General features: G+C 29.6%; 17 protein-coding genes, 1 long non-coding RNA gene and 1 other non-coding gene across 25 annotated transcripts in view; 11 read left to right on the top strand and 8 right to left on the bottom strand.

Annotated features, from left to right (window-relative positions):
* Nucleotides 1-108, top strand: part of LOC115711175 (probable leucine-rich repeat receptor-like protein kinase At1g68400) — a 3593-nt gene extending 3485 nt beyond the window's left edge. The window contains exon 3 of the mRNA XM_061111384.1: nucleotides 1-108. This exon is cut by the window's left edge and continues 786 nt beyond it. The gene's annotated coding sequence lies outside the window, so the exon portion shown is untranslated.
* A 2755-nt stretch (nucleotides 109-2863) lies between these two features.
* LOC115709954 (large ribosomal subunit protein eL13z) lies at nucleotides 2864-5134 on the top strand. Its single transcript, XM_030638229.2, has 5 exons — nucleotides 2864-3018; nucleotides 3723-3843; nucleotides 3945-4078; nucleotides 4468-4626; nucleotides 4719-5134. Exons 2-5 carry the CDS (start codon nucleotides 3735-3737, stop codon nucleotides 4938-4940), a joined length of 624 nt encoding a protein of 207 aa, XP_030494089.1. The 5' UTR covers nucleotides 2864-3018; nucleotides 3723-3734; the 3' UTR covers nucleotides 4941-5134.
* Nucleotides 5135-10080: 4946 nt separating this feature from the next.
* On the top strand, nucleotides 10081-11720 carry LOC115711221 (probable aquaporin TIP3-2). Of its 2 annotated transcripts, XM_061111473.1 has the most exons (4): nucleotides 10081-10197; nucleotides 10284-10417; nucleotides 10507-10763; nucleotides 11115-11720. In XM_061111473.1, exons 2-4 carry the CDS (start codon nucleotides 10285-10287, stop codon nucleotides 11505-11507), a joined length of 783 nt encoding a protein of 260 aa, XP_060967456.1. In that variant the 5' UTR covers nucleotides 10081-10197; nucleotide 10284; the 3' UTR covers nucleotides 11508-11720. The 2 variants fall into 2 exon arrangements, with proteins under 2 accessions (XP_060967456.1, XP_030495410.2); XM_030639550.2 differs by lacking the exon at nucleotides 10081-10197 and having other exon boundaries at nucleotides 10206-10417.
* Nucleotides 11721-17136: 5416 nt separating this feature from the next.
* On the top strand, nucleotides 17137-24424 carry LOC115708827 (alpha-galactosidase). Of its 2 annotated transcripts, XM_030636843.2 has the most exons (15): nucleotides 17137-17360; nucleotides 18924-18982; nucleotides 19264-19320; nucleotides 19566-19600; nucleotides 20194-20297; nucleotides 20498-20573; nucleotides 20673-20731; nucleotides 21532-21597; nucleotides 21746-21829; nucleotides 22072-22136; nucleotides 22601-22683; nucleotides 22827-22917; nucleotides 23193-23242; nucleotides 23605-23745; nucleotides 24168-24424. In XM_030636843.2, the coding sequence occupies exons 1-15, from the start codon at nucleotides 17233-17235 to the stop codon at nucleotides 24252-24254; spliced, it is 1185 nt and encodes a 394-aa protein (XP_030492703.2). In that variant the 5' UTR covers nucleotides 17137-17232; the 3' UTR covers nucleotides 24255-24424. The 2 variants fall into 2 exon arrangements, with proteins under 2 accessions (XP_030492703.2, XP_060967455.1); XM_061111472.1 differs by lacking the exon at nucleotides 19264-19320 and having other exon boundaries at nucleotides 17181-17360; nucleotides 24168-24374.
* A 773-nt stretch (nucleotides 24425-25197) lies between these two features.
* LOC115709417 (uncharacterized) lies at nucleotides 25198-32023 on the bottom strand. Its single transcript, XM_030637517.2, has 7 exons — nucleotides 29437-32023; nucleotides 29040-29263; nucleotides 27780-28434; nucleotides 27240-27594; nucleotides 26482-26576; nucleotides 26191-26385; nucleotides 25198-26096 (listed from the first exon to the last, which is right to left on the bottom strand). The coding sequence occupies exons 1-7, from the start codon at nucleotides 29602-29604 to the stop codon at nucleotides 25494-25496; spliced, it is 2295 nt and encodes a 764-aa protein (XP_030493377.2). The 5' UTR covers nucleotides 29605-32023; the 3' UTR covers nucleotides 25198-25493.
* A 202-nt stretch (nucleotides 32024-32225) lies between these two features.
* On the bottom strand, nucleotides 32226-35834 carry LOC115708706 (uncharacterized). The gene is made up of 6 exons (XM_030636699.2): nucleotides 35385-35834; nucleotides 33457-33698; nucleotides 33145-33367; nucleotides 32972-33057; nucleotides 32698-32789; nucleotides 32226-32600 (listed from the first exon to the last, which is right to left on the bottom strand). The coding sequence occupies exons 1-6, from the start codon at nucleotides 35496-35498 to the stop codon at nucleotides 32344-32346; spliced, it is 1014 nt and encodes a 337-aa protein (XP_030492559.1). The 5' UTR covers nucleotides 35499-35834; the 3' UTR covers nucleotides 32226-32343.
* Nucleotides 35835-44936: 9102 nt separating this feature from the next.
* On the top strand, nucleotides 44937-48470 carry LOC115711227 (pentatricopeptide repeat-containing protein At2g20540). 2 transcript variants are annotated; one of them, XM_030639555.2, is made up of 2 exons: nucleotides 44951-45469; nucleotides 45644-48470. In XM_030639555.2, the coding sequence occupies exons 1-2, from the start codon at nucleotides 45175-45177 to the stop codon at nucleotides 46969-46971; spliced, it is 1623 nt and encodes a 540-aa protein (XP_030495415.2). In that variant the 5' UTR covers nucleotides 44951-45174; the 3' UTR covers nucleotides 46972-48470. The 2 variants fall into 2 exon arrangements, with proteins under 2 accessions (XP_030495414.2, XP_030495415.2); XM_030639554.2 differs by having other exon boundaries at nucleotides 44937-48470.
* LOC115711228 (pentatricopeptide repeat-containing protein At5g18475) lies at nucleotides 47154-49598 on the bottom strand. Of its 2 annotated transcripts, none has more exons than XM_030639557.2 (2): nucleotides 49466-49598; nucleotides 47154-48838 (listed from the first exon to the last, which is right to left on the bottom strand). In XM_030639557.2, the coding sequence occupies exon 2, from the start codon at nucleotides 48801-48803 to the stop codon at nucleotides 47259-47261; it is 1545 nt and encodes a 514-aa protein (XP_030495417.2). In that variant the 5' UTR covers nucleotides 48804-48838; nucleotides 49466-49598; the 3' UTR covers nucleotides 47154-47258. The 2 variants fall into 2 exon arrangements, with proteins under 2 accessions (XP_030495417.2, XP_030495416.2); XM_030639556.2 differs by having other exon boundaries at nucleotides 47154-48892; nucleotides 49466-49551.
* Nucleotides 49599-50914: 1316 nt separating this feature from the next.
* LOC115711215 (deoxypodophyllotoxin synthase-like) lies at nucleotides 50915-56616 on the bottom strand. The gene is made up of 3 exons (XM_030639543.2): nucleotides 56122-56616; nucleotides 51974-52298; nucleotides 50915-51234 (listed from the first exon to the last, which is right to left on the bottom strand). The coding sequence occupies exons 1-3, from the start codon at nucleotides 56493-56495 to the stop codon at nucleotides 50986-50988; spliced, it is 948 nt and encodes a 315-aa protein (XP_030495403.2). The 5' UTR covers nucleotides 56496-56616; the 3' UTR covers nucleotides 50915-50985.
* Nucleotides 56617-61565: 4949 nt separating this feature from the next.
* On the top strand, nucleotides 61566-62745 carry LOC133035539 (uncharacterized). Its single transcript, XM_061111383.1, has 3 exons — nucleotides 61566-61986; nucleotides 62154-62478; nucleotides 62556-62745. The coding sequence occupies exons 1-3, from the start codon at nucleotides 61566-61568 to the stop codon at nucleotides 62743-62745; spliced, it is 936 nt and encodes a 311-aa protein (XP_060967366.1).
* Nucleotides 62746-65743: 2998 nt separating this feature from the next.
* Nucleotides 65744-77728, bottom strand: LOC115711176 (type IV inositol polyphosphate 5-phosphatase 9). The gene is made up of 7 exons (XM_061111470.1): nucleotides 77342-77728; nucleotides 77132-77254; nucleotides 68758-69106; nucleotides 68192-68379; nucleotides 67583-67691; nucleotides 66911-67089; nucleotides 65744-65888 (listed from the first exon to the last, which is right to left on the bottom strand). The coding sequence occupies exons 1-7, from the start codon at nucleotides 77428-77430 to the stop codon at nucleotides 65768-65770; spliced, it is 1158 nt and encodes a 385-aa protein (XP_060967453.1). The 5' UTR covers nucleotides 77431-77728; the 3' UTR covers nucleotides 65744-65767.
* Nucleotides 69217-75564, bottom strand: LOC133035571 (uncharacterized). The gene is made up of 3 exons (XR_009686712.1): nucleotides 75112-75564; nucleotides 69673-70464; nucleotides 69217-69584 (listed from the first exon to the last, which is right to left on the bottom strand). It is a non-coding gene; the product is annotated as an uncharacterized LOC133035571 (long non-coding RNA).
* Nucleotides 77729-89792: 12064 nt separating the features above from the next.
* TRNAL-AAG (transfer RNA leucine (anticodon AAG)) lies at nucleotides 89793-89873 on the top strand. Its single transcript has one exon. It is a non-coding gene; the product is annotated as a tRNA-Leu (tRNA).
* An 824-nt stretch (nucleotides 89874-90697) lies between these two features.
* On the bottom strand, nucleotides 90698-92390 carry LOC115710812 (U-box domain-containing protein 21). Its single transcript, XM_030639163.2, has one exon. It carries the CDS (start codon nucleotides 92247-92249, stop codon nucleotides 90870-90872), a length of 1380 nt encoding a protein of 459 aa, XP_030495023.2. The 5' UTR covers nucleotides 92250-92390; the 3' UTR covers nucleotides 90698-90869.
* Nucleotides 92391-105166: 12776 nt separating this feature from the next.
* Nucleotides 105167-108169, top strand: LOC115709299 (UV-B-induced protein At3g17800, chloroplastic). Of its 2 annotated transcripts, none has more exons than XM_030637373.2 (4): nucleotides 105167-105361; nucleotides 105463-105615; nucleotides 106644-106951; nucleotides 107144-108169. In XM_030637373.2, the coding sequence occupies exons 2-4, from the start codon at nucleotides 105475-105477 to the stop codon at nucleotides 107961-107963; spliced, it is 1269 nt and encodes a 422-aa protein (XP_030493233.2). In that variant the 5' UTR covers nucleotides 105167-105361; nucleotides 105463-105474; the 3' UTR covers nucleotides 107964-108169. The 2 variants fall into 2 exon arrangements, with proteins under 2 accessions (XP_030493233.2, XP_030493232.2); XM_030637372.2 differs by having other exon boundaries at nucleotides 105460-105615.
* A 1314-nt stretch (nucleotides 108170-109483) lies between these two features.
* On the bottom strand, nucleotides 109484-113729 carry LOC115711534 (purple acid phosphatase 3). Its single transcript, XM_030639886.2, has 7 exons — nucleotides 113391-113729; nucleotides 113129-113285; nucleotides 112086-112193; nucleotides 111847-111974; nucleotides 110194-110322; nucleotides 109939-110006; nucleotides 109484-109796 (listed from the first exon to the last, which is right to left on the bottom strand). Exons 1-7 carry the CDS (start codon nucleotides 113580-113582, stop codon nucleotides 109583-109585), a joined length of 996 nt encoding a protein of 331 aa, XP_030495746.2. The 5' UTR covers nucleotides 113583-113729; the 3' UTR covers nucleotides 109484-109582.
* A 2780-nt stretch (nucleotides 113730-116509) lies between these two features.
* On the top strand, nucleotides 116510-120654 carry LOC115709102 (purple acid phosphatase 17). Its single transcript, XM_030637137.2, has 7 exons — nucleotides 116510-116938; nucleotides 117033-117189; nucleotides 118005-118112; nucleotides 119075-119202; nucleotides 119579-119707; nucleotides 120056-120123; nucleotides 120226-120654. Exons 1-7 carry the CDS (start codon nucleotides 116756-116758, stop codon nucleotides 120437-120439), a joined length of 987 nt encoding a protein of 328 aa, XP_030492997.2. The 5' UTR covers nucleotides 116510-116755; the 3' UTR covers nucleotides 120440-120654.
* Nucleotides 120655-126084: 5430 nt separating this feature from the next.
* On the top strand, nucleotides 126085-127293 carry LOC133035538 (uncharacterized). Its single transcript, XM_061111382.1, has 4 exons — nucleotides 126085-126175; nucleotides 126227-126487; nucleotides 126645-126788; nucleotides 127073-127293. The coding sequence occupies exons 1-4, from the start codon at nucleotides 126085-126087 to the stop codon at nucleotides 127291-127293; spliced, it is 717 nt and encodes a 238-aa protein (XP_060967365.1).
* A 9317-nt stretch (nucleotides 127294-136610) lies between these two features.
* LOC133036330 (probable transcription factor KAN2) overlaps nucleotides 136611-142846 on the top strand; it is a 10810-nt gene continuing 4574 nt past the window's right edge. Inside the window, exons 1-4 of one of the 2 annotated variants that reach the window (XM_061112950.1) lie at nucleotides 136611-137505; nucleotides 137605-137681; nucleotides 139740-139785; nucleotides 140954-141223. In XM_061112950.1, the coding sequence (XP_060968933.1) occupies nucleotides 136767-137505; nucleotides 137605-137681; nucleotides 139740-139785; nucleotides 140954-140958 (867 nt within the window). In that variant the 5' untranslated portion in view covers nucleotides 136611-136766 and the 3' untranslated portion in view covers nucleotides 140959-141223. Of the gene's footprint in view, nucleotides 137506-137604; nucleotides 137682-139739; nucleotides 139786-140953; nucleotides 141224-142846 lie in introns of those variants that run through there. The other variant, XR_009686990.1, reaches the window with a different exon arrangement.

The raw sequence follows: 142846 nt of genomic DNA, 5'->3' as shown, positions 1-142846 counted from the left end.
TAAATTTGTTCATAATTATTAATTTCTTTGATCAATCTTTAATTATGTATTAGTCATTGTAATCAAATTTAATGATTGTAAATTAATATTAAATATCATATATTTAGATTTAAATTAGAATATATAAAATTTAAAATTATGATACAAATAATACTCCATAAAGTTTGCAATAATAATATTTATAAAAAATTTGTTATAAAAATGGTTATAATTTTTTGAAAAATAATGTTAAGAAATAGAGAATCTGATTTGTTATTAACAAAGAAGAATCTCTGATTAGTAATTTTTATAAAATTTAAAGTTCAAAATAGTATTTATTTCTAAAAACTAATTTTCTCATTAAAATGTTAAATGATTTTATCCATAAATACGTGACCTAATTTATTATTTAGTTGCTTTCACATAAAAAAATTAATCAACTATTATTAAAATCTGAAACTTACACAAAATATCTAAAATTACACTTTATATATGTATATAGGGACATGATTTTGTCCCGTGATTGTACTTTCACGGAATATATTCCGTGATGTACGACAACCGTTAGATGAGTAAGTTATTTGATCTGAGGGCTTAGATTGATCTAGGGGTAATTAGAGTTAAAAAATAATAACGTACCCTGACACTCATCTAATGTACCCTGACACTCATCTAATGTATCACAGAAAACATTCCGTAAAAGTATATCACGGGACAAAATCGTGTCCCTATGTATATATCTATTCTATATATATAAAGTGTGCCTATATAACTAAATTCTTGGTTTATGAGAAATTCATGGGTGTGACTTTTTATTTATATTTAATAAAATAATAAAATATTATTTATATATAATAAAATAATAAAATAGAAATTTAAACTGATATTTGATATTTGAAATGATATTATTTATATATATACAATATTATATATTGTTCTCATGTGATATTATTTAAACCATAAATTTACTATCCTATTTTGAATTTAATTAAAAATCTAATTTCTAAATTTTCTCTATTACTATACTATTTTGAATTTAATTAACAACAATAAAATATATGTACGTATATTTTTCATTTTTTTAATATAAATTTTCTATATACATATATATTTATACAAAAAAAAAATAGAGATAAAAAATAGTAGTGAAGAGATCCAAAAAATTTCACATAAGCTTCAAACACACTCTAAAAAAAGTATCATTTATAATTCTATGTGTAACTAATTTATTTGTTTATTTGGATGATTTTAGTCTATATATCTCAAATTATACTTTTTAATTTTTATAATTCGGTTATAGCAAGTAAGAATATTTGGGTTGATGTAATCATAACAGTATATATATAGCTTTATTAGTTGAGCATGAATTGTCCATTTGATTTTGTTTTAAGTTTAGATTTTACAATTGTATTTGAATACTTAGCTATATATATGTGGATCTTGAATTTATGGGGTTAATTTGTTGAAAATATATGTTTACTGATTTGCTCAAAATAAATATACATAAACACATATATTTTGTTGAATCCAAATATACATAAACACATATATTTTGTTGAATCTATCATGGAGTGCTATGAGATTGATGAGAGGCTTCAAGAGAAGAATGATATTAAGATAAATTTGGAGAGCATTGCTTTGTTATAATATTATTTGGAAGCTATCATATTTCTTGTTTTTTATATTCTTTCTTTCATATGTCCAGTTATATGCCTGCTACCCTTATTCTTTATAATTTTATTATTACCGGCTCGAGTTAAGTGTCCATAGTAAGTGTGTAGCATTATTATTTTTTAAATATATTTCAAGCTAATCTCCATTCTCCTCTTCAATTTCTGTAAATTTTAAATTTGACTTTTCACTATTGATTTTCAAATAACCCCACACATTAAAATTAGTTTTTAAATCATTTTAAAGTATATGATTATTTATTGAATCTTTCTTAATTAAATTATGGAACACATAACATAAAACTAAATATACGTGTCTTGCACGTAACTTTCTTCTAGTATATATATATATATTTATAGAATCTTTTTTAATTTTTTTTTATAGGTTTTTAACTTGTATTTTTTTTCAAATAAAAAAAAATCACGTTAATTTCTTGTATCGGCAACAGAAAAATAACCCACGATAAACTTGTAAAAAGAAAAGGGTGTTTACACATTTGGTACATTGTATTTTATCTAAATACAAATTAGGTACCCTTGTTTTCAATAATTTTTATTTGATATCCTGTATTTTAAAATCATACATATTTGGTACCTTAAATTCAATTTTTTTTTTTGAATAAATTAATCAATACAATCAAATTATCTAAAATTTTATAAATTTTGAATTCAAATTTAATTATATGATTACATATAATTGAGATTTTTTAGTTAATTCGAAAAAATTATATTAATTAAATTTTACTTTAGGGTACTAAATATGTACAATTTGAAAATATGAGTTACCAATTAAGTATTATTGAAAACATAGGATACCAAATATATATTTTTTTTAATGAAATCATAAGGTTTAAATGTATTATTGAGGTTAGCTCAAGTAGCCATAGGTGAGTGTGTGTCTTGGAGATCCTGGGTTCAAGTCCCATTAAAAAAATTTAAATTCGTAAAATTGTAAGTCAATATTTTTGTAAAATATTTCTCATTTTTTGGTATTTACGAAAATATCCCTATAAAAAATCATTCTAAGTTTTTCATGAAAAAAAAAACAGAATAACAACTCTCCATATTTTAAAAAAAAAAAATTAAATAAAATCCATAAAAAGGTAAAAATAGACAATAAGTCCGTATTTTTATAAATTTTTTATCATTTTGGGTATTTTTATGAAAATATCCCTCAGAATGAACTTTTTTATTTTATTTCTATTTTGGGCCTATATGGGCCTCTATAGCCCATTAGGCCCACAAACATTAGAAACCCTAAAAGTAAAAGCTTGGTTTTGTTTTAAACCCTAAATACAGACTAAGCTCAGAGACAGAGCTCTGTGCCGCCTCATTCTCACTCTCAATCCATTCTCTTCTCCGGACAAAGGTAACTAATTCTTGTTTATAATTATATATCTATATATGTATGTGCATTTTTATATATTTGAGTATATATATTTATGTATATATGTTTATATTGATCTACGGCATAGAATAGTACAAGCTTAAGGTTCGAACTTATCTAATTACTGAATTTAGAGAAAATTTGAAATGAAAAATTATGATTTCAAGGGGAAAATGGATTATTAGTTTATTTTTAGTCTATTGTATTTATATTTCAGTGATTTGATGATATATTTATGTGTTAATATTACTTAATATATCTAATTTCTTTTTATTTATTGAACATGATTCAATCAAAAAAATCTGAAATTAGAGAAAATTTGAAATGAAAAATTATGATTTTCAAGGGGAAAATGGATTATTAGTTTATTTTTAGTCTATTGTATTTATATTTTAGTGATTTGATGATATAATTATGTGTTGATATTACTTAATATACCAAATTATGTTTTTGTTTATTGGATTCAGAAGCAACTTTTCTGGTTTGTTTGGTTTTAGTTAATCAAATTCTTTTGAATATGGACTTTTGTGAATTTCATTTATTGATTATTAGATATGAGAAGTGTTTTAGGATTCATTGGTGGGTTTTTATGAACATGGGCTATTGTGAACTTTATTTATTGGTTATTAGAAATGAGAAGTTTTATAGGATCTAGTTCTGATTCATTGGTGGGTTTTTTTTTGTAGGTAAGGTAAGCCATGGTGAAGCACAACAATGTTATTCCTAATGGACATTTCAAGAAGCATTGGCAGAACTATGTCAAGACATGGTTTAACCAACCTGCTAGGAAGACCCGAAGAAGGATTGGTGAGTTACTCTTTTTCTACTTGGTTTGGTTTAGTGAAGTTCGATTTGAGTTGTCTTATTGATACATTTATTTGTGTTTATTATAAAATTATTATGATCAGCTCGTCAGAAGAAGGCTGTGAAGATTTTCCCTAGGCCTACTGCTGGACCCCTTCGCCCAGTTGTCCATGGACAAACTTTGAAGTACAACATGAAGGTTCGGGCTGGCAGGGGCTTCTCACTGGAAGAACTCAAGGTAGGTTGTTTTGGGATTATGATAATTTCATACCAACAATTACTAAATTTTTTTTATTTTGTTTTATGGCTTTCATTGTTCTGTTAAGTTTAAATTGTGCAAATATGGAAAAAGTGGTGTCTGTGTGTGTTCTTATGTTTCTGATCATATTTTCTATATGCAAAATATTTTGAGGATGAAGAAGATGATAATTGTTTTGGTTTTTACTTAATGATTTGAATGTATTTTCCATGGTTTGGTCTGGATTCAATGCTGTGTTCCTTTGCGAAATTATGAATCTTTTTACAATACGGGTTCATAGTTTCTCAGCATATTTTAAGCGGGACACTGAGATGGATTGCTAAGGCTACAAGTTTTTGATGTATAGGGTTTGTTGTTTTGCTTTCCAGGCTGCTGGAATTCCAAAGAAGCTTGCTCCCACCATTGGAATCTCAGTGGATCACCGCCGTAGGAACAGATCCTTGGAGGGTCTACAATCTAATGTTCAAAGGCTTAAGACATACAAAGCCAAACTTGTTGTCTTCCCAAGACGTGCCCGCAAGTTCAAGGTAAAGATAGTCTTTTTTTCGTATTCATTAGGTTGTAGCAGTAACCATGTTTATGATTATGTTATCTCATCTTTTACTCGTTTGCTTTTTAGGCTGGAGACTCAGCTCCAGAGGAGTTAGCCAATGCTACCCAAGTCCAAGGCGAGTTCTTGCCTATTGCTCGGGAGAAGCCAGCATTTGAACTTGTTAAGATTACCGATGACATGAAGTCATTCAAGGCTTACAACAAGCTCAGGTTGGAGCGTACAAACGCACGCCATCTTGGTGCTCGGTTGAAGAGGGCTGCAGAGGCCGAAAAGGAAGAGAAGAAGTAGAGAGTTTCGGGTTTATTCCGAAGAATTTTGTGTTTTTGGGTTGGACCCTATTTTCTGAACTATATAGATTTTGTTGTTCTGTGATCTTAAGCTAAGATTGAAGATTTTTCTATTAATTTTATGGTTGCATTACTGATTGGACTTTTGGTAAATTCATTTTATTATCAAACCACTGCTGAATCAGTTTTTTATTATTACTTGCTCTTTAGTTTAAATTTTTATCACAAAGAATGATAAATGAGAAAACATCAAATTATAAAATCAAGTAGTTTTCTATTTTTAAGATCTTGTGTAAAGGTAGAGATAAGTGATCAATTTGTCAAATTGAGGCTAAAATCAAAGAGTTAGTACATATTTTTGTGTGAATTGCAATGAATACTTTCATTAAACAATAACTTGATTTAACTACTATATAGTATATAGGTAACAATTCATAGTATGGCTTCAAATCAAGTTCTCTAGCTAAGTAATTGGCAACCTTATTTTTGGTTGAGTAATATTATTACTGTAACGTCCCCGCTTCAAGCCTCCATTGGGCCCTTACACCCACGGACTAATGGCTCTTATACACGAGTACGCCACTCTGGCTGCTTCCTGGATTGATGACTGACCCTACAGACCAACACGAGTGTTTTCAGCATGCTTTGTCCTCACTCGCACGCATCCTGAGAAAACTTCCCAGGAGGTCACCCATCCTTGAAATTGCTCCAGGCCAAGCACGCTTAACTGTGGAGTTCTTTCGAGATGGGCTACCGAAAAACAAGATGCACCTTGTTGATATAGGTAGTACCAATCAATCCATTTAAGCTCTCTTCAACTGTGTAGTCCCATACCTACACAGTCTCAGAATCATCCCACTAGACCTTCCCCAGGCGATGTGGGATTGCACAGCTTACCCGGTATTCACGGGACTACTGACTGTCACAATCACCCCCCCTTACGGGGTCCGACGTCCTCGTCGACCACACTTCCTACGGCCGGCTCTGATACCATTTGTAACGTCCCCGCTTCAAGCCTCCATTGGGTCCTTACACCCACAGACTAATGGCTCTTATACACGAGTTCGTCACTCTGGCTGCTTTCTGGATTAATGACTGACCCTACAGATCAACACGAGTGTTTTCAGTGTGCTTTGTCCTCACTCACACACATCTTGGGAAAACTTCCCAGGAGGTCACCCATCCTTGAAATTACTCCAGGCCAAGCACGCTTAACTATGGAGTTCTTTCGAGATGGGCTACCGAAAAACAAGATGCACCTTGTTGACATAGGTAGTACCAATCAATCCATTTAAGCTCTCTTCAACTGTGTAGTCCCATACCTACACAGTCTCAGAATCATCCCACTTGACCTTCCCCAGGCGGTGTGGGATTGCACAGCTTACCCGGTATTTCCCCAGGCGGTGTGCCATTAGTCCGTGGGTGTATGGGCCCAATGGAGGCTTGAAGCGGGGACGTTACAATTACTTAGCTAGATCATTAGTTTAAGAATGAGGTTTTGCTCTCAATTTGAATAGGGTCGTTCTTTTAAGAATGGTTGCCTGTTCACCTTGATTGCATGTAGAACTGATAATTTTTCTGATTTCATTGGTTACCATTTCACAAGAACTTGATTAGTTATATTAACTGTAACGTCCCCGCTTCAAGCCTCCATTGGGTCCTTACACCCACGGAATAATGGCTCTTATACACGAGTACGTCACTCTGGCTGCTTCAAGGACTGATGACTGGCCCTACAGACCAACACGAGTGTTTCCAGCATGCTTTGTCCTCACTCACACGCTTCCTGGGAAAACTTCCCAGGAGGTCACCCATCCTAAAATTGCTCCAGGTCAAGCACGATTAACTGTAGAGTTCTTTCGTGATGGGCTACCGAAAAACAAGATGCACCTTGTTGATATAGGTAGTACCAATCAATCCATTTAAGCTCTCTTCAACTATGTAGTCCCATACCTACACAGTCTCAGAATCATCCCACTTGACCTTCCCCAGGCGATGTGGGATTGCACAGCTTACCTGGTATTTCCCCTTACGGATCACGGGACTACTGGCTGTCACAATCACCCCCCCTTACGGGGTCCGACGTCCTCGTCGACCACACTTCCAGCTGGGTCAAGGCTCTGATACCATTTTGTAACGCCCTTACTTACGTAAAATAAGATGCCATAAATAAACTGGCGTTAAGATACTAATGTTGCCTTTATTTTAAAAAAAAAACAATTTTCAAAACATGGGTACCCAGTTGAAAATAAAGTATTACCACTTAGGGAAAAGTAATAGAAAATTTAAACGACAACATCCTCGATAAGTTTAATAAATTAAAAAAAAAACTTTCAGCGGAAGATGGCCAAGACCACACGCAGTTACATGATCACACGAGATACACCCCATGCTGCCCAGACTCAACTTGTCACCGAAAGCTTACAGGCTTACTTATCTGCACATAGGGGGTAAATAAGGGGTGAGCTGCAAAGCCCAGTAAGGAAAAACACAATACTATGTACCAGCATTCACACATCATAGCACAAACATATACATCAAATATACAACAACCTAATCATAAGTATAAATAGAGGCAGCCACACAAATACTGAAATACCACACACTCACACTCACAATCACACTCCAGCTTCCATACAAATCTGGAGTGTCTTACGTTCTTAACCAGAACGCAGTACCAATAACCAGTGCACCCTTACGTACACTGCCTCACTTACCACATCACCATACATGTGTGGTTTCCAACCACTTCCAAGTACCTGGAACATGATTAAACATCCATATACAATTCATCGATAAAACACTATTTCACCGAAACTATCACATTCCACAGTTTCAATACAATTTATTCAAGCAGTCATACTAGATACTCAAACCATATAAAAAGCAAGTATAAAGTATAATTATTTTTCCTTACCTCAACTCCGCTGTAATTAACTCTTACGATACCTTCTAGGCCCTATAACAATTAGTGAAACCCTTAGTCCACCGATAAACTCAATATATTTATTACTCTTACTGTACAGCAAGTTTAACCTAGAATTTGACATATAAAACGTTTGAATTAGAAGTCCTACTGTTCACAAAGTTTTTAGTTAATTGAAAGACCTTTCTAACGGTATAAAGATCATCAAAATCGGAGCTATAATCTAGGAGTTATGCATGTTTTCTCAAAACAGTTTCTTTAAAATTCTGGATCACGCTGATTTCTGAATACAGCCTAAAAATAAATGTTTTAAAAATAGTTACACCCTGATCTAGACAATACTTTCTTCATAAAAAATGTAGCTATTTTCCTAAGCTTTAAAAAGAGATAAAGATCTTTTAAAATGGATCAAAATTGAGAGAGATATTGAATTTTTACTGAAGACACTTTTTCTGAAACAAAACTTAAAACGAAATACCATAACCGAGTAAAGATCCTAACTTTTGACTGGTAAGAACTCCGAACTAGGGAAAGGTTTCTTCAAAGAAAATATAAATTATTGAATTATCTTTCTAACAGTACAAGAATCGCTGTAAAATAATAGATATCGAGAGAGATATCACACTTTTACTAAGGTAATATCGGAAAGAAATTTTTAAAAAAAACTGTAAATCGACAGTCTGTAAAACATGAATTTTTGACATCGAAATACTCAGAATTAGGAAAGAGTTTCTTCATAAAAAATATAGATCATTAAATTATCTTTAAAACGGTACCTAGATCACTGAAAACGGACCTATGGAAAGAGAGATATGATAGTTTTATGAAAGCCTATTTCTCTGAAAACGAAAATAAAAACAAGTACGAATTTTACTTGAAGATTTCGAAGACACGGAACGATGATCGGTTGATTGCTAACCCCGAAGCTCTTAAGATTAAAACAATTGATTTGGTTCAATAGAGAAAATAAAAAAAAAAGAAATTGAGAGATGGTGAGAATAAAGGAATACGATACTATCTGACTGCTAGGGTTCTAGAGTATATACGTATATAACATATCGTATAATAGGTTTAAATTTAAAAATAAATATCTAACTAATCAGATAAAATTATGCTGATTTAAATTTAAATTTTAAATTTTAAACTAACTAACTAATCTAATGCTTCACTATTTATTTATCTCACTATTTAATATATATCATTTTTTTCTAGTCACACACGCACAACAACAACAACAACAACAACAATAATAATAATAATAATAATAATAATAATAATAATAATAATAATAATAATAATAACAATATAATTGTATCACACTTAATATACCAAATACCAATATATGTAGATAAACTGGATATTACAATTATAATCCCATATCACATTAAATTAATAATTTTTTGGGTGAAAAATAATTTTTTTTCTAATAAAAAAATTTAAAAAAGAAAAAAAAGAACATGTAATTATTATTTATATTGAGCAACACTTCATATATATAATTATTCTTAAAAATTAGACAACTCTAATAAACAATCCCTAGTGAAAATGCTTTTAATTTTTATCTAAAAAATATAAATAATCACTAACCACTTAAACCACTCATACAGGACCGATCCTAAGAATATATGAGCTTAAGATAATTAAATTTTAGGGTTCTCAAAAATATATATAAAAAAAATTTAAAAAAAGTGTTATGGGATTCAAACCCATGACACATTGTATAATATATCATGCACCTCAATCAACTAAACTATGACTATTTGTTGTTTACAATATATTTAATTTTACTTTAATAAATAACTAATAATTTTTTTTTTTTATTTTGAGTTTCCAAAATAAATAGACTCTAAATACGGACTTAATTCGCTTATACCTAGAGCCGATCCTGCACTCATAACATGTTACGTCACTATAATATTAGACACTAAAATGCCAAATAACATTAGTCTAATCTAAAAGGGCACAAAAAGACACGAGACTCAAAATTAAATCGAATGAAAGATGAGATAAACTCAAGAAGACAATAATGATACACATGAGGCAAAAATTTAATTGATATGAAAAGCTTACACATATCATAACAATGTACGTGCCAACATTCCTTAACATGCATGCAAACTCATCTGCCACGTGTCCCACACCCACATCCCTCCAAAAACTCTCTTCCTCCATTTTAAGCTTCCCCTCTTCCACATTTCATCCATGCAAATCAAACCAAACCTAATTTCCTCTCATATCAAATTTCCAAAAAAAATAAAAAAATTATACATTAAATAAATAAAAAAAAAAAACAGACCTTATATCTTTATATATAGCTACCTAGCTCAAAAGGGTATATTTTATTTTCCCTTCTTCTTTACCCAAAAAAAAAAAAAATAGAAGAAAAAACATCACAGGGGTATTTTGGTAATTTGACAGGATGCCGGTTCGTAGATATGCATTTGGGAGAGCAGACGAGGCAACTCACCCTGACTCGATGAGAGCTGCCTTAGCTGAATTTGTAGCCACTTTCATATTCGTTTTCGCCGGCGAAGGCTCTATCCTTTCCATGGGTATTTTCGTAATTTCACATTTAATTATTTTATTTATTTAATTATTAATTAATTAACTAATTAATTAATTTTTAATTTTGTTTAATTAGACAAACTTTACAGAGAAAGAGGTGGAATAACATCAGCTTCAGAGCTAGCAATAGTGGCTTTAGCCCATGCTTTTGCTCTGACAGCCGCCGTGGCCGCCAGTATAAACATCTCTGGCGGCCACGTTAACCCCGCGGTTACGTTCGGCGCGCTTGTCGGTGGAAGGATTTCGGTTGTTAGAGCCTTTTTTTACTGGGTGGCTCAGTTACTTGGTGCTATTTTGGCTTCTCTTTTGTTGAGACTTGTTACTGTTGGCATGGTATGAAAAATATTACTATGTATGTTTTAGGGTTAGGGTTTCGGATGTAATCCCGCTCTAAATTCGGTCTTTTTACCAGTTTCGAGCGGGATCGTTACTGAATTTTAGTGGGTCTTAAGAAAAATATTTTTTTTTTTTTTTTTAAGTCTGTTTCAATTTAAGGTCGGTCCTGATTCAATAATTATAATCTGAACTGGGAGTCAGATTTATATTATTGCATTATTATAATCAGGATCAGATCTAGGTTAAGACGGGCTAGACTTACGCCAAGTTAGGTTTAAAATTTTTATTTTTTTTAAAAAATACATATTTTTTTAATAATTTTTAAAATTTTGTGTCTTAATCATGCAGAGACCGGTAGGGTTCCACTTGGGATCCGGTGTGAGCGACGCGCACGGGCTAGTACTCGAAATCATCATGACATTCGGGTTGGTTTACACGGTCTACGCGACGGTGATCGACCCTAAGCGGGGAAGTGTAGGGACATTAGGGCCGTTGGCGATAGGGCTCATAGTGGGGGCGAACATCTTGGTGGGTGGACCGTTCGATGGGGCGGCAATGAACCCCGCTCGGGCGTTCGGGCCAGCCCTAGTGGGGTGGCGATGGAAGAGCCATTGGATCTTTTGGATTGGTCCTTTAATTGGAGGTGCTTTAGCTGGACTCATATATGAATATATGGTCATACCATCCGAACCACCACATCTCCACACTACTCATCAGCCTTTGGCTCCTGAAGATTACTAGTAGTTTTTTTTTTTTTTTTTAATTTTCTTTATAATTTTCTTTAATTTAGTGCTTGATCTATTTTATGGCTTAAGGGTTTTTTTTTGTGTTTTTTTTTCTTAAATCTTTTTGTGTTTGTAAACTTTTGAGTTTGTTCATTGCATGTTGGTAGTGTAAAAGTTAATAATATGTTTGTAAAAGTAATTAATAAAATGCCAACACACTTGATAATTTTATATATTTTTTTTGTCTTTTTTAAGTATAATATTTTTTGTAATGTGTCATCTCATTGTTAAGACATATCACACATTTAGATTAGGATTTAGGGGAATTTTATTTTTATTTTTTCTTTAATTTTTATAAAAAATAATTTTTATTTTGAGGTTCTACTGTTTTTTATCTCAATCTTTTGTTAAGTGAGACAATATCATTTTCTTTTTAGAAAATTATTCATAATTTATTTTCAATTAATAAGTTGTTTTAGTGATTCCTTTTATTATAAAAATTAAACAAATTATATATAATTATTTCTGTTTGCTTCAAGTTATTTATTTTTATTCAAATTTAGGGAAAAGAGATCAATAAATTTACAGAAAACGTGATTTGAAAGTTGAAAGATTATCACTAATTTTTTAAGTTCAAGACTAATTTGTATCAATTTTAAGTTTTTAAGGATATTTAAATTTAGGGTAAATTGCAGCATAAATACTTAATGTTTCTGATTTTATACACTTAAATATCTAATGTTTATTTTTAGTGGCAAAAATACTTAATGTTACAATTTTCTTACCAGTACCTCGTAAATATAGATACGTGAAGGGTTCAGATGCGTTACATTTATTTTTATTTTATTTTAAAACTTAATATTTTTAACATCAAAAACTAAATGCTACTTGTTTAAAAAAAAAACATTTTCTCATTAATAATTTTCACATGATATTGACACTTCAATTCGATAATCATGTTCCATGTACTATACCAATTCACTTAGCTATGGTAATTTGATATTGCTTCTCTCTTATTTTTTTTTAAAAAACAAGTAATATTTAATTTTTTATAATAAGAATATTAAATTTTAAAATAAAATAAATAAATGTAATGCATTTGGGCTCTCTACGTGTCTATATTTATGAGTTAATAACGGAAGTGGTAGTAACAGTGTAAGAGATCAATTGTAACATTAGGTATTTTTGCCACCAAAAATAAACATTAGGTATTTAAGTGTATAAAATCGGAAACATTAAGTATTTATGCCGCAATTTACCCTTAAATTTATTTCTACAACACAACATAAATTTACAACTATAAATAGTAATATGTGTGAATGGTTAGATGCATGCAAAAATTGCAACTTGGTAGCCTCTTGCAAGCTTCCGACCACTTATACTTATGTAGTGCCATAACTCAAATTACTCAATTCTATGATAACATAATGTATTTATTTATTTTAATGAATAATTGAAGGTTAAGTTGTTATAATCCAAGTACAATACTGTGTTTTAATTATAATCATGTATTAATTCAAGTGTCCAACTTATATCAATTAGATCATGATTGATTATGTTGTAGTCCAAATAACAAAAGGGTATGTTTATAAATATGATGGGTGTGAAATTATTGTAATAATAGCCATACTCTCCCAAAATGCAAAAACATGCCAATAAAGTTATAATATAAATGATTTCAATAACAAATTATTATTGGATTAGAGTAGAAGACACACTAACTTTTCCTTTTGCTAGCACTACATAAAGATAATGAATAGTGCCCATCATTATTCACTTACATTATTTACGGCAAAACTTTTTTATATTTTAATTTTTACACTTAATTTTTTATTTTTTTTTTGTAAATTTGAAGTGTGGATATCGCTGTTAAATATAACTAGATTATTATTGTATTGAATTTGAAATTTTACTTTCTCGTTACATAGGTATATACAGTAGTTATCCAATTAGTATATTTTAGCGATAATAATTAACATACGCTTCAAATTCGCAAAGAAAAATAAACTTAAGGGAATTTTATTAAAAAAAAAAAAGAAATTAAGTGCATAAAAATTAAAATATAAAAAAAATTCACTACCGATTACTCTTCTCCATTCTACTAAAAATTGTTTTTGAGGGCATCTATTCCATGTTTTACACATGTTGCGAACCGAGCCAAAGACATGACCTACCAATTTATAGGATAAGTTCAATATTAGGCCGATCCTGAGATTATGTGAATGTTAATTAAAGAAGAAACATTATTGTATTTTTAATTAAAAAAATATATAGTATTTTAAAAAATTACAGGAAAATATTTTTTTTTGGTCCGACCCTAAAATGGCATTTTTAAGGTGAGAAATTAGTGGTGTGGGGGTTCAAACATCTGAAATTCTAAAAAAGACATCACATCCATTACAACACAAACTCAGTCTCAAGCAGGAATGTATATTTTCTCCATAGGGATAGGGCTCTGTGTTTTTGTGGACACCCACTCCTAATGGGGCAAGAATACCCTGTCTAAATAGGTAACAGGGTAGAGATGTATATCATTTTTCGTTCCCGAATGTTAAACGGAGCAAGGACGGGGATGACACTCCTCGCCCCGACAGAGACCCGTTTAATTTTTTAATTATCTTTTTTATTAATATTTTATACTTTATAATATATGTTTATATTTTTTTAGTATATTAGTGTTATTTTTATAATTTTTTAAGTTATATTTTTATATAATAATTAGTATATTGAATAATAAATAATATGTAATATTTTAATTTTTAAATAATTTAATAATTTTACACATTAAATTTTTTAAAATAAACTTAATTTTTACTTTATCAAATTTCTCGCTCTGTCCCCGCTCCATTAAGATATTTCTTGCCCCGTCCTTGATAGAAAATAAGCGAGGATGAGACAGAATTAGGAATTAAAATCTTTAACGAGAATATAAAAGAGAGAGTATTTCTTACAAATTTTCCACCCTATGTGCATCCCTAGTCTCGAGATTGGTCTCATTCTATATAGAATACATACATACATCATTATTAATATATAAAAAAATATATATAAAAAATTATTAAGAAGAATAAAAAAACAAATGTGATTATGAATTGGCAGCTTGAGTAGAGCATAATAAGACAAGAAGGACCTCTCCCATCCCATACCATATATAGTGTAGACAAAAGAGTGAATCCAATGAGATTTTGAGTCACAATCACACACACAAAGCCAATACCAAATACAAATTTCCTTTCTTAATACAAACTCATCACCTTAACAAAACACCAATTTATTGTTAATTAATTAGTAGCAACGCCCGTTTTAAACTTTGAGAGGTCCTATAAAAATATTATATACATAAAATGGTATATTTGAAAGATTTAGAATAAAAAAAAAAGGATAATTTCACAAATGCACAAAAATAACAAGAAAACAACAAAAATACGGTGTCACGTAATTTTAAATATTTTTACGATTTTTTTGATTTTATTTACAGAAAATACAGTTTTTTTATGCTGTAATCTTGTTAATTTGTTGTTATTTGTATGTTATTTTTTGTTGTTATTTTGATGTTACTTTTATGTTGTTTTCTTGTTGATTTTATGTTGTTTTCGTATTATTTTTTGGAAAACCGTAAAAATGTAAAAAAATATTCTTCGAACGTAAAAATATAATTATTTTACAAAAAATGGTACTTTTATGTAATTATTCCTAAAAAATAGTACTTTCATAAAATTTAAAACTCTTTTTAGTAGTTTTACGATCTTAGATATTGATTTGATTTGTCTGTATTTAGGAGTGTGTACAAAATTGATCAAATCCAATGAAAATCGATCGATCCAATTACAATGGACCGACAAACATTAGATATTCAATTATAATCGAATCGGATTGGATTATTTTTAAATATTCGATTGAATCGAATCGGATATTGGATGTGGTGTATAAAAAATTAAATATATCCAACATCCAGTCAAAGTAATTAATATTTTCATATAGTTTGGATAAGTAATTAAATTTTATATTGTTATACGTAAAATATATATGTATATTTAAAAATTAACATTAAAATTTTACTCTTTTTTTTAGATTAGATAAATCCAGTCCAATCTAATACATACTAGACCTAAAATACTAGACGGATCCGATCCGATCCAAAATGTCTAAAATATTAGATAAATTTAAATTAAACCAATAAATATATATAAAATACATCTAATAGATAGAATCGATCTAATCTAACATTCATTATCGATTATATGACTGAAACTAATTGGATTGAATTAGATGATAAAATTTAATATCTAATATATAATTGAATCGAATTTAAATAAACTTAAAAAAATTAGATGTAATCCAATAAACACACTTAACTTAACTATTTGGGGATTCCCTTATCGAATTGCACTATCTTAATCTATCATTCTTTTCTATTTCTTTTGATATTAGTGTATTGGTTAAGTAAATATTTTGGAGTAATACACCCAATTTTTTGTTGTCATTTTCTACTTCACTCATTTTTATTTTCAACCAAACAAATATTTTTCTTTTGACTTTCTTTCCATTTTCTTTCTTCTCACTTTTGTCCTTATATCCAACATTAGACATATTATTATTGCTATATTTTAATATCAGATCTGATGGTATGGTACAAACAATAGTAGTTTTATTTGAGTTTTTTACGGTTAAACTTTCTTAATAACTATTATTTTACTTATATTTAATCCTATCTAAGCTCAAATTTTGATAATAAATTTAAAGTGTTATTTATTTTTCACAGTTAACTGTCAACTGTCAACATATACTATTTATATGTACACTCTTATATACGTGACACGGTTATATTAAATGACCAATACACTAATTCTTATATATCAAAGAATTAATAAGGTAATTTTTCTTAATTAATTAATCAGCTCTAATAATATTAAGTGATTATATTTGAAACTTGCAAGTCATGCATTTGATTTGACTGATCACGTGTTGGTTTTGGTTCTTACATTATTCTTTGTTTGTAGCTACTATTATTTACTAAATTAATAAATTAATTAATTTAACCTTTTCTGTAATATAGATTCGTGTAATTATTATATTAAATATATTATAAGGGATATGATTTTGTTTTGTTATTGTACTTTCACGGATTGTAATCCGTGATGTACGGCAGCCGTCAGATGAGTGAGTTATTTGATTTGATGGCTGAGATTGATCTAGGGATAATTAGGGTTAAAAAGTAAAAACGTACCTTGACACTCATTTAATGTAGCCTGAGACCCATCTAATGTACCACGGAATACATTCCGTGAAAGTACATCACGGGACAAAATCAGATACCTATATTATAATATGTAAATATTTTGTAGTTTTTATGTGTGTGAGAATTATTATTGACGGTGCATTGCACACACAAACAAACAAAATTAATGCCTCTTCATCATTACAATAATAATATACTACAAATAGTGAAACAAATAATCAATAAATAAACAAGTGGATGAACAAAAATATGTATATATATATAAAAAAAATATAGTCACAATCACAAATAGTGGTAATAATAATAATTATAATAATTATAATAATAATAATGGTATTGTTGAGCTTGCTACTTATATTATGCTATATATGTATATAGATCAAAACTCAAAATATTCTCTCTCTCTATATATATAAACATCACTAAAGAAGTGAAGAAGTATATTATATATATATATATATATTTATATAGTTTTTGGTTATTAGAGGAAGGAGATTAAATAATGAGGGTGGTAATAAGAATTATAATTGTGTGTATGTTATTAGTGTCAAATAATTATGCAGAAGAAAATGAAGAAGGGATCCAAAGAAATCTTCTGGCAAATGGATTAGCTTTAACACCTCCAATGGGGTAATAATATTAATAATAATCCTTTTCTTTTATTTATTTTTATTAATTACATTTTTCATCACTTATTACTATATTCCTCATCATCTATTTTCATTATATATATTTATATAAATATTAATGAGATCTTTATTCATATATATGTTGAAGAGATCAAGTTTAATAAGATGGAATATAATTAATTAGTTTGAAAATTCAATGCTTTGAGTCTCCATACAGGGAAAATTAAGTTTTATTTAGAGACTTTTTTTATTTTTATATGTTTTTTTTATATCTATATATTTTTACGAAATTTTATATAGGAATCTCTATAGTAATTAATGGAGCAATCTAAATCACAACTAATCTACACTGAAATCATTAGAGAAACCACGGAACAACTCACATTTTAATTTTTTTTTTTTAAAAAATTAAAAAAATAGTATATAAGATAATTTTCCTTTTATTTATTATTTTTTAATAAAAATAATTAAATTTATAACATTTTTTTTTTAAGAAAATGATATTAGAGTTTGAAAAAGAGTGATGTATTAGGTGGGATCCTAAAGATCTCACCTAACATGATTCATGAATGTCTTAATTTATTATTTTTTTTTTCAAATTTTGTAATTGGTATGAGTAGAAATTGTAGAATGTAAGAATAATTACAATTATTATCATATAGTGGAAAATTCTCTCTTAAAAAATAATCAACTCATAGAATTTTTTTTTTTTTAAAAAAATAAAGATTAATTTGGAATTCATCATCCACTAATTAATTAATTAAAAAAAACATTTTTTTACTTGAAATCCACCCGTTAATAATTTTTTATATATAGTTTATTGGATTATATTTACTTGAATTCTTAATGCATAAAAGTTGAAAATAATTAAACTAAAAAAATACAATTGTAAATAGTAGCTAGTTTTGGGTGTAAGAGAACTTTTACAATAAAATTAAATCATATATAGAGATTAGATATTCTTCTTTGTGAGAATATAGATGGAAAAAAATTATTTTTCCTATAATTTGACAAAATGGAATATTTATTCTATTTATTAGTGATGAACTATTTCAAATACACTTATCTTGAGTGAAGTTTAGAGAAGATGAGCTAAGGCGGGTTAGGTCCGTGCTTAGAGTCCACTCAAATCTATAGTCTAAAATTTTTATATAGTATACAATTTTTTGCATTGAAAAATAGTATTTTTTGAAAAATTTTATAAAAAGAAGTTCAATAATACTCACATTTTACTTTAGATAAAATACACACTCAAATTTTTTTGGATCCATTAATTGTATGATACAATATCAACTGTATCGGTATTTACTTTTTGAGTCAATGCCAAACTCTAAATACACTTTTCGAGATAGTGACAATCTCTCAATTAAATCAAAGTTCTATTTTCGTATTCTATATCCATTAATAACTATTCAATTACATATTTATAAGTTTTACATACTAATTGCAAATTACTAAAAAGCCCTTACACTAATTCTTAGTGTAGCTGAACACCACATTGATTTTTTTTTCTTAATTTCTTTATAATTTTGTTTATTTAATATTACTAATTAATAATGTTCAGATGGAATAGTTGGAATCACTTCCAATGCAGTATTGACGAAAAATTAATTAAAGAAACAGGTAATATTTTCAATAAATTAACTCATTGTTTTTTTTTTTTTTGAAGAAAAATTAACTCATTGTTAATTTTCTCTAATTGTAGAAAAATTAATTACTATTTTTACATCTATTTTATTTTGATGTTGAGAAAATAAATTCATTTTAAAAATTGAAGATATATATTTAGATAGAAAAATAATGTTGTATTTATTATTATCTAATTTAAAATTAATTATGGTAATGATCTAAGATTTTTCTAATATAATTTTGATGAGATTATTTTTTATTTATTTATTTTACAGCTGATGCAATGGTTTCAAGTGGACTTGCTGCATTAGGATATCGATATATAAATATAGGTATAACAATATATGTTAGGGGCAATTTGTAGTAAATATACCGATTAATCGATCGGGTATGATCGTACCTACAATGTAGGGTATACCCTACATGTTAGTGGCAACTTGTCATCCCTAATACATTTTAGGGGCGATTATAAAGGTTTTTAGGGGTAACTTTTATCGCCCTTACTATACTATCTTTTCTTGTAGTGACTCAATCAATTTACATAATTTATTCTCGTAAATAATATTTTCTTGCACAGATGATTGTTGGGCGGAACTTAATCGAGACTCTAAGGTAATTTTTTTTTACTAATTTTTGAAAAATTAATAGATTAATTTTCTTTCACTCAATTTATGAATTTGGTGAAAAATAATAAACAAGTTACATTAAAAAAAAAAAGCAAACATTGGATGATAAATTGATAACATCAAAACCTGTTTTTAATAATTTGTAAAAGATTGGTGCAATAAATTTTGTGCTAAAAAAATAATTGATTTAAATTAAAAGAATTAGTCACAAAAATTATATTTTATCGTAATTAAATAGTATTTTTAGTCACAACACTAATTAGTATCTAAATATTACATTTTAGTCCTAAGTTATTATTTGTTGTGACATTTATAATTCTGAAATGGTAATGGTATAAGTTGACTTTGTCATTCGGTGATCGAAAAAATTAGTTACAAAAATTATAATTAATCGTAACTAAATGTAGTGTTTGTAGTACGTCATAACACTAACAAAATTAATAACATTAGTATCTATATATATGACGTTTTAGTCACAAATTACTTTTTATTATAACACTTTAACAACGATTTATGTTATATAATTTGGAATTGGTAATGATTAATTAGACTTGTTAAAAATAATTATTTTTATGGCAGGGAAATTTGGTGCCGAAATCTTCAACATTCCCATCAGGAATTAAAGATTTAGCAAATTATGTTCATGCCAAAGGATTAAAACTAGGGATTTATTCAGATGCTGGGTAATGTATTTTTTACTTAATTGTACAATATTTTATATATTATAATATCAAAAAACTCATTTTGAATGGTTCGAAACGATAAAATATACCTTTCGATTATTTGGTAAATTATACAACAATTTTTATAGTTACATAACTCATATTGTTGCTCGTATCTTTTATTAATTATTCACATAATATTTTTTTTTTCGTGTTTGTAGAACTCGAACATGTAGCAATACAATGCCCGGTTCACTAGGTCACGAAGAACAGGATGCAAAAACTTTTGCTTCTTGGGTATGAATAATTTTTTTTTTTTTTGTTTTTGGTATTTAATTTACATTTCTTTTTTCAATATATATTTAGGTTAATAATGATTTGTTTTAATCAATTTAGGGAGTTGATTACTTAAAGTATGATAATTGTTTCAATACTAATACCAGTCCAAAAGAAAGGTATGTATTTCATATCAATTAATTAACACAATATATTTGTTAATAAAAATAGTTTGCTGATTTCTTTTAAGGAAAAAAAAAATGTTAATATGTAAATTTTTATTTGTTGTAATATGATATATTTTTGTTACTATTTTCGTTTGGAATGCCGTATTAGGTCGTATTGTATTGTATTGTATTATATTGAATTGTATTTTATGCAATATTTTTATGTAAAACTATATGTGGTATTAACTTTTATGGACACCTAAATATATAATATTTTAGTATAAATTAAAATTTAACATAGTATTATATAAAAATATGATATATAATCCAATTCAATATAATACAATACAATACAATACGACCTAATACGACGTTCTAAACGAGCCCTTAAGATTTGTTAGTATGTCGTATTAAATATTATATTATATTATATAATATAATATATTTTATTAAATTATGTTTTATGTCATATTTTTTTTTAACAGGTTTTATATCATAATTATGTTAAAATATATATGCATAAATTTAATACTTCTAAATTATATTAAAATATTATATATTTATATATGAATACAAGTCATTACAAAATATATTATTATACAATATATAAAACATATAATAGTATGCATTTAATATAAAAGTGCTATTCTTTATAAAGCTAAATTGTAAGTTTAATTTATGGGTTCAATACATAATTTTTTGAAGAAATAAAATAGAGATTGATTATTTTGAAAGATTATTATTATTATTATTATTATTATTATTATTATTATTATTATTATTATTATTATTAATCATATATTTCATCATAGGTACCCAATTATGAGTCAAGCTTTATTGAATTCAGGAAGACCAATCTATTTTTCCTTGTGTGAATGGTAAGTATAACTAAATTAATTAATTTATATGAAAAATATAAATCTTTCCCACAATTATTTATTTATTTATTTATTTAGGCAATATTTTTTTATAAATATATATATTTTTTTTCTTAAAAAAAATCTCACTTATTAAAATTGTTTGAAGGGGACAAGAGGACCCAGCAACTTGGGCTCCAAAAATTGGAAATAGTTGGAGAACAACTGGTGATATTTCTGATAAATGGGAAAGGTAAATATTTTACAAAATATATATACTTTCATTTTATACTATAAGGTAATTTGAATAATAATACTATACATTATTACAATATGTATCGAAACTAGTTCGAACATAAAACTACATCTTCTTTATTGCTCGTATTGTATATTATTTTCAACAATTTTTGAAGATACAAGATAATATACAATACGAATAATAAAATAGATATAAATTATTGATGTGATTATTTTTTTTATTTTTGCATAATATAGTATGACATCTTGTGCCGATCAAAATGACAAATGGGCATCCTATGCTAAACCCGGAGGATGGAATGGTAATTCGATATTAACTCTCTCAATATTTTTGTAAGGATCGACCTGCATTATAGACGGGTTAGCGCTCACATTTACAGTCTTCGTCTTAGGAAAGCTCCAAAATTTAGAAAAACATAAATTTTTCGCATACAAAGAAGATCTTGAATTTTTTAAAGGGATTAGATTGAAAAAACGCAAAAACAACAAAAGAATTACAAAAATAAAGTTGTACGAAATTTTAAATAATTTTACGGTTTTTTAAAATTTTATTTACATAAAATATAATATTTCGATATATTTTTATGTTATACTCTTATTATATTATTGTTAGTTTTTTGTTATTTGTATATTATTTTTTTATGTTGTTTTGATGTTTTTTTGTTATTTTTATAAAGAAAAAAAGTAAACATAAAAGTATAAAAATTTTGTCAAAAATAGTAATTTATGTAATTAAGTTTAATGAATAAGTAATTAATTTAAGCAGATCCCGATATGCTTGAAGTGGGAAACGGTGGAATGACAACAGAAGAGTATCGTGCGCATTTTAGCATTTGGGCGCTCGTTAAGGTATTATTATTTATCTAATATTTAAGGGCATGATTTATTTTACCATAAAAAATATCCATCATATAATAAACTACAAATAATATATATAATTAAATATCTAATATTTTTTATTTTTAATAAGAGAGAATTGTACTTGTTTGTAGGCTCCTTTACTAGTTGGGTGTGATATTAGGGCAATGGACAATGTTACCTTAAGTTTGCTTAGCAACAAACATGTTATTGCTGTTAATCAAGGTACGAGTTTTCTCTTAATTCTCCGAGCATTGTTATTAAGTATTAGTGATATGTAATATTAGTGTGAGGTGATATCTTACGAGTGGTTTGTACTTTTTTAAATTGTACCAATAATGATATAACATCTTTAATATTATTAGAGAGATTGGTGCGGTTTAATAGTTTTATTCTTCCGAACTATATGCAAAATTAATATTAAAAAATTGTTTTTTTTTATTATTTTTTTATTTTTTAAGAAAGAAAATTTAAAGTCATATAAATTGTGTTTTGAACAGACAAATTAGGAATTCAAGGGAAAAAGGTGAAAAAAGATGGTGATTTAGAGGTTGGTATTTAATATATTATATTTTTATCTATTTTTTTTTATTTCACTAATACTTTTGTACATGTTTTCATCTAATAATTAATGAAATATATTTATATTTTGAAAATATTATTAAAAGTAGTATTCATAAAATAATGAGTATATTTCATTAAGTAATAATAATTTTATTATAGAAAAGAGAAAAAACGGTGTACGAAGCAATATTCTTTATATGTGGATTAAAACTAATGAAATTTAATTTTAAAACTAACTGATAATGAATAGAATTATTTATATTCGTATAAATAGTTGAATAATTTCACATATTTTCAATGCGGGACACTATTTTAATAGCGAAAAATAATTAACATAACAATTTATAGGTTTGGAGTGGTCCACTTAGCAAAAACAGGATAACAATTGTGTTATGGAACAGAGGCTCTTCAAGTGCAACAGTTACAGCTTCTTGGTCAGATTTGGGTCTCAATCCAACAACGGTTGTTATGACACATGATCTTTGGACGGTATAAATACTACATACGGTGATACAGTTCTTATCTGTTTTGGCATACAAAATAATTTTTTAATTTTTTTTTTCATAATCATGTGCGTTACAATTATTTAAGACACCCTGCAAAATTGTGAGAAATTTGAATTAATATACAATATATAAAAAGTAATGTTCAAACAACTTATATTTTACATGCGTGCAATAGTCTATTTGAATTCTTTTTTTGATGTGTTAAATTTTTCTAAATTTCTCAAAATTTTAAAAGATATTTTAAATAATTATAATATACATGACCATAAAAAAAAGTTACACTGAAATTTTTTCTCAAATACCGAAACAAATAAGGATTTATCAATGTATCTTTTTTAAGAGGTCTATTGTAGAATTTTGACTTTTTTTTTTTATTAAACTAAGTTTTTTTTTCTTATGTTGCAGCATTCGATTCAAGATGGTGTAAAGGGAAATATTTCTGCATATATAGAATCACATGCATGTAAAATGTTTGTATTAACTCCACACTAATTAATTACAATGTGGAGTTATATAATATTTATATTATATATATAAATATTTATATAACATAAGAAAGAAGAGTTCTATATATGGAGTGATGACTCCTTGTGTACTCAACTATGAAGTATGAACTATTATTGGATTTTGTTTTCAATATATAAACATAAATTATTGATTAATTTTGCTTTTTAAGTTTGATAATCTTCATCTCTTTGATCTATGTGTCATTAATACATAATCAATATAATAATAATTCAATGAACTTTATGTACAATTATTTTTTTGAGAATTTACTTGTTTTTTTCAGGTAATTTACCTGAATTTTATTTGGTAGTTTTAATAGATAATTAAGTCTAGCTAATCCATATAATTTATGTTTGTTTATTTATTTATGTATATGAAAATTATTAAGAAAGACATATACTTCTAAATTTTTTTTAATTAATATCGTAACAATTTATGTTAAACATCATATTAAGTTTGAATCAAGTTATTGTGTCTAACTCAAATTTTCAGTGCTTTGACATATAATTTATTTACAAAATTATCAAAGTTAAGAAAGCAATCTAAACCATTAATGGCGTGTTTACTTATGAGATTAGAGAATGATTCTTATTAACTTGTTCACTTTTCTAATTTATTTTAAGGAACGAGAATGAAATATGTGAATCTCACACCAATTTGTGATTGAAGAATGAAAGTGACAATCCCCTAAACTCACGTAGCCGTCACCTTTATTCCTTCTTAAATTATGAATTGTCATTTTTACCCTCGTGTAATTCTACATACCCGTAAAACTTTAATCAAAGGTATTTTTGTAACTCAAAATAATATGTTTTAATTCCGAAATAATGTAAGCACATCAATGAAAATATTACTTATTCACATTCCAATTAAAAGTATAAACAAAACACAAAATTATCATTGAAGAACCATAAAGTTATAATTGATATGATCAAATAGAAATTTATACTACATTTTTCTTTCACTTACTTTGTAATGCAAAAGTGAAGTTTCTAATAAAATCCTTACATTTTTTTATTGTGCACTAAAGAAAAGATTAAAAACTTGCACAAGCATATATCATCAACATTGTGCAAAAATAGCTAATGTACAAGCAATGAATAGAACATATTTCTGTACTCACATGGGGACTATACTCAAATGAAAATGTACACACATACCATTCAAACTAATCCAATTTTGTTAAAAAAAACAACAATATTTCTGCTATCCCTTTTCGGGTTTTCAAGTTCCTCTCATTTTCTCAACAATTTGCTTACTCTTTTCTTCTATGTGTCGCCTTTTTTCTTCCAATTTCTCGCCCATCTTCTTACCGAGATCAAGCATCCTTGTCCTTCTTCCCAACCTCTTAGGCCTCGAGTCATCCTCTTCGACGGATGATGACATACTCACAGACCTAGAAGAGAATTGAGAATCGGGGATCTTATCGTCCTTGCCTTTCTCTGTTCCATTTGTTTCGTCAATCCTCAACAACGGGGTTGTCAACTCGTTCATAGTCCTATTTGATGGATTAGTGGGAGTCGATGGATGTGATACAATATCTAATGATTCATTGGTACATGGAACGCTTTCAACAGTCTTTAGAGTTTGATTATTGCCCGGAGAATGCCCCTTGAAGGATCCCCGATTAGCTTCTGTCTTGAGTTTTTCTTCGGGAGATTGATCGTTAAGTACATCATTAGCATTAGCAGAATCATTTCCAGATTCTTGATTAAGCCATACGAAAGGAGATACCTTTCTCGGCACCCAATCATCCTTTTCTGCCAACATCCAAGGAATACATACACTTTCACAGTTTGGAAGCACTAGAGTATCATGGATTGATCCCTGTAATCAAATTCCATAAGAAGAGTTCATATCATTTGAAATTAATAATCGAAATGGATGATATTATGATAGAAATGGCTTTTGAGTTTCTCACCTTAAGCCGGCTGATTAAGAACAAAGCAATATGCCCATTTGAAATTTTATGTTCCCCGACAGATGAATCCAACTTAAAATCAATTTCAGGCATGGATGTAAACCCGAACCATAATTGATCCGAAGGTGGTGGCTTTATATGTACCCGCAGTGTTCCTCGAAGGGATGCTACCCTTATCGCCAAAGATATGGGCACCTTAGTAAATTTAAACAGTTAGCAAACGAAAGAGCACACATGCGAGTGTGTGTTTGTGTAAGAAAAGAGCGATCGAAAGAGAGATTTATTACAAACCTCGGAAACCTGTTTAGCAATAGAATTTACAATAGATTTCCACCTGGAACCATAAGTTGTAGCTGACAGAGAACTTTTAGAGCTTTTCAATTTATCTGCATTGCATTCAATCAATTGAAAACTGTGATAACTTATCATTACTGAAACAGATTTCAAATCACTTAATATGACACAAGACATGTTTACTTTTGTAGCAAGAAACAGATAAGCCAGATGCAAATATTGAACAGAATCATATACAGATGGTTTATGCATGTGTTTGCATGCATATCATAACATGAAGGGTAAAAGCAAAAAATGAACATGCTAAGAGTGCATTCGGTTACATTGGCCTTTGTAATTTGTGATACATCACGATGTTGCATCTATAACAGTTGTGGAGCAAACTAGAACAATACGAAATATTCAAATGAATCGATCCTAGGACAATCACAAAGTTTCTATGACAACCAAATCTTCCTTTAATTATCCTATTACTCAATCGTTCAGTCAATTACTCGCTTCTTACGTTTAACATAAGTGTAACAAATTTGTACAGTGAATGACTTTTGTCCAATTCTGTTCAGTTTTACTAACGTAGTGATTGTTCATGTACCAAATCGTGTCCCTGAACTTTGACATGTAGAATTTTAAATCCAACAATCTCAATAGTTCGGGAAAATTTTTTAAACAGACTGAAAAAGTTCGAGGAGCATGATTTAGTATATGTCAAAATTAGCCAAAAATTATTCATATGTTTACAAGGAGTTAATACAAACCTGGTTTAGGATCACTATCCTCTTTATTCTCTGCAGCATCAACAGTCCCTTCAGCAAGATTTAACTGCTTTCCATAATACTCGAAACCTTCAAGAAGATCTGGCGATACATCACCAACAGAGTTTGAATCCACCGTGCTCTTTTCAGGATCTAGTTCACGAACTTCGAGTCTTGTTTCAATGCCTAATATCGCACCACCAGAATATTCAATGTCGACTTCAAAGGCCCACACCTCGCTCATCTCCGTGGGAAGAACCCTCATACCGTGAATATAAGGTGGGATATTCCCAGGATTAACATTGGTACAGATGACTTCACCAATGTAAGCGGGTGTTCGCATATTAGACAGTGTCCTCTGTTATACCAAAACAACATTATATCAATGATGCATCTTTAAAACCAGACAAGACATTGTATACAATGCAAAAATATATCTACACAATAATGGTAACCAGCAAACAATCCATGAGATTTGCTAGGTTGATCATACCCCCCGAAATATGATGCATAGGCGATAATTAATCTAATGAGCGTTCATACCTGAATACGTGCTTGCAGGGATTTAATCATTGCTTCATTTTTTCTAGCATCAAAAAAGAGCCGCGAGATTAACAAATTCCAACACAGAGTTCCCTCATCGATACAAAGTCTTTCATCAATGTCCGCCTCAGATACAGCAGAATTTTGATTTTGGCTACTGGAATGAGATAATGTTGATGATGTACTATTAGTATCTTCTGTCGAATGCTTAACTGTATCAACCGGAGGAGCGTTCTTTACGAAGCTAGTGCCAAGAACTGAATCCTGATACGAATGAAATTTCTCCCAAGCTGACTTATTTTCTAGACCACTGCCCTTAGACGCCTTTTTCGCAATCTTCTTCCACAATGTGCGAACCTTCGAGGATGCACCTTCAGTTTTAGGCGTCCTATCCACTAAATCAGCAGCATAAAACCCCGCTGATGGTTTCATGAACGAAGGGTACCCCACATTTAAGGAAGTCAGATAATTGCGAAACTCTTTCTGCAACATCACGAGTCTATCGATTTTACTTTTATCATCACATGATGCCAGGCGAAGAGCTCTACACCATGATTCTTTTTCCCAGGAAGTGTCGAGGTAAATGTAGACGATTTTAGAATCCTTGTAAATAGCAGACTCCTTGTTTTCCAATTTGATCGGAAATCGTTTGGCCCTGAAAAACACAATGTAAAATAACTATGTACATTAACAATTACATATTTAAGAACATAAAATAAATCCTACAAAAATATGTGAACCAAAAGTGATTCTTTTCCCAAACAAACTATATATAAACACAGTTAAGCTGCATTGTATGTAAAGAGCAAAGAATCAAAATGCCCAAAAAACAAACTGCTTAACCAAACATGTTGCAGAAAAATACAAATATAAAAATGATTAGCAGTCAAAATTTCTGTATATATATATATACTATTAAAATTCAGAAACTGGTCTTAACTATTGAAAAGTACATATATGATGAAAACATAAAGTAAAATCCTAGGAGTATGAACACATTACCAAAGGTGTTCCTTTTCCCAAACAATATATATATATATATATATATATATATATAAACAGTTAAGCTGCATTGTATGTACAGAACAAAGAACCAAAATGCCCAAAAAAATCTATTATACCAAACATGTTAGCATAAAAATATAAACTACAAAAAATGATCAGCTCAGCTGTGTCAGAATTTCTGTATATACATATTGAAATTCAAAAACTGAGAGTTAGCTATTGAAAATGGATATGAGAGTTGAATTAGTACATTACCATTTTCTTGAAGAAAGATTTGAAGCAGAAACAGCTTCAATACTGCAACCTTTCAAATTAACAATTCTAGTCTTGGAAGAACCATCTGAATCAGTCAGTACAAGAGAATTATCCTTGATTTTGGCTTGTTTTTTAACTGGATAAACCTCAATGAATTCTTTCTTCCTCTTTTGCTCAATCAAATCTTTTGCAACCTTATTTGATTCTAACACCCAAACCACTCCCTAAGACAACAAAAAAACAAAGCTTTCACTATCAATGTAATATCAAATTGATAAAGAATTGAGCTTTAACCCCAAAAATTTCACATTATTAAAATTAAAACAAAATTTTGACTATTAATGTAAGAATCAAACTGATAAGAATTGAGCTTTAACCCCCAAAAATTTTCACATACCTGTTTGTTGTTGGAGAAATCAAGGGATTGATTAGGGTCAAGCTGTACAGGTTGATCTTTAGGCTTAATTTTGCGGCTTAATCGATTAAGAACGAGAAGAACAATATAAGCTTCAACAGCTAAAATCACCAAAGCCCCAACTACAATCCCTAAACAAAACCAAATCATCTTGACTCTGAAGAAGAAGATGATTCTCCCTAGTACCCAACTACTTGGTCAGAGCAATTTCATAATCCAAAATTGGAATAAAAAAAAAAAAAAAATCCAATCTTTTTCCTTATTTTGAATTGGGAACAAACAGTGATGTTTCTTTGGTTTAAACTGAGTCAAAAATCTTTTTTTGTAGATATGATAAGAAAGGAAATGAATGAATTTTCCATAAGATTCGATTAAACTTGGAAAGGGAAAGGAATCGGATTCCGTAGAGGAAAGATTGGAAATGGGAATGGAATTGATTGGAATGATTCCGCTTTCGTTTCAAAAAGCTTTTCTTTTTCAATTTATTTTTGGTTTTATTTTCAAATGGACCGACGCAAGTAACCGTAGCAAATGAATTTTTGGTTATTTATTTATTTATTTTTTTTTTTTGAGGTGGTGAATAGAGTTACACTAATTAACAATACAACAAATTATAATCGGTAGTAAAATTTTTTCGAATCAAAATAGTTCGTTGTCTAAGTATATTTTGCCAAACCATAAACTGTAGAAATCTAATCGCGAGCCAAAGTGCCAAACCATATTTTGTTTATTTGTTGAAAGATACAATATAAATAGAGAAATTATTATTTTTTTGAAAAAAATTTACGATTTTGGTTGATTTGGTAGTTTCTATGTAAATTACTATGTGGATTTTGATTGCGATTTAAGTTGTTTCGTTAGTTGCTATGTGAGTTTTTATGTGTATTTCTATAAAAATACAAAAAAAAAAAATTATTGAAGTGTAAAAATAATAATAAAAAAAATCCTATATAAACATTTAAGTTTAACTCTCACTTACAATTAAATGTTTAAATTTAGTTTTTGATGGTAATAATATTTAAATTATATTTCTGGAACTTTCGTAAGTAAATTGTTGTTATAAATGTTAAGTTCATATAACAGTGTTCAAATCATTAAATTTTTATTTTTATTTAAAAATTAATTTATATGTACCAATAAAAAATGACATGTGAATAATAAAACTTAACCGTAAGTAATATTACCATCAAAAAGTTAAACTTAAGGTGACGTTTAGCTAGTTGGAGGTAATAAAATAGAATACTATAAAAATGAAACAATTTTTATTCTATTACATTATTTAATTTCATTTAAAGTATTAGAATGTCATTTATATTCTAACTATGTTTTCATTCCTTACAACTAAATACCGTCTAATAGAATGTTTGTTATGTGAGTTTGAGTTTGAGATGGTAGAATTAGAAGAAGTAAACTTTGAGAGAATATAAAATCCAAGTATAGAAGAAGATTAACATTACAACCATGAAAACATAAACTAGTTGGTCATTAAAATTTAATTTAGTTTGATATGTTTATTCTCATGAAATCTAAACCTTAGTATTTACACTTCAAATTATTCTATACTAAATTATTTTTGAAGATTTTTTTAAAAAAGAAATTCCAAAGAGAAAAGGAACGCGTTTAGGATTATGGAGGCTATCCACGTGAGTGACACGTGTGTGGTTTAGGAAGGAATTGGATTCCAATCTGAAATGGATGGTTGTGAATATAAATATTTAGGTAACTTATATGCTAAGAAAGATTATAGTTTATAGATAATATAATAATGAATGAATTAATATTAATTGAGTAGAGAGTAGAGAGTACTTCTACCAAACTTTATACTTGGTAACTTAATTAGTTGAGCTACTTTAATACTTTCATCCATTGCTTTGTATTTAATTGAGTAATTTACATAGAATACCTTCAAATTATTGTTTCCTTTTGTTTTTGTCTTTTTTTAAGGTACATTTATTTTGTGTTTGGAAGTTAAGAGTGAAATATTTGATTTGATATAATGTGAAATTGTATGTTATTATTATTTATTTTATGATTTATTTCTGCCTAAATTAATACCCTCAAAATTAGAAGATAAATTCTATAATTTAAAATAAATATTTCAAAAAAATTAATTTAGAGCTTTGTTAACCATCGAGTCAATGGTTGGGATAGAGATAAAAGTAGGAGTCGGGTTGGGGTTCTGGTTCGTGGTTGTTGATTATGTATTCAGAGTGTGTGTGTGGCTCTATTATAGGGCATTGACTAGGAGTGAAAAAATCGAGCTACAAATTAATATTTTTTAATGTTATTTTGATGATTTCTTTTTATGTTACACTAGTTTTACTTTCGAAATAAAGATGAATATTTTGTTCTTAATTAAATCGACTTTAATTCTTAAGTAATTTACATAATTTATTTGTGTGTGTCTCGATATATTGGTCATTTAGCTTATTACAAAATAATTTGTCAATTTAATTTATCATGACACAATCAACTTATTCTTGTTTTCCTCATTGCGATCTTACACTAAAAAAACAAAATCATAACTTTAACATAAAAGAAATAAACTTTTTTTAAGAAGATCAATGAACATTAATAATTACTACTAAAAGAAGAAAAAACTACACATTCTTAAGCAAAAAAAGAAACAAAAAAAGATTGTAAGTTTGGTACAATTTTACACACTTTTTCTAATGATTAACAACTCATTCCACAAAATTCCCTCCTACAACATTGGAAAAAAGACACTAATGATTCATGTCTACAATCCTTAAGTTCTCAGAACAAAAGTGTTTTTAGAGAGAGACATTTCGAGGCGGTTGGGTAAAGTAAAAGTACATACACCCCGAAAAACAAAAAAACAAAACAAAACAAAACTATAATTTTCGAAGAAAAAAAAAAACCGAAGATTTACAACATGAAAGAGTGGCAAGTGAAGAAGTTGAAATCATGGTGTTTAACATTAAGTTGTTTCAACCATGAATCTGCAGCACTATAGAGATTGACTACCCTTTCGTAGTCCGATGTCTCCGGTTTCAACCATACATCTCCTTCCATCTTGTATGTTGCTAACCCGAAAGGAGGAAGAGATATTCTACCTTTCTCAGCTTTCTCCATTGCCATTACTTCTTCCGAGTTACTCACCCCATCATTTTCGGTTGCCAAATCTGCGTAGGTAACCATCAATCGAGCATAAGAATCATAAGAAGAAAGAATTTACAAACAAGAGCGGGGCATTACCGACATAAGTGAGCGATTTTTTACCTTCAAAAGATGAGGACAATGTGTGATAAGTGAGGAAGCTTGCGGATAAGTCCTTCACGTTTTTCCTACTCGGAATTTGATATATTGGGTACCTGTAAGATTGGATTGGATTGAATTAGTTAACTACTAATTCATCAGTTAATATATTTTCAAAAAATCGAAACGAAAATTAAGGCCCACATGAAAATATGCTACTAACGTAAGTAAAGCTAAATTTTCGGTAAAATATATAAGCTAATAATCGAAAATATCCAATCCAATCCAATCTGCTTACCAAGCAACGGCCATCCAACTCGCGGGGGAAAGATCGACACTTTTGAGAGTCATCAATGCAGGATGATGCTGAGCTAATTCCATCATCTGTCAAAAATAAACAGCTGTAAAATTCAGAATTTCACCCGAAAAAGATCAAACTTGTCTCTATACTAAAATGAAAAAATAAGTTACCTTGTTCATTAATGGAGGCCTCCAATAAGGAGAACAAGTCTCAATATATTGCAAGTAAACATGTCCAAGTTTATCCTTAATAGGCCATGGATTTTCCAACTCAAAGCTAAAATCTTCCGAAACAAAATCCCAAGCCTTACTCGAATTGTTACTAAGTGACCGAGAAAGATTATCGCTACCACTGTCATCGCTCCACGAGTCACTTTCAAACTCGGCCGAGTCACTATTACACAACAAATTTGACTAAAATTTTTGGCATAATAATTGTAAGAGTATAGTATGATCAAATCAAATCGAGTCGAAAATCGATACCTGTTACTGTTGTTGGAAGTAGCAACAACAGATTTATTGCAGTAGATTTGGATAGCAGAAAGGTAAGGAACATAGAATTGTAAGACAGTTTCATCACCATTGTGATCTAATTGAACTGGTGTACCAACACCAAAGGCACTCCATTCACCATAACAGTTCCAAAGATCTTCAAGTGTGAAATACTCAATTTTGTTGTTCTTACATGGTGGTTGCCATTGACTATTTACATCATTAATGCAGCTCTGAAAAAATTCAACACAAGAAATGAACAATTGAACACAAAAATTTTACGAGGTTCGAACAAGGGCCTTAAGAGTCTTTATTAGCTGGTGATCAAGTAGAGATTACAACAGTTCAAATTGTACAACTCGAGAAGCTTAGCTTCAATTACAAACAGTCTCACTTGTAAACTCTTTCTAGCCTTAGCTCGATCACCAACTATCATAAACAGACAGTTAGTTAAGTTAGTTATGTGTAATAAGGGCAATATATTGAAGCCACTTTCCGAACCATTTATCGGTTCGGAATGTCAGCTTTGTAAACCTCCCGACCAATTTTACTGTACAACGTGTGGCTCGAGGGGTGTCTCGTGCTCAGAATGTATTCAACTAACACACTAACAAAATGAATGGTTCATAGTATTTTGGATTGATGAATTTGAATACTTCTATGTAATTTGTTGGCTTTACTTCGCATTAAAGCCACTTTCCGAACCATTTATCAGTTCGAAATGTTAGCTTTGTAAACCTCCCGACCAATTTTACTGTACAACGTGGTTTGAGTAGTGACTCGTGCTCAGAATGTATTCTACTAACACACTAACAAAATGAATGGTTCAAAATATTTTTGGATTGATGAATTTGAATAATTCAATGTAATTTTGTTTGCTTTGCTTCCCATTGAAGCTACTTTCTGAACCATATTGGTCAAGAAGTAGCTTTGTAAACCTTCGTACAACTAAGTCCGACTTTGGGAATAAGCGGGTTAAGACTGTACCTAAGACCCACCTAACACATAGGCCTAAAAAATTTCCTCTTATAAAATTACACATTTTTACTAATTTTAAAAAATACTACATTTTACATTTTACTCTAAATATGAACTCGAAAATATTTTTTTTTCCTATGAACTACTAAATTTCAGAATAAGCTGGTTCAAGTGGTGACTCGTGCTCAAAATGTATAACATTACTCGTGCTCAGAATAATGAATGGTTCAAAGTATTTTTGGATTAATGAATTTGAATAATTCTATGCAATTTGTATGCTTTGCTTCCCATCGAAACCATTTTCCGAACTATATTGGTTCGGAAAATTTAGAAAAGTTAACTTTGTAAACATTCCGACCAACTCGAGTCGTGACTCGAGTTTGGCTCGGAATGTATAGAGCATTACACTTGTTTTTTTTCCTCTACTAACAAAAAGAATTTCAGCATACTCCCTGAATTTTCCTCTATTTTTCAATTCAGTCCCTAAGAACTTTTCTATAACATTCAAGTCCTTATATTCTAAAACCACGTATTCAAAGCTAAGTCCAAAATTATTTATAAGAAATTTAGAATTTTTCCACCATTGAAATAGTCACAATATTTATGCTAAGAAAATACTAATCTTTATAATTTATTTTTTTAAAAAAAAAAAAGTTAAGAATATACTAAGCATCTTTCCAGAGGATTTTATTGTAAAAAAAAAAAAAAAACAAAGGACGGCCTGATTTGATTTGACTGCTTGACCCCAAGTCCAACTAAAATCTTTTTCCTAATTTATTATTATTTAATTTAATTTTTTTATGTGGTGACAAATAAAACAAAATTAAAAATAATATTATAATTATTATTTTTCTCAGCAATAGAAAATGAAACAACACAGAATTCCCAGAAAAAAAAAAGTGTTTGGCTAGTAAGAAAATGAGAGAGAAAATTTTGAGTACCTGAGGAAGAGTTGTTGAAGCAACCATGGGAGTAACACTTTGAAGAAACCTTTCAAGATTTGTTGTTGTTGTTGTTGATGAAGAAGAAGAAGAAGAAGAAGACCCAAAAGACATTGTTGAATTCAAAAATCTATATACTAATCTTTCTCTGATCTGATTAATCAAAACCCAGAAACCCAAAAGTTCAAAGTTTGAATCTTTTTTCTTACTTATCCATTAAAAAAGATAAACAAGAAAGAAAATTTATTAGTCATGATGACAAAAATGGTGGAAAGGGAAAGAAAGAAAGAAAGAAAGAGAGAAAGAAAATGAGACATGATTTTACAAAAATGGACAGTAGTACTATACTCACTAGTACTACTCATTTCACCAAACACAAATTTATAGACTTATTTTTTTTAATAAATAATTATTTAATAAAAAAGGGAATATATTTGATTTCAGAAAAATAAATTATTTAATCAGAAACGGTCGTTGCTTTTATATACTATTCTTTTTCTAGATTAGAAAAAAATTGTGGGAAATTTTATAATGCACCTCTTTAAAAAGAATATACTGATACATTTTTATCTATTTTAGTATTTGAAATAATTTTTTAGTCAAATTTTTTCTCATGGTCATGTAAATTATACTTATTTAAGACATCTTGCAAAATTTTAAGAAATTCGAAAAAGTTTAACAAGCCGAAAATTGTGTTCAAGTAGTGTGTTGCACGTGTGACTATTTTATTTTATACGCGTGTAAAATAGATTGTTTGAACATTGTTTTCTATATTGTAAATCATTCCAAATTTCTTAAAATTTTGTAAGAAATCTCAAATAGCTATAACATACATGAATATGAAAAAAATTAGACTAAAAAATTTTTCTGGATGCCGAAACAAGTAGAGGGTGCATCAATACATTCATTTTAAGGGTTGCATTGTAGAATCACCCAAAAATTGATAATTACTTATTGGGTGTCAAATACTACAAAATATAATTAATTTATTATTAATGTATTTAAATATGAAATTACATATATTTTAATTTAATAAATAATATAAAAAATTACTAACTAATTATAAAATATTATTACTAACTAATTAATTCTACGCCTTTTAACAATTTTAAAAAGATAAATCAGGTTACAAATACCCATTAAAATACTAATAAATAGAACAAAAAATTAATAAATTTAAATTAATTAGAATTTTTATTTCTAAACTTTCACATGTACTAAATTATATGCATTTTTGTTTTTCAAAAATAAATTTTTTAAAAACAAAAATTTTACTTTCATTTTGTAATTAAAAAATTAAAAAACATAAGTGTTGCCAAACGGCACTTAAATTTTTCTGTTTTTAAAAATTTCTCTTAAATTATTGAAACGTATAATTTCATCAAATTTTACTAAGTCGGTAATTGTCCATATTTTAAATTATGTTCTACTAAATTATCATATCTCTTAAACTTTAATATGTAATTTTTAAAATACAAAAATATAATTTCATACCTATCAAAATTTTTCGTCGCAAAAATCATAATCAACCATGAATTCATAAATTACAAACTGAAAAATTTGGATATATTTCACAATTTAATTGATTCTTTTTATGTAAAATATAATAATAATAAAAATAATAAAAAGGTTTGTTGTGTTATGAAAAAGGAGGCAGAGAAAAAAAGAAGTGAGTGTTGAAATTGATATCGTTCGTTTCGCCGCGTGTTGTAAAGAATAATTATTTTAATAATTTTTGACAAATATTTAATTGATTTATTTATGTGTACCAAATTTACTCATTTGTCATGGAGTGCTTAGATGATTTACACGTGTCCTCTATAATTTTTTCTTTAATAATTAAAAGTTTTATCTGATTTATTTCACGTGGCCTTTTCTTTGGACTTTTCGTCTTAGTATGTAGTTTTGGAGCTTTTGATGGGTCCTATTTATTTTTTTTTTTATGCTTTTTTTATTTATTTATTTTTTTCTTTTTTTTACTTTTCTAGACTCCCAAATCGTCCCACTATAATAAATATGATTATTTTATAAATACACTAAAATAATAAAAATATAATTATAAAGAATTTTAAATATTTTGTAATTTTATTATTTTATATATTTTTATGTTGTACTTTTGTTAATTAATTATTAATTTTTTATTATTTGTATAGTATTGTTTATTGTTATTTTAATATTGTTTGAATATTATTTTTCTGTTATATTTTTATGTAGTTTCAAATTTAATCTTTGACAGTAATAATACTTAAATTATATTTTTAGAAATGTAAGTACAAGGACGTTAAGTGTCAAGTTAATGGCTACATGACAATCCTTGATTGGTCCAAGTTAATAATGTTTTTAAATATAAATATACTAATAAAAATAACACGTAGATAATGACTTAACAATCAGGTACCTACGTAAGTTTCAGAAATATAACTTAGGTATTATTACTGTCAAAAATTAAACTTAAGTATTTATCTGCAACCGAGAATTAAATTTAACTATTTGTGCAATTACTCTTTTATATATAGATTTGGTTCAACACAACTCTCGAATTCAGCTAACCTATTTTTATACAGACTCAAATTTTTACTCTACTTTTTTATTTCTTATTTTTTACAACGAGCTAACCACTAAACTATAGGTATTTTTAATATGTCTTGTTTTTGGAGTAGATCTATTTGTACTTGTGTATTACATCTTTGAGCTTGTCGTGTTGTGTTGTGCTCCTTCTAATCTTTTAGTTTCACCCTAGTTTGCCAAATTTCTTTCCCTACTAATTTTGTATCTCTTGGAATCTTTAGTAGGTGTAATAATAAGAAGAAGAAAAAAAGTGCTAGTTTTCTATTCAAGAAGAAAAAATTAGGGCCCTAGTTTCCTAAGGCTTATTCCTTGGAAGACTTACAAAAATATTGGAATTTAGGTTAATTTTTACAAAAATACTGTTACACGATTTTTTTTTTTCAAAAATATTGTGTTTTTATAAAACACCAGTAAAACACAAAATAGAACAACTCAAAACAATAGTAGAACAACTAAAAAACACCAGTAAAATAACAGTGAAAACTTAACACAGTATACTGCAATATAAAACTTATAAAAAAAAAGTAAAAAATACTACCTGACAGTATTTTTATAAAAAAATAACAAAAGTTAATATACCATGTAAATTTCCCTATTCCTTCTTTTTCCAAAGATTGACTTCTTTCTTTAACTAAGCACAAGCTTGAGAATTCGGCCCAAAACTCAAATATGGGCCGTCCATTCAAAGTCCAATAAGACAGACCATTTTCAAACTTGTTCATGGGGCCTAATAAAAGCACCTTAGAGTCTTAGACCAACCACAACCATTGCTTACCTCCTCTCTTTTTCTTTTTTTTTTAAGGAGATTTTACATCACGTACTGAAATTTTTAATTTTTTTACATTTTTATTATGGGACAGCAAAAAATACTACATTTTTTTTAAAATACTGTATACTGTGTTAAGTTTTTACTGTTGTTCTACTGTTATTTTAATTGTTCTGTTTTGTTATTTTACGGTTGTTTAATAAAAGGGCAATTTTTTGTAATAAATTATAAAATTTTACCTAAAATTCAGTATTTTTATAAAAACTCTTTTTCTTTTAAGAACTCCTTTTGTTCTATTGCCCAGAAAAAATTCCTGATTTTCAAACTCTCCTTCTCTTGCCATTTTTCTTTAAATAAAAAAGAGAAAATTATAAATGTTATGGGTGTTTATATGCAAAAATATAGTTTTTTTTTTAAAAATTAAAAAAGTTATTTTATGTGAAAAATTGAAGAGAAAATTAAAAAATATGTGAAAATCAAGTAAGGGTAACCATGTACTCTTGGGTCACCAGTTACCATAAGCAGAGTAAACAGTTACCTTATACCATTCTTCCCATATTTTTTTTTAACTTTTTTCTAAAATTTTCCCATAAAATAACTTTTTTGAAAAAAAAAAAATCATATTTTTACAAACTCATACCTTAAAACCCATAAAAATCAAAATTCCCCAACCATCTATGGATCTTTCTTGGGCTTAATGTTGTTGATATGGCACAAACAAGAGTTTGAAAGAAGAAGGCTACTTATTAATTTTTTTTTTTTGAAAGAATACTCACACCATATGTATTTTATTATGTCATGTTTAATTTGATGTAATCCCAATAGAATTATCATAATAATTGCTTGATTTAGTTTTGATATAATTACCCCATACATTACAAATGACTGTATTTTAAAAGATGTCATTTCTAAATTTTTAAATCTATTTAAGAATGATGTAGTTCAAGAGACAATTTTTATCGAGCGAGCAAAATACTTATTTATGTTACAAAAACATAAAAACAACAAAAAAATTACAAAAATACAGTTTCACGGAATTTTAAATATTTTTACAATTTTTTTGATTTTATTTACAAAAAATACGGTCTTTTTATGTTGCAATCTTGTTAATTTGTTGTTGATTTTTTGTTATCTGTATGTTATTTTTTTGTTGTTATTTTGATGTTACTTTTATGTAGTTTTCTTGTTGATTTTATTTTGTTTAATTTCGTGTTATTTTTTGAAAAACCGTAAAAAATGTAAAAAAAAAATAAATAAATAAAAAACACTCTTTAAACATAAAAATATAAATATTTTACGAAAAATTGTGACTTAAATAATTATTCCTATATTATATTTATACACCAAAGAAAGCATGTTTAATTAGAATTTAAAATCAGTTTGCTAGCAACAAATGTACAATTTAAATACATATAACATAAATTATGCTATCATACAACTTTATATTGGCTAAGTTCACTTGTTGGACATAAACATATTGAAGCTGTTGACACCCAACAAAGACTACAGAGTAAACCTCTCCGCAACCTCTAACATTTTCGATCTCATTCATATCGTAAGGATATCCAAAGTATCGTTCAAGAATGTTGCGCTATAAGAGCAACTTCAATGCTAGTTGTTACGGGAGTTGCTATCAAAAAAATGGTGGACTATTTGAGTAAAAAGCTATGAATTTTCAATTTCTGTTGAGTACCGGTGCCAATCTTTTTTTCTTTTTTCTAATTGGTTAGTTTATAATTTGTTTATTTAAAAGATCGAAAATGAGGTCAAACAATGTTGTAAGCGTTAGACTTACCTTAAAGACATGAAGCTTTGCTATTTAAATAATAAATCGCTGTAATATAAAAGATGATAAATACTATTATTTCGAAAACTAAACAATAGCACACAGATAACAAAATATAAATTATTTGGAAAGGAAAATAAATAAATAAATAAATGACTAAAAACAAGAACCAACAACATATGAGCTGTGAATGTACCTTAAATCGAATATTGATCATATGAAGTTTGAAAACTTTATTGTCTTGCCTTTAATTCATAGCACCGAAAAAATTAATTAAAAATTAAAAAGCTCATGAATGGTTATCTTATAATGTTGGTGATGTATTTAGATTAGAAGAGAGATCAACATCAAAATCTTCTGCTTAGAACTCTTAGCGTTGCTCTTAGCCTCTTAATACAATTAAGTATTGAGTTACATATAATTTAATATATAATAACATTTATGAAATATCGCCAACTAATTACAAAGCATCATCTCCAGGTGGTGCTAAGTACCACTATATGCATTATAGCGATGCTCGAATAAAAATATTATAAAATAAAAATTAATGTAATAATAATTTTTATGAAATATCGCTAATTAAATGCAAAGTGTCACCTCTATGTGGTATTAAATAATTACAAAGGAATAAAATAATTTAATGTAACAACTTTTATGGAATATTATTAACTAATTACAAAGCGTTACTCTAGATAGTACTAAACACTACTGATACCTTATAACAATACTCAGATAAAAAATGTTATAAAGTGAAAATTAGTACAAATTAATAAAATAATTTAAAATTGTTTTCAACCGTACCCATGTTGTGAAACACAAAAGGAAAAGTGGGACCAAAAAAAGAGGAATTGCCCACCATTTTTGAAGACCCATTTGCATGAAAATGGCCAATTTGCATGTATTTAACAAGGTTTTGAGTGAGTGAATATGGCTTTTGTTTCTTTGGTTTTATTAGGCATTACTACCTTTAATTACTCATATCAATTTCTGTCTCTCATTGAATTTTGTCTTGCCCCCACTTTCCCCAACTAGTTCAGATTCTCCTAATCTTTTATGCTCCATTATAGTAGTTTGCTTTAAGGACATGGATTATTGCTCTCAATCCATATCTATATCTATATATATATGTGTGAGAGTATTGCATGATTCTACTATGCAAGAGCTCCGGAATATTATGCTATATTTGCTTCGATATGGAGAAAAAATATGGTTAAAAGTGCCTTGCATAAAGAAGTAGAGAGTGTCTAATGCAGCCAAGGATGACTTGCCGGCGACATTACCCATTTAGAGTGGTGTTGAAGGTGAGCGCTGGCAAGTTGTCTTTGGCTACGTTGGGCTCTCTGCTTCACATGCATGGCCTAATAACTCGGGTTTACTCCCTGAAATAGGTAATTGTTTAATGATGCATTATGTATGTGTGTACGATGCATGCATTAAAACTAAAATATTGATACTTTTGTAACACTTTTGTGAAAGTAACTTTAATTGTTTTTATATGGATATTTTCCCTTTAATTTTACATTGAAGAAATGCATAATCTTATTAAATTGTACAAATAATGTCAATAGTGAATATGTTTTGCAAATTGATCACAAAGAAAATCTATAATATTACAAGGGTTAGGTTAGTATTATCTCAATACTTAAACTATGTTTGGTAGGAACGAGAGTGAGTAGGAGGAATAGGGAAGATAATTGTTGTCCTTTGTGTTGTTGATATGAAGAGTAAAGATAAAACAAGACTAATTAGTAATTTTTTCTCCTGAACTTTGATATGTACCAAATCGTGCCTCCTGAACTTTTTTGGCCATTAAAAATTCTCCCCAAACTATTGAGATTGTTAAATTTAAGGACTTTTCTCTAATTTCATTCAATTTTACTATTTCAGTAATTGTTTATATACTAAACCATGCTCCCTATACTATCTACCAAATCATACCCCTCAAACTTTGATATGTACTAAATCATGCCCCCTGAAATTTTATCCATGTTAGAATTTTTTTACTAAAATTAGACAAAAGTCCTTAAATCTAACAATCTCAATAGTTCAGGGGGAATTTTTAACGGCCAAAAAAATTCAGAGGATATAATTTGATATATGTTAAAGTTCGGGAAAAAATTTAGTAATTAGCCATAAAAACAATCAATAAAAGTTAAAACAAGAAGATGGAAATACTGTAGACTCATACATTTATATAGTACCATATATCATATATATAGATTTACTAAAGAACACAAGTGGTGCTTATTGCTGTTATTCGTGTTTTCGAAGGATAGACACGTGGCATAACCAGAAGGTAATCAGCATCTAAAACTGGACCCAAGCCTCCGTTTGTGGAAGCCCAAACCAAACTTCTATATATTTTGTTATCTGAAATATTTTCTTAGTTAAATTTTTTCTCATAGTTATGTGCGTTAGTTATTTATGACATCTTGTAAAATTTTGAAAAATTCAAATAAATTTAACACGTCGAAAAATAGGTTCAAATAGTGAGTTACACGCATGACTACTTTATTTTATACACATGTGAAATAGATTATTTGAATACAACTTTATATATTATAAATTATTTCGATTTTCTCAAAATTTTGTAAGATATCTTAAATAACTATAACGTACATAAATATGAAAAAGAAGACTAAAATATTCTTCTGAATGCCAAAATAAGTAAATGGTGTATCAATGCATCCCTTTTAAAAGTGTGCATTGTAGAATCACCCTAAATTATTAACTAATTTATCTGAGTTTAAAAATTAAAATACAAAATAAGATGCTAAAATTTACTCTCAAACTCTAATAGCTATCCTAAGATCTTATAAATTAGGTATTAACTGATTAAATAATTCAACTAATAAGTAAAACAAATTTAATATGAAATTATATATAAAAAAAGGGTGCTTCTATGAACCTTTATTTTTTTGGTATTTATGAGAATTTTTTAGTCTGTTTTTTTATAGTAGTGTACGCTATAAGTATTTAAGATATTCTGTAAAATTTTAAAAAATTCAAACTAATTTACAATATAGAAAGCAGTGTTCAAACATTGTATTTTACACACCTATACAATAAAAGAATCACATGTGCAACTGGTTGTTTGAATCTTATTTTTGGCATGTTAATAACTATAACATACATGATCATGAAAAAAATTAGTCTAATTTTTTTTTTTTTTTTCAAATGGTGAAATAGATAGGGACATATCGGTACACTCCTTTTAAATTTTTTTAGTCCACTTTTTCATGATCATGTATATTATAATTATTTAAGAGTACCTGTAAATTTTTAGAAAATTCTGAATAATTTGCTATGTCGAAAAATTAGGTTTAAATATTTTATTACACATGCGACTGTTTTTTCTTATACGCGTGGTAAGTAACTGTTTAAATTTTATTTTCGACACTGTGAACTATCTATTTAGAGTTTTTTGAAATACAAGTAATTTTAAATCGCTACAACGTACACGATCATTGAAAAAAAAATTAGAATAAAAAACTTCTAAATGCTGAAACAAATAAAAAGGCATACCATAACACTTTTTACACAAATTTCTAATAACATTTTTTTTTTATTTTCATAAGTAATATTCATTTTTTTTTAAAAAAAAAAAATCAAATTCATTAAGTAAAAACAATTACAAAGATTATACAAGTCATGTTGTAAGGGGATTAACCCCAATTTGTCATAATGGTGTGCTTTTTGTAAGGTGGTAAACATGAAATTTATCAAATTAATAATTTGAAATACTAAAATTTACAAAATAATTTTACTTAATTTACTTTACGCAACCATTATAGTTGCACAATATAAATTTATGGTCGTTTTTACAATTATAATAGTTGTTTATGGTCGCACAGTATAATTCATGGTCGTTTTCGTGACCATACAAATTTTTTTACTAATTTTTTTTATAAAATTATTTTGCTAATAAAAATTTTATAAAAATTATTTTTACAAAACACTACTAGTAAACATAATGGATTTTTTAATTTATAGTTTAAAGGTCATTTAAAATATTTAAAAAATTAAAAATAAATAAAAATTAAACCAAACTTAAAAGAACTCATATTAGTTGTTTTAATTTATAATTTAAAATTTTCTATTAAAATTCAATTTTTTTTTTATTTTACATCATATTTTTATATAGCATAATATTGATTTTTTTTTATATATGTTTTTATTTTACTTTATTTAAATATTTATTATTAGTTTAATAAGAAAATTATTTCATATATTATTTTTTAATTTTTATTTTTTAAATTTACGGTTTGGGTTGCTTCAATAATTTTTATGTGTGTTGGTATGCGAATTTTAGTTACGATGTAGATTGCTCCGTAAAAATATAGATTTTTTTAAAGTATAAAAATAAGAAAAAACTTCAAATAATAACAAGAAAAATAGATAAAAAAAAAAAAGAAGAAAAAAGCTTGAGATTGAAAGAAAGGAAAATAAATTTTAAAAAAATTGATATAAAATATTCTTTAGCTCATGTGAAAAATGCAGCTCATTTTATGAACTAAAGAAAAAGTTTGAAGCTTTGAGGTTCTTCAACAATGGCAGAGGAGAATTTGAGGAGCAATCTCCATTATTGACCATTCTTAACCTCTTAAAATGACAAGCCTTTCAGACCCTGAAACCATTTTGCTATCATTTTAGTTGGTAAAGAAATTGCCATGATTTTACAAATTATACCACAAAGGCTGTTAGAGGAGAAATTCATTTCACTCTTACAGTCATGTAATTTTCCAAAACATCTTTACCAAATCCAAACCCAGATAATCATTCATGGTTTTCAGTACAATAGCTTCATTAACCCGAAAATAATCACATCATGTGTGAAAATAAAGCTAGTGGAATATGCACGCAAAATGTTCGATCAAATTCCCGAACCAAATTTCGCTTTATGGAATTCGATGATGAGATGTTATGTTAAAAACGAAAGGCATAGAGAGGTTTTACTCTTGTTTGGTAAGATGAAGAGTTTGGATGTTATACCAAATTGCTTTACTTTTCCTTATGTTATTAAATCATGTGGGAAACTTAATGCTATAGTTGAAGGTGAAGAGGTTCATTGTGATGTGATTAAGTGTGGTTTTAGATCAAATTCTTATGTGGGTACTACTTTGATTGAGATGTATTCAGGTGGTGGAGCAATTGGTGATGCTTATAAAGTGTTTGGTGAAATGTTTGAAAGAAATGTTGTTGCTTGGACATCAATGATTAATGGCTACATTTTGTGTGGTGATATAGTTTCTGCTCGTTGTCTATTCGATTTGGCGCCAGAGCGCGATATTGTGTTGTGGAACACGGTCGTTTCGGGTTATATCGAATTGGGCGATATGGTTACTGCCCGAAAGCTCTTTGATGAGATGCCTAATAGAGATGTTATGTCTTGGAACACAATGTTGAATGGCTATGCAAAAAATGGTGATGTTGAAGCTTGCGAATTGTTGTTCGAAGAGATCCCGGGTAGGAATGTTTTCTCTTGGAACATTTTGGTTGGAGGGTATGCTCGAAAAGGGCGGTTTTTTGATGTTCTAAAGTGTTTCAAAAGGATGTTAATTGAGGTTGATAATGTGTGTCCAAATGATGCAACATTAGTGACTGTTTTATCTTCATGTTCAAGATTAGGTGCTCTTGATTTAGGTAAATGGATAGATGTATATGCAAGAAGTATTGGATACAAAGGTAATGTTTTTATAGGAAATGCTTTGATTGACATGTATGCAAAATGTGGTATGATTGAAAATTCAATTGAAGTTTTCAAAGCCATGGAAATGAAAGATTTGATCACATGGAATTCTATAATATGTGCTTTGGCGATACACGGTCGAGGTGATGATGCCTTAGAATTGTTTCGTGAGATGAAGAATGCGGGTGAAAAACCCGACGGTATTACCTTCATAGGCATTCTTTGCGCTTGTTCGCATCTAGGGTTGGTCGAAGATGGCTTGTCATATTTCGAGTCAATGACAAATGAGTATTGTATTAGGGCAGAGATCGAACACTACGGTTGTGTAGTCGATTTACTAGCTCGAGCCGGTCAATTAGACCGAGCTATCGATTTTGTGAAGACAATGCCTATTGATGCAGATGCTGTGATTTGGTCTGCATTGCTTGGAGCTTGTAAGATTTACAAGAACATTGAGTTAGCCGAAATAGCTCTTGAGAGACTCATTGAACTCGAACCTCGAAACCCGTCGAATTATGTTATGCTTTCGAATATTTATGGTGATCTTGGTAGATGGAAAGATGTGTCAAGATTGAAAGTTGCTATAAGGGATACTGGTTTTAAGAAATTGCCAGGATTGAGCTTAATTGAGGTGAATGATAGTGTAATTGAGTTTTATTCTTTTGATGAGAGACATCCTCAAAGAGATGAAATTTATGGTGCATTGATTGGATTGACCGAATTGTTAAGATCATTTGGTTATGTACCTGATCTTATGGAGTTTGGCTTGGAATCCTAGAAAAAAAATTGTCAATTTTTGTTTAATTTGTTGTGTTATATAGAAAATGTAACTTAAAAAATATGTTTAAGGAAATTACCTTATTTAACCACTTAGTTAAAAATTTGTAAAGTCCGAGAAGGATTGGATTTAGAAATTGATAGAAAAACAAAGATATGGGCTCGAAATAGAAAATATCACTCTTTTCAAATGATCCTCTTTTTTTTAACTGAATAATACAACAAATTAACATATGACAATATGAATCTAAATCTTGCCACAAAACCAGTTCATGTAAAAAAAACTAACTAGTAAATTAACTTGTCAAGTAGTTGAAAAGCAGACAAAATCTTTCTCTCCCTACAAACCAATTCAACCAATGAAGCCCATGAATCAGGTTCGGGTTTAAATCCCAATTCCACCAATCCGAGCAAGGCCACGGCTGCCTCTTCCGCCATTCCCCCATTACAAAGGCGAAGAAGCAACTCATTCGAAGTTGCATAATGTGGAACAAAGCCTCTTCCAAGCATCAAATCCAACAAATCAGTTGCCCTTTTAAGATCATTCTGTTGACATAAGAAATTCAACACAATTCTATAACTTCCCTTGTTCAAAAACATACCTTCATAAGGAAGTTTTTCGAGCATTTCGAGTGATTCCTCAAATTTAGCTTCTCTACAAAGTCCTCCAAGTATCACATTAAAGGTCACTACATCAGGCCTGCAATTATTCACTTTCATCTCTTTAAGCAAATCCATAGCTTTATCTGTCTTCCCAACTCTGCAAAAGCAATTAATCATAGCTGTATAGCAAATTTTATCGGGTTTAAGACCGATATTTTTCATCTCATCGAAAACTTCTTCAGCTTCTACAGATCTTCCCACCTTACAAAAACCATTTATCATAGCTGTGTAGTTAAATATATTCGGGTTGCATCCGTTGCTCTTCATGAACTCGATTATCTTCTTCGCCTTGTCAATGTCACCTTTTCGGGAAAAACCATTAATCAAAACATTGTATGTCAAAGCATCAGGAAGGATTTGATCCTTTGAGATCATTTCCTCAAAGAGTTTGATTGCATCTTCAAGTTTCCCACTTTCACAAAGACCATTTATCAAAGTTGAATATGTAATCAAATTAGGATAAGAAATTTTGCTCATCTTCATTTCTTTCATTACCTCAAATGCAGAGTCAATATCCCCTTTCTTGCAATGGTGCTTAACTAATATATTGAAAATGCAAGTATTCGGTTTCAAGTTCAGATTTTTCCTCGAATGAATCAGAAGCTGTCGAGCCAAATCAACTCGGTTTGCTTCAACTAAGAGGTTGAGACAAGTACTGATGGCTTTGACTGAAGGCTTTTCCCGAACAATAGGTCGAATGGCATAGAATATCTCGAGCACTTTCTCATCCGAAGAAGACTTCGAATATTGCTTCATGAGAGTTAGGAATATAGGCTCATGAATTTTGCAAGTTTCATAAGTCATTCGACCAAGAATTGCATCAACTGCTTGGAACTTTTTTGACATGGCAAGCTTATGAAGTATAGTCGAATAGGTTGCATTGTTATGATTGAAACCATTCTGTTCCGAGACAGTGTTGAAAATCTCCAACGCACGTTGTGGATCCTTCTCGTGTACGATCAACTCGATTGCAGTTTCGTGAGAAATGTATTTGCTTTTCCTCCGACCATCTATGGAAGAAGTTGCATAATCGGTTGGAGGAGGGTCTTGTTTTCGGGGACTAGGTTTTGAAAGCTGAAGTGGGGAGATCCATTGAACTGAAGAAGATGCTGCTAAGGTTGAGTGAAAGAACCTGTGCTGTAGAGCAGAGGTAACTCTCACTAGATTCATGAAAGTTTGCTGATTCTTTTACAAAGGCTTGTCATCTGAAGAGGATAAGAACCAGTTATTAGCTATCTCTGCAGACATGTTTAAACACCCTAAACACAAAATTTGATCAAAAAGAAAAAGGTGAGTGGAGTGTGGAATTAGGCAAATTGTAATGCAAAGTACTTAGGTGACGTTCGGTTAGAGGTAATGAAATGAAATGGAATGAAAAAGAAACAATTTTCATTCCATTCTTTTGTTTGGTTGCATTTTAAAATCGAAAGAAAAACCATTTCATTCTCATTCCTATTCCTATGTTTTCATTCCTCCAAACCGAACACCACCTTAGTTTTCTTTAACTCATTAAATACTAGGATAAACAAAATCTGAGTTAGATAAGCACAACAAGCTCATGTAGACATTTTAACAAACACAAGGTGTTCATGTTAGCAACATAAGACTAAACAATGAGTGCATATAACTACTGAGTTGGGTTTCCTAAACAATGTCAATGTATGTAAAGACAGAACCATAAGCATCATGATTGAATTACAACAGTTCTAAACAAGTTTACATTCTCAAAGATAAAACCTTTTCAGTCATAATCCTCAGTTAATACTCTGTTGAACAAAATTAAGGAATTGAAAACTAGAAGACTACAAATATAGATCAAGTGGTAGACATACCTAGAATGATTAAACTGATCATCGTCAGCCAAAAAGCTATATATATATTTTATACATTATATATATTATATATATATATATATGAACTGAAGAAGGTCCGAAGTTAAACGCAGTCAGTTGAGGAAGAAGAAGACGAGATAAGTGGGCTGGGCTTTACTAAATAAATAGGATTTGTTGTGAAATACATTTTTTCTATTTATTAATTAAAATACCTTTATATTATATTTTATTAAAATGTACCTACTTTTGTGATTGGGTTGCCTAATATATCCTCATCTTCTACTTAAGTTTAGCACAAAATTTATATTAACAAGTGATATAAAAGTAGGTATATCTTAAAAAATATAGAAATAAAGATAAAAGTTAAAACATATAAGTAAAGTGAGTATATAATGTATTTTCCTTAAATAAATGGGGATAAGTTGGGAATGCCTTTTTTTTTTTATCAATTAATCAAAAATACCATCGTATTATATTTCATTAAAATGTACTAACTTTTATGAGTGAGTTGTCTAATATACACTCATCATCACACAAACACAAAACAATATTGCACAATGTGGCACAAAAAACACAACAAGAAAATAATAATAAAAAAAACCATATTGCATAATGATGTAAAGATATCGTACATAAATCACAAAACCATTAAAATCACACAAAATCATAAGGACATCGTTAATATCGCCAAAAAGAATGAAAGCCATCCCTAACCTCTGATTTCTGTTGGCATCGCACAAAAAATTGCACAATGGTGTACAAAATTGCAAAAATTTGAAAAACCCAGAAAAAAAAACCCCAATGTTCGGGTACAAACTCTACTTTCATTTTAGGTCACAAAAACGACATAATACAACGAATAATATGTACATCCATGCAATACAATAAAAGCCAATAATATTTTGTATAAAAAATACTTACCCATTACTTTTGGGTAAGAAAAATAAAAGTTTTGGTGACGAAAATAAAGTTTTTTGAGGTCCAACCGAGTGTGGTTGTGGTTTGGCGTGATTGAGGCGCGGCTAAGGTTGTGGTGGGTGGTGGTCTGGCTGGTTTTGGTGGGTGGTGGTGGTTGAGGGAAACCGAGAGAGAGAGAGAGAGAGAGAGAGAGAGAGAGAGAGAGAGAGAGAGAGAGATATGAATGTGAGGTTTTTTGGTTTTAATAAAAAGGTATTTCGGGATTAAAAAAAAATTAAAAGTATAGTTTAAGAGATGAATGTGAGGTTTTTTGGTTTTAATAAAAAGGTATTTCGGGATTAAAAAAAAATTAAAAGTATAGTTTAAAAATATATAGTAAGAATAAATATTTTAAAATTATGTGTAACATTTTAGCATTAAATGTCAAATTTTTCTTATGAAATGAATTCACCATATATACTTTTGTAAAAATTATTAATATACACTCAATAATATTGTTTACTTAATTACCACACACAAACAATGATCATATTATGTAAAACAATCAATTTATTTTCATAACAAAAAATACATAATATTTTCATAATTATTATTAGGTTAATTCAAACACCAAAAAAGGCTTTGATTGGATTTTTGGTCTTCTTGGCCTCATCTGCAGTGACATAAAATTGAATATATTTTCTACTATCAAAAGGGTAATTATATAGTAATGGATGTTCTTCATTCACAAATTCTTGAGGAACTTCAATTTCTCCATCTGTGAATGTAAACATTCCCATTGAATATCTCTCACCATCTCCGGAAAACTTCACTTGATGGTAACAAGCTCGTATTCTATCATTGCTCCAAACCTGACATGAAACAAATCGGTCGATGGAAAAAAGAAATCCGAACGATTTTATTTCTCATGTTTTGATTGAATCGATAAATTAAAAATTCTATTTTAGAATAATTAAAAATTTTAAGTATAGTGTAATTTTATGAAATTTAGATCAAATTACAAATTTACAAAAATATTTTCCTTCAATATTGTTATTTCTTCCTCATAAAATTTTCTTTAATAAAATTTAAGGTCCAAACAAAATTTTAATGTCAAAAGTAGTGAATTAAATTTGAAAGTTTAATTGAATTGATAGGTTAATAAATGACTAATTGTCTAATTAAGAATAGAATTTTGAATCTAATTTATGACATAAAAATTTAAGTTTAACTCTTAATTGCAAATAAATACCTAAGTTATAATTCTAGAATTTCTGGAGGTACTTACTCGTTAAGTATTAAGTAAATTGCCACGTAACAATTTTTCATTGGTTCAGATCATTAAATTTTTTTATTTTTTATTTAAAAATTAATTTGAATATACTAATAAAAAATAACACGTGAATAATAACTTGACACTTAACGGTTAGGTACTTACGGAAATTCCATAGATATAATTTAAGTATTAATATTAAAGTCAATAATTAAACTTAAGTATTTATCTATAACAAAAGTTAAACTTACGTATCACATTCTACTTTATTTATTTTTTCATACATTTATAAAAGTGGTATGAAAAAATTTACCAATTATTAGAATATTATGTATTACCTTCATCATGTCGCCCGCCATGAAAATAAAATGAGAAGGTTTAGGGTTAATGTCAATCCAGGTTCCATCCTTAGCTTGAACTTGGAGACCGCCAACTTGATTCTGGTGAAGTATTGTTGTGAAGTCTAAATCAGTATGAGGAACAAATCTTACAGTGGTATTAGAGTTTCGATCAGGTTCAGAATATTTTAAAAATCGAAGAACATAATTACGAACAGCCTCGACAGTCTTCCAATGCTTTTGCACTCCATAGCTTTCAAACACCAATATTGTAGCCATCTCCTCTAATAAGGCTAATTGCTTTGCATATGAATGAACAATATCACTGCACCAACATATATATATTTATACATTTGTTTATTAAATTAATGTCATTATTTCTCTCACATATTACAAGTGTGAAAAGGGAAATTTACAAACAAATGATGATGAGTTTCATAAGAATAGATTTGTAGGAAATAGGAAGTAATTGAATTCAATTTTCTCACAAGAAATGAATATATATTGGAAACTTCTGTGTTATGAGATAAATTATGCAAGCTCAATTTACTATATAAAGGATCAGTTTGGCACAGGCGCACAACTGTGATGTAGAAAAAAGCAGCTGTAGCTGTGCTGTGAGAAAAACCAGTTGTAGCAAAATTGTAGAAAAAAGTTGAGATGAGTGTTTGGTAAATTATAAATTTCAAAGTACTGTGAGTTTTTAAGATCTATTATAATGATAATTATAATGTTATAATCTAGTTTATTATAATTACAAATATGTAAGAACTTATTTTATATAATATTTTATTTTTTATATATTTTTTATTTTTTTCAAATATAAATTTATATGCATTTGATAAAAGTAATTTATAGTATTTTTTATTATGTTTTATCAAATGTAAAAAAAAAATAGAAACTCAATTATATAAGAAAAATTCTAGGTTAATGTTGTTTGTTAATAATAAAATAAATATTATTTTTTTAAAAAAAAATAAGAGATTTAATAATTATTTATTTTATTATAATTAGTTTATTTTAAATTTTTTATTTTTTTAATATGTAATAAATAAGTAAATATGGTTTTAGTAAAAAAAAATTATTATAATCTTTTAATCAAAACAGCTTTTTCTAAAAGTTGGGTTGGAGCAGCTTCAGCTTTTAGTTATAGTTTTTCCAAAAATTCTTCAAAAAACTATTTTTTGATTGTTTACCAAATACGTTTTTATCACAACTTTTTTAAAAAGCAACTTTTAGCTTTTTCAAAAATTATGCTAGACAGGCCCAAAAGTCCAAAACACACAAAGAGACTTATTTAAAAATAATTATAAGAACTATATATCTTATAAGAGTTACATCCTATACCTTATTATTTAGGTGAAAGAGTTACACCATAAATCATTCTAGATAGATGACTTACATATGAGATGACTCTTACATCTTAGATAGGATAACTTATTTTGAATATGATGAATCTCATATAATCTTGGATGGGATGACGATCACACATCTTTGATAGGATTAATCTTACACATTTCTGATGCGATGACTCTCTTACATCTCTGATATGATGACTCACACATTTTTGATAAAATTACTTATCTCAAATAAGATGACTTATCTCAGAGAGAATGACATGTATCTCGGATAGGATGACTTATCTCATATGAAATGACTCAAACATCTATAATGAGATAACTCACATTTCTCATATAAGATAACATATCTCAGATGAGATAACTTACATATCTCGGATAGGATGATTTACACATATCCAAGACAGATTACTTGCATTGCATTCAAGATGGAAGATACATCCAAGACGAATGACTTACGTCCAAGATGGAAGACATATACAAGACAGATGACTTATTGGTTTGAGATTTGAAAACAATTTTATGTTTTTAAAAACTTAAAAGGTGGGGGTCCACATAAGAATACTTGATTGGTTTGGTATTTTCAAAAACTAAATTTGAATATGATTTTGAGTTTTAAGCTAAAAAATGAAAAAAAAAATAATTTTATGTTTCTATGTTTTCAAATCATTGAATCTAAAAATTCTTCAAATACTCTCTTACTTTTTTATATTGAGATTCTCAACCAATCACAAATTCAATTTTTTTAAAACTCAAAAACATAAAATTACACTACAACCAATCACATTTTTAAAAATAATTTTTCACATACAAAATTTAAATCTCAAACCAATCAAGTTTTAAATCTCAAACCACAATTTTTAAAAAACACTCTTTTAAAAAATAATACAATTTTTTTTTCCAAAATACTTTTTTAAAAAACACAATTTTTAAATCTCAAACCAAGTTACACATCTTAAATAAAAAAAATATAAAATATTGACACCTAAGGGAAAATAAGTGACACATGTCAAAGTATGTAAAAACTCCACATAGAGAATAACAGAGTAAAATTTTGTTAAGTTAACACTTAAGGATAAAGAAAGAGGAGATCTTTGGGCTGAGAAAATATCAAGAATGAACAGAAGTAAAACTTTCCCAAAAAATATAAATTGAGTGAGATTGGCCAAAAATGGTCAAAACACTTTGCATTTGTGATCTAAAGTTAATTTTAAGGGGTAAGTTGAAAAATACTACCTCTAATTTTATATTTAATTAAGACATACATCTTTTTATATGTATTTGTACCCAAAATATCCTGACATAATAGAGTCACATGGAGAGTATCTTGAAGTGAGAGGGGCAAAATTGGTACAATATTTTAAAAAAGAGGTAAAAATGATAGACTTTAAAAAAGAGAGTAAAATAAAAGAAAACAATATAAAAAAGGTATAGAGTGTAATTTCCTCTAATTTTAATTTGAAACAAATTATATATATTAATGACTTTATATTAAGGATTTTTTATTTTTATTTTTTTAATACTTAAGTTTTGTGTTAGTGCTTTTGAAGCCAATTATAAAGAATTCCTCTAAGACTCTTAAGTTATATAATAATTTCTCAAACAATATTAAATTTGATTTTTTGTTATTTTATTAGTTTTGATATTGTGAGATATGATTACAAGTTACCATACAAAAGTTAGTTAAGTTAGTTGATTGTTAGCTCTAGGACAATGTTAGTTGGTTTTAGTTAGCCTAGGATCAACTCCTAAGTTATTATAAATATCCTCTCTTAATTTGTATCTCAATTTAATCCATACTTGTAATCTATACAGACAAAGATTAAGAGAGAAAAAGAAAAAGAAGAGTTCATACACAAGTGAGATAAGCTATTTTTGTAAATGTTCATGTTTTGAATTAGCTTCTAATCTTTAAAATCCAATCTGATTAATAATGAAGATGATAGAGGCTGTTGTTCAAACGAAATGTAGAACATTACACATGACTCGAATTCGTTAAATCTTGATGTCATTTGTTTATTATTATGTTATTGTGATCATGAATTTGTTTGTGTGTTAGTGAATTTCTTGAAGCTCTTAATTTGATTCCATCACAACAAATATTAATAAAATGTGACTTGAACTCAGAATCTTTTAAGGTTTGATACCATTAGCATAAGATTATAATGACCATAAGATAATATATATCTATATATATATATATATATATATATATATATTTCTAAAGTTGCATATGCCAACTACAAACAACAATTATTAGAACAAGTTCTTAATTGAATAAATTCTATGCATATACCAACTACACATATTATATGCATGATCTCGATTCAAATTAGTATATTAATTTAGTAAAACTAAATAATTGTTATAAGAGTAATTTGTGTCGTAAATACGTAAGTTTAACTTACGATTGTAGATAAATATTTAAGTTTAATTTTTTACGGTAATAATACTTAAGTTATATTTCTGAAACTTCTGTAAGTACTTAACTATTAAATGTCAAATAATTATTTATGTATCATTTTTTTATTGCTATATTTACATTAATTTTTAAATAAAAAATAAAAATTTACTGAGTACTTACGAAAGTTTTAAAAATATATAATTTAGGTATTAATACTATCAACAATTAAACTTAAATATTTATTTATAACTGAAAGTTAAACTTAGATATTTATATTCTAGATTACTCTTGTTATAAAAGTACTAATTAATAATATCTATGAGGATATGACTTTAAAATCAAAATTATCAATTTAATATAATATCTATTTATAGGGAAGTACTTACCAAAATTGATCATTCCCATCTAACCACATAAGATTGGCAAACTTCTTAATTTCCTCCAAACTTGTAACTTTGTTAATAGCTAAACCCTCATAGAGTGGAATTTGAGGCTTCTTACCAAGATACCCGCGAAAGGGTTCTTCACTAACATTCTTCATTTTTGTCTCTACCGGTAGATCGAAAAGATCTTTTGATTGAGAAAATATTTGTGTTTCACAATAATTATATTTTGCCACAAAACAACCATACTCTTCTAAACCATGTCGGATTTCCTCACACGTGGAAGACCACACGTGTGAACCCGGTTTCAACTCTTTGTTCGAAAAATCTATAACTGGAATTTTATGCGAATGATTTTCACCTACAATAGAATCCATTTTTTATTCTATGGAAAAAAGAATTAGAAGAGAAAAAATGAAAATTAATCAGTGTTTTATGTATATAAAGGTTGTTTCTTAGGCTATTTATAGAGACTAATGTACTTGATTATGAAATTTAATTACTATTGTAATGTTATAGTTTAAGAGGTTATGAAATTAACAAGTTCCTTGGCCTAACTATTTGACTTGATCTTATATGAAGTCAAAACTTTCAATCTCAGCCGGCCCTCAACCTCTCTATTAAGTAATATTTATAAATTATAGTTTATAATTAAGAAATATAGGGTATCCATTATGATGTAAATAAGTATCAATCTCATATATTTATAAAAAATTATTAACTATTCACAAAACATTATTTTGTGATGGTATTAAATATATAGTGTCAATTCTTAATAGCAATATTCTTTATATTATATATTTTTAGAATCTCTATTTTATAAAAGAGTGTATTGTTATATTATCACTGATTATGTCTAACTCTATCACACTACTACAAAAAGCATTATTCTCGTCGGTTTTTAATTTATTTTTCTTTCAAAGACCATCGCTAATATAAAAAATTACTATTTAAAACTATCGGCTATAATTGAGTATTTTCGACGGTTTTATACAGCTGTTTAGTATTTATGATGGTGTAAAACAATCACAAGCCAAAAATTGAAAGCGTCCAAAAATTGAAACGGAGCGTGAAGGGTATCTCTCTTTCTTGACTCTCTCAATCAAGCGCAATCACCGCCACCTCCTCCTTCTCCCTCCTCGCTCTGTTCGAACAACGAGCAACCATCCCCACCCCTCCTCTCTTCGTCCTCGCTCTCTCGTTCGAACAACGAGCAACCATCGCCACCCTCCTCTCTTCATCCTCTCTTGTCGTCCGCACTCTCTCTCTCCATCCGTCGTTGTTGGCCCAAGCGAGGTGCTATTTTTGACGACCGACGATCTTAATGGAGCACAAATATGAGATTTTTGCCACTAAAATGTTCGAGTACAACGCCTTATATTCTTCATCTAATTTTTTTAATCATATCATAGATTTTTTTCTCCCATTTCCTTTTTCTCTGTGTATAGATCATTATAGTGTTCTCTCTTTATGTCTTATTGAATCTTTGTTTCTAACTTTTTTCTCTACAGATTGATGGAGGATCTGTGTTAGTCGGGCCTTAAAAATTGTTGGAGTTGCATTGTGGTTAAGCATCACAACTGGTCAGGGTCGTCGGAGCTTGAGATATATATCTCTGGTCTTTTTTAATGTGACTGTTTAAAACTGTGATGATTTTTTTAATGTGACAGTTTAAAACTGGGATAGTTTTTTTTTATTGTGATGGTTTAAAATCGTCGGGGTTATAGTTCCACTTATTGTTAACGGCTTTAAACTGAAGAGAATAGGCATACCTAACTATTTTCCCCTAACATCTATTTTACCTAATTTTGCCACAGTTAAATATGCATCAGTTATAGAGACCAGTGACAATACCATTACGAGTGTTATAAGATGCTACTTAATTATGAGTAATTAATAGTTTTTTATAAGTGTTATTAAAAGGGAAAGATGGACATGATTTTGTTAGGTTAAAGAGAGATGACTTTTGTTCATCATGCACATTATCATATATTAATTGAACACCTACAATAATACCACAATAATTATTAAATCTTAATCTATATGTAAATAAAAATAAAAATGGCAATTTAATTATAATGGGAATGCATAGATATTCTTTTTCCAATGAAAGATAAAATAAAAAGAACATTGTTATAAGTAAAATTATACTGAAAGGGTTCGTTTGGTACGCCATATAAAGGTCGTATTGTATTAAATAATAAATAGCACCATGTTTGGATAAAGCAATATATTATATTAATTATTACGACCAAATTTTTTAATACAATATATATTGTATTATTTAATGCATAACAAATGGTCCGTATTAGCTTGTATTATAATATTTATAAAGGATTCATGATCAACACCAATCTCTAACCCGAAACTGAACTCAGGACCCGACTTGAATCTGAACCCAAACTTGGGACCTAGACCCGGACCCGGATCCCAGACATGGACCCCGGACTCAGACCCGACCTGAGACACGAACCTGAACCCGAACTCGAGACCCCGGACGCGGACCTGGACTCAAACCTGGACCCCGAACCCCAAACCCCGACCCCGGACCCAGACCCAGATCAGTCTCGAGATTCGCACCTGAGACCTGAAATCAGGACTTGGGACCTGGACCCAGACTCGGGACCTGAACCCAGACTCGGATTCGGGACCCGAGACCCAGACCAGGACTCGATACTCGGACCCGTTCCCGACACCCAGACCCGGGACCTAGACCCAAACCCAGACTTAACCCAGACCCGGGACCCAGTGTAACGTCCCCGCTTCAAGCCTCCATTGGGCCCTTACACCCACGGAATGAATGGCTCTTATACACGAGTACGTCACTCTGGCTGCTTCATGGACTGATGACTGACCCTACAGATCAACACAAGTGTTTCCAGCGTGCTTTGTCCTCACTCACACGCATCTTGGGAAAACTTCCCAGGAGGTCACCCATCCTTAAATTACCCCAGGTCAAGCACGCTTAACTGTGGAGTTCTTTCGAGATGGGCTACCGAAAAACAAGATGCACCTTGTTGATATAGGTAGTACCAATCAATCCATTTAAGCTCTCTTCAACTATGTAGTCCCATACCTACACAGTCTCAGAATCATCCCACTTGACCTTCCCCAGGCGATGTGGGATTGCACAGCTTACCTGGTATTTCCCTTTACGGATCACGGGACTACTGACTGTCACACCCAGGACCCGGATACGAACTCGAGACCTAGACCTGGACTCAAGACCCGGACCCGGACTCGGGACTCGGACCTGGAACCCAGACCCGGACTTGGGACCTTGACCTAAACCAGGGACCCGGACCCAAACTCGGGACCCAGACCCAGACCCCGGACCCAAACCCGGACCTCGACTCGAGACCAGGACCCAAACTTGAACCCGAGACCTAGACCCAGACCCGGACGCGAGACCCAGATCGGGACCTAGACTTGGACCCGGGATCGGACCCAGACCCAGACTTGAGAACTGCAACCCGAGACCCGGACCCGAACTCAGACCCGAACCAAGACTTGGGACTCGGACCTAGACCCGGACCTAGACTTGGAACCTAAACCTGAACTTGGACCTGGGAGCCAGACCTGAGCCCGGATTCGCACCCGGACCCGGATCTGGACCTAGACCCACGACCCACGACCTAGACCCGGGTCCCGAGACTCGTGACCCAGGACTTGAACCCAAACTCGTAGTCTGTGTTGGGTCGAGTATATTGAAAATATATTATAACTTTACACAATCTATTAATACAAGTCAATACCAAATATAGTATTATATTAAATAATACTAATACAATACAATACAATACAATACGATATATTAAACGAGTCCAAAAAGTACAAAGGTAGAATGACTTGGGCAATCAATTTAAATTAGTTAATTTTAATGTTCGAAAAAAATAAATTAAGGTTAAATTTCTTAAAAAAATATATATGAGATAATTTAAACCTCATTTTGTGATAATTTATTTGTTAAATTGAGATCTTAGTCAAATTGATCAACTATTTTGTCTCTGAACTTAATAAGCCGGCCTTACTCAGTTACTCCATTTGTACTTATTATAGTAAACTATATATATACTATGCATAATTAGTAATTAAAATTAGTTATTTATGGAAATAAATAATTGATTCTATAAATATTATATAGCTAACTAATTAATTGATTCTATAAATATTATATAGCTAACTAATAACTGATAATATCTTGGTCTCTTTCGAAGTGCTTCACTATTTGAAGAGGAAAAGGAAAGGTAAGGATGGTTTCATGGCCCTTAAACTCGATCTCAGCAAAGCTTATGATCGCATTGAATGGAATTTTCTGGAGTCAGTGTTAAGGAAGATCGGCTTCTCAGAATCTTGGATTTCCTTGGTGCTAAAATGTGTTAACTCGGCAAAATACAATGTAGTTCATGGTGGAAGAACAATGGGTCCGATTACCCCTACTCGTGGCATTCGTCAAGGTGATCCTTTGTCTCCTTACATCTTCATTCTTTGTGCTGAAGGTCTCTCTGCGTTGATTAAACGGTATGAGGATAGGGGTCTTATTCATGGGTGCAAAGTGGCGAACGGTGCGCCGAAAGTGTCTCACATGTTATTTGCGGACGACAGCTACTTGTATTGTAAGGCTACTCTACAAGAAGCAACTCGAGTTAGAGAACTCCTTCACCAATTTGAATGTGCTTCTGGACAGAAAGTTAATTTGGGGAAATCATCTATCTTTTATAGTACGAACACGATGAATCATGTTCGGGAGGATATTACTATGCTACTTCAAATGCCTCAAGCAGATGATAGAAGCATGTATCTGGGTCTCCCTAGTACTATGGGGCGAAATAAATCAGCTGTGCTGGGTTTTCTCAAGGATCGGGTTAGGAAAAAGCTTCAAAGTTGGGATTCAAAAGTCTTGTCTCGAGCCGGTAAAGAAGTGTTAATCAAATCAGTAGCTCAAGCTCTACCTAGCTATGCCATGAATGTCTTTTTGCTTCCTTTGGAGATCAGTAGAGATATTGAGAGCACAATGGCTAGATTTTGGTGGAAAAGTGCTTCAAAGGAAAACAAAGGGATTCCTTGGATGTCTTGGGAACGTATGTGCCACAACAAGAATAATGGAGGTCTTGGATTCCGTAATCTCCGTGACTTTAACTTAGCGCTCTTGGGAAAGCAAGGGTGGCGTTTCATCACAAGGCCTGATTCACTTGTCTCTCGGATTTTTAAGGCGGAGTATTTTCCTCATGGCACATTCCTCTCATGGTATAGGAAATAACCCAAGCTTTGTATGGCGAAGTGTTTGGGAAGCTCAAGATCTTATTCGTGCGGGAACTCGGTGGAAAGTTGGTAATGGCACTTTGATCAACATTCAAAACGAACCTTGGCTCCCAGATAAAGACCATCCTTTTGTTACATCCTCACATCCGGCCCTCCAACATGCTAAGGTGAGTAATCTTTTGTCCATGGATGGTACTTCTTGGGATGAAGAAATTTTACAAGACTTGTTTGATAATCGGGAACAACGATTGATCAAGCAGATTCCTGTCAATACTGACCAAACAACCGATTTTATTTTCTGGTGTAAGGAGCCGACTGGTCTATTCACAGTCAAGAGTGCTTACCATGCTTTACAAGAATTGAAAGGCCTAACCAACGATGTAGATGCATCTGTTTTTTGGAAAGTTCTGTGGTCTTTGAAGCTTCCCCCGAAAATTAAAAATCTAATGTGGAGAGCTGGTTCTAGTTGTCTCCCCACACTTGCACAGCTTGCGTCAAAGTTTGTTCCCGTCAACACTCGTTGTCCGTTATGTGATGAGTTTGATGAGACCATTTCTCATGTCTTGCTCACTTGCCGAGCCATTAAGCAAGTATGGGAAAGAGTGGGTATAGGGACTTCTGCACTCACGTACCGTGGCCAGTTCTTGGACCGGTGCATGTCCGTTTTTGTCTCTTTGACCAGGAAAACAACACATAGCCGCTCGCCCTTTGTTGGGCAATTTGGGGCGCACGAAATGATGTAGTTTGGCAAGGAAAATCGATTAATGTTTCAGCGATAGTAGTGTCTGCAAAAAGCTATCTTGATCAATGGCAAAATGCTCAAAAAACTCAAATTGAGACATCTTGGACTACTCTTCAGTCCTATGATGGGGTTGAGCATTGGATTAAACCTGAAGTTAACAGTATCAAGATCAATGTGGATGCGTCTATTTTTGAAGGACAAAATCGGTTTGGAGGTGCTTTTGTTGTTCGAGACCATAATGGAATGCTTGTTGAGGGGCGTACCAAACTCTACATAGGGAATATGGTACCGGCTGTGGTGGAAGCTTTGAGCTTTCGGGAAGCTCTAAGTTGGATTAAAGACCATTCGACTAACCGGTTTGTCAGGAGGCCGATTGTCTCTTGGTTGTTCAGGCTCTAAGAAGCTCCATAAGCTTAGCTTCTTATTTTGGTAGTGTGATCCAAGAATGTAAAGCCTTGTTGGCTTCTCTAAGAAATGTTGATTTTTGTTCTGTTAAGCGGTCAGCTAATAAAGTCGCTCATGAGTTTGCAAGAGCGTCTCTATTGTATCCTGATTGTATTTTCAGTATGGAAAATATTCCAACTGATTTGTTGCCAATGTTGGTGACAGAATTTGAAGGTTAATAAAATCTAATTTTCCTTTCAAAAAAAAAAAAAAAAAAAAAAAAAATTATTAGTCGTCGTTAGACGAAGGCATCTAGATTTAGAGATTCCATTGTGATATATATTATTAACGACAACATATAATCTTATTTCCAAATAATAAAAAAAATTAGTAGCTAATAATATTCTTTTAAAATTAAGGTTTAATTAAATAAAAGTATAAGAAAAAAATGTGACAGATAAAATCTTGTGATCCATAAGAGAAACTGCATAAGCAACCATATCACATGGGCATGACTTCCTTTGCTAATTTGGGCCATTGGTAAAAATAAAAGGGGTAAGTTGAAAAATACCCCTTTTATTAATCAATTAATCAAATTTACCTCTAATTTTATATTTATTTGAAACATACCTCTTTTTATATGTATTGTACCCAAAATACTCTGACATAACAGAGTCACATGGAGAGTATCTTGAAGTGACATGGGCAAAATTGGTATAATATTTAAAAAAAGAGGTAAAAATGATAGACTTTAAAAAAAGAGGGTAAAAATAAAAGAGGACAATATAAAAAGGGTATAGAGTGTAATTTCCTCAAAATAAAATAGGGGCCCAATGAAAAAATGAGGTCGTTGAGATTTGAATTTTTAAATTGGGGTAAGTTGAAAAATACCCATTTTATTAATCAATTAATCAAATTTATCTCTAATTTTATATTTATTTGAAATATACCTCTTTTTATATGTATTGTACCCAAAATACCCTGACATAAGAGAGTCACATGGAGAGTATCTTGAATGACAGGGGCAAAATTGGTACAATGTTTAAAAAAAGAGGTAAAAATGATAGATTTTAAAAAAGATGGTAAAAATAAAAGAGGACAATATAAAAAAAGTATAAAGTGTAATTTCCTCTTTTAAATTCTTAGTTATTAAACTAATTAAATTATCACTGAGTTGCAATACATATTTAATATTATGAGTATTATTATTTATTTTATTACTAATTCTATTTTAATTTTTTTTTCGATATTGGGGCCCTAAGCAGTGGGGGGCCTAAGACAGCCGCCTCCTTCGTCTCACCTCAGGATCAACCCTGCACATGGGGAAGGTGTCAAAATTCTATGATTGCGTAAGTATGAGACTACACAGTTGATAAATGCTTAAATAAATTAATGAGAATTACTCGTTGATGCAATTTTTCGTCAATATAACCTTAGGAGGTCATAAAAAGAAAGAGGACTAGACTGAGACCATTGGTTGTTAGAAATAAACTGTAAGAAATAAGAAATCAATTTTATAATGTTTCACCCCCTTTGATTGGTGGTAACGAGGTAGTCCACTTGGTTGTTTATAAATCAAGACTCAAACACACCAGAGTTATGTTCTCAGGAGTGTGTTTGAGTGGATTACAAAGAGCAATATCAATAGTAAGATCTCTTTTAGTGTATCTATGTGACTGAGTTTAGAAGAATAAGTGACCAACCTGTATTCTTTTTGAGTGAGCTAGGGCTGAATGTTTTTGGAAATGTGTATGAGTGAGAGAGCGATCATAGAGAGAGCTGCCAGGTCTTTATGAGATAGTGAAGTCATCGTGGATCAAATCCCTTCCCTATGTAAACATTATGCTTATATAAGTTTAGGGTTTGCTATTCAATCCCCCACAAATTAGGGAAATATTACATTTATCTTGCACTTTAGCATTTAATAATAATGACAATTACATAAAAATTGAAATCTATTTTATTCCCAAAGATATATAAGCTTTGAAAGTCTTCTAAAAACTTTATCTTCGAGAGGCAAGTTGAGAATGTGTTGAAGGGGCTTCTCCCTTGTAGAATACTTATTGTAGGCGAGTATTGGCACAAAGATAATATTATCACTTGTGTAAGGATTCATTTGGGCGAGTATTGGCATCAAGAAGCTGAGAGTACTCATGTAGCATGCTTGTGAGGCTCCATCTTCGGAGAGAAGCACCATAAGCGAGTACTGACACTCTCTAACATTGGTGAGTATTGATATTATGTTAGTGTCAATACTCATGACAAGTTTTTAAGATTAGTAGACATTCCCTAGGGTTTTGAGCTTAAAAACACCAAGACACCTCTAGTGACCTTAATCTACACTATTACTATTCTAATTAAAGGGAGTGTTAGTACTAGTGTAGAGAATCATATGCTCTTTGGGGACTTCTTTTATTTGTTATGTGGTCTTTGATATCGAAAAGAACTATTTGGCCATTAATAACCCATTAATACCCTTGGGAAAGAACTATTAGTGTCAGTACTCATGTGTTATGTGAGTATGTAGCACTACTCTTCTTTATTTTTTGTGTAATTTTGACTTTAGAATTCAAGTTTAAGTGCATGCATGTGATATTCTTGTTAAAGTGCCAAGTCTTCTTAAAAATCTTGTAATATGCGACTATTGACACTCGGAAGGTGTCAATATATTTGTATTTTGTGATGTTATTATCTTATCTTTTGTTCTCTTGTACTCCAACAAATTTAAGTATTTTTAGCTACTTGTTGGATTTCTTCTTAGATTAGGGTTTCAGGATGAATAACCTTATCTCGTATTTACAGAAAATGCTAATCCTAAGTCGGAAACCCTAGCTAAGGAGCAAGTACTGACACGGCGGGGTATCAGTGCTCACATAGCACATTTCCTGTGCCACGTGGCACTCAAGCAATGTGCTATATATGGTTCTTCTTGGCGTTTTTACCTATCTTGTCTTCTTACATCTTGATTAAAGTATTAAAATTTGACTTTTAATTTCTCAAAAATCGGATATAATACTACTTATGCAATACATCTTTAAGGTTTAAATTTTATTTTTGATATTATAAATTATTAATTTGCAATTTTTAAAAATCAATAGAACATCTACTATAAGTTACAAACAACCAATAGCTAATAAGCTTCAACAACATTTTATGATTTTTGTTGAAAATATTGCAAAATATATTTGTAGTAATTATAGACCAATATAATCAAGCATATATAAGTTTAAATTAAAGTTAATTAATTAAATTAAATATTTATTATAAATTAGTGTGATAGGTAAGAAAAGAACAGACAGGTCTATGATCAGACAATTGCATTTCTCTTCTTCCATAATGATTTTGCTTCAATCCTTTACCCAACCAAATTATGCGATCACACCTACAAAATAATTAATAATATTACATTAATTAATTTCATTGCTTATTCTATTTAATTACAAGATAGAAATATTAATTAGAGATTAAAATACATTTCCTTCTTTCTATTATTATTATCATAGTTTTTTTTTTTTTTTTTTTTGTATATATAGAAAAAATTATGATAGTAGATCCTAAAAGAGTTATTTTGTTATACTTTTTATTTATTTCGACATTTAGTATAAAGCTTTTTAGTCCAATATTTATTTTGTATGATCATGTACGTTATAGTTATTTATTTAGAATTATCTCTAAATTTTTAAAAAAATTCTAAATAGTTTATCATGCTAAAAACATAGTTTAAATAGTTATTTATCATGCATATATATGTATAAACTTTCGTGCGTGCAATACATTATTTGAATATTATTTTTGACACTCTAAACTATTCGAAATTTTTTAAAATTTTACAGGTGACAATAAATATACAAAAACATATACGATCATGAAAAAAAATTAAATTATTTTTTTTTTCAAATACCGAACTAGATAATTAAGAAGTCTACCGAACATCCATATAAAGAGAGTGCACTGTAGACTTTTTCGACATTATATATAATAGGGTAAATAGCGGAATAAGTACCCAAAGTTTTATGTTTGTAAGCGGCATAAACCCAATGTTTATTTTTAGTGGCATAAGTACCTAATGTTTGTAAAACTGTAATTTTCTTCTAGTTTTGTCATACAGACTCTGTTTTGAATTTATTAAAAGAACATTTGGAAGTAACTGATACTACATATTTCTATCTAGGCTCGATGATCAAAAATTTAAGCCTTATATGTGCCCTGTTTAAGACAATATTAGAGTCTGTACTGATAAAATTAGAGAAAAATTACAGTTTTACAAACATTGGGTACTTATGCCGTTAAAAATAAACATTGAGTTTATACCGCTTACAAACATAAAACTTTGGGTACTTATGCCACTATTTACCCTATATAATATACAAATTATATATTTATATGTATATGTGTATTGCTTACCAAGCTGGAGCACGCCTCTTAATTTGGTGTTTGATTTGGTGATGATGATTGAGATTATTATGATTATGAGTCCCAAAATAAGATTGAGAATTAGAATTGTATTTGTATGTTGGGGCAAACTTTATTTCTCCTTCATTCCAACCCTCGAATATGTGTCCCTCATTCATTTCCACTTTAAGCTATAATTAATTAATTAATTTATAAATTAATCCAAAAAATTAAATAATTAATACAGTAATTTTTATCATAAATATTTATGTTTAATTTTTAATTATAAATAAATATATAAGTTTACTCTTTGGCGACAACAATATATAAGTTATATTTTTAAAACTCTATAGATACTTAATTGTTAAATGTTAATTAAATTGTCACGTGACAATCTTTAATTAGTCCATGTCAAGAATTTTTATTCTTTTTTCAAAAAAAAATAATTTAAATATATATATCAATAAAAAAATAACACGTGGATAATGATTTAATATTTAACGGTCAAGTACCTATAGAATTCCAGAAATATAACTTAAGTATTATTACCGCCAAAAATTAAACTTAGCTATTTATTTACAACTGAGAGTTAAATTTAAATATTTATGCCACAAAATACTTTAAATAATAATACAACACTTACATCTTAATTATGAATAATAATTGTTATTAATTAATAATTACCTGGTCATTTTTTAATAAAATATCCCATTCTCTCTTTTCTACAAGAAGTCGAGTTAAGTCCTCTGGCAATTGAATTCTGTAGTTCAAATCTCCAAGCCATATTATACAGCTGCATTTATATATATATATATATTGTATAATTAAATAATCATAATTAAGGATGATATATTGTATTCATATAATTGAATGATATAATTAGTAATAATATCACAAAATTCTTCAATTTATTATATAGTTAATTAGGTTTAGCCAATCAATAAAACATGTCATATAAGTACCTATAATACTAAGTTTTGTAATCAACAATATTAGTATACATATAAATATGTGTCATGTATCTTATTAATATATTTTTTTAAAAAAAATGTTATTTTGAAAAAAATTTCTCTTAATAATATTTTATTTTTTGCAAAATTATGTTAGAAATAGAGTGTTTGGAAATTCTGAAAAGTGTTAACCCCGACGCTTTAAATTAAAGTATTAGAGCTAAAGGAAAGAACATTTTACAAAAAATTATCAAATCATGGTTAACTATTATTGTGTGAAGTGATCCTATGTATAATAATAAAAAATAAATGAAAAACAAAACTATTTCGCCAAATACCATACTCGTGATCAAGAATTTTTCGTGGGAAATGATGATGAGCATTACTAGACGTAAAAGTGGTGAGTGACAAAATTTTAGACGCATTTTCATTTCTAAGCCTCTCATCTCCTTCTTTTCCACCTGAAGCAAGATGACTACACACAAAGCAGAAGCTTGTTTCATGCAACAAAAATCGTACAGACACCGAACCCTGTTAGAATTGAATATTAATTAGTCCCTTAAGTTGGGAACATATGAATAGTAATCAGTGAAAATATAGGGGTAAATACTATTTTTAATACTATATTTTGTAAAAGTTATCAATCAAACCTTCTATTTTATTAAATGATCAATTAGACTTATATTTTTCAAAATGATACATAAAATAATATCTTAAGTTCAATTTTCTAAATCGGACCATCCTGCAATTAAGTCCAACAGAGTTCGATTTTGAAGCATGTCGACTAATTAGAAGGTATATATCACGACAATTCAAAACAATTCTAAAAGCAGACTATCTGTCAATACGAGATTATAACCGAAACAAAAACAAAATAAAAAGAATAAAAAGAAAATAGAGTAAAAGTACCTTATTTCCCAAGTAACCCATGAGACCACAACCAACACGTGCAACACTTAGGTTGTTAATACATTGAAGAAGATCACTTCTAACCCAAATGCTTATGAATATTCCAACCATTTGTTTACTAATAAGGTATCCAAATAATTCACCTCTATTATTATTGTTATTGTTATCATTTTTTATTGGATACACTTTTTGAAACTTATTATTATTGTTGTTATCTTCATCTTCTTCTTGTTTTGATGTTGTGTTTTTGTTAAGAGCGGCTCGGATTGAAGAATTCCACTTCGAACAAATCTTGTTGTTTTCGGTCACTATAACATTTCGAGCATTCAATGGAACAATTTCTTGAAATCTGATATTAATCATAATAATCAACATATTAATCTCATTTAGTATTTAATTAATAAGAATATTTACACTATAATCACATAATAATGATAATAATGATATTGAGGATGTGAAATGTTGGATAAATTCCCATACTATTGTCCCATAAATAAAGTTACAAGGAAAATAAAATAGACCTCTTTATAAAGCCTCAACAGACCATTATAACTCATAGAGTTGTCGGTTCTGTTTTCCTAGGCTTAGGTCTTTTATTTCTTAACAATAAAAGGAAGCAAATAAATATCTCAAGACTCTAACAACTTTCAGCTTTACAAGGAAAATATCTCAAACAGATTACAACAAACTTTCTCAGATCAGAAACAAACACAACAACAACAACAACATTATAAATAAGTGGTTCAACCTTCCACTTTGAGCAACACACCATTTCGGCCAAGCAGAAAAAAAAAGGCAGCAACCTTTGTTTTCTTTGTGTAACCCACCTCAGAAACAAGAGAGAAAAATATAGAGAGTTAGTGAGAGATATTGTAAGAAAAACAAAGAGAAATAAAGTGAAGAGAAAGAGATTACCTGCTGTGTTTTGTAGCATGGAATCTCCATGAACTTGTTAACGTTTTTGACATCATAGTGAAGAATCAAGCGTCTTTGAGGGAAGCTTGACGGAGATGTACTCTTGATTTCAAGGGGAACTCCGAGATCAAACTTTGTTGTGTTCTCCTTTATTTTTCTGTAGTGTTTTCGGGTTTTCTTTTCTATAACCAACAAAGATCATTTTAGATCTTTGTTGTTACTAGTGTTTCGGGTTTCTCTTTGTGTTGCAGGTTTTGAAGGGGGTGCAAGGATTCGGCCATTGAAGCTACTGCTGTAGCTTGAAGAAGGAAGGAAGGAGAACGAAAGCTTGCTGCGTTTTTTCAGCAAGGGAGAAGCTTGCTGCGTTTTTCAGCAAGGGAGAAGCTTGCTGCGTTTTTCAGCAAGAGAGAAGAAGGAAGAAGAAGAGGCTTGGCTAGGTTGTGTTCTTGCTGTTCAAAGAAAATAGAAGAAGGAGAGGAGAAGAATAGGGCCGGCTGGTTGTGTGTGCTTTGAAGAGATGATTTTAATGCTAGGTTTTTCTAAGGAAAAAGAAAAGAAAGATTATATATGGTCTTGATTAATGGCAGTAGGGTTTTGACTAAAGAAAGAGAAAAAGGGGTATCAGATTTTGAAAAGAGAATATGCTCTTTTGGATCCGCATCAAACAAAAATGACGAATCTACCCCTAGTAGTTGAACGTTAGGTGTTTGGGTGTAGGGGGGCTGTTGGGAACTGCAGCAAATTTCCTACAGTGGTATCAGAGCTCGGGGAAGCAAGAAGATTCAACAACACCTGGAAACAACGTCAAGAAACAAGCAAGATCATCAAAACATTGAAGAAGCAAAATCTGAAATTATCAAGAAGTTGATAAAAAGGAAAACTCTAACCTAAACTTTGTCTTGTTACATTCTTACTTTTATTATCTTGTTATAACAATTAAACATGAGTAATATTAGAGTAGATGTTGACAAGTTTGATGGATCGGGGGACTATAGGATTTGGAGGAAGAAGATTAGAGCTCTTCTTGCTCATAACAAATTACTTAGGGTTCTTAGTGAACCTATCGAATGGCCAGAAAATACTTCTAAATCTACACAAGAAGAACTTCTTGAAACTGCTACTGGTTTAATCATTTTTAACTTGTCTGATGCTATTATCAGGTTAGTTGATAAAGAAGATACACCAGCAAAAATATGGAAAAAGCTTGAAGATCAGTTTCAAAAGAAATCTTTAATCAACAAGATCTTTCTTAAAGAAAGGATCTTTGGTTTCAAGATGAGCACTAGCAAGACTCTTGATGAAAACCTAGATGAATTTCTAAGGTTACATATTGAATTGGCTAATTCTGGTGAAAATGAGGCTTTAAGTGATGAGAACCAAGCCATCATCATCTTAAACTCATTACCCGAATCCTACAAAGAAGTGAAGAATGCCATTAAATATGGTAGGACGAGAAATTACTTTAGAAGAAGTAATTTCGGCCTTGAAAGTCAAAAGACTTGGAGATCGAGAATGAGAAGCATGGAGGTTCTAATGGAGAAGTAAACTTCGGTAGAGGGAGACCCGATCAAAGAAAACATGGACACTACAAAAGTAAAAGTCACGGCGAGATCACCACGAGGAAAGAGTCACGACAAGGGGAAGATCAAACTCGAAAAGAACCAGCAGATCCTACGGGATGCTACAATGTGGCAAGCCGGGGCATTTGAGAGAGATTGTTATTTTCTAAACAAAGGCAAACCAAATAAATATAAAGGACGGGGAGAAAATTCTAACTCTAAACCTAATTTTCATAAAAATAACCAAAGCTAATTATGGTGATGGTTATGACAGTGTTGATAGTGGTGAAGTATACATTGTTGCATCATCTTTTAAAGAAGATTGGATTTTAGATTCGAGGGTTGTACTTTTCATATGACTAATGACAAGAGTTATATGTTTGATTATAGGGAATCTAAAGGAGGAAAAGTAATCCTTGGAAACAATCAGACTTGTGAGATTAAAGGCTCGGGATCTATCAGATTTAAAATGTATGATGGGATAGTAAGAACCACTAACAGCGAGGTATGTGCCTAATCTTTCTAGAAATTTAATTTCTATTAGTGTGCTTGATGATTTGGGTGTTGTGAGTAAGGTAGAGGCGAGTCATATGAAGCTTAGTAGAGGAGCATTAACAATCATGAAAGGAATCAAAAATGGTGGACTTTACTACCTACAAGGCTCTCATTTTCAATTTGTAACATTACAACTCACAACGACAAAGAAGAAGAGATAGCTACTCTATGGCACGAGAAGATTAGGGCATATAAGTGAGCGAGGCTTGCAACTCATGAGTGAGCAACAACTCATTTAGGGTAAGGATAAAGTGAGTAAACTAGACTTTTGTGAACATTGCATACTTGGAAAGCATCACGGATTAAAGTTCACGGTACTCACAACTCTAAAAGAATACTTGAGTATGTACATTCTGATTTATGGGGTCCAGAAAAAATCAGCACTCATGGTGGTTGTTCTTATTTTTTATCTATAGTAGATGATTATTCTAGGAAAGTATGGATATATCTACTTAAGAATAAAAATGATGCTTTTACAAAATTCAAACATTGGAAATTATTGGTTGAGAACTTAACTAATGAAAAGTTGAAAACTTTAAGAACTGATAATGGTTTGGAATTTTGTAACAATGAATTTGACCTCTATTGTAAAGAAAATGGTTTGCGGCGACATAGAACATTGAGGATTACACCTCGTAAAACGGGGTGGTGGCCGAAAGAATGAACCGCACCATACTAAACAAAGTAAGGTGTATGCTACTTGATCGGGATTATCTCAAGGGTTTTGGGAGAAGCCGCCTTGGCAATGGAGGTTCACCTAATAAATAGAAGCCCATCAAGAGCAATTGAAGGTAAAACTCCCGAGGAGAAATGGTCGGGTAAACCACCAAACCTTTCTCATTTGAAAGTTTTTGGATGTGCGGCTTATGCACGTGAAGCATAGGAAAACTTGAACACAGGGCTTTAAAGTGTGTTTTCTTAGGGTACCTAGAAAGGTAAAAGGGTATAGACTTTGGGTAAAGGAAAAAGGGGGATTTAAAACTATGAATAGTAGAGATGTTATATTCCAAGAAAATATTTTTCCTTGTTTACCTAATGAAAAGTCTAGTGCGGGAATGGAAGATACGCAACCTGCGGGTACAAACCTAGAAGTTAAGCTGGTTCTAATCGGGTGGAACAAAATGAAGACACACGGAATGGTTCGGGTGGAACCTAACCAAAGCCGGCAGACCCATTAACAATGGTCAAGGGGGAGGAAGGCGATGCTCGACAAGAGATCGGGGATGAAGGCACTTAGAAGAGGACCTTACAAACTATCGGTTGACGAGGACAGATCTAAGAGGACTCAGAAGCCTAATCGAAATTCGAGCCTACAACATTTGGAGTGAAGAATTGGCTTATGCTCTTCTAACAGATTTGGAAATAGATGATATGGAACCCAAGACTTATTGTGAGGCAGTAAATGGAAAGAATTCTAAAGAGTGGAATAAGGCCATGGATGATGAGATGGGATCTCTCGAAGAAGAATAAGACTTGGGTTGTGGTACCAAAACCCGAGGGTAAAAGCATTGTGTCTTGTAAGTGGTTGTTCAAGCACAAGGAAGGAAGATCTAAAGGTGAGCCTATAAGGTTCAAGGCTAGGCTAGTGGCTAAAGGTTTCACACAAAAGGAAGGTATTGACTTCGATGAGATTTTCTCTCACGGTGGTGAAGTATAAAACGATTAGAGTGGTCCTAAGCTTAGCTACTCGGTTTGACATGGAGATAGATCGAGATGGATGTTACCACTTTGCCTTTCTCCATGGGGAATTGGAAGAAGAAATATACATGACCCAACCGAAGGGTATGTAGAGAAGGGAAAACCTAACCATGTTTGTAAGCTGGTTAAGTCCTTGTATGGACTCAAGCAATCCACTAGGCAGTGGAATAAAAGGTTTGACACCTTTATGATGAAACAAGGTTTCTCAAGGAGTTACTATGATGCATGTTTCTATCACAAAGGAACTGACATCAACACGGTCATCTACTTGTTACTTTATGTAGATGACATGCTTATCATAAGCAAGGAAAGATCTCAAGTGGATGAGATGAAGAAGCAACTCAAGGCTGAGTTTGAGATGAAAGACTTGGGGATAGCATCTAAGAATGCGGGAATCACTATAAAGAGGGACGAGAAAGTTGGGCAAGTTATTCTTGACACAAGAGGACTACATTCAAAAGATTATAGAGAAGTTTTCAATGAAAGATTCAAAGAAAACTTCTCGGCCAATAACTAGCCGGTACACTTTGACAAAGGAACAATGTCCTAGTGAAGCGAGAGAAGGAAGCGATGAGTAAAGTGCCTTACTCAAGTGCGAGTTGGGACTATTATGTACTTAATGGTTTGTACAAGGCCGGATACTGGCCTTTGCCATAAGTACTTTGAGCAAATACATGGCAAACCCGGGAAAGATTCATTGGCTTGCGATGAAATGGGTTTTCAGTACCTAGTAGGGACACCTAAGGTTGGACTCATCTACGAGCAACGAAGTTCGGCACCAACATAGAAGGATACGGCGATGCCGACTATGCGGGGACGAGACAGCGAGAAAGTCTACTTCATCTTACATGTTCCTACTTGGAGGAAACTGTGAGTTGGAAAGCCCAACTCCAACCCGTGGTTGCACTTTCAACGAGAATCGGAGTACATATCAACCACGAAGCTATTAAAGAAGCCATATGGATGAAAGGACTTTTGACAGAGATTAAGTTACTTAAAGATGTTCCTAGTGTGTACTCGGACAGTCAAAAGCTGTGTACATGTAGGAACACTGTGTTCCATAGAACTAAACATATAGAGATTAAATACCACTTTATAAGGGACAAGGTGACTCAAGGTGAAATACAAGTGGAAAAAGTTCCTACTGAGGAGAACCCAGCAGATATGGGAACTAAGGTGGTCACTCTCAACAAGTTCAAACATTGTATGAACCTGTTGGGAGTTGACACAGGATGGTAAATGGACACATATTCAAGCAATGACCCTCAAAGACAGCAACAAGTAAATAATGCAAAGGCAGAAACTTTTGGACTGCTAGTATGGAAATTTAGGTGGAATTTGTTGGATAAATTCCCATACTATTGTCCCATAAATAAAGTTACAAGGAAAATAAAATAGACCTCTTTATAAAGCCTCAACAGACCATTATAACTCATAGAGTTGTCGGTTCTGTTTTCCTAGGCTTAGGTCTTTTATTTCTTAACAATAAAAGGAAGCAAATAAATATCTCAAGACTCTAACAACTTTCAGCTTTACAAGGAAAATATCTCAAACAGATTACAACAAACTTTCTCAGATCAGAAACAAACACAACAACAACAACAACATTATAAATAAGTGGTTCAACCTTCCACTTTGAGCAACACACCATTTCGGCCAAGCAGAAAAAAAAAAGGCAGCAACCTTTGTTTTCTTTGTGTAACCCACCTCAGAAACAAGAGAGAAAAATATAGAGAGTTAGTGAGAGATATTGTAAGAAAAACAAAGAGAAATAAAGTGAAGAGAAAGAGATTACCTGCTGTGTTTTGTAGCATGGAATCTCCATGAACTTGTAACCGGTTTTGACATCATAGTGAAGAATCAAGCGTCTTTGAGGGAAGCTTGACGGAGATGTACTCTTGATTTCAAGGGGAACTCCGAGATCAAACTTTGTTGTGTTCTCCTTTATTTTTCTGTAGTGTTTTCGGGTTTTCTTTTCTATAACCAACAAAGATCATTTTAGATCTTTGTTGTTACTAGTGTTTCGGGTTTCTCTTTGTGTTGCAGGTTTTGAAGGGGGTGCAAGGATTCGGCCATTGAAGCTGCTCGTAGCTTGAAGAAGGAAGGAAGGAGAACGAAAGCTTCTGCGTTTTTCGGCAAGGGAGAAGCTTGCTTTGCGTTTTAACAAGGGAGAAGCTTGTCAGCGTTTTTCACGAGAGAGAAGAAGGAAGAAGAAGAGGCTTGGCTAGGTTGTGTTCTTGCTGTTCAAAGAAAATAGAAGAAGGAGAGGAGAAGAATAGAGTAGAATTTGGTTGTGTGTGCTTTGAAGAGATGATTTTAATGCTAGGTTTTTCTAAGGAAAAAGAAAAGAAAGATTATATGTGGTCTTGATTAATGGCAGTAGGGTTTTGACTAAAGAAAGAGAAAAAGGGGTATCAGATTTTGAAAAGAGAATATGCTCTTTTGGATCCGCATCAAACAAAAATGACGAATCTACCCCTAGTAGTTGAACGTTAGGTGTTTGGGTGTAGGGGGCTGTTGGGAACTGCAGCAAATTTCCTACATGAAATATTTTAATTTATTGTAAATCTATTAGTATTAGATTAGATGTAGTCTCGCTTATGGACGGGCCGACCCTAATTCATAGTATATTATCGTTAATTAATAATCATGATATAACATTTTAATTAGAGTGTGTTAAATTTGTAAAGGAGATTATAGGTTTATGGGTAATTAATATCAAACTTAAGGTTTAAAGTAGTTGATATTTTATCAAAAATATTACCATGTAAACCCACAAAATGTAGTATAAATAACTACCCAATTTAAAAATTGAACCAAACATAGAAAATACTTTAGATAATTTCCATACCAAACATCTCTTAAAGTAGTAAAATGGAAAACAAAAAAAATAGGAAAACTTATAAAAATACTAGAATTTGGGTTAACTTTTACAAAAATACTGTTACACGAAAATCTTTTCAAATATACTGTGTTTTTATAAAACACCAGTAAAACACAAAGCAGAACAACTCAAAACAACAGTACAACACCAGTAGAACACCTGTGAAAACTTAACACATTATACTGCAGTATGAAACTTATAAAAAAACCCAGTAAAAAATTAAAAATTACCACCTATAGTAGTACTTTTGTAAAAAAATAGCAAAAGTTAGTATACCATGTAAATTTCCCAAAAAATAACATATTTAAATTTAATTTATTGGCTCATCACGATCTTAATGCATTTACGATTCATGTGATAATAACATTAAAACTTTAAAAAGTTTAACACTTGAGAAAGAAAAAAGAAAAACTAGATAAAATTAAGGAAGAAGAATCATTGAGACATGATGACTTATAATAAAAGTAAGTACACAAAAAGTTTACTAAATACTTATGTATATTTAGTATCGATGATCACATAAATAGACATAAATAGGCAGTTCGTGCTAATTAATCTTTAATTGTAATTAATATCATATGTTAAACTATTTTTATTAAATTAGATGAGATTAATCAGAAAGAGATACTAACATCATATCAATCCAACCAAAAATTAAAAATTTAATTACCATATCTTCATTCATTTCAAACAAATTATATATATGAATATTCATTTTGTGTTTATATAATTAATTAATAATTAATATTTAATATTTAATTACCCGAAAACATAGAGATCAGCAGGTTTATCATGAGTACTGGCGCGAAGCCACTCATTCAAAGCTTCATCCATATGATGATCAGGTGGTGAAACACCGCCAACGTTCCATGAACCCACAAAGATACTATACATATATTCGAAAAAAAATATTTAATTATTTTATATAATTTGATATAGATTTATAATGTATATATATTTATATGAGACATACTTGTATGTATTTTTGGGATGAACATGATGATGTTGAGTAGTACTTGAACCAATGTTGTTGTTGGAGATCAAACAAGGAGCTTCTTGCATAATGAATGATATATGTATCTAATTTACATGATCAACAAAAAGATGTGTATATATAATATCATCATTATTATATATCATAATAAAATTCAAAACCAAAATTAAAAACCATGAAGAAAAACAAATTAATTTAAAATTTCTATATAGATATATTTATACTTGTTGTCTCCTAGTCTTTTCTTGGTCACTTTGAGAGAATGATTATTGTATAGCTATAGTGAAGTTTTCGTAGAGAAGAAGAAGTGGTTAATTATTTATATAAACACAATACTATAAGATTTTTTTAGTTAATAATATAATATTGATTGATTTTAAAGTATAATATATTTAATTAAAAAATAATAAGTGATAATTAATCTCACATATGAGTGACTTTACATTAATTATTACAAATTAAAAAATTAGCAAAATGACGTTGACAATGATGCAAGGCACACTTATTAATAAATTAATTTGCATTTTATTTATATGTACTTTTTTTTTATTTTTTCTTATTTCTTTTGTAGATATATATATTTTTTATTTTTAATACAATAAAAGAAAAGAAAACAAAAAATACGAGTGTTTTTTGCCTTGATCTAGAAATTAATTTTTTATTATTTAATTTCTTAAAAAAAAATTAAAATATAAAAATCGACCTATTGTAAAGATGAGTCGGTTTGGTGTGTACTTAATAATTTTTTTTTTTATTATTATTTTAATGGGAAAAGGGTAACTAATTTGTTGTGACTTTACAAGTCAATTATAGGAAAAGTTTAAATCAATATTGTGTGGAATCAAACTGGTTTCAAAAGCTCATTAATTAGTCTAATTAAGCCAACTAATATATGATTGTCCCATTTGTGCATGTATGGAATAAACTATTTATTTATTTATTTATTTTAAGTATATTTTACAAAAAATTTATGGCTAGCCCTAATATTAGAAGTGGTCATTCATTACATTAACAAAATAGTACTCAAAATTCTCGATATTTTGTCTGGATTCTCGATCAATTGTCAAAAATACTTTATCGCTTGAGAATTATTTTATAAAAATTATTTTTTTAAAAAAAAAAAGAATTATTTTGCAAAATAATAGTCTATTTTCACTACTAATTAAAACAAGGTTTTGGAAAACAATGAACTGAAAAAATCGACTAATTATAAATTATTATTCTTATATTGTGATTAAAAGGTCTGTGGTGAAAAATATTAGTCACATAAAAATTATAATTTGTTGTGATTAAATAATGTGTTTTTAGTCACAATATTTGTTGTGACTAAAACTAAATTAGTAACAACTTATATCTAAATATTATATTCTAGTCACAAGTAATTTTTGTTGTGACTAAAAATTATATTTAGTCATCAACAAAATTATGTTGTGACTAAAAAATTATTACTAAAGATAATTTTTTTAGTGCGTGCTCAATCTATTGTAGTATTCGATCTGCAATGAGTGCATCCAAGCCACTAGAAAGGAGATGAGAATTGTGTTGAAAGTTGGTTCAAGATATACGATCAAACCAACTAAAACCTCATGAATATGGATATGCAAACCCTAACAATCAACATACTATTAGAGCGTTGCACATTGCGAAAAATGGCCATTATCATCCCATTAAACCGATTTTTTACTTCGTATAAACTACTTTGAGATCGCACCTTCAAACTAAACTCGAATAGCTCGATCGGATTATGTTTGCAACGTACACCAACATGAAACAACATTATTTTATGTAGACTTTAAAAGCTAGCTAGTCCTAATCTAATGGGTAGGTTATCAACAAACAAACAAGTTATAGTTAAATTGTTATCTCTAAATTATAATTAAATTTTAGAAAAGTGTAGAAGAATGTGTAGATAATTTTAATTAAAGGGAATACATATAACAAATCCCATATTGTTAAAATTATAAATTTCATGTATAGATAATGCTTAAGCTGGCAATCACACTAGCATGTTATTCCTGTGAAATAGTAATAAAACTAATTATAAACAATTAAGAATAAAAGATGTTATTATTAATAGAAAATTATTGTTATTAGACATTAGTGGTGTTTTAGGTGGCGTCTTATGATTAATTAGCGATATTTCTTAAAAATTATTTTTTAAGTTATATGAGACTCAATACTTAATTATACTAATAGCAGTATGATACCAAAAAAGTACTAAATACCAGTAATATTTTTTAGCAATTTTCTTTCTAGAAAATAGATGTATGCATGGTTTTTTTTCACTTAATTATATAATTTATTGCATGAGAGTGTTGTAAGTAGCATAACACAAATCAGAAGTTTGATTGGGCCAAACAAGAAAAATAAAATGTTGTGCAAACCGACCATTAATTAATTGTATAGAAAAGCCAGCTATCATCACTCAAAACATCACCCTAATCCAATGTATTAATTACTAATCATTAATTAATATAATTAATGATATATTTTGTGAGTGTGTGATTATTGGTTTTATTACATTCATCCAATCATTAATTGACGTCTAAATCATTAAGATAAGACTTTATATTAGATGTGTGTTGTACCACTATTTGTTTGGATTTTGTACTTTCATAAAAATTTAAAAATAAGTTTTGCATCTTGTAAAGTGTTTGGAAAATATATTAAACTTGGTCTTTAAATTTATTTTTTACCAAAATATATTTTAACTAGGGGAGTGTAATGTCAACCTTCTATAACAACCTCTTAGTCAATTTTTGCGTGTTTAAAAATACATGACGAAATATATAATTTTTTTCATGACAATGTTCGTTCTAGCTACAACATCATTTTCATAAATTTTTGAAACATTTCAAATAGGTTAGAGTGTCGAAAATAGGTTTGAAATTTTTTGAACAAGCACGTGGTAAACTGAAATATTAGGATCTATTTTCGGTATGTAAATTATTTATTTTAAAAAAATTATAGGGATGATATTCTAACTATAACGAATAATATTATACTTCAACATGTAATTTTAGGCACAGGAATTGATTAGGAGATTGTAATAATAAGAGGTTTACTGCACAAAAAGGAGTTTTATATTTGGTTTTTTCACTAGTCTATCTTCAGTTAAGAAAATCTTGGTACAAAATAGTATTAAGGCGAGATGTAGGTCTCGAAAACACCGAAGACATACGTGGAATCTATATATTTGGTTATTTCATGATAACTGAAGACATATATATATAGGTTTTTAAAATAAAAAAATTGTTTAACACCACCGTCTCCGAGTCCCAAACCCACAAAATCCTAAAATCAAAATCCTTGAACAACACTATTTTTTAATTACCACCGTATTAACACTACCAAATTTTCGAGCGCCATCCGATTTTCCAACAATCACGTAGATTTTTCGACCAACCACCGCTATATCCAAACTCTATATTACACACACTAACAAAAATAAAAAACGCACACAAAGAAAAAATAATACATGCTAAAATACATATATTAGGGTTCGTTTGGTACGCCGTATAAGGGTCGTATTGTATTAAATAATAAATAATACTATGTTTGGATAAAGTAATGTATTGTATTAATTATTATGACCAAATTTTTTAATATAATGTATGTTGTATTATTTAATACATAATAAGTATTAGCTTGTATTATAATATTTACAAAGGATTTGGGACACCAATCTCCGACCCGGACCCAGACCCGGGACCAGGATCGGACCCGGACCCGACCCGAACCCAGACTGGACCCGGACCCAAACCTGGATCCGGACCCGACCTGACTCGACCGAACCCAGACCGTACCCGGACCCGGACCGGACCCGGACTCGGGACTCGGACCCGTAGTTGGTGTTGGGATCGAGTGTATTAAAAATATATTATAACTTTACACAATCAATTAATACAAGTCAATACCAAACATTGTATTGTATTAAATAATACTAATACAATACAATACAATACATTACAATACGGTATACCAAACGAGCCCTTAAAATTATATATACCTCAATCCAAGCTCAAAGACCCAAAAAAAAAAGCTCCAAAAGCCACAGTTTAATATCATTGCCGCTAAGTCCCCAAACCCACGAAACCCTAAAATAGAAATAGTTTATTTATCCTTAAAACCTAAAATAAATTAATTTCTATAGCGTATATCTTTGGTCATGTGTGTGTTTGATAAATGGTTAAGTTAGTGGAGATTAATTTATATCTTCGGTTATTTTGAAATAATCTGAGACATAGGTCTACAATTTTTGATATAGAAAGAGGAATAAAAATAATGTTAAATAGGAAAGCAACAACTTTAGATTGGTTTCTTGTTTTAACCGATAGTGATTTCGACATCGAATGAATTTATTCAAAGTGTTTATTTGTCAAATATTAGGAAAATAGACTAAAGACTTGATCACAATTCTAATTTTCGGGTTATTGATGCTTTTAGTATGATTTTAGACTTATGAGTAATTAAGTAGAAATAATTCTACATGTTCTGGAATAAACCTTGATTTATTATTATAAAAGTTGTCTTGTCGTTTTGACATGTCTGGTATGTGATTTTTGTTGTTGAGTTATGAGTTTGTTGAGTTGAAATTGTTGTGGACTTGGGAACCCCCGGGTTGTTCAATTCCTTAAAGAAATAGTTTTTCAAAAGAGACCCAATTTAATTTTTTTGTGTGAGACAATTTGCAAGAAAGAAAAAGTTGATTGTGTTAGAGCTTTATTGGGCTATGATAGAAGTTTTGTTGTTGAGGCTCGTGGACATAGTGGAGGTCTTGCAATATTGTGGAAAAATCAAGATGATGGCAAACTTCTTAGCTTTAGTAATAATCACATTGATTTGGAGTTGAAGCTTGACGGATACTCTTTGTTTCGTGCGACTGGCTTCTATGGTGAACCTCAGAGGAGTTTGTGTGTGAATTCTTGGGACGTATTCGGCAGCTTGCTGGGGAATCGACTCTTCCTTGGTGTTTAATGGGAGATTTGAATATTGTCCTTCATCATAGTGACAAGAGAGGCGGTCGACCTTATCCAAACTCTTTAATTCAGGGATTTCAAGATGTGGTTTTAGATTGCAGTCTTGTTAATATGGAGTTGGTGGGCTATCCTTTCACTTGGGAGAAAGGGAGGGGTACGGGGCACGGATTGAAGTCCGTTTGGATAGAGTTCTCATCACGCATGGTTGGAATGATCTTTTTCCGGATGCAAGGTTAGAAAATTTAGAAATTTTTGCTTCTGATCATTGTCCTATTTTGTTGAATCTTAATTTATTCAGAAAAGTGGTTAGTTTAAAGAAATTTCAGTTTAAAAATGCTTGGGTGCGTGAGCCTATGTGTCGCCAAATTGTGCATGATAATTGGGATGTTCATGAGTCGAATTCTTTGAGCTCAAAAATTAAATGTTGTAGTACTGCTTTAGCGAATGGGGGAAGGATATCACTGGTAATTTCAAGCAGCAAATAAATAGTTGTCATAAAATCCTAAAGCTTTTGAAAAATAGAAGGGATGTTGATTCAGTTAATAGATACAAGGATGCTCAAAATCGTTTATTCGAAGTCCTCACCTAGAAGGAGGTCTTCTGGAAGCAGAGATCCAAACAATTGTGCCTGCAATATGGTGACCAAGACACTAAGTACTTTCATGCTTGTGCCAGTACTAGGCGGAAAAACAATCAGATTTTGTCTCTTAAAAATAGAAGTGGGATTTGGGTGGATTGGGAAAATGGCTTACCGGGTGTCGTTGAAGATTATTTTAAAGAGTTGTTCATAGCTTCGGAGATTGATTGGGGTAGGGTCACAGCTTGTGTGCATAATCGGGTGTCGACTTCTATGAGTGAGTCTCTTACTATTCCGATTGACACTGAGGAGGTTCGGAAAGCACTCTTTCAAATGCATTCTAATAAATCTCCTGGTCCTGATGGCTTTAATCTTGGGTTTTATCAAAAGTTCTGGGATATCGTTAGTAAGGATATCATTCGGTTAGTTCAACACTTCTTTACTTTTGGTGAATTTCCTGATCATCTAAAAGAAACGAATATTGTGCTTATCCCGAAGAAGTCTAAACCCGAAAGCATGAGTGATCTAAGACCAATTGCTTTGTGTAATGTGGCTTATAAAATTGTTTCTAAGGTGCTGGCCAATCGATTGAAAGTTGTTCTTCCTAGTGTTATTTCTGACACTTAAAGCGCCTTCTTACCCGGAAGACTAATAACTGATAATATTTTAATCTCTTTTGAGGTGAGGCATTATTTGAAAGGAAGCAAATGGGGAGGGAGGGGTTTATGGCACTTAAGTTCGACATGAGCAAGGCTTATGATCGGGTGGAGTGGGGCGTTTTACAGGCTATGTTGAGGAGATTGGGATTTGATGAGCATGTAATGAAGTTGTTAATGTGGTGCGTTAGTTCTGTCTCTTACACAATCACATCGGGGGGTCATGAAATTGGGCCTATAATTCCTACAAGAGGTCTTCTACAGGGTGATCCCCTTTCACCTTATCTTTTCCTTCTATGTGCAGAAGGATTCTCGGCTTTGATAAGAGATTATAAACGGTTGGGGAAGATTCGGGGGTGTAAGGTTGCTCGAGGGGCTCTTGTGTTATCTCACATGTTCTTTGTTGATGACTGTTATGTGTTTTGTAAAGCCTCTGAGGATAGTGCTATTAACATGATAGAAATGTTAAATATCTTTCAAAAGGCCTCAAGACAACAAGTCAATCTACAGAAGTCCTCTATATTTTTCAGCGCTAATATTGTCAATGAGGTGAGGCAACATCTGTGTTCTATGTTGGGAGTGAATGAGGCAGGTGATGATAGCACATATTTGGGTTTGCCAAATATTGTGGGTCGTAATAAAACGGCCTTACTTGGGTTCTTGAAGGATAAAATGCGTAAAAAGATTCAAGGTTGGGAAGGAAGATTGCTTTCTAGAGCAGGGAAGGAGTTGCTAATAAAAACTGTGGCTCAATCCCTTCCTAGTTATGCAATGAATGTGTTCTTGCTACCTGTGGAAACTTGCAATGAGATGGAGCAATTGATGTGTAAGTTTTGGTGGCGATCGTCGAAGAACAACAAAGGAATCCATTGGAAAAAGTGGGATAGATTGACGGTACATAAGTCTAAAGGTGGTATGGGATTTCGCAACTTGCATGACTTTAACTTGAGTTTGCTTTGTAAACAAGGATAGAGATTGTTTAGTCGTCCAGACTCACTTGTCAGTAAGATTTTTAAAGCTAGGTACTACCGTAATGGTACCTTTTTAAATGCTGAGTTGGGGAGCAATCTAAGTTTTGTGTGGCAAAGTATTTATGAAACTCAAGAGATCGTTTGAAAAGGGGCGAGATGCAGAGTTGGTGATGGTTCTCGAATTAATATAGTGTTGGATCCGTGGCTACCGAATGAAGATAATCCAAGAGTAACTTTGAATAATCCTGCTCTTATTGATCAAAATGTTAAAGCACTTATGGAAACTGATACGTTGGCTTGGGAAGTTGACTTGGTGCATGATATGTTTAATGAAAGGGATGCTAACTTAATTCTTAGTATTTCCTTGTCTTCAAGTCGTTTGTGTGATGTTTGGCATTGGAGTTGGGAGAGCTCGAGCCTTTTCTCAGTAAAATCAGTTTATAAGTTCTTACAATTGAGCAAAGAGTTGGGTGCACATGATGATAATTCCGTCTTTTGAAATACTCTTTGGAAGCTAAGTGTTCCTCCGAAAGTGAAAGACTTGTTATGGCGTGCTGTCACTAACTGTCTGCCTACGAAATCCAAAGACATGTGCCTATTGATACCATCTGCCCAGTGTGCAAAGTAACTGATGAAACCATCTACCATTGCTTGGTGGATTGCTCTTTTGCCAAAGCGTGTTGGCAACAATTGGCTGCTGGTGTTAATTTGACGGTAGTTGGTTCCTTTGTCAACTGGTTTGCTACGGTTCTACAACAGGCGGATGGAGAGAAAAGGAGGTTGATCACAATGATATGTTCGGCAATTTGGAAACATTGAAATGAACTATTATGGTCTGATAAGTCCCCTACTGTTGCGAGTATTGCTCACTTAGCTCAAGCTTTACTCGCAGATTGGACTCGGGCTCAAGATTCAACATTTAATCCTACGGCTGCATTCCTTACTGATGTCGATGGTGCTGAAACTTGGGCTAAACCAGCTGAAAACACCCTGAAGATTAATGTAGATGCTGCCATTTTTTCAAGAACTGCAACTTATAGCTTTACAGGGGTGATTAGGGATGAAACTGACGCATTAGTGGAAGCTTTTACCTGCTGTCGATCAAGAGTGTTGCAACCCGAAATGGTAATTGAATTAAAATTTCATTTTCAAACATTAATAGTTTTAAAATGGACATTTAATTATAGTTATTTTTTAAAAGTTAAAAAATAATTTATATATAATAATTAGTGGAGATAATGCATATGCATTAATCAATTTAAAATTCATACTTAATTAATTAGCTATATTTCATGCCATGAAACTGGGATTCAAACACAAATAATTGTCTAAAGAAAGATATATATAAGAGTTAAAGAGAGTACTACCAATTAGCCATTAGAACAATTGACAAAAAATAATTATATATATATTGGTCTAGTTGATCTTTCCTTTTCTAATTTTTAATATAATTAGAACGTGAAATAATTTTTTTCATTGTTTATATTTTAAAAAATGAAATTATATATAAATAAATAAATAAATAACTTTTAGTGACAACCATTCTAGGACCACCATATCTCTTGCTTTTTTTTATTTTTATTTTTTTTATGTATAAGAAAAATTAGTATTTAATTAATTTATCCATGAACAGGACCACAATATAACTTTCTGATTAATTATTAATTGTTCTTATCATATATAATTATATATAACAAGTTGTATTTATTTAATCACTAAACTTAAACCAATAGATTTTGTTCAATTTGACTATGCATTATCATCATCATCATTATTATTATATTATTATTATTATTATTATTATTATTATTATTATTATTATTAAAATAAATATTATTTAAAACTTTGTATTTTGTAAAAATTATTAATTGGTTTATTTGTTTTGTTAAATAATTAAATAAATCTTGTATTTTTCAAAATAGTACAAATAAGGTCATAACTAATTTTTTTATCAAAATAAAACTTAATAATAATTTGATCTAGAAGTGTTATGATAAAACTGGTTACATTAATTTCTGTATATATTCGTGGTAGAAATTATTTTTCAGTTGGTTATATCAAAAAAAATTATCAAAAATATAAGTTCAAAATTCTATTTTTACTATTTTAAATAATATAAAGTCTATTTTACTATTCAATAAAATAAAAATTTTAATTAATAATTTTTATAAGACATAAAATCTAAAATAGTATTTACCCTTATTATTATAAAAACTTTAAACAAAGGATCTTGTGTCTCAGCCCCCAACAAATTTTGATTGGTTTACATTGCTTCATAATTCATTGATTAATTATTAAAATATATATTAGAATAAACTTTTCATATATTATATTATTAATAGGATAAGATATTTATATATAGTAAAAAATATGTGTTTGTTACAAAAGTTTTAAACCAATGATCATTTACAATTTCAAAAGAGACATTATTTTAGGGGATAATTTTATGTGGGTCTAAAACACTTTTATAGTTTAACAAAAAAGGAAAGAAAAAGAAAAAAGAAATTGAAAAAGATAAAAAAGACCAATAATGTGATTATAATTCTAAAATAGAAATATCAATAGCTCTCCTTTTCATCTTATTTGGTTACTTTTAAATATAAAAATCTATACAATCACTTATATCATATATTATAACACAATATTTGAAAAGTGTTACTAGACACTAATCGAATGTTACTATAAGATAACATCTTACAAGTAATTAATAATTTTTCACATATTAAACTAAAAATGTAAGACTTGATATTATATTATACTAATATAATAAAAAAAATACTAAATGTACAAACGTGGCCAAGTGGTACCACAAGATATCGTGTATAATTAAGTATAACTTCCACATATTTTAATTTAATAATAATTATATAAAATTATTAATCATTCGTAAAATTTTACATCAATCATAATTGTGCTGGAACATTATCAGTATCTAATAATAATATTCAATATAATACATTGTATTATAAAATATTTAACAGTGGCAACAACTGATGTTGCTAAAACGACTTTATGTATAATTGGTTTTGAGCCACTTATATTTTTTTTTCTTTTTGTAAAAAAAAAAATTGGTGTTATTTAGAATTAGCAATAGTATCATAATTATCTCATAAAAATTGACTCTCTCTCCTCCACCTCACAATCATTTGATCTCACAGCTAACAAATTATATTTAAAAGAATAAATAAGAATTTTGCTCTCTAAACTTTTATATGTTACAAAAAATTTTACTCAACTATAAAAAAATCATTGTATGTATCAGTATCAATTACTTTTTGCTCATTTCTCTAAGTAATTTGTTAAAATAACACTAATAATATATCGTTAATTTCACCAAGCTCAAGAATTCAAACAATAAAATAAATACATAAATAGAAATTTAATGATGGATTGTTCATACTAATGAAGATAGTGTTCATCCTTTATATACACATGTGGGACTTTAGTTGCACACTTAACAAGTCTCCCCTTAAATGATTTTCCATCCGTTTACTCTCTACCCATTAGTGTACTTTCTTCCAATGCATGGCTAACTTTGGAACCTAACTCTAATACCACTTGTTATAGGTCGTTAGACACCATCCATCTCTACTTTTAATTTGATATTGTCCGTTTTGGACCTAAGCCCTCAAAGTTTTATTCTTGGATACCTTCCTAAAAATCCTCATATCGATGAAGATAGTGTCTATCCTTATATACCTATGATCTTTCTTATTTTTAGTCAATGCGAGACTTTAGTTGCACACCCTACACATGTATACATTATTGTACTGTATCTATACTTATAACTCATGCCACATAAGTAATATTATTTTGAGAAAATAAGTAGAATGTAACTGAATTTAGAAAAGAATTTTCACAATAAAATAAAGTTTAGGGGACAAAACTCAACAAAGGTCATACTTCATGGGAAAAAAATCAATTTTAAAACTATCCCCAATGCTCCTATAGTAGTGTTTAGGACTATTGCTACCTTTTAACTATTCTCTTTGAAAAAAAAAATCTTAAAAATAAATAATTATTGACTTTTTAAGAAAAAGTACTTAACCAAGGCCAATAGACAAAAGACTTGGTCATGAGTCAAGTTTGGAGACCCATCAAATAAAGACCCAAAAGACTAAACAATTTGGATCAAATTCTAAGGCTTGACCATCTCTATGGCCCAACCCAACCACACAAAACACCTCAAAAGTCCAATCAAAATAGTTCAATTGTTAATTAATTACTTGCTCATATGGAAATAATATCATGCTAATAGATTCTCTACCATCTCCTAATATTTTCATATGGTTATCAAAGGAAATTTAAAGGTAGGACCTAGATTATAGAGATGAGAAAGATCTAATAACCTACAATATTTTATTTTACAATATTTTTATAGAAAAATTTTATAGTGTGCTCTTCAAAATAAGTATATCAATGCACCACATTCGTAATTTCAATATTTAAATAATTTTAATCTTAATTATTTATATAACAATATCAAAAATAACTTAACACGTCAAAAATAAATTCTTATAATTTAATAAATTATTTGAACTATACTTTTCATAATGTAAATTATTTTAAAAATTTTAAAATTTTATACGATATCTTAAATGAATACAATATACACCATGATATAAAAAAAATTAAAATTATAACTATTCGGATATCTAAAAGCATATTTATAAAAAAATTGGACACCCATATTCTCCAAATACCGAAAATATACATATCATTTTTGGTAGAAACGAAAATTTACTGAAAATTCCACATCATTTTCATTGATAGGATTTCTTTTATAGAGTGGAACATACAATTTTTGACAAAATATACTAAACTATGATCAAAGCTCTTAATGGAATCATTTTTAGATGAGAAATTGAGAATTAGTGTACTTATTATTGTAGGATTTCTAATTTGCTGTCTAATTGTATTTTTTTTAGTATTAAAAGAATTGGTAACTTTGTTACTCATAATGTAGCTAAATGAATATATATTCACAATTATTTTAATTTACTTGAACTAGCACTGCGAAACATTTTATGTAATGACCGCTACTTCTAATTTTACATTTTAAATCTATAAATGTTGTCTTTATAAAAATAAAAAAAAAATAAGAAAAGGACAAAATATACTAAACAAAGTGAAACAATCAATGGTGATGTTGCACTTAATGAGTTTTGTCACGTAGTTAATACATATTATATGAAAGTTATATTATAAAGATATAAATATAATAAATTGAGTACATAAAACAAATGAGTTGGAATGGCCGAGTTGGTCTAAGGCGCCAGATTAAGGTTCTGGTCCGAAAGGGCGTGGGTTCAAATCCCACTTTCAACAATAATATACTCTTTTTCCCTTTTATTACTTTCTTCAATATTTTTATTATTATTTTACAAAAGTTATTTTTAAAGGAAAAAAGCTCAACATAAACATAACCCAAGTCTTTATGATTTTATAAAAATACTATTCTTTTAAGAGTACTCTTACCTTTTTAGAAAAGTGCATAACAATAAAATTGTAAAAATTTAGAACGAATAATATCATATTAATATGAGAGTTAAAATATGACGGCCCAACAAAGTAGAAGAATGGAGCGCAAAATTTATACAAAAATTGGTGAAGTTTTGAAACAATTTTAATTTCTAAATAAAAAATAACTCCTAATTCTCATTCATTTTATTGATAATTCTTTAATAAAATAAGACTGATTTACGTCATTAATATTTAAGTTAACTCCCGGCTACAGATAAATACTTAAGTTTAAATTTTTACGGTAATAATGCATAAGTTATATTTTTGAAACTTCCGTAGAACTTGACTGCTAAGTGCCAAGTCCATGGTCACGTGACAGTCCCTGATTGGTCAAAGTTATTAAATTATTATTTTGTTATTTAAAAATTAATTAAAGTATACCAATTAAGAAAATAACACGTAGATAATGTTCTAGAAATATATCTTAAGTATTCACATGACATTGTGAGTATAGTCGATATGTAATTCTAATTATGAATTGTAAGTTTAAATATATAAATCTCAAAATTCATTTAAATGTGTAGAGAATTATGAAGTGCAATCTTTAAATTAATTTAACGATAAGTGGAGTATCTCATAATCTTATATATGATTCAATATTTTAATATTTTACTATTTAGTATCTCACAACAAAATAAAACTTATATTACAAAGTAACTCTATAATTTTTGCCAATATATACTCATGTATTTCAAAATTTAATTAATTAAAACAAAATCTACATAAAAGAAGAAAAGAATATATTATATTAGATTATTTCCAACTAGCTAGAACTCCAAAAAAAAACTACTTAATTTTATCTCAAAATGACCTTTGGAGACTTTTGTAATCAACAGACTCAATACATTCCAATTGAGGTCTATAAGGATTCAAAAGTTTCAAAACCTCAGTTGCTTTTTCCTTAGTCTCATAACCACAACCAACTTGAATAATCAACAACAATTTTTGAAACCCACCAACTTGAAGAGTCTCAACAAGAACAACTGATCTCAACTCTTCTTTCTCTTGTTCCACTACTCCATTCATACAAAGTTTCCAAATTGATGAGACTGAAAATTCAGTAGCCAAATTTGAAACCCTCAAAAGTTTCTTAACCAAAATTGGTATAGTTAGGTCATTTTCATAGGCTTTTACTCTACCTTGGTAGTAACTTAAAACACTATGCATAATACCCAATGCTCTTTCACTTATTATAACCTTGTTATTCTCTTGATCATCATGAGAATCTACAAGGATTTCCAAGAGTGAAGAAATCAAGCCCATTTCAAGGAAGGACAATATGGTAATTTCCAATGAAGGAGTTGTTGAAACCATTTGGTAGATTATCATGAGGGTAGATTTGGTAATTTTGTTTGAAACTTTTTTTTGGATGAACTCCATTAGTATCTCATTTACTCCCTCTATTTTTGATAGAAATTCTAATAATGTGTAGGTTTGGTTTTGATCATCTTCAACATCATAAAAAATGATTAGCTCTTCTAATGTTTTGATTGAATTCTCCTTTGTTGAGATATTCGTCTCCACACGTGTGAGAAACTGAATCATGCAACGTAAAGAAGCTTCTGATTTTAAGTGATTTCGAGCAATTTTTCCAATTGGAAACATCCAAGCCAAATTCGACAATATTTCTTCGCAAACAATACTATTTTCTTCAAATGGTTCGGCTGCGAAGCTCTCGAACGCAGCCGAGAGTACTTCGGCCGCGCCATTAGCCACCATACAACGTTTGTTGCGATGGTGGCTTTCTGTACCCCATTGCTTTATTTTCTTTAGGGCTTCTAGGCAGCTGGATGTGTCTAGCTGCCTAGATGAAGATTCTATGAAAGAAAGAATATTGGTTACCTCGATTGGCGTGATTGGAATTCGAGGCGTGGGAATGCGTTGGAAACCGTGCTTTTGATTCTCCAAACCCCATTCTTGGATCATCTTGCGAATGGAATGGTTGGGAATCAAATCAAAGTTATGGAGAATCTGATTGGTGACAGGACAAGTGAAATTCCCTTCCTCGAGCCACTTTTCGATGTTTTCTCGATCGTAGGTTATGCCAGTTGATAATGTAACCGGATCTTTCATCAAATCAAATGCGATTGGACAAAGGAAATGGTTTGGAATCTCAACCTTCATTGCCTTGAGGCTCTTCTTCTTGTTGCTTTTTCTCCTTAATCTCCAACCCAAAACCATTTTTACACTACTTGAAATATAATATTCAAACCAACTAATACCTAAATTCGAGAATGCTTCAGAATCTTTTCGATTACTCAGCTCTAGAACTACAATCCTTATAAGAAGAAGAAAGATAGTATATAAAATTTTGTAATGAGTTCAAATATGAGGATTAGTATATATATTATCATTGTGTTTCTATATATATATGTTATATTTTGTGTGCTTAATTTTCTTCACACGTACACGGTGTTTATTTATTTTCAAAGGGAAGACCTTGAAGAGATCAATGTAGAGAATTCTTATAATTGATGAGTTAATATTATTATAATTTGGGTAATATTGAATATTGACCGTTGAAGGTTTGAAAAATACTTAATATGGATCTGAACCGTCAAAGGGTGGAAGTGGTAAAACTAGGCTATTTGTTTAATTGAATTAATCTAATAATAATAAGAGCAAACCCAAGTTTTGGGTTTATAATATATAAATGTATATATTATAGTAAGTGTTTGTGTGTGTACGTAATATTATATACACTAACAATAATTATAATATAATATTTAGTATTTGGTTTGTTTGTATTGACTTGTTATATATTATATAGTAATTTGTGGGGATAAATGTTTAAGTTTAATTTTCCGTTGTAGATAATTATTTAAGTTTAATTTTTGGTGATAATAATAATATTAAATTATATTTTTAGAATTTTCGTAGTACCTAATCGTTAGCCAGGTGATAGTTACTAATTAGTGCAGATCATTAAATTTTATTTAAATATACAATAAAAAATGACGAGTGGATAATAATTTGAAATTTAATGATCACGTATTTATGAAAGTTTTAAAAATATAATTTAGATATTATTATCGTCAACAATTAAATTTATATAATTATTTGTATCTAAGAATTAAATTACGTAATTATGCTATAAATTACTCGATATTATATTTAAATTTTTTAATTACTATCAATCTATGAACTAGACAAGCAGTGATGCTTCTTTCTTTTTTTCTCCATTGAAAAAGTAAAATAAATGGACTAATTATTTTGATCACATTTTCTTTTTTAGGGCTAGAGTGACTCAAATTATTTATTTATCTATATTTGTAAAGTTATAATTTTTTTTTTTTGTGTAATTACTAATTGTGGGAAAAGAAAAGTCTTGGTAATCAAGCTTTCACGAGTCTTCTTAAGGAAGTTTTATTATGTCTTGTTCCCAAAGTTGTCTTGGTGCCTAAATTTTGTAATTTTATAATTATGTGTTTTGTGTGTGGGGAAAAATAGTGAGTTGTGAAAAAAGAAATGTGTGAGTTTATTATGTGGTGAGAGTGAGAAACAAGCGAAAAGTGTATTGTGATTTAGGTAGAGAGATTGAGATAAATAGTATATGTAATTTTGAAGTAATAAATAAAATATATCTCTCTTTGTGATTTTGGTAGTTTTACCAAACTGAATAAATTATTTTGTTTCATTTCTTTGTTATTTCGCTGCGAAGTTTATTATTTTTCCCAAAATTTACTTATATATATAATTAGTATTATTTTTTCTTGAAATTATATTCCAATTATTTTATAATAAATTTTCAAAAAAACTTTAAATAATTTGTAATATCAAAAACAAAATTTAAAATAATTAATTGCAACAAAAATAATGTTATGTCATTTATTAAATAATGTAAAATATAGATTGAATATATAATGTAACAAATTAATTAAATGTAAATATTTGTAACAGGTAGAAATAGAATTACTTAAATTTTATAACTTTTATATTATCATCAATTAAGTGTGTAAAGAAAGTTACACAACTTACTTTTTTAAAATTCAAAGTTATAATAAAAATATAGCTATTGAGGATTTATTTTTATCATTGTGTATAAGTACTGATATAAAGTCAAGTAAGAATGATTTAGAATGCTTTAGAGAGTTATTTACAAAACTTAAAAATTTTAATAATTAGTAACTAGTTATTATTATTTCAGCTTTATTGAGCATTTTTTTAACAATAAGTTACTTTCAAATAACTCATTTAAACCCATTTACACCCATAATTGTTACAAAAGTAACACATGCATAGATAATAAATAATAAATCAAATGGGTCTTACAAATAATTTGATACAACAATAAAATAAATGAAGAAAGAAGACCAAGACAAAGCAAAAGACTTTGAATTGTGAGCAATATAAAGTTGACTATATATATTTTTCATATTGATCAAACTCGATCTTAAGTGAATAAATAATTAGATCAATCTTTTGAGGATATATATTATATTTACCTAATTATAAACTTGACCAAAATATTTATTACTTAGGAAAAAATTAAAAACTTGGCCATTTAATATAGTATATCGTATAAGTAAAATTTAATGTGACAATGTTTGTCCCGAAAATTTAGCATAAACTTTTTCTTTGATGTCAATTTAGAATAATATTGGTCAAAGTTCTTTAAATGAAACATTAAATTTCATGTGAATTTGTAAAGTCATTTTTTCTTTTTTAATTAGCATATTCATTGACATTTTAATATGAGGCATCAATAGAATAAATATGTGAAATTTAATATATAAACAATAAAAAATAAAAAAGTTTTAATAGTTACATTAAATATTAAATATGTAACCCACACTAAAAATACAGTTTGTAGTAGTGTATGTATGATGGTTACTATGGGGTTTATACACTTGTGCAAGTTTGACAATTAAGTTAGTTAGACGATGCACTATCCAGGTTTAAGGAAGTTCCTGCGCTATTTGTTGATGTCTGCATCGTAAATTCATTGATGATTTTAATCACTACGTCAAAAAAAATTGTTAGTTAAATTTTATTATATTTATCGGTTCAGGTACACTTGTATTGGTTTATATATAAAGACTAGTTGCTATTCATTAGCTAGAGAGGCTGAGTGTTCACTATTGTAAAGGGTCTGAGTTTTGTATAATTCATGTCCCTTGAGTGAGCCATTACACTAGGAGCATGACTCCATTTAGTTCAAGAAACATTACATTGATTGTAACGGAATTAAATGTCTCCTTCTACTGAGATCTCTAACCTTTGTTCCTTTCTATCGCAAAGTATTATCAAGATATGAGCCTGATTCTCCTTCAAGTTTCACAGTCTTACACACTATGATTGAGTGCTAGACTTGTTATGTGTGAACATGTACTCTATCACTATGAGACTCGAAAATTAAAGAGAAAGATAGAGAGAAGGATTCAAAATATATATATAGAGAGAGAGAGAGAGAGAAAGAGAGAGAAGGCTCAAATTTAACTGAAAGGCTTATGTTATCAGTTGTCAGTTTTGAGTATATCACTATCTATTTATAGGAATCCTTTTAGGTTTAGGTTTAAATTATATAGAATTAAAAAATAGATAAATATATGGCTAAAAACACCTTAAGCGGCCAGCCATAGGATATGTATCTCACTAATTACAATTTTGCCATTTTATACAACTATTTATCATTTTCCTTCACAAATATTATATTTTCCAATTTCAATCCTTTAAATTTCAAAACTATTTATTTAATAATTAAAATTAATTATCAAATAAAATTTCTATTTAATTTATTTATTAATAAGACTTAATGAAGTCTCTCAATTAACAAATAAACCTTAAAACCTCTTTTCTTCACAATTAAGCCCTTGCTTAGTGAAAATTCATAAATAAGACATAGTCTAATTTTAAAATTATAATTAATTAATTAAAATCAATTAACTGAGTCTTACAAGCGGTATTGTCTCAACTTGTGTGGGGACCATGGGCCTATATAACCGAGCTTTCAATAAGCAGATCTAGAATTTACCAAGTAAATTTCCTGACTTATTAATTCCTATTTGCACCACTATAGATTTGGAATTGCACTCTCAATTATATAGAGCGCTCTATATGTTCCACGATATAGATACACTATGAAATTATCCATCGTTCTAATCTCAATAATCAAAGATACTCTATAGATGTATACATCAAGTAGGAACAAATTTACCGTTCCACCCCTCAATATATTTTATCCTTAAAATACTTAGCTTCCTATAAATAATATTTCAGTAAACTAATATAATTACTGAAATAAGAGTTCTTCCATTTATCTCTATTAAGCCAAGCTTGAAGGAAATCATCATTTTACTTCTATGTCCAGATAGAAGTTATAGAGTCCATATTTATGATTAGCGCTCCCACTCAATTGTACTATCATGTTCTCAAGATGTATGTGTTCACCCATATGAGTTTCAACGAATAACTGAAAGAATATAAATAACACTCTTGAGATCGAACCTAACCATATCAGGATTAAGATCTTTTGATCTAAGATCAACCAGTGATATTGACTTAGAAATATATAACGGTAAGATTATAATATCTTTATCAAGATCAATATCGGTCTCAGTCCAATGTATACTCTATACATCTGATACTAGCATACTTTGCCAATGTCTTGGAAAGAACATAATATTTATTCAATGTGTAAGTAAATTTTATCGCTGACTATCACATTAGTGTAAATCTAGTGCACTGATGAATCATGGGACATTAACTTTTGAAGCATATAATCAAAATTGCCTCCACTGTGTTGGCATCACTGTAATTGTGAATAACTATATGTTTTGGATTTAACAAAAATTGTATATTAAACCACAAACATAAAAAATACATGTAAACATAAATGACTTCTAATCTTTTATTGACTATAAATAAGATTATACTGAAATAGATTTTATTTAAGGCATAAAATCCTAACAGATTAAATCACCACAGTTACATTTAATTTTAGTTATTAGATCATTATTAAACGATTGTGATTAATTTAAAAATTAATTAAAAATAATTACTTGTAACCTAATACAATTTTATTTTATTTCCTTATAAATAAAAAATAAAAACATTTATAATATTATTTACTAAATAAATGTCTTATTAAATGTTTTTGTTAAAAAAATAATTTATTTTAAGTATGTAATTAGTTATAATTAATTTAAATATAAAATTAACACTATTTGGCTCGGACTGTTCTAAAATAGAATTTTTACCTATAACTTCCATTGATCAAGAATTTCAATTTTTGTGAAGTAACATGATCATCCAATAAAAAATATTTTTATTTTTTAAATTAATGATTTGAAGATTTATTGATTCTAACAACTGATGGCAGAGTTGATTATTCAGACCTTTCAATTCATAGATGTGGATCTTAGACCTATGAATGGGGATATTCCCGAAACTCACAAAGAAAAAAAGAAATGAGTTAGATAAAAAGAGAAGAAACTTGGACAAAAAGAAAAGAAAGTGACCTAGACAAATATATTTTGTCGAGATCCTCAGACCTATCAATCGAATATTAACTAATATGTAATCGATCGAATGCTACTTGAAAATAAAAATGACTCTCTGCTCAAAAATGAAATGTTCCAAATGTTCATATAAATTCTTGCTTTCTGTAACGCCCTAATGCTAAGGCAGGCTACAATGCTTTTTCAATTACAGTGCTGTCTTTGCTAATCAAAGAATTTTCTTGAAAAATGTGTCAAATTAAAACTTTTATGTTAATTAATAAACTTTATAATATACAAAACTATTTACAAGTCCCGGGATCCCGTTTTCAAACTTTTAAACTTAATACTCCAAAATACATATAATCCAGGTCGCACAACGACTACAAAATATAACCCCAGATGTCCCGAGACCGAACACTCCAGGTCGCGCTGCTTTGACATGTACAACTTCATCCGAGCTCAGGTTCACTCCTGTTCAGCTTTCGCCTTTCCTTTACCTACACATGGAAGTAGAACTGTGAGTCGACAGACTCAGTAAGAAAAGCATATAACATATCATATAATTTCCGACTTGTATTTAGGCGCCCATACACCTATTTACAAGGCTCAACAGATGAGTAAGAACATTCCATACTAGGGTATAGCCACTATACCACATACACTACGTACCTCACTGTACGAGTGTTGGTAGGGTTTGTTTCATACCCTGAGTACCACTGAGTGATATGCCACACACACTCAGTACTTTCTCGTAGTTGTGCTGGTATCACTGTAATGTACTCTCAAATGACATTCACTATACCAATGCACCCTATACCTTAACTGTACAAGTGTTGGTAGTGCAACTAACACTTTAAGCATGCATATACACATAACATATACATACACTCAGATATTGATATCACACATTATATTCGGTTCTTACCTTCTTTTCGAATTCAAGTGTGCTGACCGACCTGAACGAAAAGTCTCATGCTAGATGGATGCCCTAATCACATTATGAAACCGGGTAAGTTACATGATTAAAACCCTAATCCCGGGAAACCCGAATTCATAACCCTAGGTTCTGTTGTACTCCCTAGAGGTTACTCAAACTCTGGAATTAGGGAAACACCCAACCACGGTACTGAAGTAGACGAAAATTGAGAAAATGAAGTGTTTGGGGATCCTGCCAGCCAGTTTTGGGGGTCTGGTAAAATCGGCTAGCCGGTTTGCACCAGTCCACCCCAAACATTTCATTATTTGCTCAATAATCCACCAAATGCTACCAAACTTTCCAGAGTACCTAATTAGGGTATACACAACATATTCCAGCCAATAAACCATAGAAAAACTCACTGAATCAAAACATGCCATTAGAGATCAAAGTTAAGGTTTCTATGCTCAAACTTGCACAAAACCTAAATCAAACATCAAAACCAGCTGCTAGGACTTAAAACCAACTCAAACTAAGCCTAGAATTCGAATTGCATCAACACCTAACCCTAACAACCCCCAATTCACAATTTCACAACATGAAACCAAAGTAAAAGCTTAAAAACACACAACCAAGGGTTACCTTAGCTCTAAGAACACTGAAATCCTTAGCTTAATTTCAGAAAAATAGGGAGAAAAAACTTGTCCTTCCCCTGGTTTTGTCTCAGCCGAGAGAGAGAGAGAGAGAGAGAGAGAGAGAGAGAGAGAGAGAGAGAGAGAGAGAGATGCCCTTTCCTTTCTAATTTTTCCTTTTTCTTAATTTTTTTCCTTAAATGAATTAAAGTCTAGGAAATTAATCCTTGCTGAAATAAAAGAGGCCACATGTCACCTCCCTAGGCAGCCACCAATCCTGTAACGTCCCCGCTTCAAGCCTCCATTGGGTCCTTACACCCACGGAATGAATGGCTCTCATACACGAGTATGTCACTCTGGCTGCTTCATGGACTGATGACTGACCCTACAGACCAACACGAGTGTTTTCAGCATGCTTTGTCCTCACTCACACACATCCTGGGAAAACTTCCCAGGAGGTCACCCATCCTTGAAATTGCTCCAAGGCCAAGCACGCTTAAGCGTGGAGTTCTTTCGAGATGGGCTACCGAAAAACAAGATGCACCTTCGATATAGGTACCAATCAATCCATTTAAACTATTCAGCGTGTCCCCATACCTACACGGTCTTAGAATCATCCCACTCGACCTTCCCCATGCAGGTGAGATTGTACGAACTTACCCGGTATTTCCCGGATCACGGGACTACCGCGTCACAATCACCCCCCCTTACGGGGTCCGACGTCCTCGTCGACCACACTTCCGGCTGGGTCAACGCTCTGATACCATTTGTAACGTCCCCGCTTCAAGCCTCCATTGGGTCCTTACACCCACGGAATGAATGGCTCTTATACACGAGTATGTCACTCTGGCTGCTTCATGGACTGATGACTGACCCTACAGACCAACACGAGTGTTTTCAGCATGCTTTGTCCTCACTCACACACATCCTGGGAAAACTTCCCAGGAGGTCACCCATCCTTGAAATTGCTCCAAGGCCAAGCACGCTTAACTGTGGAGTTCTTTCGAGATGGGCTACCGAAAAACAAGATGCACCTTCTTGATATAGGTAGTACCAATCAATCCATTTAAACTCTATTCAACTGTGTAGTCCCATACCTACACAGTCTTAGAATCATCCCACTTGACCTTCCCCATGCAGTGTGAGATTGTACAGCTTACCCGGTATTTCCCCTTACAGATCACGGGACTACTGACTGTCACAAATCCACCCTTTAAAATGACCAAAATGCCTTTTAGGTTAAACTTAAGTATTTCTAAAGCTAGGGGTAAAATGGTCAAACTTCGTAACCCCGCTTAATCCCGCTATTTAATTTTCTCTAAAATATTTTCCACTAAGAAATAAGGTTCTGAACTTACCCATGTGATCAAACTAGCCATCCATTGCATTTTCTGTCGTCGCCGAGCAAAAATTACAAAAATAACATATTTCACATATAGAACAAATAATACCCCTAGAGTTTAATAAAATCTCCGGAATTGAGAAATTATAACTCTAATACTCATTTCTAAATATTGGGGTACACAAATAAACAAATTCATAAATAATTGTAAAAATTAACAAAAATTAGTGCTAATTGTCTTTACTAATCCAAATCACTAAAGCGGTCATTACACTTTCATTGGACTATTTGTATATGTATGCATTAAGATCGCAATTCATGGGATCTATCTCGGTTAAGAAATAAAAATAAGAGAATCAAACTTTTTTTTTTGGCTCTTTTTTAAATTTAAAAAATGTTGGTTAATTATGTATTTTATCTAATTTGCTACCGAATTCGAATTCGGTGTAAGTTAATGATTAATAAAGTGTGATTTTTCATTAAAAAAAAATAAAATAAAAATGTTAGTGCTAATAAGAGTGCCTAACATGTCCATCTTATTACTTTGAAAATATCTTCTAGTATATATTTATGAGCAATTTAGGCCATGAATAAATTTGATTTTTCTATTTAATTATATTTGAATTAATACACAATAATGAACGTGTAGAATTTGTACAAATGAACCAATAATGCTTCCACAAACATCATGAGGCCATTATTTATTGCCAATTTTTGTCTAAATATTCCAAATCTTAATCTAAAATGTAAGATGAGAAAATGATGTTTCAAACATTCTCAAATTCTCTTGTGACTACTAAAGTAGAGAGAAAGAGAGAGTGTTTGTGGTTATATGAGTGTCCAAATAGTCACCACTATAATTCCTCCAAACCACAAAAATGAAACACCACTCACAAGCAACCACGTCAACAATTTATTAATTTAAAAAAATTGCTAAATTTGTTTCACCTATATTTAGCACTATAGTAAAAGGTAGTAGTGTAATTAAATATCTGATTCGATTCATATTTTTTTTGTTCATATTTTTTAAAATACAAGTTGTATTGTATTATATCGTATGTTATAATATTTTTTAAAGGGTTAATCCGATATGTCTTGTAAGATTTATTTTGCTTGGGTTGGTATGTTTTTTTATATGGGCTCGAATTTGTATTTTATTTTTATAATTTATAAAATAATTACTAAATTATATGTATTTTTTAGCATTAATTATCTTATGATAATTTGTTAATAATATTTGACTAATAATCATATTAAAAAGTTATTAGAAATATTAAAATTTTAACATTTACTAGTAACAACTTAAATTATTATTATTTTTAGATTATAAGATTTTTTATGGTGTTATTCTTTTGGATTTATCTTTTAGATTTTTTGTGTCGTATCGTACTTAAGTTATATTTTTCATGTTATTTCATACAAATTTATATATCATACCAAAAATCATATTTCATCATATTTAATTGTACTCGTATTTTCTGAACTTATGCTGATTTTGTAATGTATCAAAAAATCTAACTTATATTTACAAAATTAATATAAGTTTTATATATAATTTTATAATAATTATTAAATTAAAAGATAAGGCAAAACATAAGTATGAACAATTAAAAAAACCAACTATATTTTTTCTTTATTTTGTTTTTCTTTGTAATTTAGTAAAATATGAATTCATGAATCCAACACGTAAGCTTTAGATCAAGTGGCCCATCATTCATTTTTCCAAGTAGTTAGTTGGCTTTGTCTTTTATCTAAATCTAATAAAATCTTTCAACAAAATTACCTAATTATCCTTCTTTTCATTTCTTATTTCATCTTCATAACTCTACAAATATTTTCCTAATTTGAAACCATACCGACATTGATATAGTATTTTTTATATATATTATGCTGACATTTTAATATTTAATAACATATATTGGATAAGTTTCTCATTGATATTAGGGTTAATGCTATTTTAAATTTTATATTTTGTAAAAATTATTAATTTTTTTATTTTATTAAATTATAAATTTAACTTTTTATTTTCTAATATAGTACAAAATACTACATTAAACTCAACTTTCGATAGATATATTTTTAATATAACCAACTTGAAGATAATTTATAACACGAATAAATTCAAAAAATATTTATATAATCAGTTTTGTTATATAACACCTTAATATCGTTTTATTACTTAATTTTATTTGGACAAAAAATAACTCATGTTACTATTTTGTTTCATTTTAAAAAATATAAAGTCAAATTTTTCATTTAAAAATAGAAAATTTAATAAGTAATTTTTATAAAACAAAGTCTAAAATAACATTTACCTTTGTTATTAATTTAAAGTGTCTAACACTATGTAAAGTAGCATTTTGTGAATAATTTTGTAGTTAGCTCTTCTCAAATTATTTTCTTTTAAATTTTAGTTATCTAGATCTTAGGTGGTGTTTGGTTGGAAATAATGAAATAAAATATAATGGAAAGGAAAAGAAATAATTTTTATTCCATTCCTTTGTTTGGTTGCATTTTAAAATATTGGAATGCCCTTTCTACCATTTTGGTGGAATGACTTGTTGGATTAAAATCCTATTTTGAGCATATATGTATAATGTATATGCTATTATAAAGTGTGATACAAAATTAAGTGACCAATTATGTTATGTGTATCAAAAGGGTATTAAATTTTTATGGAAATAATGTGTAGATACCATAAGTTAATTTATAATTTGTTGAGGGGCCAAATTATAAATACCCAAAACTCATTCTAAGATGAGTATATAAATAGGTAGTGGTCCCCAAGAAATACTAGGATTTCTGTATTCTCTCATTCCCCATTAGAGAAAATACTTTAGAAAATAGTGTATTCTTTGAAGATCAAAACCTTATCTTCAATCTCCAACAATGGCTTCAGGTTAGTGCTTCCGCTCATCTTTAATCATCATCTTCTTCTTTAATTTAGCAAAGATTCTATAGATTTGTGATTTAGGGTTTTCTATATTAAAGCACTTTTAGGAATAAATTTAGATCTGTGATTTTTATATTTCTTGAATGTTTTATAAATCCTAACATGAGTATTCCATTTTAAAATAGAAAGAAAGACCATTCTAATGTAACATGAGAAAGTATTTAATGATTTTTTTATCAATTTTTTTTATACATTTTAAATTTTATTCTATTCCATTTCTATTCTTATATTTTTATTCCACCCAATCAAACGCCACTTTAATTTTTGCCTCGTCAATGTCAACGAAGTAACCCAAGAAAAAACAATAAGGCTAGAGAGGGTAGAGAATGGAGGACGACGACATGGGAATGGCGTCGGTGAGGCAAAAAGCAAGAAAAAAGAGGTGAGGAAATACTTAAATACAACAAAGTATTAACAAATGCTATTCCAATGTTTTCTATTAATATTCAGTGTAAGTATTGCTTTGTAAAAAGTTTGCGATATTTTATAATAGTTATTAAATATGTGTGACCCGATATCCAATTACACTAATAACAATATGACAATTCTAGATAGTGTGTGACACCATTAATATATTTTACTATTTAGCATTTCTAAAAACTGTAGATGTTCCTTCAATTATAATTTCAATATATATATTTGATATTTGCTACCGTCAATCTCAAATTACAATCTCTTGATCAATTTTCGTGCTCAAAAACACATGCAAGAATATTTTTTTCTCATTTTTTTCATGACAATGTTCATTATATGCAGTTTCAACATTGTCCCTGTAAAATTTTGAAAAAGTTTGAATAGTTTACAAGGCCGAAAATAAGTTTGAAGTTTTTTGAGCACGAGTGGTACACTGGAATATCAGTAACTATTTTTGGTAATATAAACTATTTAGAATTTTTAAAAATTTACATGAATAATATTATAATTAGTCTTCCTCAAATATATATTAGGATTGTCTATTTTCTATTTACTCAAAATATATTTATATTATTATTGTAAAATATTTTATGATATGCCACAAACAAAGACTATTTTTGGCAAAATTCTAAAGTATCCCATCTTGTTACAAAGAATAAAGTTTGTGTTCAAAATTTTCAAGGTTTTATACCATTTTAAGGGTAAATATTATATTTTATTTTGTATTTTGTAAAATTTTTCAATTTTACTATCTATTTTGTTAAATGACAAATCAGATTTTATATTTTTTAAAATAGTACAAAATAATATCTTAAATTAAATTTTCATTAATTTTGTTTAACATAACCAACTGTACTAATAGATGCAAAAAAATATAACCAATCTAGTTATAACACTTGTAAGTAAGTTATTATTAAGTTTTATTTTAATAAAAATTGAATTAGAAGTATTATTTTAAAAAATAAAAGATCAAAATTATCATTTAACAAAATAGAAAAAATCTAATCTGACAACTTTTATAAAACACAAAATTCAAACTATAATTTACCCATTTTAAACTTTAAATTTTAACAAAATATCATATATAAAATTTGGCATTTCAAAAATTCCTAACAATAACATCATAATTTAAGTTACTTTATTGTGTATTCCCACATCTCATTTTGACTTAAAAAAGTATATATATTTAATTTATAATTATGTGTGATCTTATCTTATGATTTCTTTTCTAATAAACTAATTTATTCCTAGAAATTATGTGGTTGAAATTTGTGGTTAAATTTTAGTTGCCTACCATTTAGTACCAACAAATTTAAGGACAATCAATTTGATTAAATGTCTAAAGAGTGTATTATTGTAAATATTTAAAGAATAAAGCCTTATCTTGTATAAAAATTTATATTTCATTTTCTCAAGAAAAATAAAATATAAATATAAATATATAAAAGACTTCACCATATTTAGTAGAAAAGAAAATTTTGGGTTTCTCAAACTACTATAGTCATCATCATCACCATCAAAACCCCCAATTTCATACCTAACCCATCTCTCTCTCTCATTCTATTCTAGGGTTTCTCTCTTTTTTCATCCAAAGGTGAAGACTTTATCTCTAAATTTCTTAGCTTTTTCGATTTTAATATTCAATTTCTCATGTAATTGTTTTGTTTATCAATCTATTATGGATTTGTGCAGAAGAAGAAGAAGAACATGGAAGCTGCAACAGTAACCCTTATGCAATCTCCTTTCGCTGTCTGTAAAGCTTCCAATTCTATTTCCAGATCTCGTAATTTCACTTCTACTTGTTCTCGTTTTGTCAATTTCGGAACCAATTTTGGTCTCTCAATCAAGGTATTATATGTTCTTATCTAAACTTTTCTTCAATTTTTTTATTTTCCAAAAAGTAAAGATTGAATTTTGTGGTAGAAATCAGCTTAGAATCTGAATTGGGTATTTTATTTATGTGATTATTGTGCCTGAATTTTCTCTCATTAGATGTAATTTGTGCAGTTTTTTTTATATATATGTGTGTACTTTAATATATGTTCTTTGTAAATTACTTTAAACTTAGAATAAATAGGTGTTTTTACCAGTGATTTTTGTTACTAATAAGATTGTACTCACTGAATTATTAAGTTGAACTTTTGTGAATTATGGGACTTATGTTAGACTTTTGTTAAAGGAGCACAGTTTGGCAGTGATAATAATTTTTTGGGTAAAATATGATAGTAGTCATAGTTCGGAGGATAAAATTGCTAATTATTTAAAGGAATTCTTATATTTCACTAACAGTCATATTTCAGGGAGAATGTTTAACATCGGTAATGTTAAACTTCGTTAGAGTTTTGTTGAAGGAGCATGGTTTGACAATGATAAAATTTGTTGGGTAAAATATGATAGTGGTCATAGTTCAGAGGATAAAATTACTAATTATTTAGTGGGAAGCCTCGTATATCACTAATGGTCATAATTCAGGGGAATGTTTAACATCGGTAATGTTAAAGTTCGTTAGAGTTTTGTTGAAGGAGCACGGTTTGACAATGATAAAAATTTGTTGGGTAAAATATGATAGCAGTCATAATTCGGGGATAAAATTACTAATTATTTAAAGGACTGTCATAATTCAGGGGCATTGGTTATAAATAAGGGGCATGATTTTTTGTCGGCCAAAGTTCAAAGGGAAAAATACCTATTTATTCTTTAACTTATTAATTTGAATGTGGAATTATTGATTTGTTTTTGTCCAAAGTCAAAACTAAACTGTTGGGATTTTGGTTTTGCAATTTTATTTTGTGGGGTTGGGAGTTTGAACTTTGATTGTTTTATGTTAGATTTTTGATGTTCTGTTTTTTAATTATAACTTTTGTGCATAATGGCAGCACCAAACTTCGATTGCAAAATCAAAGGTAGGGGAAAGAAGATTAAATTATGGAAATAGGAGGTTCCCATTAGTTAGAGCATCCTTAACTCCGAATTCAGGAGGATCATCTGCTCCAATTGCTCCATTACAACTTGAATCTCCTATAGGACAGTTTTTAACACAAATCTTAGCAAGTCATCCGCATCTTGTTCCAGCTGCGGTTGAGCAGCAGCTCGAACAGCTTCAAATCGACCGTGATGCTGAAGAAACGGCCGACAAAACGGCTGAGGAATCTTCGGAAACAGGCACCGACTTAGTTCTCTACAGGTTCGTGTTTTTATCCTTCAAAATCTTGTAGTTGAATCATGTCATCGGCTTACTCGAGCTGGAAAGCAAAAAACTTTGCAATTATCTGTGTTTTTAGTCTTAAAATTCTCTTTGTTGTAGAAGAATGTACAGCCTTTACGAAATTCGGGTTTAAAATCTTGTATTGAAATTCATTTTGATTTATATTTACAGGAGAATTGCTGAGGTTAAGGCTAATGAAAGGAAAAAGACTTTGGAAGAAATTTTGTATGCTTTGATTGTTCAGAAATTCATGGATGCCAGTGTTTCTTTGGTACCATCTATTATCCCTTCTGCTGCTTCTGATTCTTCATCGCAGGTCGATTCCTGGCCAAGTCAAGATGAGAAGCTCGAGCAGCTTCACTCACCGGAGGCTTATGAGATGATACAGAATCATCTATCTCTTATTTTAGGAAACCGATTAGCTGACTCCACTTCGGTAGCTCAAATAAGCAAACTCCGAGTTGGGCAGGTGTATGCAGCGTCGGTTATGTATGGATACTTCCTCAGGCGGGTTGATCAGAGGTTTCAACTTGAGAAGACGATGAAAATCCTTCCAGATAAATTGGATGAAGAAAGTAACAACATTGAAACTAAACCCCTCGGTGGAGGACAGTCTCTCCAAGGAGCACCTTCACATCCCGAAGTTTCTTCATGGGCTGGGGGCATCAGTTCTACGGGTTTTGGTGCTGGTGTTAAGAATTCCCGACTGAGAAGCTACGTTATGTCATTTGATGGGGAGACCCTTCAGAGGTATGCAACCATAAGATCCAAAGAGGCTGTTAGCATTATCGAAAAGCACACCGAGGCACTCTTTGGAAGACCCGAAATTGTTATAACGCCTCAGGGAACCGTTGATTCTTCCAAGGATGAGGTTATCAAGATTAGCTTCGGTGGTTTGAAAAGGCTTGTTCTTGAAGCTGTGACATTTGGTTCTTTTCTGTGGGATGTGGAGAGCTATGTGGATTCAAGGTACCATTTTGTGATGAATTGATTTCATATTATGGCTGCCTAAATTCCTGGCATAGGAAAACTTGGAAATGAAGGCACAACTGACTGGTTTAATATTGAGATAGTGTGTGTAAATTTATTGATGATACCACAAGTTAGTTGGGGCTAAATATTGTGTAAATAGAGAAATCTCATTTTTAATCTTAGTAAGGATTAAATAAAATATATACTTTGGTGTTTTTGTTGTGAGTTTTCTTCCATGTTTTTTGTTATTTTAGATATGTATCAATGGAAACAGTTGAATTGATGTAGAATTGTCCAAATGAAACAAAACTAACATTATTGGAATTCAAGTTAAATTGAGATAATTATTTTAATGAAAAATTACAAAATATTTACAATATTATAGTGATAATTTACTCTGATTATATTTATTAAAACCATTTATTATAACTCACCGAAATATCAAAATGACAAGATGCATTTAAAGGCCATAATGATTTTTGAAATACTTGTTAGTACGAAGAGCATTGTTATTAAGTACCAGTGGTGTTTAGCACCTTCTTGACATGTCGCGTTGCGATTGACTAGCGATACTCTCTAGAAGTTATTATATTAAATTATGTTGGACCCGATACTTAGTTGAATTAATAACGATATTGACACATAGGAGGGTACTAGGCACCACTGGTACCCTTTAGCATTTCTCTTAGTACTAATGTGGGATACTTTGATAAGAATAGTTTATAACATTTTCATACTTACACATTCAATATATGAACCTCATTGTATTATGATCATGAAATGATTACATAAATAGCTAGAATAAGATTGAATACATTTTCACTAACTAACATGCATCATCATTTGAAGCCTACCAATGTCATCACCCAAAAGTTCTTCAAGATATTACAAGCTAGCTAGACTTAAAAAAACTAGGGGTGAATTGTCGAATGATGAATTTTATTATGCAATTTTGCGAATGTTATTAAATTGCATTTATCACAACTAATATCACATTTTATTTAGAGCATTAAATTATACAAAAACATGCCTTGCTTGATTGTGAGTTACCTTGAATCACCATGAATCCTTCTAAGTATCAAAGCATGAGTGTGTGAGAGAGAGCTTATGGAGTGAGTGAGTGTGCATATATATATTTGGCTCATAATACAAGAGATGGTGGATTTTGGTTTAATGGGTCAGGTCAATCTATAGTCATTAAGGTGCTACCATGTATCTTAATTGCAGTTAATAAAATCGACCATCCTATTATGATCCTAATCACATAATCATCATTATTAAATGCATATAGTTGTCTACATGCACTAATATCAACACTGTCTGAGTAACATTTAATTATGTAAGTATTTAAAAATATTTTAACAATTGTAACTTGATAAATCAACAATCAAGTTGAGACATAAAACAATTGTTAACTTGATAATGGTTGCAGTTTTGTAATCGAACATAATAAAAAATTTAAATTGTCATAATAATGTAAAAGTGTTATTGTGTGAATTGGATGATGTCTATATAGACTTTTGATATGAAATATTTGGATGAATGAAATAACTGATGTTCTTATAAATAGTTTAATATTCTTACACGTCAAAATCAATAGATGATCGAACATCGATCTTGAAACGATTACAATAAACCTTATACTGCAGAATAGAGACCCTTGGATAGATTCAAAGTATGCATAACTTTGCCATATATGTTGTAAAAGGCTACAATTGCATCATTTGGTGTAAGTTGAACAGATATGAAGCCTTGACCATCATAGTAAAATCTCATTCCCTTGTGACTATTTGCACTAAAGTCACCTTTCCATGCTTTTGAACCACCTCCACTTGTCAAGAATTGAATTCGGCTGCAGTAAAATTTTTGTAATGTATTTTAAAAATTAGAGTAAAAACACGCGAATGTTCTAAAAATTCGAGTTCTTGTTCATTATATTTTACATAATATTATTTTTAATTGACAGAGTGTGAGTGAGTGAACAAATTAATTACCTTGTGATGCTACTTATGTGTTGTAAACAATGATCATGACCATTTATGTACAAATCCACTTCATTTGCCTGAAATATTAAATAGAGATATATGAAAAGCTTTTGGTATAGTATTCATATGGCAACACAAATTGTGAACAAAATTGGATAGTGTTAAAAAGTTTTAAAAAGATGACATTTTTAACCACTCTTAACATCTTGTTTGAAAATTCTATTTTTGCCCATAAATAAATAAAATGTTAAAAGTGTTAATTACCTCAAGAATTGGTAGGAGTTGCTTCACTAATTCTTTGGTGTCACCATGATGCCCTGCACTTCTGATGCCATGATGTCCAATCACAATTTTCCACTTGGCAGCTGAATTTCTCAATGCTAAATCTACATCCTTTATTCCCCAAAAGCCGAACCAATATTTATATATACATATTAGTTAACTAATATTAGATAAGTATTCTTAGTTTGTTGACATTTAATATAGTTAGTTAGTTAATATTTGTCTAGAGCCTATTTGAAGACACGTTGATAGAGTAATAATCTTCTTTAAGATTGGACAAATCTTTAAAATACACTTTGAGAAAGTGTTTATCTCTCAATTGAACTAAATTTCTAACTTTTTATTTCATTGATTGATAATTTATATATTTATGCTAATTAAACAAAACTAATAATTTACTAATTAGTTCCTATATACTGTTTCATGTAACACAAGTGAAAGTGGTGTTTGAACATAGAGCTATAAGTATGTTTCAAAAGTATTATGTACAAGAACTTTGTTATTGGGCTCTACTGCCTAGCACTACCTATATACAGTGTTTTGCGATTGTTAACGATATTTTTTAAAATATATTAGATTAAATTATATGAGTTGGGCGATCTGGTATGCTCGTAATGAGTTGGTTTTGCGAGACAAATCGATGTCAGCAGCGGAGGTTATTCTATTGACAAGAGTAGTCCTTAATCAATAGAGAAATGCTTAAAAAAGGAGAATGGGTTCTCTACTTGTCCCTTCGAGGTCAAGTATGGAATTGGAGCATTGGGTGAAACCAGTTATGGGGAAGATTAAGGTAAATGTCGATAGTGCAATCTTTGCAAGAGACGGACAATTTGGAGCGGCTGGGGTGGCTCGGGATTATCAGGGCCGGTTCGTGGAAGGGTTCACAGTCTTGCGGGTTGGACAAGTGGATTCGGCTTTGGCTGAATTGATGGGGGTTAAGGAGGCTTTGAGTTGGATAAAGCGCAAGCAATGGGGTCCGGCAGAGGTTGAAACCGATTCTTTGGTTGTTGTTCAGGCAATTCAAAGTACGGTTACTATTCCTTCGCCTTTTGGTCTTCAGGTGGCGGCTTGTCGTTCTCTTCTGGCCGATCTACCGTTAGTCACAATTACTTTTGTTAAACGGTCTGTAAACAAAGCTGCACATTGGCTTGCTCGTAGTTCTTGTTTGTACCCAGATCGCATTTTTAGTGAGGATAATGTTCCCACTGATTTTCTTTTTATTGTAATGGCTGGTTCTTCTTATTAATAAAGTTTCTATTTTCCTTCAAAAAAAAATTATATGACACTCAATATTTAATTACATCAATAACAATATGACACCTAAGAGGGTGTTAGATACTATTAATGCCTTTGGCATTAAATAGTGTACATATATGTTCTGTGAGATACATTCTCTTCGAGTAATGATATGTACCCACACATTTCACATATTATACATTTATTATGTGGCAGGTAATTTCAACCAATTATCTTTATTTAAGATGCGTCTCACTTATCAAAAGTAACTTATCATATTTGTATGTAATTTATTATGTTGATTTGTTTTATATATTTTGATCAAAATTTAATGTATTATATAAGCTTGGTTTGATTGATGTATTTGACTTCTAATAATAAAAAAAGTTAGTGAGTAACCTTGAGAAGATTTGAAAGGTAATGTTGTCTAGGAAGAACACCCCTCCAATCATATTTATGGTCCTTAGGCCTTAGAAAATACTTGTCCACAAATGGAGTTGTGTCCACAAAGAACAACTCTGCAATTTCTGCAAATTTATCACCCATTTTTAGGTTAATTAATTTATTAAACCCATGAAAATTAATACATTAATTAATGAGAGGTAATTGGTTTAATTAATGTTAATTAATTACTTCACCTGAGTTAACAACAAATGATCTCATGCAAAGCCATCGGCTATCCACACTTCTAAAATTTGGGCTTAATTGGGCCTCAACATTTCCTCTGTAGTCATGGTTTCCTAACACTGATCCAATTTCATTTTAGTAAATTCATGTTAATTTAATGGAAGATTTAAACAAAAAAAATTAAATATAAACAAAATTAAAAGAGACCAATATTTATTGAGAATAGAGAATCTTATAGAAATAATATTTTGATTTTTTTTTTGGCACTGTAAATTATTCAGAATTTTTAAAAAGTAAATTATTTGTTACAGCTATAATAAAAAATGTCATAAAAAAATGATAAATACTATTTTAGACTTTATATTTGCAATAGTTATTGATTGAACTATCTATTTTGTTAAATGACAAATTGGATCATGTAATTTTTAAAATAGTATTAAATAGTATCATGAATTAATTTTTGTCAAAATGAAATTTAATAATAACCTAATGTAAAAGTGTAATGACAAAACTGGTATGTTTTCTGTATTCGTGTCAGGAATTATCTTTAAGTTGGTTATATTAAAAAAAATTATTGAAATTAAGTTCAGGATTTTATTTATACCATTTTAAAAATTACAAAGTCTATTTAATCATTTAACAAAACAGAAAATTAAAAATAGTATTAACCTTACAAAAAATTAAGATATAATTTCTCAAGATACCAAAAATAAAAAACATCCTTATAATATTAGCATTATAATTCAATTTTTTTTTTATTAACATTATAATTCAATATCGATGATGATCATGCCACAACACTCTTCCACGTGGCAAAGAGTGAGAGGCGCCAACTAGGTTGTATATTAGGTTAAGCTTCTGTTTAGGGCCCACTCAAATTCATGATCGAAAATATTTATTTAATACTTTTATGCATTGAAAAAAAAATATATTTTTTGTAAATTTTTGTGAAATATATTCAATAATACTCACACTCCACTTAAATATATAACACACAAATAAAAAATTTTAATATATGTAATTGTATTAACTCATCTTAATTATTAATAATTACCATTGTACCATGGCTTCTGAAGGCTCTTAGCTTTGTATATTTTTGTAAAAGAATTTAGAAATGCAGGATCATTGATGCTCTTCAATCCATCATCATAAAAATTGTCACCAGTTGACACCACAAAGTTTATCTTTAGTTTCTCTCCTATCTTTCCCATCTAAACAAAATAATACAAAATCAATAATTCTATATATGAATGAGAGAGAAAAGATTTTAAGTTAATCATAATAAAACTAGAAAATAATTAATGACATTCGAAAACCTGACGAGCGATTTGAGTTTGATTGTAAGCTCCTTTCCTTCCCCAATCTCCGACGACTAAAAAACTCAATGAGCCGTCGACTTTTGTGGGATGCTGCAACCGTGGAAGTTCCGCGGTTGCAAGTGAAATGAAGAAGAAGAATGCATGGACACCAATGAAATTTGTCAACAAAAACCTCAAATGAAATTCCATTATATCAATTCCTATGTACACAACTATGTCTATATATATAAAATGATTAAGATGATGAAAATGACTAATTAATTCCTTCACTTTTATTTATTTATATGATGTTTTTTTTGTACGTGTACATAGAAGTTAGAAGGAAATAATGTTGCATGGCAATATATGGGATGGTATAATATCTAATCTATATTAACAAACAAAAATGATAATGAAATATTATGTGCATTATTATTATTATTATGTAAGTGGGACCCACCAAAGGTTATTCCTTCCCTATACCAATCATATCTCAAAGAAGAAATTGGTGATGTAAGAGATAAGATAATTATTGGATAGGTGATGGTGTTGTGTGTGTTGTGTGGGGCTCTCCTTTAGTTTTGTTTTGTAGACAAGGTTGAGTTCATGGTAGTTTCCTAGCAATTTCAAATTGATGAGATGGATTTGTATACATGGGCTAGAAATGGCCAACTAATTTGGTTTTTCTCAATAAAAGGAAACTTCCAAAAAAAATTGAGGAATAAGATCAATAATACAATCACCAAGTTCAAGATCAAGATCATGACATACAAGACATATACCCAATGATTTTTATATTATGTTTATATTTAGTGATTAGACAAAATCTCTTTTTCACTATGAAGAAGATGATATATGTAGAATCACTAGTACTCAAACTAAATGTATGTTCCCTAAGGGATGTTACCATGCACCAAATTGAAGAATTTAGAGTTGAAAGAATTCAGACTTTGTTTTGATTTAGTTTCTGCTTTTTGCTTTTAGCTTCTCAGAAAATTCATTTTGAGAAAACTACTAAAATTGACTTTTATTAAAAGAGTGTTTTAGAATTTAAAACTGAAATTCACTGATTACCCAACTAGCAACATAAGTCATTTTTGAGCTTAAGCCCAAAACTAACTTTTAAAAGTCTAGCTAACCAAAATCTAAGTGTTAAAACACACTTAATTTTTATTAAAATTCACCAACTGACCAGAATCGAAACCATACTAGTAAAATTAATCAGTCTTGAAACGAGTGCAATGCTTGGAGGGAAGAATATTAAGCTATCATCCGCGAAAAATAAGTGTGAAATTTGGTCTTACCAAACTGAAGACTCAACAATAGCTCTGTATCACAATCTTTCTTTACCAGTGTGGATAAATTTCGCACCATAAGAAAAGAAGATAGGGGATTCCCTTGCCGGAGTTCCACGATAAGAAACCAAATTACCAAGAACTTCATCAATAGCTAAGAACTGAAGAGATACAACTAATTAAGATCAACTGAAACCCAATACTCATGGAACACAAGTTTCCTCATCTCAACAATAATTAAACACCCATTCAACCCTACCAAACGGCTAGTTTTATGGCTTCAATAGATTTTGAATTTAGCATTATGAGTTGATTGAAACTCAAATGAGATATATGTTATTATATGAGTTGAGATTGTAAGATTAAAATTGTTGGTGATTTGAGTTATGAAATAAGAGTTTGTTTTAAAGAAAGATTGTTAAGATTTTTTTTTGTTGGAAGGAGCGTAATCTCTATGTATTCAATGAGGTTTTTCTTTTTTTTAAAGAAATGTGATTTTTTGGGTTAATATTATATATTTTTTCCATCATATATTTTATAAAAAATACTAATTAGACTCTCTATTTTGTTAGATGATAAATTGAACATTGTATTTTCTAAAATCGTACTAAATAGTATCCTGAACTCAATTTTTAACAATTTTATTTTTAATATAACCAACTTGAAAATAATTTCTAACACAATCTCTAGATCATACTATTATTAAATTTTTATTTTAATAAACTATCAACTCAAGGTATATTATGAACTACTTTGAAAAATACATAATCAAATTTCTCACATAATAAAATAGTGAACTAAATTGCTAAATTTTGTAAAACATAAGTCTAAAATAAAATAGTATTTACACTTTTCTTTTACTTATAATCGTGTACGACTGTACGTTATAGTTATTTATGATTATCTGTAAATTTTCAAAAAATTTAAAGTAATTTACAATGCCGAAAAATAAAAATTAAATATTCTATTATATGCCCAACTAATTTTTCATATACACGCATAGTAATAATTGTTTGAACTTTATTTTTAACATTATAAATTATTTAAAATTTTCTATAAATTTAACATTATAAGAAATAATTTGATGCCAAAACAAATAAAGAATTTAAGAGAATACCTCGGAGAGTGTAGAAGATAAATTTGGTATTAGATATTAGATTGTAGTTAGAATAAATAAAGTATCCAAATTGGAATATTCTAGTCATATTTGTTGTGCTTAGGAATAAGAGAGAATATGCCATAGTTTGAATGACTTATCCCATTCGTATATTCGCATATTATATTAACTTCCTTTGCCCAATACTACTCACTTTTGGACTCTACTACTCCCACATTATTCATTCAAATTCATAAATAATAAATTTTAATAAATAATCCAAACCAATTTTAATATCCAAAATATATATATATGATCATCAAACACACTAATACTAATTTTATTATATTTTTTATCTATAAAATAAAAAGATAAGTACTAATTGCTAGTATAAATCTCTTAATTAATTTTTATGCGTAAAATTACATACCGATTTTTTTTTATAATGGTATTCGTTATAGTTACAATACCATCTTATAAATTTTTAAAAATTCTAAATAGTTTCTTGTACCGAAAACTAAATTATAACGAATACTGCTACGAAAAAAATATATTCTAATATATATTTTCAGGAACAAAGATGGATTAAAAAATTGTGATAGAAGATTAAGAGTAACACTTCTAATATAAAAAATTACTCCTACTATGAGACTAAAAATAAAAAAAAATAAAAAAGATAACTTTTCAAATATAAATAATCATGTCATCATTGAAATTTCAAACTAATAACAACAAGTATAAATATCTTTTGGTACAAAGTAGACTCAACTCAACCAACTAGCCAATACAACAATACCATGTATAAAATTGACATGGGTTACCTATTTTTCTTTTGTATTTCTATCAAACACAATTAACTTTTATTTTTTTAATTTTTTTAATTTTGACCCTTTTTGGTTTTCTATATAAACAACCCAATCATTTGCCCTTTTAAAAATCACAAGTCCTTATATACAATAAAAAAATATATACATATAAATCTATTCATTATTATGGCAAAAATATATGTATCTATATTCTATATTTTGAGTATTATTAGTTTAATGATTTTGTTAGTATCATCAGAGCTTGAACAGTTCAATCACTCACCCAAAGAAGATGGCTCACTGAGTTTTCTGGTGATTGGAGATTGGGGAAGAAGAGGAGATTTTAACCAATCCCAAGTCTCATTTCAGGTTTTAACTTTTTTTTTTTTAATTTATTTATTTTCTGGGTTATGATTTTTGTGATTATTTATATATATATTGATTATATTTTTTGATATAATAGATGGGAAAAATTGGAGAAAAATTGGATATTGATTTTGTGGTTTCAACTGGTGATAATTTTTATGATAATGGATTGAAGAGTGAAGATGACATTGCATTTGAAGAATCTTTCACTAAAATTTATACTCATAACAGTCTTCAAACAAAATGGTATAGTGGTAAGTAAATAAGGTACCACATTGTTTATTTAATAATTTTGTTTATTTTAGAGATAGTTTATTTATTTGTTTTAACAATGTTATAATTTAAATCTTTTGAAATTAAATACATAAATTAAATATTTGTGATATAAATATTTAAATTATTAGATTTATTATTAGTGGATATGCTGTTTTTGTAGTTAAAATTTATGAATACATTTCTTCACAGCTTTGTTATTAGTTTAAATTATAATATTTATTAATAATTAATGAGTTTTAAAGTATAAAAAAATAGAAATATAATTAAGAAAAAATTATAAAATAATCCTTGTTGTGTTTATTTTCATTTCAAAAAAAAAAAAAAATAATAATTACGAGAAATGTAATAATCAAGAAACTATCTAACTAATTTTTATTATTATTTTTTAAATTAATTTTTTAAGGTTTTTTTTTTTTTTTTGATGAAAGGGGTGCTAAAGCACCCATTTCATTAATAATATAGAGGGGAATCATCTTATATACCATTTTTTTAACTTTTTACGGTTTGAGTTGCTATGATAATTTATATATATATGGGTTGTTGTATGGATTTAGGTTGCGATTTAGATTGCTATTGTAAATTTTTGAAAAAAATGCCAAAAAAAACTACTTTAAAATGTAAAAAAAAAAAAATCCTAAAATAAATAAATTTGAACAATAAAAAGAAAGAAAATCTCAAAAAAAAAAAAAAGAATATCAGAAGCCAATTTTACAGTAAAAATGTTATTTTTGCAAAATAATTCTAGAAATGGTACTTTTGAACTATAAAGTAATTTGATATGATATTTGTGCAGTATTGGGCAACCATGATTACAGAGGCGATGCAGAGGCCCAATTGAGCCCATTACTACGCAAAATTGACAATAGGTGGATTTGCTTGAGATCTTTTTTCGTAAATGCTGGTAAGTTACTTATTACTACCAAGTAATTTGCGGTATAAATACTTAAGTTTAACTCCTACTTATATATAAATACTTAAATTTAATTTTTAACTGTAATCATAACTAAGTTATATTTCATGGTTTGTTGAAGAAAATATACACTTACCAATATTTACCAAAATTGTACCATGAGCTTCAACATTACATATTTGATGATTTTTTTTTTAAAGTAAATATTATTTTGAACTATTTATTTTATAAAATTTACTGATTGGATCTTTTATTTTAAATGATAAATTAAACTATGTATTTTTCAAAATAGTACAAGATAGTATCCTGAGCTGATTCTTTGTCAAACTAAAACTTAATAATATTAACTTGATTTAGATGCGTTACAGCAAGATTAGTTATATTTTCTGTATTTATTCATGTGAGAAATTGTCTTTAAGTTTGTTATGTAAAAAAAAATTGTGAAAAATTGAGTTCAGAGTGCTATTTTGAAAAAATACAGGGTTCAATTTGTTATTTAATAGAACAGAGCGTTTGATTGGTAATTTTATAAAACAGAAGGTTCAAATTGGTATTAACTTTTTTTTTTAAAAAAATCGGTATTAACTATTTTTTTTTTCATGATTTTAATACAATGTATGCAATAATGAAAATATTTTAAAGAAAAAATTCAAGAACAAAATTTTAAAAAAAATATATGGTATATTCTATATTTCTTTTTCTATGTATTTTTGACTTTTTCTTATATATATTAAAAATAAAACCCATCTTTTTGTAAAATTTGACCATAAAACCATTAAAAAAAAGTGAGAAAATTTCCCTTATTATTAGTACATTTTTCTTTATTTAAAATGATCACTCAATTTTCACTTTGTAGGAAGATCATTTAGGTTATTTGATTTTTTTTTTAATTATTTAAATTTTGTTTGCATATAAAATAGAATTTATCTAACATAATTTTTATTTATTTGTAGAATTGGCAGATATTATATTTTTGGACACAACTCCATTTGTTGATATGTATTTCTCAAACCCAGAAGATCATACTTATGATTGGCGTGCCATTTCTTCACGAAAGGATTACATTTCTTCCTTATTAATGGTAAATTATCATATTTAATTATGCAATAATTATAAAAATAGGTTTTTAATAATTTATTTTTTCTTCGAAATACTCCTCGGATAGAGTGTGAAGAATTTTCCACATGATGTTTGGAATTCTCTACCGAGTATCGTAAAATTTCGGTAGAGTATCGAAGAGTGTTAGACTGTTAGAGTGTTTGCAAGACAATTTTATGAAATAATTATCGAAACAAAAATGACAGAAAAAAGAAAGATAGTTTTCCAAAAAACCCTAATTTATAATTATGAAATATAAAAAAGATAAATATTATAATAAATTTTGTTACAAATATGTTCGGAACTATTTTCTTTTTTAATCTTGCCCTAATTAACTGCATTCTTGTAAATTTTAAAAGGATGTTGAGAAGATTTTAAAGGAATCACGTGCCACGTGGAAGATAGTGGTTGGTCATCATGCAATTAGAAGTGTTGGACATCATGGGGATACAAAAGAACTCATAGAGCAACTTCTTCCTATTCTTGAGGTATGTAATATTAAGAGTTCGTACACACAAAAATTACTAAATATTTTGTTTCGATAATATTTTACGAAATGGAAATTGTTCGAAATATGTTTGAAATTCTTGATCGAATGTCTAGAAATTCCAACAAAAATTTCAGATAAGATACGACATCACGTCTCATACTACTATTAGTGTAGTTATGTACTCTGTCCACATATTTTTATGTAATAATTATTGCAGAGAATTATTAACCATTTACAATGAATCTCCTCATTCAAGTATTGGGTTTATTAATACCTAGTAGAAATGTTCTTCATGTTGCTCTCTACTACTAAAAGTAACTCACTTTTGATGTATTAATAATCATAGGCCAACGAAGTTGATTTTTACATGAATGGACACGATCATTGCCTCGAACATGTTAGTGACACAAGCAGGTAAGAAAAAATTACAAATATTATTAAATTTTTATTTAACACTAGAAAATAATTAAAAAATATATAAATATATATTACTAATTAAGTAATATATTTGTGTAGTCCCATACAATTTTTGACAAGTGGAGCTGGATCAAAGGCTTGGAGAGGAGACATAAATGGGTTAAACAAAGAAGGGTTGAAGTTCTTCTATGATGGACAAGGTTTTATGTCTATGCAATTAACACCAAAAGAGGCTCACATTGCTTTCTATGATGTATTTGGAAATGTTTTGCACAAATGGCAAAACTCCAAGCTCTTTCATTCCTCCATATAAATTAAAATTCATTTATTTATTATTTTGGAAAATCTTATTTTATTTTTCTTTCTAAACTTTAGAAAGAAAAAAATAGTTATAGGTTTAATATAGACTATAGGTTAGGTTAGAAGATTATTTACTGCATTTTTGTTCATCAATATTGAATAATTATTGATTTTGGGAAATTACAAAAACAATATTGTATTCAATAAAAATATTAGCTTATTTTGTTAGATTTATAAAATTAATGATGATTAGCATAATATCATTGGTAATACTAATAATACTCAATAATAGTTCATCACAAAGAATATCAATAATTTTGTAGAATATTGAGCCATGCAGAGAAGAATTAAGATTAGAAGTTTTTAATTATTTATCTACTACTATCTAACTACCCATGGAGCCACCATATAAATATATAAATATATATATATATATATATATAAATATATATCATTAGAAAAATATTAAAACGTATTAGTAGTGTCTAATACTCTCCAAAATGTCATATTTTATATATATCATAAGAGAAATGTTGAAAGGTACTAGAGCATTGCTATTGAACACCAATAGTGCCTAGCACCTTCTAGATGTGTTGCCTTACAATTGGTAAGCAATACTCTCTAAAAGTTACTGTATTAAATTATATGAGACTCAATACTTAATTGTACTAATAGCGATATTGACATGTAGTAGGGTGCTAGGCACCAGTGATGTATTTTAACATTTCTCATTATAAAAGAGTATTGATATTGGGTACTAATGATACCTAGCACCTTCTAAATGTGTTACTTTTTGTGATTGATTAGCAATACTCTTTAAAGTGGCGTTTGGTTAGAGGTAATGAAATAGAAAGGTTATTCCATTTTTTTGTTTGATTTTATTTTAAAGCATTGGAATGTTATTCCTATTCTAGTTATGTTTTCATTCATTCCAACTAAATGTCACCTAATGGGGTATTTTTTATGTGAGTTTGAGTTGAAGAGAGTAAAATTAAAGGGAATAGACTATAAAACTTAAGTGTTAGAGGAGATTAATATTACTACCATTTTAATTTAAAAAAGTGAGATCTACTTAGAAACACAAACTCCTTATTCATTAAAATTTAATATAAGTTTTACATTATTCCCATTCTCATCAAGTCTAATTCTCATACCGAATGCCTTATAAAATACGTAATTACACTAATAGCGATATTAACATGTAGGAAGGTGTTAGGCACTACTAATCTCTTTTAAAATTTATTTGCTAAACATAGTGGTGTTTGATGCCTTGTAGCATGCTCATATCATAAATAGGTCTCCCATCTCCCAAGTGTTTTGTAAACACAATATTCTCACCCAACAGTCTCATTAGTCATGCATACATGTGTCTAAATTATTGTTAGTTAAATTGAAAATCTCATAATTATCTTCTTTTTTTCTTCAATTTTTATAGTCCTTTTTTACCTTCCTTTCATGTCTCAAAAGTGAGATGAGATATAGTCATTGAATATATGATAAGACATTTTTTGTGTATGATTATGCTATCAAAATCAAAATGAGTTGTAAAACAAAAAATCGAATTTTATTATCATTAGATTATGACAATAACAGAAATAATGGCAAAAATCAAAATTCAAAGTAAAATTTGTTTTAAACAACTATATGCCCCAAAAAGCCCAGAGAAACTGTTTTGGACAGTCCAAATTTGATCCAGAGCCCAATACAAATGTGTCCAAGTCCAGCCTCTGAATATGTGTACACATGGATTTGACCTTCACAATACATTTCTTATTGAAAATTGTAGGGGTGTACATCGGTCGGTTTGGTTGGGTTATAGTATATTTTTATTAACCCAATATAAATATCGGGTTGAAAATATTTAATCGTAACCCACCCAATGAAAATTTAGAAAAAGTTCAACCCGCCCAATGATTTTGTCGGTTTGGTCGGGTTAACCCGTCCAAACCGTTCTTCTTCTTTTTTTTTTTTTTTTTTTTTTTTTATAATTGTTATTGTTAGTTTTTAGAATTCAAGTAATTAAATTTAAAAAAATAAAAATATCTTATATATATTTCAAGCTAAAAAATACTATAGTTTAAATTAATTTTAAGAACTTTAATATAAGATACATATAATTGAGTAAACATAAAATAATTGAATAAAATAATAAAAGAAAGTGATAATATGCTATAGATTTTAAACTTTTTCAATATCCAAATACACTAAAACTTATTAACTATAAAATCTAAGTTTTAAGTTAAAAATTAAAATGTCTAAACTTTAAATACAAAATAGTTTAACTAATAAATGTAATTTATATAATATAAGATATACACTTTTATTAAAAAATATATAAATCAGTTTAATTCAGTTTATTCGGGTTAATTGGGCGGTTTAGAATAATTTGTAAACCACCCAATATATTCATTGGGCGGTTTGGATTTTCATTGTATTATTTCGGGTTGTATCTTTTGTCAGTTTATTCGGTTTGGTTTGGGCGGTTTATTCGGGTTGGACGGTTTGTAAATTTTATTGAACACCCCTAAAAAATTGTACCATCGCTTGAAAATATTAACATTGGGTTATTTATTTGGGATTATTTCATAAATACACACAAACATTAAAAAATTATAAAAATACGGTTGTATAGAATTTTAATTTTTTTTACGGTTTTAAAATTTATTTACAAAAAATACGGTCTTCTGATGTTTTCATGTTATTTTTATGTTGTATTATTATTTTGTTGTTGGTTTTTTATTATTTGTATATTATTTTTAGGCTAATTAGAATTTTTGCTCCCGCACTTTGACATGTACTAAATCATGTCCTATGAGCTTTTAAGGTTATTAAAAATCTCTCATGAACTATTGAGATTGTTGGATTTAAAGACTTTTGTCAAATTTTAGTAAGGAAAGTTTAATATAGATGAAAGTTCATGAGACATAATTTGGTAAATGTCAAAGTTCGAGGGGCATGATTTGGTAGATATCAAAGTCTGTGAAGTATGATTTAGTACATAAATAATCGCAGAATTAATAAAATTAAATGAAATTGAACAAAAATTCTTAATTCAAACAATCTCAATAATTTAAGAAACATGACTTAATATATGTTATTTTAAATATTACTTTCAAATAATTTTTTTATTGTTTTCGTGTTATTATTATTGTTCATGTAGGTACATAATGTAATTTTTTTTAATATGGAGTTGTATATATATAGGTTAGAAAATGTACATTCATATCCATAAGTAGGCACATGTGATGCACGTTTTGATTAGTTTATTTATTTTTTGTTTCAATTTTTTATAACATTTATTAAATTTGTATATATGACTAGGTAGTAGCAAAATACTCTTGTAACACATGATAAACATTAATGATTTAGTTGAGTATAAACATATTTTTAAGTGTCATGTTTGGTAGTATCATAAATTAGGTGGTTTCTTCTCTTAAGATTTATCTGCCTTTTTTTATGCATTTAAAAAAAGAAGAAGAAAAAAATAAAAATAGCACTTAGACCTAATGTGTTGATATGATTTAAATATATTAGGACCTAACTGTTATAAAAAAAAATTCCTTCAAAATAAAACTGTTATAAAAAAAATTAACTTTTAGAACTTAAGGACTATAAAATGTAAAGAACGGGGACAATAGTTGAAAATAACTATCTTTTCAACTATCAACATCAACTTTTTTTGGTTGATATCTCAACGATTCTCTCTTCGAACTAAAGACTACATACTCGTGGCTCCTCCTTTAGCGAAACCACCTTTGTCGTCGTTATCAATTTATCACTAATGGAACTCATTGCCTGACCATCAACTTTGTCAAGAAGACTTTCGATATAGGCCTTGAACATCAATCTTCATCTTGTACTGCTATAATTATTAGCGGGACACGCCACCTAACCGCCACAATATCAAGTAAATTTTTGTTACAAGGTATCATATAGATCTTTAATTGCGAGATCATCACATTGAAGGCACATCGCAAATACAACCCACTATCCCAGTGCTCTCGAACTTTTGGCTCTAATAGTTGCGCCCTACTCTTTCACCTTATTATTCCGCCACCTCATCTTAACTTGCACATTAGTATGATAATGTCCACTTTGAGTAGGTCTCACGATTTTGTTTTAAGTAATTTCTCAAAAAAATTCATACTAATGAAATGGGTAGAACACTTTATATTCAATGTAACTTTTACCTATTCTTCAAATGTGAGATTTAAATTGATACCCAACAATATATAATATAGGAGATTATTTAGAAACACTTGTATATAAATATATAAATTAGGAGTATAGTACTTTAAACTTAATTATGGAGGAGACATGCATATATGGTTATTAAATTCACATCACATGAATGCATTTAAAGAGCATATGAAAAAACAAACTCTAAGAATAAGATATATATATATATATATATTTATATAAACATTTAAGAATATTATTATTTATACTATTATAATAAAGTGCCTTTTCAAGAGTGGTTAACAATTTTTCGTAATAATTATAAAATTATATAAGTAGAATGTGTGTATATATGTAATTTGTAGTATCTTACTGCCCTTATTAAAGGCTTTCAATAACATAGCTACTCATGAGAAGAAGAAGGGAGGGCATCCCTATATGTGCTCAAATTATCAAGAATTGTTGGTTAGCCAACAACCACCTAACTATTCAAGGTAAAATTGCTTCCTGCAGCAAGTATCTTCAAGATTGGGGTTGTGAGCTAACCGAGAACTTCAAGAAACGAATCTCCATCAGCATAAAAAGCTCTCACCCGCTTGAAGCACCATATTGACAATGATACCAGTCATGAATTTCACTAAGAGCAAGTAAATTATTTTGAAATTTTAGCACAACAAGAGATATTTTGGAAACAAAGAGCTAAATCGTATTGGCTTCACGTTGGTGATAAAAATAGCAAATATTTCCATGCCTATGCAAGTTCTAGGAAGCAAAATAACCAAACTTATCAGCCTATTGACTCCAATGATGTTTGGCAAAACTGAGATTTAGGGCTTTCTCACGTTATCATTGATTATTTTTTGATATATTTACAACCAGATGTTCTTTTTAGGAATTTGTTACCAATGGTATTCAACATTCAGTTAATAGCACACAGAATGAACTCCTGTTACCACCTATTCATGATGATGAAGTTAGATAAGTGCTCTTTCAAATGTATCCTGAGAAGGTACATGGACCTGATGGTATGAGACCTGACTTTATTTAACAGCATTGGGATATTGTCAGTGGTGATGTAGTATCTTTTGTTAGAGAGTTCTTTGATTCTGGAAATTTTCCCCAAGGCCTTAATGATACCAATTTAGTCCTGATTCCTAAAAAGAGGAATTTTTCAAGCATGGGAGATCTTCGTCCTATCACCCTTTGTAATATTGTATATAAGATTGTGGCAAAAGTCCTTACATATAGAATGAAACCTCTCATTGGTCATGTTACCTCTGACACCCAAAGTGCTTTTATTCTGGGTCGTCTAATTTCAGACAATATTATGGTGGCCTTCAATATTATGCACTATTTGAAACGCAAGACGAAGGGCAAGAAATGCTTTATGGCTCTCAAACCAGATATGAGTAAGGCTTATGATCATATTGAGTAGAGTTACTTCCATGTTGTTATGTCTCGTATTGGTTTTGCTACAAAATGGATTTATCTGGTCATGCAATGTGTTACTTCGGTTTGATATTCAATTATTCACGGTGGACAGTTATAGTACCGATCATTCCTACTCGCGGTATCCGCTAGGGTGATCATTTGTCTACTTATCTTTTCATCATCTGTGTAGAGGGCTTCTCTTCTCTTATTCAAAAGACTGAAGTTAACCGTGCCTTACATGGGTATTATGTTGTTCATGGGCCCCCCTCTATTACTCATATGCTATTCGCCGATGACAACTATCTCTTTTGTCAAGGCACTACTGGGGCTGCTTCTAGTGTGGTTAATTTGCTTCGGGTGTCTGAAGGTGCTTCAGGTCAAAAGATAATTATTGCCAAGTCAAATGTCTTTTCCAGTCCTAATACTGAGAACTCCCTTCGCCAAAGCATATGTTTTAACTCTTAATATGGTGGAAGCAAGTGAAGGAAGCCTCTATTTGGGATTACCTAATATTATTGGCTAAAACAAAAATGGTGTGCTTGGTTTCCTTAAGAATAAAGTCAGGAACAGAATCGACAGTTGGGATAACAAGTTTCTGTCCCGTGCAGGCAAAGAAATTCTATTAAAGACTATCATCCAATCTCTGCCTACTTATGCCATGAGTGTCTTTCTTCTTATTATTGGAACTTGTCATGAGATCGAGGAAGCTATGGCTCGTTTCTGGTGGAAGCCAAACTCGAGCAAAGGTAAAGGTATTATTTAGATGTCTTGAGATCGTATGGCTGTTCACAAGCAAGATGGAGAAATGGGTTTTTGTCATCTACATGAGCGCTCAATCTTTCGATACTTGCCAAACAAGGATGGCATTTATTATGTAATTCTAACTCTCTTGCCAGCCGGTTATATAAAGCAAATTACTTCCCACGCTCAGGTTTTCTTGAAGCTGAACTTGGACATAGCCCAAGCTATGTATGGCGTAGCATCTGGAGTGCATAAAGTCTAGTTAAAACTGGGGCTAGACGTACTATAACTTTAGGCTCCTCAACAAGCATTTTGAACCATCCATGGCTTCCAGATAGAGCCAATCGTTTTGTGACTACGGTGCACCCTAGTTTGCTTAATCAAAATGTTTGTTCTCTTCTTAGCACCGAGAGTCGAAGTTGGGATAGGGATTTGGTTTTTGACATGTTCAATGCCCGCGATGCTAATTTAATCCTTGGAATCCCTTTAAGTTTGAATGTTGTTGACGAGTGTTGATCTTGGGCTGAGGAAAGAAGCAGTGGTTTCTCGGTCAAAAGTGCCTACAAGATGCTGCAACAGCAACCACCATTTTGGTCAGGAGCGAGTAATTCAGGTCTTTGGCATAACTTGTGGCAGCTAAAAATCCCTCCAAAGTGTAAAAAATTTCTCTGGCGTGCTGCATTGGATTGCCTCCCCACCTGCCTTAACTTGACCACTAAACATGTAAATGTTTCTCTTAACTGCCCCATTTGTCAAGTACATGCTGAAACCACCTCTCATGTGCTTCTAACGTGTCTTTTTGCTCTGTCTTGCTGGAATGCTTTTGGCAAAATAGGAACATTTCCAGTTGTTACTTTTTGTACTAGTTGGAGCAGTTATTCTCTTGTTTTGTTGAGGAAACTATCAGCTGCTCAGCAATGATTTGTTGGGCACTGTGGAAAGCTAGAAATACCAAGCTTTGGAATCAAAAAACCATCTCTAGTCTCTACTATTGAGACTAGAGAAAAGCTCGAGATTAACAAGTTTTATCATTATTGCACCTTCAAAACATTGTTAATAAAAATGAGTTTTGAACTAAACCCGTGCCTGGTACAATCAAGATAAATGTTGATATTGTCTTATTTGAGAAATACGAGTCTTATGGGTTTGGGATTGTGGCTTGAAACAGTTTTGGTCATATGCTGCATTTCAAGGCTGAGTATCTTGGTGGTCTTTACCCAGCAGAAGTCATTAATGCAATGTGTGAGTCAAGGAAGCCCTCAGTTGGACAATAGAGAGGGAATGGATTAATGTTAGAGGTGGAATCTGATAGCATGCTCACCATTCAAGCAATCTGTAATAACCAACAAATGCTTTCTACCTTTGGTTTGATTATCACACTGATTGTATAACTTTATTTTTCTCTTTATCAAATGTTCAGTTATGTTTTGTTAGACGATCGACAAATCGAGTGTCTTATGTTACTAGGCACTCTCGATTTCTTTCTGGTCGTAGCATTCTTGATCATAATTTTTCTAGTGATCTAAAAGATCTTTTGTACTAAAAATGCTAGATTTCAATGAAGTTTATATTTTATTTTTTTTTAAAAAAATTATATTAATAATAATATGACACATTTAAAAGATATTCAAAGGCATCATTAATTAATATACTTTGTAGCTATATATATAATTTGTAATATATTAAATTACACTAATAATAATATGACACATTACAAAAATTATTTAAAAGATGTTGGGCATCATTAATTAATATAGCTTGTAGCTATATATATATATGTATCATTTATATATATATATTTATATATATATTTTAAGAATTTGCCCTAGGGTTTTGAAGTTCCATTATTATAGTTTGTACAAGTCAAGTATTGGAAGGTGGATGTAGGGAATAGGTAATGTGAGCATAACATTAAAGCAACAAAATGCTTGACAAAGTTTGAGGAATTGAAAGGAATATTTGGGAAGATGAAAAAAAACAAAACTTATATATATATATATATATATATATATATGTAACTTTATAAATGTGAAAATAGGGTTTTTTCCATTGACAACTATGTTGAGAAAGCAAACAAACAACCCTTTAAGAACTGTACAAATTCAGGTCAATGTTTACAGAAACAAAAATAATTCAGGTCAATATGGGTCCACACCCAATTAATCAATATATGATAAATCTTTTTTCACTGATTTTTTACTATTACAACAACCCAATATTCTTGATTCGATGATACATTAATTTAGACATATTTGATGATGATCTTCAAGTGGTGTAGATATGATACACGTACGAGTAGACCCTCAATGAGGTGAGGATAAAATTATACTACAAAAAATCTCAACAAAATTAGTGACTAAAATAAAAAAGTTGTGGTTTATTATGAATAATAATTTTTATGTTGTGATTAAAAAGTTCATAACTAAAAATATTAGTTACAAAAATCATTATTTGTTGGGACGAAATATATTTTTAGTCACAATACTTATTGTGATAATATTGTAACTAAATAACTTGTATCTAAATATATACTATAACTTTAGTCATAAATATTTTTTTATTGTGACTAAAAATTATATTTAATCATAAATAATTTATGTTATAAATAAGAGGTTATCTCTAAAGACAATTTCTTTTAGTGTTACACCATGTTTGATTAAAAAAAAATATATGCATAATTATAACAACTTCAAATTATCTAATTCATTAATTTTAAAAATGTAACTTCACTATATAATAACTTTGAAATTAATTGTATAATGTTATGATAAAATTACTACTTGTATAGTTCAAGTCTTCACTAACTAATTGTAACGTCCCCGCTTCAAGCCTCCATTAGGTCCTTACACCCACGGAAATAATGGCTCTTATACACGAGTACGTCACTCTGGCTGTTTCATAGACTGATGTCTGGCCCTACAGACCAACACGAGTGTTTCCAACGTGCTTTGTCCTCACTCGCACGCTTCCTAGGAAAACTTCCCAAGAGGTCACCCATCCTAAAATTGCTCCAGGCCAAGCACGCTTAACTGTGGAGTTCTTTCGAGATGGGCTACCGAAAAACAAGATGCACCTTGTTGATATAGGTAGTACTAATCAATCCATTTAAGCCCTCTTCAACTGTGTAGTCCCATACCTACATAGTCTCAAAATCATCCCACTTGACCTTCCCCAGGCAGTGTGGAATTGCACAGCTTACTCGGTATTTCCCCTTACGGATCACGGGACTACTGACTGTCACAATCACTCCCTCTTACGGGGTCCGACGTCCTCGTCGACCACACTTCCGACTGGGTCAAGGCTCTGATACCATTTGTAACGTCCCCGCTTCAAGCCTCCATTAGGTCCTTACACCCACGGAAATAATGGCTCTTATACACGAGTACGTCACTCTGGCTGTTTCATGGACTGATGTCTGGCCCTACAGACCAACACGAGTGTTTCCAACGTGCTTTGTCCTCACTCGCACGCTTCCTAGGAAAACTTCCCAGGAGGTCACCCATCCTAAAATTGCTCCAGGCCAAGCACGCTTAACTGTGGAGTTCTTTCGAGATGGGCTATCGAAAAACAAGATGCACCTTGTTGATATAGGTAGTACTAATCAATCCATTTAAGCCCTCTTCAACTGTGTAGTCCCATACCTACATAGTCTCAGAATCATCCCACTTGACCTTCCCCAGGCGGTGTGGGATTGCACAGCTTACTCGGTATTTCCCCTTACGGATCACGGGACTACTGACTGTCACACTAATACTACATAATTCATTATAATTTTTTTTTACTTGTATAATGATAAAATTGTGACTAATTATAAATCATTATTCTTATATTGTGATTAAAAAGTCCATGACTAAAGGTATTAGTCACAAAAATTACAATATATTATGACTAAATACGTTTTTAGTCACAATACTTAAAAACTAAATTATAAGTGACAATTTGTATCCAAATACTATATTTTAATTACAAATAACTATTTGTTGTGATTAAAAGTCATATTTAATTACCAAAAAATTATATCATGAATAAAATATTATTACTAAAAGTAATTTTTTCTTTGTAGTGATTAGAGTTGATGAGTAAAATATTATCCTTTTAATTATTTTTAACATTCTAATTCAGAAAGGAGCTAGGCATAACTTCTTGCAAGATTAATAACATGTGATTTTATAGCTATAAACATAATCGGTATTCCAAAATTTGAATCTCTTATCCTCCAATATAATAAGTCAATTATAACAAATCGAATATAAATTTAGGAAATATAGTCTATAACTCGAGTCAATTCAAAACTTATAAGGGGTTTAAGAATATAAAACATTTATCATTTTATTATAAAAGGATGATGATCATTTGTTTTTGTTACTTTTATATAATCTTTTAATATAAGAATTATAGGGAATAAAAGAAGCATAGAATCGGTCCCTATTTCTCTGGACTTTTACTGAACTTGTATGCAAACCAATTTGTTGCAACTTCAAGCTGTCAACTTGTAATATCCCCGCTTCAAGCGAAACAAACAAATACAAGTATTTTCAACGTATTTTGTCCTCACTTGCACAGTTTTTAGAAAAACTTCTCAAGAGATTACTCATCTTAAAATTACCCCAGGTCAAGCACGCTTAACCGTGGAGTTCTTTCGTGATGGGCAAGATGCACCTTGTTTATATAGGTAGTACCAAGCAATACATTTAAGCCATCTTAACTATGTAGTCCCATACCTACACAGTCTTAGAATCATCACACATGACCTTCCCCAAGCGATGTGGGATTGTACAGCTCCCGATTTTTCCCCTTCAGATCACAGGACTCTAAATGTCACAATCACCCCCCTTTGGGGATCCGACATCCTCGTCGACCACACTTCTGACTGGGTTAAGATTCTGATACCATTTGTAACGTCCCCGCTTCAACCCTCTATTAATATTGGGTCCTTACACCCATAAAATGATGGCTCTTATACACGAGTACGTTACTTTGGTTGCTTCATAGAATGACGACTGACCCTACAAACCAACACGAGTGTTTCAAGCGTACTTTGTCCTCACCACTCGCACACTTCTTGAAAAAACTTCCCAGGAGGTCACTCATCCTTAAATTACTCCAAGTCAAGCACGCTTAACCGTGGAGCTCTTTTGTAATGGGCTACCAAAACACAAGATGCATCTTGTTTATATAGGTATAGTACCAATCAATCCATTTAAGCCCTCTTCAACTATGTAGTCCCATACCTACATAGTCTCAGAATCATCACACATGACCTTCCCCATGCAATGTGGGATTGTACAGCTCCTAGTCTTTCTCCTTCGGATCACGAGACTCTGACTGTCACACAACTTAAATCCAAGACCCAGATCAACAGTTGGTAATAGAATCCAATTGATTCTATTATAACTAACTTCAACTCAACCTACTCTCGTTCTTACCCCTTTAAATAAACTCTAAGCTTGATCAACTTAGAGTTGAGACATTGTATTGTACAGTGAGATTTATAGAGAGAACTTGAATCATTGAGAGAGAAATCTGTTATGGGAGCTTGAGTAAGATCGATCATTTCTAATCTATGTGTAACCTCGTTCTTGATAATGAATTCGACTCAAGGCATTACCTTGGCCTTGGAGTAGAACCAGCCACATTGACTCGGATCTAAACCAAGTAAATTTGGTTATGTTCTTATCTATTTTAACTTTTCTTGTATTTATTTATTTTGATCACCAAGTATTTGCACTGTGTTCTGTTTTTAGTTTTGTCTATTTTAGATTGGCTTGCTATTGCTTTATGTGTATTGCAGGTTGTGAATTTGAACAAATTTATATCAGAGTTGGGACACCTGATGCATCAAAGTTGCTTTCATTGGCTTCGAGATCAAGGTCTCTAAGACTCGAGGAATTATGAAGTTCATTCATAATCAAGAACTTGTTTACTGGCCAGGAATAAGTTCTTATCAAGATGTCGACATCAAAATTTGAGGTGGAGAGGTTTGATGGGAAGAATAATATTTATTTATGGAAAAAAAATGATGGCACACATGGGGAATCTTACACTCGAAGAAGCCTGAAAGAAGATAGGAAGATCTTTGAAAAACTAAAAAAAGAAGGAATAAGTGCTAAAGAAATCTAAGAACACTATTATTCTTAGCTTGAGTGATCAAGTCTTAAAAAAAGTGATCAATGAGAAGAATGCTCATAAAATGTGGGTTAAGCTCTTGCCAAATCGAATTTACTTGAAGTAAAAGTTTCATGGATTCAAGATGGATGAATCAAAGTCTATAGATAAATTCACCAAGATGGTATTAGATTTGGAGTCCATCAAGGTAAAGATTAAGGAACATCAGGCCATTTTCTTGTTGAATTCTCTTCTAAGGCCCTGTGAGAATTTGAGAGATACACTCAAATATGGGAGAGAAACATTGTCTCTGGAAGAAGTTATTGGAGTTGCATACTCCAAGGAACTAGATTTGAAAGACAATCAAAAATTGTCTAAGAACCCTGCAGAATGACTGAATGTGAGAGGCATATCAGATAAGAAAAACAACTCCAAAAGTGAAAAGGGAAGAGGAAAATCAAGATCTAAGTCAAGGGGTAGAAAAGCTTGTTGGACCTGTAATTAAGAAGGACACTTAAGAAGAGATTGTCCTTAGAGGAAAAATAATGGACATAATTCAAATGCTAATTCTAGTCCTAACTCAGCAAATATTTCTGATTATTTTGATAATGTTAATATTTTAAATGTTAGTAATGATTATGCATTCACACTAACAGTTTTTATGGATGAAAATTTTCTTTTTTTCATATTTTTTTTACATTTTAGTCCATTTCATAACAGATTTTTTTACATTTACATTTTAATTTTGTAAATATTTTTATGTTTATGCTCTCTTTTTTCCTTGTACATTATGTTCTTTTTTACATTAATGAATTTTCATTATATCTTAATTTTTATATTTACACTCTCTCTAATTTTTTCGCCCAACTGAACAAAATTTTTGAGTCCACTACTAAGAATAAGAATAAAAAATAGCATAAAATTAATAAAATTTAAAAGACACACAATAAATTGATAATTTTTTTTTCTATATTGCATGGAATAATTATTTCACCAATATAGTGAGAAAATCATTCTATAATTAGAATAATATTCTAATACTATAAAATATAATTACTAAATAAAAAAGAATGAAATATATTTTTTTTTTCTATTTTATTCTATTTCATTATCTCTATATATATTATGTATATAAATAGTGAGATATATTCTGTAATAATTAAGGAGTTTAATTTCATAATTTTCAATTATTGAAACAATGCTATTTTTGGGAAATTTTATTCATACTCTAACTAGCCTTATTTTCTCTAATAAAAAGTACAAACATTGACAGAATCTAATACTAGTATCCAAAGTAGCCAGAGTCAGAAAAAATAATGAAATTAAATAATAAACAATTATAATGGCAAAAGGGGTACATAAATATATTTACAGAAGTAACCATATACATTTATATATGATTATTTAATACATTGTTAATAATTAATAGACAAAGTAAATGGAAATAAATGTTTATCATGTAATATTATAAATGGTGTAGTTTAGGTTAGGTATAAAAACAAAACATATGAAAAGACAATGAATTTAATTAATTATTGGCAATTTGGCAATACCTAGCCTAAAACTTCCATCTGTAATATATAATAAAATATAGTTATTAATATTATTTCAAATTATAGAATTTCTTTTAAGTATTTAATTAGGATATATAGTTCTTAAATTTATAATTACAGGAAATTATCTTTTTTTTCTAACCAGTCCTGGTCGCTGACCTTCTTTGGATATATGTGCAGCTTGGTTAGAGTTGTATTTTGCTATTGCAATACAATTTTGATATTACGAATAATCTTGTTATTGTGATATAGTTTTGTGTGTTTTAATCTTTATATGTATATGACATGATTTTATTTTGTTGTTGGTTCTTCTTTATTCTTCGATGTGACTCGCCATCAAATCGGTATTAGTGGTTGGAAACAACAAGTTCTCTATGACTCAATGGGTTGTTAATAGGCAGTTATGTACCTTGCACAATAGTTGTGTGCTCAAACTACGAGATTGAATGAACCTGCTGCAACAGAGGTTCTACTGTTGTGTCTTTTAAACGGTAAATGTCACTACAAAAAGAAACTACCTTTAGTGACAATTTTTTAGTCATAACATAAATTTTTTTGTGCTTAAATGTGACATTTAGTTACAACAAAAATTTATTTGTGACTAAAACATACATAGTATTTGGATACAAGTTGTCACTAATTTAATTTTAGTCACAACAAGTATTGTAACTAAAAATACATTTAGTCACAGCAAATTTTAATTTTTGTGACAAATATCATACCTTTAGCCACAGACTTTTTAGTCACAACATAAAAATTATGATTTATAATTAGTTACAATTTTTTTTTCTTTTAGTCACAAATTTTGTTATGACTAAAAATTATTTTTTTTTTTTGCACAAAACTGAATAATAGAGGTATTTTTAAGGTTAATTGTAATGCTACAATCTTTTTAATCTAATTTTATTTTTAGTTTTTTTGTCAAACGACCTGAAAATTAGGTGACTAATTATTTAGCTCGTTTTTCTAATTCTAATCATGTGTCTTCAACAGAAGAGATATCCCAATTAGATTGCAGTCTATTATTTTAATTGATTGTGTTTGATAAAATTACATAATTTATTTTTAAAAAAGACCTAATATTTCAATTTATAGTGACTAAAGGATGATAGGATTATTGATCTCAAAATGAAAATTTCAAAAAAAAATTTAATTTTGTGAAAATACACAAAGAAATTTATTTATTGAGATGGCCAAAATTGTGTCAAAATATAAATAAATATATTCTAAAAAAAAAATTAAAGCGATATTAACCATTCATCAATATATTTTGTGATTTAATCCCCTAAAAAAGATTTTACAATTGGATAAATGCTATATTTGGTGTTATTAAATCTATAAAGTAATGTACATATTTTCGAGTTTTGCATGTCGGGTGTTCCCTTTCACTTGTTTTTAGATGAGTGCGACAATGGGTTTTCTCTAAAAAAATTGAATTATAACTTTCTTTGGCAAGTGTAGTTTTTTTTTCTTAAGAAAAAAAAAAAATCTCATTCAATTCGCACTAAACTCACAAAAAAGATAACTAAGAAAAAGATCGCCAGAGCTAAGGACATCCCTTATGCAAGTTTAATCACTGCGAGAAGTACATGGACCTTTCGCCCAGAGCCCACAAATTAACGCCACAGAAGGCGCTAGCAAGCTAGCTCTTCCCGAGACAAAGTAGGAAATAATCCTAAAACCCTAAGGTCGATTGCAAAAGGTAATTTTTTCTTTTTTAACCTGAACTTTTGAAAGGTTATAAAATTTTTTAACCATGTTGTTTTTACTAACTTGTTGACTATCATAAAAATAAAATAAAAAGAAATTAAAAAAAACAATAAAAATAGTATTAATAAGAGGGATATAAGAGACAAGCTAGGGTTTTTGTTAAAGTGTCGTTTTCCTAAATATGCTCTTTAGGACAATATATTCAAAGAAACATATAAACCCATATATATATATTCACATACATATATATCACAATATACCTTCCACATATATATTAAATAGTCTTTTAAATTTCATTCCCTTCTTTTAATTATTATATTTTAATAGTTTAAGAACACATCTCAATTCTCTCTCTCATAAGGATGTTTGTTTCTTGATTAAGATGAAGAAAAAAATAAAATAAAAAAAATAAAAGTCTTCCTTTTTTCCATTATGCCTTATATATCTTTACAGCACACTTAATTAGTACACTCTTTATTTTTCTTCTTTCTCTCTCTCTCTCATCTTTTCTTTCTCAATTATTAGTTTTCTTTCTTTGTCCAAAACCAAAACCACTTCAATCATATATATATATATATACACCTATACATATATATAAATTCATAAGTTGTAACAAAAAAAATGCCTCATAATCATAACAAGGGATCTTCTTTATCAGAAGAGAATTATAAACTTTGTTTAAATAATTATAATTATAATAATATTCCAGATCTTTCCCTTCAAATCCATCTTCCAAACACCCAAAACGACACCGAATCATCTCAAAGATCTCCTTTCGATATATGGCGAAAAAATCAAGCAGTTAGTCCCCAAACCGAAGAATTAGAAGATAAAAGAAGTCACGAGGTAGTAAGAACTACAGACACAGAACTCTCACTCTCAACAACAACAACCGAAAATCACCGCCATCACCACCACCACCAGCCGTTGATTCGAAGAATCGACAACTTTCCAACCCGATCAGAAAGGAAACAATCTTCATCATCATCATCACCAACTAGGTTTTCATCTGATGATAATCATCAGATGAAAACAATTAAAGGAATACCAATTTACAATAATAACAACACACCGTCCGATCAATTGAGATTAAGATCGGACGGTGCTGTTTGTTTTGGTGGTGGTTATAGCAAGTTGTATTATTCTCATCAAGAAATCCCGCCATATCCTAATCTTCTTCCAATTTCTCTTCCTTCTTCTAGGGTTTATAATCCTAGTATGGAAAATCGAGTTCATCATCATAATCATAATCAATTTGGGAATAATAGTAAGAGGAATATGAGAGCTCCAAGAATGAGATGGACAACTTCTCTTCATTCTCGTTTTGTTCACGCCGTTCAGCTTCTCGGCGGCCATGAAAGTATATATATATATATAATATATCTATATGTATATTTATTTGTATATATATATAAATATTTATTTTAATTTTGTTTTAATTTTTTTTTTTTTTTGAAAGGGGCAACACCAAAATCAGTACTGGAGCTAATGGATGTGAAAGATCTAACACTAGCTCATGTTAAGAGTCATTTACAGGTAAAAATAAATTAAGAAAATTGAGTTTTTTTTTATTTTTTATTTAATATTATTATTTTTTGAAATGATTACATAATTATTATTTGATGAAGAAAGAAGAAGAAGAAGAAAAAAGTCTTTGTTGTTGTGGCACGAGAAACGAGTACTTTTTTTATATTTAGTTTTTTGCAGTGAGAAAAGGATAGTGAGTGAGTGAGTGAGTGAGTGAATGAATAGTTTGAGTTATTATTATTATTATTATTATTAGTATATGTTATGTTAGTTTTCGAAACATGACAATTTCTACTTTTCAAGAGAGAGAGAAAAAAAGTAGCCATCATTTCTCAATAATAGAAGCAATTACTCATCTTACCAAACCATCAACCTCCTCTTATCATATATATTATAGAAAAATTCAACAATAATTCACCTCTAAAATTGGTTTATCTATGCACTTTTTTTTTATTTCGATATTTTATATATTTTGTAAAATTTTAAAAAAATTAATAGGTTGAAGATAGGGTTTAAACGGTCTATTTTACACGCGTATAAAATAATAGTCTCGTGTGCAATAGAGTGTTTAAATCTTATTTTCAACGTGTTAAATTTATTTAAATCTCTTAAAATTTTATAAATTGTTTTAAATAACTACAATGTAGAGACGATTATAGAAAAATTAGACTAAAAGTTTGATGAGAAACAGATAGGGGGTTACATCGGTGGATCCTTTTAGGGGTGCATTGTAGAAATATCCTATATTATATTGGAAAAATAGGTGTTTCTGTAGATCTCTACTATCCGTTTTTGGTATATAGAGAGATTTTAAATTTATTTTTCTATTTTTATTTATGATTGTGTATGTTATTGCTATTTAAAATTAATTTGAATTTTTTAAAAAATAAATTGAATAGTTCAAATAATTGCTTATTAGAAAAATAGTCACGGGTGATGAAATAAAATATTTAAATCTTATTTTTAGAACTATAAATTATTCAAAAAAAAAAAGAAAAATTTTACATTTAGAGGTGACCCTACCAAACCATAACCTCTTCTTCTCATATATTATTAAATAATTGGGTAGTTTAGGGTAAATGTTAGGTTCAATATTTGTAGATACTACTTAACCCCCTGAATTATTATGTGACAATACTTCTTTAATTTTACTTTTATTTACAAATAGTGTTGGTTAAACTTCACTGTTAAATCCTAACTATTTAAAATAATTTTGTAATATTTGAGTAATTAAAATTAATTTGGATTAGTAAAAATATATCACATTTGCTTACAGTAACCGTTCTAATTAGTATTATTTAACAGTAAAATTTAACCAACTATAGATAAAATTAGTAAAGTTTAGAAGATATATATTGCCACAAATAAAGATCATGGGGTTAATTAGTGTAGAGAAACTAAAACAAAAGAAAGTTTGGCTATAAATTAACCTAAATATATAATATACTATTATTATTAGACATATTAAGATTACTGGTAGAGAAATGTGATGTCAGCGCTGTAAGAAGTGACAAATTATTATTGGTGCACATGCGCGCATTTTAATATTGAATTACACATATTTTAATTTAATAAATAATTAATATGAAAAACTGTTAAGTAATTATACAACACTACATTATTATGCTATTAAATACTTGAAGGTGTCAAATGGTAATGTTTTTATTGATTAATAATTTCTTATATTATTTATTAAATAAAAATATGTATAATTAAAATTAATAATAATATATTGGGACACAGTTTTGTCTCATGATATATTTTCACGGAATGTATTCCGTGATATTAAATGGGTCTCAGGATACATTCCGTAAAAGTATATCACGGGACAAAATCGTGTCCCATAATATATTACCTCTCCAAACAAAATTAGCATCTTCTTTTTTATTATTATTATTATTATTATTATTATTACTCGATTTTCTATCAACTGGGATTTTGTGATTTTTTTTATTCTTTCTAGGTAAAATATATATTTATTTTTTAAAATTATTTGTGTAATCATCTACACTTTTTTTATTGACTTTTTGTATTTGTTTTGTCTTGATTTTGTGGCCACTTTCACAGATGTATCGAACTGTGAAGAACACTGACAAACCTATGGCTTCCTCAGGTAATTAATTATTAAAAATAAATTTCTTAATAATTAATTAAACTGCAATCTTAATAATTTGGTCTTTTTACTTAATTTTTCTTATGATTTGGTGCTTGAAATGATTTTTTCTTTCCCATATTATAAATATCTCTCTAGAGTTAATAATTTTGTATTTGGTTAATTTGAGTAAAAAAATAATTACATTATTTTGTTAAATTGCATCAAGATCTAGAGCACAAAATGTTATTTTGATTATTTTTTAAAATTCATTTTACAAAAATAATTATCAAAATGATGTTACTTTATACATATTGCATGTAGATATAATTAGTAGTAATTAGAGTAGTTAGAGTCTCTTAGCTAGAAATATAAATTTGAGAGTAAGTAGATTTTGTTAGGTTGAGTTAATTAAATTTGGCCCAATTTTTTTCTTTCTAAAATAGTATTGAAGTGAGCTCAGTTTTCTAAAATACTATTTCTACTGAGTTTATGTCTTGTTTAATTGTCTTCTTAATGAAGATTTATTTCTATTAAAAAAAATAGGGTAATTAGCCACAAATTTTTTTTATATTTTAATTTTTATACAGTTAATCCTCTTATATTTTTTTTTAACAAAACCCCTTTAAATTTACTTTTCTTTGCAAGGTGCCAAATAAATATCATTATTAAATATCAACTTGATGACCAATGTGTATACCTATGTATATGTGACAGTCAAAGTCAATACAGTAGTAATCCAATTGTATATAACAATGACGCCTCAAATTTACAAAAAAAAACTAATCATAAAGAGGTTTTGGCACAAAAAAAATATTAAGAGGTTAAGTACATAAAATCAAAACATAAGGGATTTTATTGCTAATAATTCAAAAAATAGATAATTTGCAGTGTAAATACTTAATTAGTTTAACTTTCAGTTGCAGATGAATACCTCAATTTAATTTTTGACTGTAAGTTATATTTTTGGAACTTCTGTAGGTACTTGAATTGACACTTAACCGTAAGATACCTACAGAAGTTCTAGAAATATAATTTAGGTATTATTACCGTAAAAATTAATTTAGATATTTATCTACTACAACCGAAAGTTATACTTATGTATTTATACTACAAATTACTAAAAAAAATAATAATATATACTAATCATGCAGATTTATTAATTAATGAAGTTTTAATTATTAAACAGGATGACTTGGCCCACACTTGTAACAATCTACACACTTGATCATGCAAACTCATATAGGTATATATATACTTACTACTCATGATCTCTCTCAAATTATTATTAATTATTAAATCAGTTTTTTTTTTTTCATTTAAAAGAAAAAAATTGTGAAAGTGCATATATATATAAGATGTATGAATTTTTGTTTAATTAGCTTATTATTATAATCAAAACTATATATATGTATGTAGATACATATACATTATATAATGTTATAATGTGCTTTCTTTTATATATTGCAGCTTTTACTTTTCTTCTTTTTCTTTCTTAAATTAGTCTTAATATAATTTTCTTTATTATTTTTTTTTTTTTGTGACATATATGATATATCTATCTAAATATATATGCTTCTTTCTTGCATGTAGTACTATATATTATATTTATATTAATTTTAACTTTTTAAGAAAATGAAAAAGACTAGTACGTTCATACTTTGAGACATGCATGGATATGATAAAAAGCTAAATTAATTAAATTAAATTGATATATAAAGAAAAGCACTTTTGTGTATAATCATGACTTTTTCAATATCTCTCAAAATCAATCCATTCATTCAAAATGTAACAAAAAGTATATATATTTGGAACACTTTGTATTATCTATTCATAATTATTAAATAAATTTAACTATAAATATTAATTTTAAAAATTTTAATCCAACAAATAATAACATAGAAATTTAAATTTATATGTTTAATTAAAAATATCATAATATTTTTTTACATTATATCAAAAATATATTTCGATACAAAATATTTAAGTCAAACTCAATTTTTTATATATTTTTTTTGCCGATTTTTTTTTCTTATTTTTTTTAACCGATAGAATAATCTTAATCCATATAATATAAAATGAGAGACTTTTTTAAATAGATAAAAATTAAGCTTAAAAAATTAATTTTTCCTAATGTTACTCATTCCTAGATTATATCAAATATGTAATTATAATATGGTTAAAAATGGACATTTATAAGCCATATTGAATGTCATTAAAAAAATGTCACTTATGAATATATGAAGAAAAAAAACCATCATCATTTTTATATTTATTTATTCATTTTTTAGAAGAAATATCCTAAAATTTCACTCTAAAGAGCAAAAAAAAAAGAGCAAAAGAATAGAAAAATATCATTAAAAATTCATAGCATCATATGAAAGATAATTTGGTCACCAAACTTTTTATAAGTTGCCACAACTAAATCAACTAGCCTATATACATTATATTTTAATTTAATTAATTGAATTTTAATTTAATTAATTACATACAACAAAATCATACAATATGTATTTCATTTCTTATTTTATATTTTTCGAGAAATTGGAGAAAATTCATCATTAGCCTATACAAATATTTATGGATTCATATTCGACACAAGTATTTTTTTAGAGTATATTTGGAAGTAATTGTGTAATTATTAGAGAGTGTAATTATTAAGATAGTAATTATGCATTTTAGTATTAATTATAGTATATTTTAAACTATAAAGTAAGTGTGTTTGGATATGAAGTGTTAATTATTTATGAACTCGTAATATTTTATTTGGCAAAGCAGATAGTAATTACACGAAAAATAATATTTTTTAGTAGTTAATATTTAAAATCGAAAGTTTTTAGCAATTACAAAATGTAATTACACTCACGTGGCGTTTGGTTGTGAGAAATGAAAATATATGAATAGAAATAGAATTGGGAATAGGAATAGAATAAAATAAAATTTAAAATGCATATATAAAAAAAATTGATTAAAAAAATCATTAAATTTTTTCTCTTGTTTCATTGTAATGGTCTTTCCTTCCTTTTTGAAATGGAATAGTCATTTCACCAAAATAGTAGAAAGAGCATTCTATTAGAATGTC

This window comes from Cannabis sativa, chromosome 3 (assembly GCF_029168945.1).
Source record: "Cannabis sativa cultivar Pink pepper isolate KNU-18-1 chromosome 3, ASM2916894v1, whole genome shotgun sequence".
Classification (NCBI taxonomy): domain Eukaryota; kingdom Viridiplantae; phylum Streptophyta; class Magnoliopsida; order Rosales; family Cannabaceae; genus Cannabis; species Cannabis sativa.
This window is presented reverse-complemented; position numbering and strand designations above follow the sequence as displayed.

What these genes read in the sequence shown, in the direction of transcription:
- LOC115709102 (XM_030637137.2), top strand. Translation starts at nt 116,756, where the DNA reads ATGGCAAAAATATATGTATCTATATTCTATATTTTGAGTATTATTAGT. An exon ending in ATCTTTTTTCGTAAATGCTG is followed by an intron (nt 118,113 to 119,074) that starts GTAAGTTACTTA and finishes ATTTATTTGTAG; the next exon opens with AATTGGCAGATATTATATTT. An exon ending in ACATTTCTTCCTTATTAATG is followed by an intron (nt 119,203 to 119,578) that starts GTAAATTATCAT and finishes AAATTTTAAAAG; the next exon opens with GATGTTGAGAAGATTTTAAA.
- LOC115711228 (XM_030639557.2), bottom strand. Translation starts at nt 48,803, where the DNA reads ATGAATCTAGTGAGAGTTACCTCTGCTCTACAGCACAGGTTCTTTCAC.
- LOC115710812 (XM_030639163.2), bottom strand. Translation starts at nt 92,249, where the DNA reads ATGGTTTTGGGTTGGAGATTAAGGAGAAAAAGCAACAAGAAGAAGAGC.
- LOC115711176 (XM_061111470.1), bottom strand. Translation starts at nt 77,430, where the DNA reads ATGCAAGAAGCTCCTTGTTTGATCTCCAACAACAACATTGGTTCAAGT. An exon ending in CATCCCAAAAATACATACAA is followed by an intron (nt 77,255 to 77,341) that starts GTATGTCTCATA and finishes ATATATGTATAG; the next exon opens with TATCTTTGTGGGTTCATGGA. An exon ending in TTTTATTAAAAAATGACCAG is followed by an intron (nt 67,090 to 67,582) that starts GTAATTATTAAT and finishes AATTAATTATAG; the next exon opens with CTTAAAGTGGAAATGAATGA.
- LOC133035538 (XM_061111382.1), top strand. Translation starts at nt 126,085, where the DNA reads ATGGATTTATCTGGTCATGCAATGTGTTACTTCGGTTTGATATTCAAT. An exon ending in CTCCCTTCGCCAAAGCATAT is followed by an intron (nt 126,488 to 126,644) that starts GTTTTAACTCTT and finishes TGTCCCGTGCAG; the next exon opens with GCAAAGAAATTCTATTAAAG. An exon ending in AAACTCGAGCAAAGGTAAAG is followed by an intron (nt 126,789 to 127,072) that starts GTATTATTTAGA and finishes CTATAACTTTAG; the next exon opens with GCTCCTCAACAAGCATTTTG.
- LOC115708827 (XM_030636843.2), top strand. Translation starts at nt 17,233, where the DNA reads ATGAGGGTGGTAATAAGAATTATAATTGTGTGTATGTTATTAGTGTCA. An exon ending in ATATCGATATATAAATATAG is followed by an intron (nt 19,321 to 19,565) that starts GTATAACAATAT and finishes TTTCTTGCACAG; the next exon opens with ATGATTGTTGGGCGGAACTT. An exon ending in AACTTAATCGAGACTCTAAG is followed by an intron (nt 19,601 to 20,193) that starts GTAATTTTTTTT and finishes TTTTTATGGCAG; the next exon opens with GGAAATTTGGTGCCGAAATC.
- LOC115709299 (XM_030637373.2), top strand. Translation starts at nt 105,475, where the DNA reads ATGGAAGCTGCAACAGTAACCCTTATGCAATCTCCTTTCGCTGTCTGT. An exon ending in ATTTTGGTCTCTCAATCAAG is followed by an intron (nt 105,616 to 106,643) that starts GTATTATATGTT and finishes GCATAATGGCAG; the next exon opens with CACCAAACTTCGATTGCAAA. An exon ending in ACCGACTTAGTTCTCTACAG is followed by an intron (nt 106,952 to 107,143) that starts GTTCGTGTTTTT and finishes TTATATTTACAG; the next exon opens with GAGAATTGCTGAGGTTAAGG.
- LOC115711534 (XM_030639886.2), bottom strand. Translation starts at nt 113,582, where the DNA reads ATGGAATTTCATTTGAGGTTTTTGTTGACAAATTTCATTGGTGTCCAT. An exon ending in ACCTTTCAAATCTTCTCAAG is followed by an intron (nt 110,323 to 111,846) that starts GTTACTCACTAA and finishes TGGGGAATAAAG; the next exon opens with GATGTAGATTTAGCATTGAG. An exon ending in CACATAAGTAGCATCACAAG is followed by an intron (nt 109,797 to 109,938) that starts GTAATTAATTTG and finishes ATTTTACTGCAG; the next exon opens with CCGAATTCAATTCTTGACAA.
- LOC133035539 (XM_061111383.1), top strand. Translation starts at nt 61,566, where the DNA reads ATGGATGGTACTTCTTGGGATGAAGAAATTTTACAAGACTTGTTTGAT. An exon ending in GCAAGTATGGGAAAGAGTGG is followed by an intron (nt 61,987 to 62,153) that starts GTATAGGGACTT and finishes TTAATGTTTCAG; the next exon opens with CGATAGTAGTGTCTGCAAAA. An exon ending in AAAGACCATTCGACTAACCG is followed by an intron (nt 62,479 to 62,555) that starts GTTTGTCAGGAG and finishes TTATTTTGGTAG; the next exon opens with TGTGATCCAAGAATGTAAAG.
- LOC115708706 (XM_030636699.2), bottom strand. Translation starts at nt 35,498, where the DNA reads ATGTCTTTTGGGTCTTCTTCTTCTTCTTCTTCTTCATCAACAACAACA. An exon ending in CTTCAACAACTCTTCCTCAG is followed by an intron (nt 33,699 to 35,384) that starts GTACTCAAAATT and finishes GAATTTTTTCAG; the next exon opens with AGCTGCATTAATGATGTAAA. An exon ending in ATTGTCCTCATCTTTTGAAG is followed by an intron (nt 32,601 to 32,697) that starts GTAAAAAATCGC and finishes TTACCTACGCAG; the next exon opens with ATTTGGCAACCGAAAATGAT.
- LOC115711215 (XM_030639543.2), bottom strand. Translation starts at nt 56,495, where the DNA reads ATGGATTCTATTGTAGGTGAAAATCATTCGCATAAAATTCCAGTTATA. An exon ending in GATGGGAATGATCAATTTTG is followed by an intron (nt 52,299 to 56,121) that starts GTAAGTACTTCC and finishes ATGTTGGTGCAG; the next exon opens with TGATATTGTTCATTCATATG. An exon ending in TGGCGGGCGACATGATGAAG is followed by an intron (nt 51,235 to 51,973) that starts GTAATACATAAT and finishes GTTTCATGTCAG; the next exon opens with GTTTGGAGCAATGATAGAAT.
- LOC115709954 (XM_030638229.2), top strand. Translation starts at nt 3,735, where the DNA reads ATGGTGAAGCACAACAATGTTATTCCTAATGGACATTTCAAGAAGCAT. An exon ending in GAAGACCCGAAGAAGGATTG is followed by an intron (nt 3,844 to 3,944) that starts GTGAGTTACTCT and finishes TATTATGATCAG; the next exon opens with CTCGTCAGAAGAAGGCTGTG. An exon ending in TCTCACTGGAAGAACTCAAG is followed by an intron (nt 4,079 to 4,467) that starts GTAGGTTGTTTT and finishes TTTGCTTTCCAG; the next exon opens with GCTGCTGGAATTCCAAAGAA.
- LOC115711221 (XM_061111473.1), top strand. Translation starts at nt 10,285, where the DNA reads ATGCCGGTTCGTAGATATGCATTTGGGAGAGCAGACGAGGCAACTCAC. An exon ending in AGGCTCTATCCTTTCCATGG is followed by an intron (nt 10,418 to 10,506) that starts GTATTTTCGTAA and finishes TTGTTTAATTAG; the next exon opens with ACAAACTTTACAGAGAAAGA. An exon ending in GACTTGTTACTGTTGGCATG is followed by an intron (nt 10,764 to 11,114) that starts GTATGAAAAATA and finishes TTAATCATGCAG; the next exon opens with AGACCGGTAGGGTTCCACTT.
- LOC115711227 (XM_030639554.2), top strand. Translation starts at nt 45,175, where the DNA reads ATGATTTTACAAATTATACCACAAAGGCTGTTAGAGGAGAAATTCATT.
- LOC115709417 (XM_030637517.2), bottom strand. Translation starts at nt 29,604, where the DNA reads ATGATTTGGTTTTGTTTAGGGATTGTAGTTGGGGCTTTGGTGATTTTA. An exon ending in AATCTTTCTTCAAGAAAATG is followed by an intron (nt 28,435 to 29,039) that starts GTAATGTACTAA and finishes TGTGTTTTTCAG; the next exon opens with GGCCAAACGATTTCCGATCA. An exon ending in GGATAGTGATCCTAAACCAG is followed by an intron (nt 26,577 to 27,239) that starts GTTTGTATTAAC and finishes AATGCAATGCAG; the next exon opens with ATAAATTGAAAAGCTCTAAA.